This window comes from Prosopis cineraria, unplaced genomic scaffold (genome assembly GCF_029017545.1).
Source record: "Prosopis cineraria cultivar Desert tree isolate PC_DT_omini unplaced genomic scaffold, ASM2901754v1 PC5, whole genome shotgun sequence".
Taxonomy (NCBI): domain Eukaryota; kingdom Viridiplantae; phylum Streptophyta; class Magnoliopsida; order Fabales; family Fabaceae; genus Prosopis; species Prosopis cineraria.
Window position 1 is genome coordinate 33,799,782 of NW_026555336.1, and position 143,236 is coordinate 33,943,017.

The 143,236-nt window shown below is 32.9% G+C and overlaps 15 protein-coding genes and 1 non-coding gene across 31 annotated transcripts in view; 6 read left to right on the top strand and 10 right to left on the bottom strand.

The window, feature by feature from the left end:
• Positions 1 to 3,520, top strand: part of LOC129311338 (probable methyltransferase PMT2) — a 5,317-nt gene extending 1,797 nt beyond the window's left edge. For all 3 annotated transcript variants that reach the window (XM_054953571.1, XM_054953572.1, XM_054953573.1), the window contains exons 3-7: positions 49 to 259; positions 430 to 724; positions 1,712 to 2,083; positions 2,322 to 2,399; positions 2,929 to 3,520. In XM_054953571.1, the coding sequence (XP_054809546.1) occupies positions 49 to 259; positions 430 to 724; positions 1,712 to 2,083; positions 2,322 to 2,399; positions 2,929 to 3,160 (1,188 nt within the window). In that variant the 3' untranslated portion in view covers positions 3,161 to 3,520. The remainder of the gene's footprint in view (positions 1 to 48; positions 260 to 429; positions 725 to 1,711; positions 2,084 to 2,321; positions 2,400 to 2,928) is intronic.
• A 4,273-nt stretch (positions 3,521 to 7,793) lies between these two features.
• Positions 7,794 to 9,917, top strand: LOC129311366 (protein PHYTOCHROME KINASE SUBSTRATE 1-like). The gene has a single exon (XM_054953643.1). The coding sequence runs from the start codon at positions 8,248 to 8,250 to the stop codon at positions 9,757 to 9,759; it is 1,512 nt and encodes a 503-aa protein (XP_054809618.1). The 5' UTR covers positions 7,794 to 8,247; the 3' UTR covers positions 9,760 to 9,917.
• Positions 9,918 to 12,458: 2,541 nt separating this feature from the next.
• On the bottom strand, positions 12,459 to 15,074 carry LOC129311367 (sphinganine C4-monooxygenase 1-like). The gene is made up of 2 exons (XM_054953644.1): positions 14,512 to 15,074; positions 12,459 to 13,296 (listed from the first exon to the last, which is right to left on the bottom strand). The coding sequence occupies exons 1-2, from the start codon at positions 14,734 to 14,736 to the stop codon at positions 12,733 to 12,735; spliced, it is 789 nt and encodes a 262-aa protein (XP_054809619.1). The 5' UTR covers positions 14,737 to 15,074; the 3' UTR covers positions 12,459 to 12,732.
• Positions 15,075 to 25,955: 10,881 nt separating this feature from the next.
• On the bottom strand, positions 25,956 to 31,918 carry LOC129310398 (uncharacterized). Of its 5 annotated transcripts, none has more exons than XM_054952226.1 (10): positions 31,795 to 31,918; positions 31,409 to 31,531; positions 30,645 to 30,842; positions 30,315 to 30,393; positions 29,274 to 29,419; positions 29,093 to 29,143; positions 28,661 to 28,774; positions 27,705 to 27,836; positions 26,393 to 26,506; positions 25,956 to 26,294 (listed from the first exon to the last, which is right to left on the bottom strand). In XM_054952226.1, exons 1-10 carry the CDS (start codon positions 31,846 to 31,848, stop codon positions 26,244 to 26,246), a joined length of 1,062 nt encoding a protein of 353 aa, XP_054808201.1. In that variant the 5' UTR covers positions 31,849 to 31,918; the 3' UTR covers positions 25,956 to 26,243. The 5 variants fall into 5 exon arrangements, with proteins under 5 accessions (XP_054808201.1, XP_054808200.1, XP_054808203.1 ...); XM_054952225.1 differs by having other exon boundaries at positions 29,081 to 29,143; XM_054952228.1 differs by lacking the exon at positions 30,315 to 30,393 and having other exon boundaries at positions 29,081 to 29,143; positions 29,274 to 29,369.
• An 8,111-nt stretch (positions 31,919 to 40,029) lies between these two features.
• On the bottom strand, positions 40,030 to 41,271 carry LOC129310855 (uncharacterized). The gene has a single exon (XM_054952762.1). The coding sequence runs from the start codon at positions 41,269 to 41,271 to the stop codon at positions 40,030 to 40,032; it is 1,242 nt and encodes a 413-aa protein (XP_054808737.1).
• Positions 41,272 to 44,997: 3,726 nt separating this feature from the next.
• On the bottom strand, positions 44,998 to 47,414 carry LOC129310856 (uncharacterized). Its single transcript, XM_054952763.1, has 4 exons — positions 47,077 to 47,414; positions 46,711 to 46,869; positions 45,487 to 45,584; positions 44,998 to 45,089 (listed from the first exon to the last, which is right to left on the bottom strand). The coding sequence occupies exons 2-4, from the start codon at positions 46,866 to 46,868 to the stop codon at positions 44,998 to 45,000; spliced, it is 348 nt and encodes a 115-aa protein (XP_054808738.1). The 5' UTR covers position 46,869; positions 47,077 to 47,414.
• A 1,354-nt stretch (positions 47,415 to 48,768) lies between these two features.
• Positions 48,769 to 55,954, top strand: LOC129311043 (probable hexosyltransferase MUCI70). 2 transcript variants are annotated; one of them, XM_054952989.1, is made up of 9 exons: positions 48,769 to 49,183; positions 49,993 to 50,207; positions 50,505 to 50,642; positions 51,946 to 52,301; positions 53,004 to 53,215; positions 53,303 to 53,559; positions 53,647 to 53,825; positions 54,744 to 54,834; positions 55,528 to 55,954. In XM_054952989.1, the coding sequence occupies exons 2-8, from the start codon at positions 50,033 to 50,035 to the stop codon at positions 54,798 to 54,800; spliced, it is 1,374 nt and encodes a 457-aa protein (XP_054808964.1). In that variant the 5' UTR covers positions 48,769 to 49,183; positions 49,993 to 50,032; the 3' UTR covers positions 54,801 to 54,834; positions 55,528 to 55,954. The 2 variants fall into 2 exon arrangements, with proteins under 2 accessions (XP_054808964.1, XP_054808963.1); XM_054952988.1 differs by having other exon boundaries at positions 54,744 to 54,829.
• A 989-nt stretch (positions 55,955 to 56,943) lies between these two features.
• On the top strand, positions 56,944 to 61,176 carry LOC129311045 (uncharacterized). 4 transcript variants are annotated; one of them, XM_054952991.1, is made up of 9 exons: positions 56,944 to 57,384; positions 57,542 to 57,658; positions 58,295 to 58,377; positions 58,992 to 59,075; positions 59,426 to 59,501; positions 59,619 to 59,691; positions 59,874 to 59,947; positions 60,507 to 60,600; positions 60,787 to 61,176. In XM_054952991.1, the coding sequence occupies exons 1-9, from the start codon at positions 57,228 to 57,230 to the stop codon at positions 60,863 to 60,865; spliced, it is 837 nt and encodes a 278-aa protein (XP_054808966.1). In that variant the 5' UTR covers positions 56,944 to 57,227; the 3' UTR covers positions 60,866 to 61,176. The 4 variants fall into 4 exon arrangements, with proteins under 4 accessions (XP_054808966.1, XP_054808967.1, XP_054808969.1 ...); XM_054952992.1 differs by having other exon boundaries at positions 56,944 to 57,333; positions 58,295 to 58,394; positions 58,991 to 59,075; XM_054952994.1 differs by having other exon boundaries at positions 56,944 to 57,258; positions 58,295 to 58,394; positions 58,991 to 59,075.
• Positions 61,177 to 64,617: 3,441 nt separating this feature from the next.
• Positions 64,618 to 65,792, bottom strand: LOC129311044 (hevamine-A-like). Its single transcript, XM_054952990.1, has one exon. It carries the CDS (start codon positions 65,662 to 65,664, stop codon positions 64,768 to 64,770), a length of 897 nt encoding a protein of 298 aa, XP_054808965.1. The 5' UTR covers positions 65,665 to 65,792; the 3' UTR covers positions 64,618 to 64,767.
• A 1,844-nt stretch (positions 65,793 to 67,636) lies between these two features.
• Positions 67,637 to 69,604, bottom strand: LOC129310857 (acidic endochitinase-like). The gene is made up of 2 exons (XM_054952764.1): positions 69,581 to 69,604; positions 67,637 to 68,587 (listed from the first exon to the last, which is right to left on the bottom strand). Exons 1-2 carry the CDS (start codon positions 69,602 to 69,604, stop codon positions 67,637 to 67,639), a joined length of 975 nt encoding a protein of 324 aa, XP_054808739.1.
• A 397-nt stretch (positions 69,605 to 70,001) lies between these two features.
• LOC129311972 (cullin-3A-like) lies at positions 70,002 to 86,462 on the bottom strand. 3 transcript variants are annotated; one of them, XM_054954496.1, is made up of 2 exons: positions 85,917 to 86,462; positions 70,002 to 72,255 (listed from the first exon to the last, which is right to left on the bottom strand). In XM_054954496.1, exons 1-2 carry the CDS (start codon positions 86,075 to 86,077, stop codon positions 70,218 to 70,220), a joined length of 2,199 nt encoding a protein of 732 aa, XP_054810471.1. In that variant the 5' UTR covers positions 86,078 to 86,462; the 3' UTR covers positions 70,002 to 70,217. The 3 variants fall into 3 exon arrangements, with proteins under 3 accessions (XP_054810471.1, XP_054810472.1, XP_054810473.1); XM_054954497.1 differs by having other exon boundaries at positions 85,888 to 86,012; XM_054954498.1 differs by lacking the exon at positions 85,917 to 86,462 and adding an exon at positions 85,718 to 85,881.
• Positions 86,463 to 98,232: 11,770 nt separating this feature from the next.
• Positions 98,233 to 102,697, bottom strand: LOC129311517 (cullin-3A-like). Of its 2 annotated transcripts, none has more exons than XM_054953848.1 (2): positions 102,222 to 102,697; positions 98,233 to 100,473 (listed from the first exon to the last, which is right to left on the bottom strand). In XM_054953848.1, exons 1-2 carry the CDS (start codon positions 102,380 to 102,382, stop codon positions 98,436 to 98,438), a joined length of 2,199 nt encoding a protein of 732 aa, XP_054809823.1. In that variant the 5' UTR covers positions 102,383 to 102,697; the 3' UTR covers positions 98,233 to 98,435. The 2 variants fall into 2 exon arrangements, with proteins under 2 accessions (XP_054809823.1, XP_054809824.1); XM_054953849.1 differs by having other exon boundaries at positions 102,193 to 102,315.
• A 5,813-nt stretch (positions 102,698 to 108,510) lies between these two features.
• LOC129310405 (delta(8)-fatty-acid desaturase 2) lies at positions 108,511 to 110,318 on the bottom strand. Its single transcript, XM_054952237.1, has one exon. It carries the CDS (start codon positions 110,029 to 110,031, stop codon positions 108,688 to 108,690), a length of 1,344 nt encoding a protein of 447 aa, XP_054808212.1. The 5' UTR covers positions 110,032 to 110,318; the 3' UTR covers positions 108,511 to 108,687.
• Positions 110,319 to 135,783: 25,465 nt separating this feature from the next.
• On the top strand, positions 135,784 to 136,950 carry LOC129310345 (probable membrane-associated kinase regulator 6). The gene is made up of 2 exons (XM_054952167.1): positions 135,784 to 136,412; positions 136,502 to 136,950. The coding sequence occupies exons 1-2, from the start codon at positions 135,797 to 135,799 to the stop codon at positions 136,507 to 136,509; spliced, it is 624 nt and encodes a 207-aa protein (XP_054808142.1). The 5' UTR covers positions 135,784 to 135,796; the 3' UTR covers positions 136,510 to 136,950.
• A 3,209-nt stretch (positions 136,951 to 140,159) lies between these two features.
• On the bottom strand, positions 140,160 to 140,243 carry TRNAL-CAA (transfer RNA leucine (anticodon CAA)). The gene has a single exon. It is a non-coding gene; the product is annotated as a tRNA-Leu (tRNA).
• Positions 140,244 to 140,419: 176 nt separating this feature from the next.
• Positions 140,420 to 143,236, top strand: part of LOC129311101 (U11/U12 small nuclear ribonucleoprotein 59 kDa protein) — a 44,191-nt gene continuing 41,374 nt past the window's right edge. The window contains exons 1-5 of one of the 3 annotated variants that reach the window (XM_054953109.1): positions 140,420 to 140,589; positions 141,531 to 141,725; positions 141,803 to 142,145; positions 142,305 to 142,388; positions 143,050 to 143,115. In XM_054953109.1, coding sequence (XP_054809084.1) covers positions 140,567 to 140,589; positions 141,531 to 141,725; positions 141,803 to 142,145; positions 142,305 to 142,388; positions 143,050 to 143,115 — 711 coding nt within the window. In that variant the 5' untranslated portion in view covers positions 140,420 to 140,566. Of the gene's footprint in view, positions 140,636 to 141,530; positions 141,726 to 141,802; positions 142,146 to 142,304; positions 142,389 to 143,049; positions 143,116 to 143,236 lie in introns of all 3 variants that reach the window. The other 2 variants (XM_054953114.1, XM_054953113.1) reach the window with 2 other exon arrangements.

The following is a 143,236-nucleotide window of genomic DNA, read 5'->3' on the forward strand; positions in this document are numbered from 1 at the left end:
TGTTTTACCTTTACATTCTTAATTCTTTATGTTGGTTGTTTTACTTAGGTGGCCAGTTGGGGTGCATATCTTTGGAGCAGAAATGTTATTGCCATGTCATTTGCACCAAGGGACAATCATGAAGCCCAAGTACAGTTTGCTCTTGAAAGGGGTGTACCTGCTGTCATAGGTGTTCTGGGTACCATAAAGATGCCTTATCCATCCGCAGCCTTTGACATGGCTCATTGTTCTCGCTGCTTGATACCTTGGGGGTCAAATGGTGAGGATTTTACATTAAAAACTCCCCCTTACTATTAAGTGCATGCTTCAAGAAGAAGTCATTCAATATGACCCCCTTTTTCCCTAGCTGTTAACACGGCATTTTATTGAGTATTACTTGTGATCATGACAGCAATGGCTTGGTATTGCATTTTGATTGTCAATTTGTAGATGGAATGTATATGATGGAAGTTGATCGTGTTCTAAGACCTGGTGGTTATTGGATTCTTTCGGGTCCCCCCATTAATTGGAAAGTCAATTACAATGCCTGGCAGAGGCCTAAGGAGGAACTTGAAGAGGAGCAGAGAAAGATTGAAGATATTGCTAAGCTCCTTTGCTGGGAGAAGAAGTCTGAGAAGGCTGAAATTGCTATTTGGCAGAAGACTGTGGACTCTGAATCTTGTCGTAGGAGACAAGAAAATTCCAATGTTAAATTCTGTGAATCAACAGATGTGGATGATGTCTGGTAAGGCTCTGGTTCGATTGTTTTACATATTTTTAATGTAAGACAATGTTGATATTTAATATTTCTTTCTTTCTTTCTTTCCATGGGAGGAAGCTACTTTGGGTATGCTTGAGAGTATGTGATGAAATGGAATGGGGTGGAGTGGAACAGAATAGAACATTTTATTTGTTTGGAAGTTTCATCAGAAGAATGAACGATTTTATTTAATAATTATTTTAAAATTATTATAAAATTAATAGATTTGAATTAGATATAATTATGTTTTTCAGTATTAGGGTGAGGGGGAGTGAAAGAGTGGGAGGGAGTGAGAAAGATGAGGGTAATTTTACAATAATATTATTTATATCAGGCCATTCTATCCCCAATCCCCAAATTGGCATGTCAAAAAAAAGGGGGGGCTTAGGATGGCTAAAGATTTCTTGGAAGGTCATCCCAAGCCATTCTGCTCATTTTTAAAAAATTCTCCCAAACAATAGTATAGAACTTAGCCATCCCACTCCACTCCATTCCCCAAAAAAAAAAAAAAAAAACCCCTCCCAAGCTATACTTTAGGTAATTAACCACTTGTTAGTGATATGGGAATCCATCCCATCATATTGACCCTCCTGCAATGACCATTACCTTGTGTATTCAAAGAGAGAACAATATATTTCTCTCCATCCTTTTTACCCCTGTTATCACCTTTTCATCATTTGAAGCGAAGTGAATATGTAGTTAATGATTACTTTATTTTCACAAATAGTGTTATGGAAGTGATCTTAAAGGGTATGGCGCTGTTTTCTATGCTGACAATGTTCTGAGTAGTTATTGTCTTCAAAATTATATGAATGTATTCAAGACTTGTTTTAGAATACTATTAACAAAAGCTTTCATCCCATAAATCCACGTGTGCTTTTTTAAATCTATAATTGCTGAAAGTCTTTGTAAATTTACCTTGTTCAAAAGGATTAGTCAAGTCTGACCTGGAATGACACTGCTTGGCTGTAGGTATAAGAAAATGGAAGCATGCATTACTCCCACCAGTAATGGTTCTGGCAGAGATCTTGAACCATTTCCAAAAAGACTATACGCCATCCCACCTAGAATTGCTAGTGGTTCTGTTCCTGGAGTTTCTGCTGATTCCTATCAGGATGATAACAAAAATTGGAAAAAGCATGTAAATGCTTATAAGAAAATTAACAGACTCCTGGATTCTGGAAGGTATCGCAACATTATGGATATGAACGCTGGTTTAGGTAGCTTTGCTGCTGCAATTCAATCTCCAAAGTTATGGGTTATGAATGTTGTGCCAACTGTGGCTGAGAAAAAGACCCTGGGTGTCATATATGAGCGAGGACTCATTGGCATTTATCATGACTGGTATGATTTCCTAACTTTTCTTATTATAATTATGGCAGCTATGAATCTTAGATATTTAAATACTCAATTATAACTTATCAAATTTTGTATTGTTATTCAAATAACTTTATAATCTTCTGAAGGCAGGATCATGTTATGAAGAAGTCTTCTGATGCTGTTATGTGTTTTTTGTTTATTGTGACTAACTATAGCTTATCAGCTGTTAGAAGTAAGCTTGTTAAACTTTCTGTTGATCCAGGTGTGAAGCCTTTTCCACATATCCGAGGACGTATGATCTCATTCATGCCCATGGTCTCTTTAGTCTATATAAGGACAAGTAAGTGTTCCTTTGGCTAAATGCAATTAGACTTCTGGTGCTTTCATATTGCGGTACTAGTTCGTTTACCATGATGTTGAAAATGGTTTCTGGTAATGAGCTTTAACAAATTATATTTGGCAGAATTGCCATGGAATCTGTAGTGGCATTGTTTGTGAAGTATGCCTAGACTATAAGCAGTGCTTGATCATGTCTATTGATGGATAAATCATTGTAAATTTATCAATGCATGAAATAGATTAATAATTCTGTGTAACTTGTTGGTTAAGATACCAATTCTATGGACGGTCTATCTTCTAGCGGGCACATCCTGTAGGGAGAATGCTATAACATTTTTTGTTGATATGAGCATTTCAGTTGTCAGCAGTCACTCTTGTGCCTGTTTAATTGGCCTTCAACTTGCTGACACGGATTGGCATTTTCAGCCATCTGCAGAACCACTTGTTTTAGTTCTCACCTTTTCTTTCTTCTGAAAACTGTGTTACCTCCTTCACGTGCCTGAAGCTTGCGTGTCATGATTGAAATGCAGATGTAATGCAGATGATATTCTTTTAGAGATGGACCGGATTTTGCGGCCTGAAGGTGCTGTCATATTCCGCGATGAAGTTGATGTCCTAATTAAGGTAAAGAAAATAGTCGCGGGCATGAGATGGGATACGAAACTGGTTGACCATGAGGATGGTCCTCTCGTTCCTGAGAAGATACTGATTGCGGTGAAGCAATACTGGGTTGCCGGTGACAATTCGACATCCACACAATGAACATTGAAGACAAATTGAACACAGGCTTGCCCATAGGCTGCCAGTTTCTTTCCGGGAATGATCATGTGACAGATTTCATCTATGTCTTGTCATGAGCCAGTTTTGCTTAACTGATTATCACGACTGGCAAAGGGAGGGTGCTTGCAGGATTATGCTCAATTTTCCTTCTCCATTGTTGTTATGGTTCATTTATTTATTGTGGTTAATTTATTTATGGACAAGGCTCTAAGCCGTTCTCAAGTTATGACAGTCATTTTTTGGGCTTAGGTTAATTATATTTTTGTACAACACTACATCTGTTCGTTGAAAAGTCAAGCACAATGCTGGCCATTCTCGGCAATTAATTCTCTATTTTTCGCCTCTTTGATGTCCAAAATGCCCTTTTGCTTGCAACAAAAGTTTATCGTTGTGCTTTTAATAGACTCCCATGGTTACTTGCTACTGATCTTATCCCTATTTTCTGAACAAAATCCTTCATAAATAAACTTGCAAAGCAACTTAGCAGCCAGTGCCTAGTAAATGTTTGCAGGTGGGTTGAGAGGCCAATTAGTGGAATTGCTTTTGCATTTTGATAGACGTGCGTGGTTTACATCTGATGTGAATTGTTGAGATGAATTAAATTTGATGACCAGATAGGGACTTGGTTCAGGTCCCACAGACAACATTCCAAGCGGTAAGTATACAAACGGGTTGAGTCGTTTTTGTATTAAGTGAACAGAAGAAACAAGAGGTTCACGAGCCATCCCTAGTGGCCTCCCTTGGAATCTTAACCACTGGAGCTTACTCTCTCTGTCTCCCCTGCATGTATTATGTACAACGCTACTCTCCTGTGGACCCACCTTCCTCACAATTTCATGCTTCCATAGCTCTCTCTCTCTCTCTCTCTCTCTCTCTCTCTTAATTTCATTTTCACAAGTCAAAGTGTATGCAACATTATTGATTAATTTGAATCCAAGTTGAATTGAGCTTCTATTAAAGAAGGGGTTTGTCCAACTATCATCAAATAGTTGTTTAGTTAAAATAGGGGCTTGTCCTTTACCCTTAGTCACCCAGTAAATATTAATCTCCCTTGGTTTTGATACCAGATGGTATATTACTTCTATTAAAGGAAGGACAGGTTGGGAAAAAGTGTGTCTTCCATTTTTTTTTTTTTTAAACAAACAAGGCCATACCCTTGTTCTCTCATCCCTCTCCAAATTCCTTGAGCCGAAAGCAATGAGGACATGAAATTCTGTCATTCACGCTAACTTGAGTTAGTGGTATTTTATCGAAATTTTCTTCAAATAATTATAAATCATTTATACATGAAATAGAAAAGCTAAATAATTGAAGGGGAAGAAGGTTTGGGGATATTAAGTAAAGGATAAGTAGAGGGTGGGGTTTCGTGAGCTTTGCAAAGAAAATGTGGTCTAAAATAGGAGCAAAATAAATGAGTGTCATATAAGTGTCCGTTTTGGAGGTACCTGCTTGATATGAAAGCCTATTGAATGCCAATAGTTATGAAGGGGCCTTCCCATGTCATTGCTGTCTATTTTTTTGTGGTCAGTTCCCATCTCTCTTTATCACATGCCCGTCCTCTGGTAGCTTCGCTTAATTTGTCCAGCACTGCTCTTCATTTTAATCTTTTTGTCATCATATTATTATTTTATTAAACTATTATATATAAATTAACATTGACTGGTTGGCATTTTTCAATTTTTGTTTGTTAATTCTTTAAAATTCTCAAGAATTATCATAACTTGCTCAAAATTATTAACATTAAATTGTAAATCCATTTTAATCATATGTCTCTATTAATCAATTTTTCCACCATATTTTTTTGATTAGTTATTAAGAGGAAAGTATGAAAAAATATTTAATCTTGTCTAGGTTTTGTAAAGTGACTTACATTTTGAATATTTAAAATCTTCAAGAATGTGTCTTGCATATAAGAATGGGTGGAGTATTTGATAATTTTTTTTAAATATTTTTTTTTGCAATATCAAGTTTAAATAAATTAGATTTCAAGAATTTACTAAATTCAAGGTAAAGTCATATAGCTCTAAAAATAATCAGAAAAGTATTTTCCAAATACCTATAGGTAAGATTTTCATATTGCCAATGATATTCAATTTCTGAATTTTATAAGGTATGAGTCACATTCCTATCAATTGAATTAAATTCGTTTAATTGATTAAAAAAAACGTGACTCATACACTGCAAAGTCATGGATTTGAATTTTATTGACAATTTGAGACCTTTTCTTATAATGCAATGAATAAGAGGTTGTCTAACTATTTGTGTAACAGTGAAAATTGATATTTAATTAGTAGTTTTTTTTTTCATTGGATAATGAGGTATGCAATTTTTGTCATTTTTTCAATTATCACTACTTAATCATAATTATCTTTTTACTATCATGTTGTATTCACAGATACAAGACAATATTTTTAAATTACAATATTATATGTCAGAAATTATCATGTTTTCTCAAAGTATCCATGTCATTCATACTTTTTTTTCCCCCAGTAAAACGATTCAGGTATAGAGAGATTATATCCATAAATAATAGATAGAATATAAAATAAAAAATTGCATATAAATTGAGTTTAAGAGACTTATTTATAAATAAATCTCATGAATTTAAAAAAATATAGTTAAGTTGTTGAGATTTGAGTGTAATTAAAATTTTAGGTAAAAAGATGTTTATATCCCTACCTACTAAAAGAAAAAGCCCAAAATCTCCCTGCATATATTGAGGCCTAGATTCGAAGACTCATCCTAAATGTGCAAACGTACTTTTGTGTGAAAGGAGTTTAATCTCCATGCACTGTTATAACTCCTGTATTCAAGTTGCTTGTCATTATTATTATTTTTTTCAAAAAGAGAGTCGAGGACTCAAAGTGATGGTGATATTAATTAATTTTAATTTACATTATTTTTTGGGGGAAATATCCAAATCCAATGATAATCTTTCTTTGAATTATCCAACCTCATTAAATCTGCTTGAATATTGAGATTTTGACATAGCAGACGTGAAAAGAATAAAAGGAATGGTGAGAGATTTGCAGACTCAAACCTTATCTGCATGTAGTAATTGTAAGCTTCTGCGTGTGTGTGCATGTAACCAAGACAATTGCGTCATCAAGGAACTATATACCCAAAGTAGAGCTTATACGAGGAATTCCCTTCATGTCCCTTGTCTCTCTTCATTGTTTTTCCACTGATTTTGGTTACTGTTTATTAATCCTCCTTAGAAGAAGAAAAAAAAAAAAGACCTGATTTTGGTTAATGTGCATTAACCCCTTTTTGTTTTTTCAAAGATGGTGCCGATGAAGATTAGTTAATCAAGGGAAACATATTGAAAGTTCTGTTTTTTTCTCATGTAGTTGACACTCGGCACCCTTTCTGCTGAAAGGAGACAAATCATAGTGTCTTATTTGAGAAAATAAATTGTTGAGGTTTATATTTGTCTAGTTAATAGTTCCGTAAAAAGAAAAGGAAATATTGAAAGATAACAGAAATGTAGAGAAAAATGGGGAATGATTAGTTAAATGATATTCTTTTGTCTAGAGAAAATTTTTGGTCCACAATTTTTCAAATTCAATGGACTTGTAACTATCAAAGTGTCATTTGAAGAAAGGTTAAAGTTGCATGGTTGATTCTCATCTCTTCTTTCTCCTCCTTGTATTTTCCTCTAAGACATTGGTATTATTCACTCAAACAAATTCTCTCCCAAGATAGAAAGAACAAATAATAGACTTCTTTCAACTAATTAAGTTTACTTTATACATAAAGGTAGGAAATTGAAATCGAACCATTTTCTTAAGAAATAAAGGCCCCAACCATCTCTTCATTTTTTATAAGATCTGAAAAGGAAAGAAGTTTAGTATATAATAACATTTACAAGTTTTCACTAAAAAAAAAAAATTATGTCATGATCACTATCATAAAAAAGTTTATAGTAATAAATCATATTATTTACAAATTTAATATAGTATAATTCATTCCAAAATTTCTGCAATACGCAAGAAAATTTGTATAATTTTCTTAAATGACAATAAAAAAAAGGTAAAAATTGAAAATATTATCTCTCTATCACTTAGAAATTTATATAAAATAATTATAATCAAAACATAAAATCAATATTAAATGGTTTTAAAAATTAAAGTTATTTTAAGGATCATAAGAAAAAGTTCTCGCTTACGGTTTTCAAAAGTTAAGACTTAATAATCAACATATCAATATATGAAATATAAAATTTAGAGCAACTTCATCATCCACAAGTTATTAATAGTGCACTTCCTAAAGTTTTGTGCATTTTTCTTAATTTTTTAAAATTTCCTCATGCATCTCATTAGATATTGTACTACTTTATTCACATACTTTCAAATTTCATTATTTAACTACGTAATTTAACAGGATTTATATTGTTAAAAACTAAGTATGATATTTAATAGGATTTCTTTCTTCTTTTTTCTGTGATATGCCAATTAGTTTTTACCTTTTAGAAGCTACATTAGGCTTGACTAATATAAAGTGAAATGAGTTTGGCTTTGGCTACATGAGTGTAAAACTCCTAACAAATGGCAATAATTCTTTTTCATACATAAAGAAAAAGGTATCATAAGAGTGTTTCCATTCATTCTTATCCCCATACAAAAAAGACAATGTAATAATAACTGAAGACTAAATTATAACTTTAGAGAGTATGAGTTTAAAAAATATAATAATAATATACTTTTACAATTATTGAAAGAACTTGAAATGTTTAGAGTTTTAATTAAAAGTTATTTTTCCCAATTTATTAGTCTGAATGCAAAATATTTACGCGTGGAAACTGTGGAGGAGGTGTCAATTAGGCCAGAAGCACATGGCCCTACCTTGACATTTTCATATTCCACAACCCTCACTACTTATAGAACTCCTCCTATGTAATCCTATGTCCATTCACTCATTCATTTCAAATCCTTTCTTGCTTCCATTACTTCCTGCAAAAAGCTTCACCCAACTTCCTCTTCTTCTTTCAATTCTGCGTCTTCAGTTCCCAGTATTGTACCATCTTGTCCTATAGTCCTAATTTGTTTTCTTTCTTAGCACCTGAAACCATGCTCAAGAATGATCCTGTAACGATGGCTACCATCACTGCAAACAGCAGCCTCCATCAGTTGAGAACTTCAGCTTCTGAGAGCAGAAACAACCACCAACGTGATGCTTTCATCTCTTCATACTTGAACAGCAATGAAGAGAAAGTTGCAGAGTCAGGGAGGCATGTTAGGAATTCTCTTACCAGCAATAGGTGGGAGCATCTCCATCTTCAAGTTCAACTAGCAGAAAAGAAGGAAGAAGATGGAGATATTGGAGTCTTTGAAGCTCGTAAGTACTTCAATGGAGGAATGGATCATGACAGTCCCAGAGTTGCTAATGCTAACGTGCCTGCAAGGCAGTACCAGTATCATAAAGATGAAGATCACAGAGCTCTAGAAACCCGGAAGTCCAATAAACCCCACTACGGAACTCCAAGCGTTCGATCTGAATCAAGTTGGAACAGCCAGAGTAAACTATTACCGAATGCTCAGCGGATCTCTTCCAGGAACAGGAACAGCAAGATACAGAGAAAGAGTTTTCTAGCTGGTCTTGGCTGCAAATGCGCCTGTGCTGATGATAATTCTGTTGATATCAGTGACCATAACCATAATCCTACTTATGGTGTTGTCCATAGCAAAGGATCTCACAAAAACAACCTCTTTAAAGCTGGCCAAGATGCTGATTATTCAGTTAAGACAAACAAGCCTCGTGAAGAACTCTTGTGCAATAAAGATGTTTGCTTCAAAAAGCCAGATTTAGCAATCTCAGCTGTGAACTCTGGTCTAGAAGATCAGCTGGTGAATATGAAACTTCAGCAGAAGGAAGAAGAGAAGCCAAGGAAATCACTGGAGGTATTTGGCTCCCCAATATTGAATAACAGGAGATCTTTGACCTTTGATAAAAGGCTTACAAGGCCCTCTTGGGATGCTGCTGCTGCTGCTGCACCTAAAGTGGAAGAAATTGACATTTTTGAAGGAAATTACAATGATACTGAGAGTGATGCAAGTTCAGATTTATTTGAGATTGACAGCCTTACAGGTAAGACCAACCACTTCCTTAATAGACAGACATCAGAAGTTGCTTCTGGTTGTGCCTCCCCTACAACTTGTTATGCACCAAGTGAGGCAAGCATAGAATGGAGTGTGGCCACTGCCAGTGCTGCAGATTTTTCTGTCCTGTCAGATAGTGAAGAACAAAGTGCAGTGGCCACCATACCGGCAAAAACAGCGTATACATCACCAGCTGGAACAACAAAAGCTAGCAGAGAGATGCAAAGGAGACATTCTAGTACGCTGATGGGCTGCAAGAGTCATAAGGCTGTGAGGGTGTCTGGGGATGCCTTCATAACCTTTGAAAAACCTAATTATAGCCCGCTAATTCGTCGCAGGTCTGATACCTTGGCTCAGGTGACAAGGTTCAAGACAGATACAAAGATGGGAAATTTTGGTGCCATTCATGGGCAACATGCTTATGCCCGACCCCCACTTCAACGTTCATACTCATCACATGTTTCACAACCCCTGTACATTTAGCAGTAGTTTGAATTAACTAGCGGTTAGGACTTAAGTTATGCATTTTCACTTGGTGTATTTGAGTTCTAAATCTGGTTGCTAAAATAGTTTTAAATCTCTTAAAACCTTGTAATGTTATTTTGTTTGCATTGATATATATAAATACATATTGCCCATCAGTATTTGCTGTGTCTGGTTCATAAACAAGATGAAGATGGATCATTTTGGAAGGAAGCATATGGACTCATATTGCCATAGATAAGGCGTGAAAGGAAACCTCGTATTGTCAAGGCATGGAAAAATGCCCCATGTAATGATCTCTTCCAATCCAGAGTTTGCTTGTTGCATAGCTTTTTGTTTTTATTTATAATGATGGATGTATCTGATATCACCATTACATTTTGGAAAGTGCAACTATCTTCCTTTTAACTTTTGATGATACTTTTCCTAGAAGGACCACTTGCAAATGATATAAGATCTGCCTTTTCTATATGTATTTTTCCCCTAGTTCTGTTGGCTGTTGAAAATAATGCATCCAAAAGGTGTGACTGTATAAAATTTATCCTATACCTTTCTCCATAGGAACAAAACAAAAGTCAGGTGGTTCCTTTTTTTTTTGGGCCTGAAAAGTCAGGAGGTTAAAGTTAACTATTTGACAGTAAGAGCTTGCTTTCCCTACACTGTTATAGTCTTGCTTTATATGTTTGATGTTATTTCACTATTATTTAGTTGTTATTTTCCATTTTTTGCAGGACATTTCAAACAAGCTTGAGGACACCTCAATTTCGCGACATAAATATAAGTGTAATTATGAGAGGTTTATTCATCATAACTGACTAATTGAGAATTTCAAGCCTCGAGAATGTCTTTATAGTGACATGCAACTGGCAACAGCGACGGCGAAATGCTCACCATGGAATGAAGCCAGGCATATTCAATATTAGAACTACCTAATAAATATGGTGGTCCATCCATCGAGCTTATAATCATTATGCTTATGTCACAGTCAATATTGCAGAAATCCATCAAAAGTATGTCATACGATGGAAAATAAAATTCCTTGACATTGTGGAAGCTGATAAACCCAAACCAGGAGCCCCTATTCCGATTCTTGATCTCATTCCACGAGTGGTTGATTAACTCATGACTTAAGACCTGAAACCTTCATAGTGAACGAAGCTTGTCTATAGAGCCTTCTGTAGATAATAACTATAAATCTAATAAGTACCAACACTTCCATAAAGAGTCATTTCTGGAACTTGTAGGCAAATAATTTCATGAAACTTCTGAGGGGCAAAATTCAAAGAATCTGGATCCTTATGTTTACTTGGAAGAGAGCAAAACCAGGCAAGCTATCAAGTCCACAAAAGAACACTTGCGTATCTGTCTATGATACAAAATAAAATGTCATTTTAAATATGTTAATAGGTCCAGCTTTATGTGGTGCAAATTAACATATTAATGGTCGGGTCTAACATCAGAATATTTAGCCTTTGTCTGTCCATATAATGGTTTCTGTATGATATACCTGTCTGCAGTCTGCACCATCATTGATTGGAGGATAGATAAGCTTGGTACCCAAGGACCACTTAGGAGATGATTGCCTTTCTCTCTCCACAAGACTTTGAGTAGAACAAAACACAACCTCTAAACTTGATGTCCAATATCTTTATTATGAGGCATGAAAGTAATTATGGTATATTTGTTCAAAGTTCGGATATGAATATTTTGAATACGACCTAATAGACCTGATAGGGAATATTTGCCACATATCATTCTATACATAGATTGGGGTTTTAGAACCTTGTTTAGATGGAGCATGATAGTAGCATCAGAAAAGATAACTTCTGCAGTCGTTTCTGCAGAAACTATAAGAAATGGTCGAGTCTTTGGTTCATCATATTTAGCAATATATTTTTCCTTGATAAAAAGAGCAATGGTTGTTTAGATGCATAAATATGATTCAAAACTACTGCAGATGACCGAAATAACTAACCACAGGGATAGATTATGTGGGTGGAAATGCAAACAATATGAAAATGACTTCATACCATTGAGCAGGAACGAAGTCCAGCATCAATATCAAGACTGGATCATTAAGAATTTAAGACAGGTCCATATACAATTCATGACTTTGAAAGCTAGAGTGAACGCGAGACAATCTTCACTAATCTATCAATTGCCTTCTATTGTAAACCCTTTTTTATTTTCTAAACGAGACAATCTTCACTAATCTATCAATCACCTTCTATTGTAAGCCCTTTTTTATTTTCTGAATCAGGATCTCAGATTTTCAAATGGTACGCTTGAGTTTGCCCCCTAGAACAAGTGAAAAACTATTGAAATTGAAATATAATTAGATGGAATAAAAGACCAATGGCTCGTTTTATGGCATGGAATTGAGATTGAAGAAGTGGAAGTGAAAATTGAATTGAAAAATAGATCATTTGGTACACTAAATCTCACTTTTTTAGAGAATTTGATTCTATCAAAATTGATGAAACATACTTCCACCTTCACATCCATAGAACCTACATCCTCCTTCACTTCCCTACATAGATATATCCTACTTTCGCATGCATACCAAACATGTTTTGAAATCTCACTTCCTCTTCCTCTTCTAGCAAAAACTTTCCCATGCTACCAAACAAGACATAAGTTTATTGTTAAATGTTAGCATGAACTGAACTTTCCAGCAAGTAGAACCACAAAGGTGGGCAGAACACAAATAATTTGTAGATGAAAAATACAAGTTGATAGAAGCAAGACAACAGGGTGCTCTGAAGCCAGCAATTGAAGGGTACAAGAAAACCACCAGAACAGGTAGATCCACAATCTCCTTATTAAAGGGCAATCTAATATGGACATAAATAAAGCCAAAAGATTGAGCACAGAAGCATATATGTATATATACAAATCAGTTGGGCAGTGCGACTCATCACGATTAAAAATAATACTACTACAGACAAAGAATGCTCTCATCAAACAAAAAGATCAATCATCCTTGAACTCTTTAGAAGGCCTAGCTTCAAAACCCCCACCTCCCCTCTTCTCCAGTGAGTAAGGCATGTAAGTACCCAGGATTCGATCCCACATAACAAAGAATGGCTGTGAGAAATTGTACTTGGTGCCATATAGCTGATGGTGCACATCGTGGTAGGCTGAATTATTTGTGAAAAATATATGGAAAAGGTTCCCAGGGAGCCATAATCCACAGTGGTCGTCCACAGTTTTAATCGTGGCAAAGGAGAAGAAGAAGATGGAGACCCGTGGGCTCATGCCAGATGTAAGAAAAGATAAAGCTCCACCTACAGTATCTAGAAGAAGCCCCTCTACAGGGTGATTGTACAGGGCTCCATATGCATAGGGAACAACAAGTCTGTGATGTTGAGAGTGGATGTGCTTGTATAAGAACTTGTTGTGATGCATGTATCTGTGCATGAAGTATTGCCAAGTGTCCATAACCACCATGGCAGTAACAAACTGTCTCAGTAATACAAGGATGGACGTATTTTCAACAGTGACATTTCCACCGTCATCACCATTCCCACTGGTGACCTACACAGTAACAAAAGAGGTAATTATGATTTAAAATGTCATATCCAAACAAAATTTTACCAATTTATGCTTTAGTACTCAACATGTAGTGAAGAAAAAAAAAGGACATTATTGCAAGGAAATTATAAAGGAAAAGACAATGGCTTCTGTAATTTCCACTGCCACTTTGCCAGAAGCACTAGGTCATGTTTAGTAATGGAAAGGAAACAAATCATTGGCTGTGCCCAATCTTCCAAGTGGTTAGTTGCCATGAGTTTGCATTAGCTGATCATGGATTGTTGTCTAAACGAGTCTCATGAAATTTCTCATGACAAATTTCATCTTAAGATTTATTTACGTGTGCCCTGTGATACACAAAAGAACCAGTATGTTCGCTATTATAGTATTCATCTAAAATGGACAGACTATTGATTCTTTTTTTTATTGGCCAGAGACTATTGATTTTTATGAGATCTCATAATTCTAATCACTTAGCCTTGAGATAATCATTGACAAGCTTCCTAGACAGCCTCATCAAGTCCACATCTAGCCTCCCCTCTTATTGACCATTAACCGTTAGCAGATCAAATCCGTTCCTGATGTAATTACATTAATAATACATTATTATTCGTTATCCACAAAACTTATAAACTCTTCAATCTGTTAGAATTGTCCAGTCCCAGAAAAAAATACACCAAAGTCAAAAATAAAAGAGTAAAAGCAAAAATATTCATAAGATCATTGAAATTGGATTCTTCTTCGTTCTTTTGGGGTGATTTACAGCAACAAAACACCCCCAAATAATCCATTTCCCAGAGAGGGGAAAGAAAGGATAAATGAAAATTGGAGATGTCCTTTCCAAAGGGGGAAATCAATCACCAATTTGCGTGGGAGATGACAATAACGAGAACTTCTCCAACTTGTCATCTTTTGCTTTTAGGGAGGAAAAAGGTTCCTTTAGGGTTTATATTAGACAGATACGACAACGATCTAATATTTTTGTCACCCATTAGGGAGACTATGACGACAGTAAAATTTCTCTGATTACCCCATATGAAGTAGCATATAATAAACACACACGATTCCCATATGATAAAATTCGAAACTACATCCCAAATATAAAATCTATTTAAAAAGGATTCACATAAACGGGCATTTATCGTTAACATCACAATCAGACAGTTTAAAGAGTTTCTATCCATTAAAAGAATCATAAAGAAAATTTCGATCACTTACAGCAAACAGGAGTATTGCCACAACAGCCTGAACTACTTGTTGAAGAAGAACTCCTTTCACCACCGAAACCTTGGATACCAAATTCTTTTCATCTTCATCCTTCTTCGAGTGTAATCGATAATTCTCGGAAAATAATCCGAGAACAACATAAATTCCAGAATAAATCCAATAAACAAAAATTGGAGCAAAGGTTCCCAACAATTCATCAGAAATCCCAAAATCCATCTCTCGTAAAACAAATAAAAAAGAACTCAAAACCTAACCCGACTCAAAATTCACATGAAACCAGAAAGAAGTTCACGGAGGTAAAATAACAAGAAAATATAAATAAACCCTAACCCCAAAAATTGACCCTCCCACCTTATGATTAATCGGCCACCCAAATAACAACGAAATCGGATTCATACATTGAAAATGGCTAAGGACCTATAGAGTTATGGCTCCCCACAAACGGAAGATTCCAAAGGTGTTCGGAGTCCAGAGAGAGAAGGGACGATTACAGAAGAAAGACGAAGTCGGTCGCAACGAAAATATCACTATAAATTGCTAGGACGCTAGTCTACGTGTTTTATCGAGCACCCTCTAAGTGTCGCAGCACGAGAGGAAATCGGAAAAGAACGAAGTGATCAAGCACATGGAAAAGGAATGGACGGTGGTGATTGGGCAGAAGAAAGAATAAAGGTGTAGGTGGTGACAGATGATCGAAGTTTGAAAGCCGGAAAGATAGTGAGGTGGTCGTTTGAAAGCATTGGAAAAATCGTAAACGGTAAAACGACACCGGCTTTGACCAGGCAAATTTCTGAATTTTCTAATTAATTTTTGGCCAAAAAAGAAACAAACATTTGAAAATTTAAATGTTATTGAGTTGGGTTCAAGACCTTCAAGTTCATGAGCGCGTGGAGCATATCCACTTGTGGACGTCGCGTTTGGACACAAACTTGCGTCAGATCCGCCGCCGGGCAAGTCAGAATTCTTTGAACAAACAGATATTCGAATCATTTAATTATTTAAATTTAAATATCATTGTTGACCCAAAAGAACATGTCAATCCTTTTTTCTAATTTTGTTTTATCCAAAATATAAGTTCAATTCATCATATTAGAATTAAAACATTTAATTTTTTCTTTTTTTTCTTTTTACATAAAATTAAATAATTAATATTTCTTGAATTTTTAATTAGAACAGTTTTAAAAAAATATTACTCCTTCCTATTTATTTTTAATATAAAAAAATTTTAAAACGCTTTTTTTGCCCTTAATGTTAGAATAATTATTTTTTAATTTTACTCTTTATTTATTTATTACCATTTGAATTTTTAAATAATAATTTATTATGATTATTAATTGTAAGGAGGTCAAAATTAAAAATTTATATATTTTAAAAAAATTAAGGATATAACTATAATTTTTTAATAAGTGTAAAGTTTTAAAAAGCTTTTTTTGTCCTTGCTTCTTCCTACTTATAATGCAATGTTAGAAGAATTAATTTTTTAAATTTTTCTCTTTATTTATTTATTATCATTTGAATTTTTAAATAATAATTTATTATGATTATTAATTGTAAGCAGATCAACATTGAAAATTTATATATTTTAAAAAAATTAAGAATATAACCACAATTTTTTAATAAGTGTAAAGTTAGTTAAAGTTGTCTTATATTAAGGAGCATTAATACAGTTCCTTTTACATATTTAACATTCCAATTTCTATTTAACGATTCTCTCTCTTTGTTTTTTTTTTTTTTGCGCCACCAATTTAACTATTCAGGCAATTAAATTAGACATATACTGTGGATCAGAAAAGTAATTGAATATGGTTTATTGTTTTGGATTTGGATGATGTAACTCTCGAGTATTTGCAGTTTAGACGTGATATAATTACAGTTTAATGCACACTTACATCATATAAATGGAAATTTCATAAGAAGAATTTTAATAAAGAATAAAAGAACCATCGAAGGGACATATTTACAAACCATATCCAAAACATTATGAAATCTCCCTACATAAACAAGGGACTAATTTGCCATTACATTTTTGTCATTAATTATCAAAATGCCCATCACTAATTAAGAAAATTCCGTCCTCCATTATCATTGTAGCTAGACTTGTTAAAATTTTAATTGCCATATCAAAAAGAAAAAAAAAATTACTTGTCAATACAATAATAACTCGCATTCTTTTGATTGAATGACAAGTTTTCTTTAATAAATTGACAAAAAATATTAATAAAATGATAAGTTTTCTTTTCATTTTGACAGGTAAACTTTAAGTTATAAAGACTCGCCTTTTATATATTGAACATTGCTCAAAATTTTCTTTTCATAAATTAAAAGGTACATGTTATACGATAGTTTACAAATAAACTATAAATTATCAAAACACCTTTTACAAGTTAAACCTTGTTAATAAATTTTCTTTCGTAACTTGATAAGTAAATATTACTAAAATAATAAGTTAACTTAAATGGTGGTGAAGATGGAATTTTTTTAATGAGTGAAAGACAATTTGGTAATTGTACATGAAAACATAAAATCAAATCAATCATTTGATCCTGCAATGAAATTTCATGATCCTACAATGCAATTATTTCCCTTGTCTTTCATTGAAATTCTCTTAATTTTATATTAATAATTGTAAATTGTTTATTAGTGATTAATGTTAATGGTGTAAAAGTCATACGTTTATATTCGATTTTTCTTGTATATGAAGTCATATAGTATTTTATTAGCGGTAACCGATTAAGTCATTTGACAAGGACTTATTTTTTAAAAAATAAAATTGTGGCTGAAAAATTAAAATTAAAATTTTTTAATTAAAATTGAAATTATTTAAATTTAATTTATAGTATTAAATATTAGATATATAGTTACACTTTTTTAATAATAGACAAAGTTTTATCATTTTTATTATAAAACATCAGCCTTGTTTTACAAGGATTATGTCAAAGCTGCCAAAATACAAAATGAAATTACCAAAAAAAACTGTGTTATTCTAACTTGTAACATCCCTTATACTTTATTCCAAGTTGAGTTAAGTAACATATCCGAACAGATAAGCTTAACATATCCAACACAGAAGCATCCATCAATTCAGTTAAATAAAAAATATATAATTTTAAATTTGAAATCAAGAAAACTGAATTTTAAGAAAGTGTGGGTATATTTTTATAATAAAGAGAAAATCATATAATTTAGGTAACTTGATGAATAATTTATCCAAATAATAATATAGCATCATTTTTAAGGGTTAAGTGATAATTTGAATCCTAAACTATAGGTCTGAGATCCTAAATTTATTTTTAGTGTAAAATCACTCTTCAGCTTTTAAAGATGCTTATTCCTACTGTTAACAAACATTAACTTTGACTATTTATTAAGTAAAAAATTACAAAAAAAGATCAAAAAAGATTTATCCTTTTTATATTTTTTGCATCCTTATATGTGGTTTTTGGATTTTTTTTTCATTTTTTATCTTTTTATGCAATTTCTAAAATTATTTTGTAGTTAATTGGTTGTCAAAGTTAAGTTTTGTTAACAGTAAAGTAAAATTATATCATTTTTAAAAATAAAAAAAAAACGTTGTGGCAAAACAAAGTTTAGGATTTTATATATGTTTAAACTCATAATTGTTGGGCCAAATTGCCCATTAACTATTTTTTTTAAAGAAAAATTTATTGACAGAAGTGGCGGCAACTGGCAATAATGGAATCCACCAAGGTGGGTGTTGATTAACCTTTAATTAATGATTAATGAATTAACGAAATTCCTTGCTCTTTGCGAATTTCAAATATCTCATGATTAATGAGACACAGTTCAGAGATGATTTATATTTTGTACTATCAAAACACTCCAATGAACGTTATATTTGAGACTAAGGTTGTAATTAATAATCCATCACTTTTCAAAATAAAAATTATCATTCCAGAAAAGTAATATTAATTAAAAATTTAAATATAATTCTGAAAATATGTTAACAAATCTCTTAAAAATTGAAAATAACAAGTCAGCAAACTTGGGAGAATTACGACTTGGGACATAGTGATCACTGATCCAGATCCACAAACTTTCCCCTTTCATCTTCTCTCCTTCAACAAGATTAGATGAAATCTTGGATCCCCCTATTTTAGAAGAAGAAATCGATTTACTCAACAAAAATACCATGAAGTGAGACGAAGAGATGGTTGACAAAGGTCAGGATATGCTACAAGACCTCTCGATATCATCTAAGCATATCAACAAGCACTCAACAGGGAAAGAAACTTCATCTACCTCCGTCTAACTTATGGAACTACAATCTAGAAAAGATTAGGTACAAGATGCAAACACAAGCAAAGAAAATATGATCAATGGAATTAAAGCCTTCAAAGCTCCTATCTCTTATAAAGATTCACTCATTGGCTATAATGGCTGTTTTGGAATCCATGAGGCTAGAGACACCAAATTTATCAATGACACTCTTGAGCTAGATAAGGAATGGATTCCATCCGAAACAACTAAAAAATTAATGGAGCAATTTTCAATGAGGCCTATCTCATATCACGGACAAGAAAACATCTGCCTTCCTGGACGGATGCCTTGGTTATAAATACTTTGGGTATTCAATTGCATCCTAAATCACTCAAATCCAGACTTGCCAGATTGTGGAACTTAACAGATTTTGAGCTAATTGATTTAGTCAATAATTTCTATATTGTGCGAACAAAAAATTCTAAAGCCTATGAAAAAACCTTCAACGGTGGTCCTTGGACCATCTTCAACCACTGCATCCTTGTTCAGAGATGGACACCTCAATTCAATCCTAATACTAACTCTTTGGGTAAGGTGGCATTATGGGTTCGATTATCTAACATTCCCATTCAATATTATGATAAAGAAATATTTTGGAGAAAGGGAAATTACATTAGGAAAATACTAAAAGTGGATGCAAATACTCTATCAAAAGCTTAGAACAAGGAGGCCATAGGCAAAATTGAACAAGGCAAATTTGCAAGGATTAGTATTGAAATTGATTTACAGGAGAAACTAGTCCCAATATTACTCATTAGAGACAAATTATACAGCGTTGAATACAAAAGCCTAAATCTTATTTGCTTCAGATGTGGCTGTTATTGGACATACTAAGAATATTTGTCCATTTAATCCCAAGAACAATCAAGCAAAAGTAAGGGAGAAAGGCTAGGATCCATAAGCAAATCAACAACACAACCACATTGAAAAACAAGAGGTTTCGACTAACTAGACAAATCCCACTAACAAAGGGTCATCGAAAAACACACACCAGCCCTTACCGATAGAAGATTACGGTGAGTGGATGAAGGTCCGATAGCTAAATCTTGCTCAATTTTTTAGGTTTACAATGGTTACAAAATTTACCCAGAAAGATCGCTCACAACACCTAAACTGAGGTACGGACTTCTCTACCAAATCTTGATTTGACCTCTTAGTTAATCTTGATCAGATCTATAAAGATGGCAACTGATATGGAGAAAACTACTAGACAGGTTTGGAGGAAAAAAGAGTTACCTGGAGTAAAGAGATCCTGAACGAATGAGAATGAAGAAGTAGAGGCAACTAGAAATGACATTAAAATGGTGAACAATGGAAAAAAGAAAATCAACGCATCTGGGCTTAGGTTTGACTGGCAAGGCCTGCAAACATTGAATAAGGATTTCATGAGGATTAGTGAGTCTTAACCCAAAAACACGACAACCAAGTTTAAGAAGCATGTATACTCAGTTGTTAAAGGAAGTAAAAGAGAACTGGGCTCCAGCAAACAACCGATAAATGAAAACACTCACATAAAGCCTATGGATGATAAGGAACCTGGACTTCCTTTTACACTTGATTTAAAAATTTGGAATAAGCCTAAAATTCTAAATAGGAATGTATAATTTTCATCTAATTCTTCTCCACTCCTTATACAAATCCTGATTAGAATAAGCCATCTAACCTAGAAAATATCTCTCTTGATCCAAGCACCATCCCTGAGACATAGTTCAATAGTGAGAAACATATAGAAATTAATAATCCAATTATGTTACTAGCGAATGATGAAGACATAGAGGACACAAATTTCATTGAGGCAAATGATGAAGATGACCTCCTCTTTGAAGATTATGGATACACTCTAATAAATAACGACCTGAAAGATGACGAGTTCAGTGATAACCTAAGCTCTAAATCCAACGATTAATATGGTTATCAGGTTCTTTTCCTTCTTTCCAAATTTATTTATTTAATTATGGAAATTATATGCTAGAATTGCAGAGGAACTTGCACTAAAAGCTTTCCCTCACGTAATAGAGATATAACTAATAAGTATAATATTTAAATTCTCATCCTTGTTGAAACTAGAGCTAGTGGTACTAGACTAATAATATTATTAAAAATCTTGGTTTCTTTGACTGGATTCGCCTTGAAATCACTGGTTATGCTGGTGGTATTTGGTTGCTTTAGAATAATGATGAGGTTAACATTGATTATATCTATTCCAACGTTCAACTTCTTTATTGTAAAGTCAATCATATCTCGAAGAAAACATCCTATCCATTTTCTTGTGTCTATGGTGATCCTAATCCTTACAATTAGGAGCAACTATAGAATACTATCAATAATCTTGCTATTACTATTACTAATCCTTGCTCATTATAGGTGAATTCAACTCTTATCTCACTTGTGATGACAATAGTGGTGAAAGCAGGTATAATTAGAGGTCTATGAAACTTTTTAGATAATGCATCAATTCCTCTAACCTCTTTAAACTTAACTTTACTGGAGATAAATTTACTTGAGAGAAAGATAACATCAAGGAAAGATTTGACTGGTTCTTTTGTAATACTGAATGGAAACTTAAATTCAACCAAGTGAATACCTTCCATCTCCTTAAATATGTCTTTGACCACCGTCCAATTAGAATTCAACTTAAGAATTTAGCTAATTCTAGACTTCATGAAAAACCTTTTAAATGTCATGCTGCTTGGATGGTTGAAGATTCCTTCTAATCATTAGTCAAACTTAGATCAATCAAGACTGGAAAGAAGGTGCTTCAAAATTCACTACCTCTGCGACTTTATGGAATAAAAATTATATAGGTAGTACCGTAACAAACAAAAAAAGAATTTTAAGAAGATTTAAAGGAATTGATCGTAACAAGAATTTCAAAGACAATTATTTCCTTAGGAAACTTGAAAAGTCTCTTTGAGAAAATTATAATAAAACTCTTCTCCAAGAAAAACTTTTCTGATTTCAAAAGTCTAGATGCAAATGGTTGAAATGGGGAGACATGAATTCTAAATTCTTTCATACAACTGCCATCATCAGGAGAAAAAGAAACTAGATATTATGAATTTAAGATAAATATGGTAATTGGATCCGTGATCACTGCACTCTTAAGAACCAAAGTGCCTCTTACTTTGAAAAACTCTTTAGCAAGGATGGTCAACCTAAGCCAAAGTTGTTAACTAATAAAAGTTTTCCACCTCTAACATTTATTCAATTGTAGTCTATCCATAAAGAAGTTATTGAAGAAGAAATAAAAAATGCTTCTTTTGATATTGGTGCTTTTAAAGCTCCTGGGCCTGACAGTCTCAATGCTAGCTTCATTCAATGCTATTAGAACGATCTTAGAGATGGCATTAACCAACTTATCAAGTGGATATTCATTGAACCCACTTTCATTAGTAAAATCAACAACACCTTCATCACACTTATCCTTAAAATTGATAACCCAACTCATATGAAGGATTTTCATCCGATATCTTTCTACAATATGAGCTACAAAATTATAATTAAGATATTCTCCAACACGCTATAACAATGTATGAATCATTTGATTAGAGACAGCCAATATAGCTTCTAATAAGGAAAACAAAGTAGTAATAATATCAACATTAATCAAGAGATCATTCACTCTATGGGAAATAAAATTGGGAAAAAGGGATTCATGGCTTTCAAGATAGACCTTGAAAAAGCTTTTGACAAACTCTCTTAGAATTTTATTGATGATACTCTTCATATCATCGTATTTAGTGAGAAACTTAAAAAACTCATCATGGCAGCCATCTCTTCCACTCGTATGAGAGTCCTTTAAAATGGAAAATGTACTAATGAATTTACTCCATCTCGTGGCATTTGATAGGAAGATCCTTTTTCACCTTATCTTTCTGTTCTTTATATTGAATGTTTAAGTCATAGCATTTATAATAGCATTGATATAAAAGATTAGAAGCCCGTTAGCCTTACAACAAATGGACCTCCTATCTCATATTTATTTTTTTGCTAATGATTTATTTCTTTTTGTAGAATCATCCCTTAAACAAGCTAAGATTATCCAATGGTGTCTCACTAATTTCTACAAAGCTTCTAGGCCTAGTTGTCATATTTTTGGCCTAATAATGTTAATATCAATGGGTCATTTAGCTTAGTGAAGAACTAGGAATCCCCCTGATCAACAACCTTAGGAAATATCTTGGGATTCCTATTATTTATAAAAGAGTTTCTAAACTCACATTTGCTCCACTAATTGATCAAATTAATTCATGACTTTCCAATTGGAAGAGTTGTTTTCTTAACACCGGTAGGAAAGCTGTTCTTATAAAATATGTTCTCTCTTTAGTTCCTAGCTATGCTATGTAGACCATGCTCTTACCTGATAATGTTCTTGCTGATTTGGAATCTTGCTCTCGTAACTTCCTTTGAGATTCAATCGATGAAACTAAAAAGCCTCATCTATTATCTTGGGACTATATCACTAGGATAAAGATCATGGAGGTCTTGGCTTCAAAAAGTTTAAAAGCTAGAATAAGGCCTATATTATGAAGCTTGCTGGGAAATTATAACGAAGCCTAATTGTCTCTAGGTTCATGTCTTATGTGATAAATACAAATACAACAACCCTACCATCCTTATGGTTCATAAAACCAACTCTTGTTCTTACACATGGACCAGTATATACAAAGTTTAGGACTAATTCATATCTCACATAGGTTGAAAGGTAGCAAAGGAAGACCAAATATCTTTCTAGCATGATAAATGGTGCCTTCTTTTTGAACCCCTCATTAAATATGCATCTCCTAAAGCAAACTCTATTCTTCATACAAAAGTCTCTGATTTTTGTTCTGTTTTAACTAGTTGGAAAGTTGATCAATTACATAGATATCTACACCAGGACGCCATTAATCACATCATTGTTGTCCAACCTCCTAATGCCAATGCTGACAATGATATTATTTGTTGGAGACCTCCAAATAATGGTAGTTTCACCACCATATTTGTTTATATGGCTATTGATAATCATTACAACATCCCCAACTCTAAGATGGGGTTTAAGATTTGAAAATGGCCAATATATAAGAAGATTAAGACTTTTCCTTGGAAAGCAACTTAGGATCATCTTCAACCTAAATTCACCTACTCTAATGGTGGCAATATCTGTCCTAGGCCATGCTCCTTTAGTTGTAACTCCTTAGACTCTACTGCTTATATCCTGAGAGACTGCAAGAATTCTAGAAAGGTTTGGATAAAATTAGTTAAAAAATTTACACTTAATAACACTTTCTTTTCTCCCCTTCTTCATGAATGGATACTTTAGAATACAGATTATGATGTAGGTAATGTTTATTTAAGAAAGATCCCTTAACAGAAACTGTTTGCCTACATGTGTTGGAACATTTGAAAAGATAGATGTAAAAACATTTATTCCATTGAAGATAATCTTGATAGAGACATTGCATTTACTAGCATTCAAAAGATCCTCAACAATCAATATATCCAATTAAAAATCAACTTTCTAAGTCAAAAGGGCGATAGATCAAAAGTTAAATAGTTATGCCCTAAAGATGGATGTGTTAGACTTGATATAGATAGTTTGTCAATAATCAAGGTGCTACTTCTTGCTGTGGACTCATGCAAGACGAACATGGCAATTGAATCAAAAGTTTCTCCAAGTATCTTAGATATCTCCCATGTACAGGAGCTGAACTTTTGTGCATCTTGGAAGGATAAAGCATTTGTTAGGTTGAAAAATTGATAAAGTTCATGTTTACTTTGACTATATAAAAGCTCTCACGTTAATACGTAATGAGTTCTTTATAAATCATCCTTTAACTGCAAGTATCAACAAAATTAGAAATATTATTTTGAAAGACTAAACGGTCACCTTCGATTACGTTTATAGGAAGGCCAACAAATATGCAGATTGGTTGGCACATCAGGCTTATATCTACAATCTTAATGTTCACATTTTTTACGCTCCACCACTTAGGTGTAGAAATCTTTTGTTCGCTGACATTACACAAAATGTCATCTAACATGGTGTCTCTGTGGCCTTTTATTCAAAAAAAATATTATTATAAAAAATGATAAATATCCTCATCTTGTTTTTTTAATACATTATTTATTTGTTTAAGAAACTTTTTCATATTTAAACATGCGCTTAATTTTGTCAGTAACACCAACAAAAGAGCATTGATACATATTCACCAATCTCTCTCTCTCTGCCCCTCCCTCCCTCCCTCTCTGTGCATGAGCATCTACTATCTCGATCTTTCCTTACTCAAGCTCTGAGGACTTGGTTGGTCCATAAAAAAAGGCTTTGACAAAAAAAAAAAGCTTTAACAATTTAATAGGACCTAGACTAATTTGGATTGAGAGGTGATAAGTATCATGAGAATGGAGGCTCCTAACCATTTACATTGATACATTCTCAAAACTTCTTACTAAAGGACCTCTTGCTAATTGATCCAAATAATTGCATACAATATTCACAGACCTTTTACTAGACAAGCAAGCACGGGGGAACCTCTTCAATAATATATATGTACACTTCTTGCACGTTATTAAAAAGTAATATTTTAATATACCCATTTAAATTTACTTGTCATGAATTTTTTATAGAAAAAATAACAATCAATAATCATTGAAAAAAATTTATATCAATTAAAAATTAATTGTTATTAAAATTTAAATAAAAAATAAATTTAAATAAATTATTATTAATTTAAAATGAGTTATTGACACCCTAATAACTAGTCGATAAAAAATTAATTTAAATCAACAAACATCTATTCAAATTTTAATAATAAATGATTCTTACTCGACATAAATTTCCCCAATGACCCTTTACTGATATTTTTCTCTTTTTATATGCTCAGTTTTTCCTCTAAATATATTTTAAATTAACGCATTTTTAACTCCATGATATAAAGGTCACACACAAATCGAATAATTAAATAATATTTTATTCATTTCGCAGACTTTTCTATACCTGTAGTTTTTCTCAATTTGGAAATTGGTCCTTCTTAGTTTTATTGTTTTGAAAGCACTCCCCATAGATTTATTCTGTCCGTGAAACACTTGTTACATTTAGAATTTTCCCCCTGTTTCCACTGACAAGAAAACAGTACAAAGGTAAATAGTTAGACTAATGAAAAATGCACTCCATCAAAGAATCATCAGCAATCAGAGCTCCTAATCATGCGTCGTTCGAGGAAAATCCTCAATGCTTGATACATCATAAATGAAGACTAAGACCAATCATACGCAAAACACAGCATCTAAAGCTTGCATAATAATTTCGGACAACATCTAAGCCACATATTCTGTTTAAACTCTAGAAGTGGCATTTCAAGCATCAAAAAGGGAAATTTTGGCTTAGAATAATCTTTTGCTGGTTTGCAGTTCAGATTTCTTTCTGGGATATTTAGGAGGCCGAGAGGAATAACACCCAAGTATCACTACTTTGCGCTCTCACTGGATGGTTCTTCTGTTCCTCCGCTGTGAATTAGCTGACACACGGATTCAGAGTGTTATTATATGTACTAATCACAGTAAGAGGAAGAAGGCGATGAGGTTAAAAAGACTATGAAATATTTGGGGACATTACCAAGGATCCCAGTTGTTCGTATGCTTCCATCACTTTTGGATCTTGCTCATCTTCATAACCAATTTGAATTATCCTCGGTCCGTTTACAGACCAAAAGGCTCTTCGACCTGCCTCCTGCAAGATGACAACAGCGTAAATTTGATGCTCAATTTGGAAACTCGGTCATTCTGAAGGCAATCAGAGGCATGCATGTAGATGCAGCCCCCAGAAAGGGAGAAAAATGTCACGTAATCTTTTGCTAGTTTATCAGGTAATAGAAACTAGAATGGTTTGTCAATGACACACCACGAATCTACATCATCAAATGGAAACATATTAGACGCATTCACAAGTACTAAGTGGGTTTCCTATGACAGTGCTAAGTTAAAAATGGATAATTATTAATAATAATCAAATATGAGAGTTTTAAAAGGATTGCTATCAGGGTTGTCTTCGACATCTTAATTTTACGCAACCTCACAGTAGCTTTAGAAACTCTATCTCTCTCCTCTATTACTATGCTGTGGGGCAATGCACGATGTATCTGATATCTCTAGTTCTCTACTTCCATTTTGCTTTTGAATGGCTTCTCTAGGATCATCTACAGCTATGCAAACTGTTTAACATACAACTTCTAAATCCCCTCACTCAACCCTGACCAAGAGGAAGGAAGAGACATTTTTTCATGATGAATTATACAAAATACTTAGGTTCAATAACATACTAGCTCTAAACATATGATAGAAATATTGATGAAATGAAGAAAAGAAAGAAGAATAATATTTGAAGATTGGCAATTAATGGGAGATTTGAAGAAAATTCAAGATTCGGAAAATATCTGTTATCTTTCCTTTATTTCAGTAATCTTTCCAATAAAATGTAATTTTTTAGATTTTTAGATTATTCTAGAAAATTTGCAATTAATTCTAGGGTTAGGATTAAGGCTTTATAAGTAGGCCTTAACATTTCTTATTCTGTAGGCCTTTGATTATGAATTGAATAACATTAAAATTTGAGTATTCCCTCTCTCCCTCGAGTTTCTTTTCTTCACCCTCTATCCGTCTGGTTTCTACCTCCTCTCTTTTTGTCGCTCCCTCCTCTCGTCCCTTCTCTTCTCTCTCTCTCTCTCTCTCTCTTCCCCCTTCCCCCTTCCCCCTCCCGTTCTACATCAAATATTCACCTGTTACAGCAAAAGAGGGTACAGCAAAAGATTTTTCCTTCCTACTTTCAAATGGACAGGGTACAAAGATTCAAATCTGTTCAGTACCAATAGTGTTCAAGCATAGATTTGGAGACATGTTTCTTTCTTTCTTTCTTTCTTTTTTAAATTTACCTGCAATACAATCAAGTATATGGCTTCCAATGCTTGAATACGAATATCAGCATCAGTAACTGGTTCGCGCTCAATTGAGAGTGCAGTACCAAGTTCAAGTGGCATTTTTGATGTGTCTTGCTCACTGTATAACTGCAAAACAATTGCTTTGTCAATGAAAGAGAGTATGATACATAAACCATGTCCATATAATAAACATTCAGAAGGGAAAACACTATTATTGGTTTCTATAGTTTCATTGGGTTTTACTTTTAGTCTCTGTAGTTTTTTTTTCCAGTGTCATCAGTCCTTGTAGTTTTAGCAAAATTGGGTGATGTTTGTTCCTGAACTCTCCAACAATGTTAAATTACAGGAATTAAATGACTAAAAATACTGAAAACAAATTACAGGGATTAAAAGCAAAACATGTTAAAACTACAGGGATTAGTGATTATGTTTCCTCTGTTCAGAAATGCCAACTAAACAATAGATGACAAGGTAAGAAATGATCAAAACATGAAAAAAATAATGCAGAAAAACAAAATTTTGGGGCGGGGGGGCATGGATATGAACACTGACAAAGACCACTTGAAACTGATTGCAAGTTCGCAACAAAAGCTGGCACCCTTTAAATGAATATTTTCTATATGATTTAGGAAATTTATACTTTACTATGACAAGATTCTGTATAAAGTATTCTCTTCTTTTTTCTTTACTCTGTTAAACATATTATCATTCTACACAGCAATGACAACACTAGATGCACAGAAGATTGAGCTCTTTCATGCCTTTCAGAAGGGAATTCATACAACAAATTACAGGACCATGGAGAAGATTATTTCCGTTCTAGAAAAATTAATGAATTGGGCTCATTTTTTAAAGCAGTTAAAAATCGTTTCGCTCGGTAGGAAGGAATCTTATTTGACAATAATCAGAAATGCCAAAAATTTGGGGTCAAAGAAGGTAGATCATGTAACCTTATGGCCAGCAACTGGAAGCAGTAATGCTGGCCAGAGAAACTCAGATATCAAAAGCAAATTCTGTAGTTGATTTTCAGCTTCAAAACAACAGTTGCGTAAAGTCCCAAATACCTGCAAAGCAATCAAACATAACAACTATATCAGATGAGCTGAAAGTTCTGCCCAAGTTTGGTCAACCACTGACTTTTAGTAATTTAAAGTAATCACAACAAACAATACAGCATTTATGGAGAAAGCATGATTACAATACAACAATCTATCAAGAGATAATTCATAATTCAACATGAGCCGGTCAAAAGCATGAATCAATTCAGTTCCATTCACACAGTTAAAAAATTCCTAGGTTTAAAGCCATAAGCTCCAGTTATGGATGCAATGCTCAACAGCAGCAAAAGTAAATGAGTTTATATGACTAACAGAGCATCGGACCATTGACATATCAAAATGACGTAGCAGCCTCTCCAATTGACTTGCCACTTCCTTCAAGAGCATGTATAAAAATAGAGTAAATGGAAAATAGTATACTGCTTTATACTACTCAAGAACTAATATCAAGCTATTCAAACACTGCATGAGATTGAAAAACATAAATGTAAGTCATTGTAAATACCCCTTTCTTTCTCAATGAGCTGTTTGAGTCAAATTGTCTAATTATCTGCTTCAAGAGCCCCCTCCTTGGATCAAGCAGAAGCTTCCTTCCTGCTTGCTGCTTTGAGATATTAACAAGTATTGACCCAACATGCTCAAAAGGACCATCTATTACAAATTAGGGGGGAAATCACTGAACCAGAGCAATGATTTGTTAAAAATTATGAATAATCACAAAAGCCAACTACAAAGCACAGAAAATTTCAAGAACACAAAAGCCAAAAGTTTTCTTATATCTAACTATTGAACACCTTTGAGAAGAAACCTTAGCCTTCACACTGGACTCTCCAGCATATTATTTTGTCTGTTCAGAATGCTACTAGTCTAGAAAATTGGTTGAAATCATGATAGGATATCACCACGTTAGCAGTCCCTATGTAACGATTTAAGAAGGCACAAACATGTGAAGATATCCAAAAGGGCAGAAGAGTGGGCAATAAGTTGGAGGTTGTTAATTAGGAATTAGGAAGTTGAGTTAATTGTGCACAGTCACAGCGTACAATAGGTGTGATCGATCTATGGCATGAAACTACTCCCTGCTAATGGGTAGGGAAGTAGTTATTTTTTTATTTCTATTTATAGACGTAACCTAGGAGAATTAGCCTTTGATGTTGATGTTTATCACTTGCAATTTGGAGATTGTCTGCCTTTCATTAATAGTAAATTCAGTGTTAGGATTCTTTAGTTGATCCTCCGATAATCTCTTTATTTTTGCACTTTCTTTTGAAACTCTATCATATCATCATCAATCCATGCAAACATGAAGGGAAAGAAAAACTTTCAGTGTGAGTATGGATTCTAGACAGTGGATTAAATTATGATCAAGCAACCATTATGTTTAGAGAATAAGTGAAGAAGTGCATTACAAGCCACGGGGTTTTATTTTTTTTTTTTAATTATTTTACAACTATTTAAGCAATTGACCAAATAAATTTAAAAAAATCTGGACAAAAGAATTTTGTATTAATTCTGCAGAAGTCACATTGAGCTTGGATGGACGCACCATGACCTTCATGGGTAGTTCTACAAAATGATCTGACAAGCTTCATCACATATAGTCCATGCATCTTATCATCATCAGTCTGACAACCCGACAAGAATCAATAATTGATATTTCCATAAAATAAATAAAAAGGAAAAAAAACGATACCAATGCCATATTCTGTATGATGACAGTAGTAGCCATTTCATCAATTATAATAATATAGTAAAACTCCAAAACATTTTCAGATGTCACCTCATGCACGGATGACATTCACAAATTGAAAAAATAAATTTAAAGAAAGCTAAATTACAAAAATACCTAATCATCACAGAGTAACATAAAACACACCTGGAGCAAGTAAGTGCTGCCAGCATCCAGTTGCGTAAGATTCACCAAAAGCATGACAAGCAAGCGTGTAATGGTACACTCTGGCTTGCATAAAACATCCATTGCAGTTTTGATCATTCCCAAATGAACCATCTCGGCTGCTAGATTTGAGTTTTGAGATAGATTAACAAGGGCTTCAGCTGCAGGTTCAGAAACCTCCTGGAAGGGCATAGCAGCTCTTTTGATCCATAACTACGTCTTGAATAAATGCTACCCCAAATTGTGAATTTGCTCATGGATCATAACATTAATATTTCCCAAAAGTTTAGTTTTCTGAATTTTTTTTTTCCTTCATTCTGGGACTAGATGAACAATCTTGAAACACCACAAAATTCATGATTTGGATAAACATTTAGGAGGGGTGTTTGGTTGGAGGGGAGGGGAAATTTTTTGGGGGGATTGGGAGGGGAGGGGTAAAATTTGTTACACCTTGACCAGTATGCAATTCAAAAGATACAGATACACTTCCCAAGCATCTCAACACTAATAAAACGAGAATAAAATTATTCATATATAATTATTTTTCCTCTCCTCCTCTCTCCTCCTAAACCAAATAAAGTAATATCAACTCCCTCGCCTCGCCTCAAACCAAGCGCACCTTTAATTAAGTTTTTTGGGTCTAAAGAAACAGTTTGAGTTATTCATTCTTTTGCATCCAGATTTGGAGACACCGAAAAACTTAAGAACAATAAATGTAAAATTGACTCTCTAGATTTCAAAAGCACCTTCGGACCAGCTAGGAGTTGAGATAATGATGGTAGCACTGTCTTTGCATATTTGGCCAAGGATTGCAAGCCATCATCAGAGCCAGTTAGTCCACGAACTATATCAACAGCAACCTTCGTTATCTGTGAGACAAACAACACGCTTCACTATTATTCGATGCTTAATTTGTTTATTTATTTTTTAAAAAAGAAGAGTCCCGTCATACATTAGTACTATATCCAAACTGTTATCACGCGATTGATTTTGCAGGAACTAAATTTTTAATAAGTAAGAACATGAAAATTGTTTAATGTTAATGTTCCTAAAAGAAGCTCGTAGAACTCCGAATATAATTTCCCGACAATTTCATGGAAAAGAAACAAAACGAGAGAGTAAGAAACTTTACTTGAGGTGACGGAGAAGACAGGAAGCCTATAAGCTCCTCGAGCTCCGTAGCCATGGTTCTTTCAGTTCCCGCGGGGCGCCACCGCACTGCACTGCAAATGTCTGCAAATAGTCGCCCCACCAGACTTGGGTGGGTTTTTAAGTTGATTATGACATGATGCGACTCCGTTTTGTCATTTGCTTTGCTTTTTGGCTGGCTTGTTTATTTTAAAAATCCCACATCATTTGGCAAACAAAATGGAATAAAATATAACATAAAAAATGATTATAATTATAAATAAAAAAATTCTTCAATTTTTTGAACGAAAATAATTATGTAAACAATAAAATACATATCTATTCGCATTATTTTTGTAACTTGATTGGTTTAATTTTAACTTGATTATATATGGTTCATTTCAAATTCTCAATCTTAATTTCTTTTTTTGCAACTTTAAATTGAATTTTTAGCGTTTACTTCCTCAATAGCCTCACGCCTTCTTGCTTCTGTCTCCTTACATTGTGCTTGGTTGAAGTGAAATGGAAAGGAGAAAAATAAAAAAAAAGAAAATTTTAATTAGTTTGGTTAAAAAAGAAAAAAAAAATTTCACAAAATAGGGTAGGTTGTTGAGGAATTTTGTTAATAAAAGATGTGTCTTTTAAAAGAATTTCAATATAATATTGTTGCAGCTGCTTTATTTCTTTCTTTTTTAATAAAAGGGAAGGAAAAAAAAAAGCAAAACAACACAAAATAAAGTAGAACGAGAATAGAGAACTAAGGAGGTTTAAAAAGAACATCTCCATAGAGGTCTTCAACTTAAAGATTCTGGAAGCTGAGTGAAGTATTCAATGCTTTCTTTGCACGCCTATCAACTTCATGGTTTCTAACTCTAGGAATAAGAATAACCTTTATCCTCAAATCCCTTTGCAGCAACTCACCTGCTTCTTTTATCACCGATGCATATTCATCGTAATCTATATCACCTCCTAGAAGAAGGTTGACTGCTTTAAAGCAATCAAAAAACAAAATACCAACTCGAATTCCCTTATCCCATGCAAACTTTAAGCCTATAACACATGCCTGTAGCTTAGCAAAAAGCGCATCCCTTTTATGAAGCCTAACAAGTAAGCCACCTTTCAAAACATCATTCCCATCCTTGACTATACCTCCACACCCCACTAATCTTGTGCTTATCGTGTAGGCACCGTCAACAAAGATACTAAAGCTATCAAATTCTCGATTTAATACAGGAAGACTTTAAGATACTCCTTGCCTACCAAGATTATGCACACCAAGCTTACTATGACTCAAACTCATACATCTAATACCTCTAGCATATGCCACAATGTTGGCAATATCTATATCCTTCCCTTGAAAAACAAATTCATGACGTCTCTTCCATAAAAGCCAGCAAACAACAGAGAATCATTCAATCTAAGTATCAACATTCCTTCCCACATTAGAGCTCAGATTCCATTTGAACCAATTCGATGCATTTAGAGTAAAAAATTTCTCAAGATGTTTAGGTCGAACATTCCTAATCTAGATTTCTTTCAATAAGGCACAATCTTAAAAAAACATGTAAAATATTTTCACATTCATAAGCACATCTAGAGCAATTAGCATCAACACACATACCTCAATTTCATTGCACTTCATTAATCAACAATCTATCTTGAATAGTTAACCACAGGAAGGACTTACACTAAAAAGGAACCTTCAATTTCTATAATTTTTTATACAATTGTGAAGGAATAATGTCATCATCATGACATAACTCATAAGGCGACTTGATGGTAAAGTACCTATTCTTTTTTGGTCTCCAATGGATAGAAGTTTGCCTATTAGGAAGAGTAAATTGCTAAAGGCCTGTTTCTAATAAATCCCAAGTCTTCTTAATACCATTCCAAATCCTTGACCTAGGTTGTTTCCTTTCAATTTTTGGTAACAAATCATCCCCATATTTATATTCGGTATATACAACTCTAGTCTAAAGAGATTCTTTTTTATGAATAAGCTCCCACCCTTTCTTTATCAAGAAAGTCTGATTTTGCATAGTAAGAGATTTGATACCCAAACCACCTTTATCCTTATTTTGGCAAACCTTATCCCAAGCCACTAAGTGAATCTTCCTTTTCTCCTAGGAAAACCCATATAAATGATCTAAAAAGCTTCTCCACTTCATCATAAATCATAGTGGGAAGCAAGGCTATTTGTATAGGATATTGGGGAATAGTAGACAACCCAGACTTGATCAAAGTATTCCGTCCCACTAAAGAAAGATTGGAAATCTTCCAATTATTAAGTCTACTCTTAACCGTATCCACCACATACCCATAAGTAGCCTTTTGTAACACATTTATGATGTACAAGGACCCTAAGATATTTTCTAAGGTCAGCTATACTAGAAAACCCCAGAAGGTCAGATAGTTGATTCCTCCTGGTATGAGACACATTAGCAAAGTAGAAGACTCGAGTCTTTGCTTGATTAACTTTTTGACCCGAAAACATACAAAACTAAGAAAGGCAATTCTTAATAACTTACACTTGCTCAATAAAAGCTTCCATAAAAATCACAAGATCGTTAGTAAAATATAGGTGTGACAAAGCAGGTCCCAATTTGGTAAGTCTAATTGGCTGCCAAGAACCCTTATGAATTTGATCCTGTATCATATAAGCCAACTTCTTAATACAAATCACAAAAAGATAAGGAGATATAGGATCACCTTATCGAAGCCCCCAAGTAGGCAAGAATTCCTCAATCCCGTGACCATTTCAAAGAATTTGCATACTGGAAGTGTCTAGGCATCTGTAAATAATATCAACCAATTCAATTGGCAATTTTAATTTGACTAGACAATCCCGAACAAAATCCTATTTAATACGATCATAAGCCTTTTCAAGATCTATCTTTATGGCCATAAAATGTCTCTTTCCTTTCATGTTCCTTATTAAGTGAATTACCTCTTATGTAACAATAATATTATCAAATCTCTCCCTTCCAGGCACGAAACTACATTAGTTAGGAGCAATGATAGAAGGCAAAATCCATATTATTCAATTAGATATCACTTTCATTATAATTTTATAAACCACATTGCACAAACTTTTAGGTCAAAAATCACAAATAGTTCTCAGGTTCTCTTTCTTAGGAATAAGCAGAATAAATGTACCATTAAGGTCCCTCATTAAAGAGGGATATCTAAAACTACTCTGCACCATAGAGATTATAGAAGTCTTAATTAATTTTCATAGGTTTTGGAAGAATAGAGCATTCATCCTATCTATACCAGAAGACTTCAGTGGCCTTGTATCAAATAAAGCTCTACAAATCTTCTCAACAACATTCTAGATAATCAGTTTATCTGAACATTACTAACCTCAAGAAAAGAATGAGAAGACTAAACAGAATGTCTTTGACCCCTATCATCCTTTAAAATGTTAGAGAAGAAGCTTTTAGCAATCTAAGTAATCCCTTCAGTTTCATATTCCTAACTACCATCTTCCTTCATAAGAGCTTCAATTATATTCACCTTTCTTCGAGCATTGGCTTTAGCATGAAAATATCTAGTATTTTTATCACTAGAAAAAACCAATCATACTTAGCTTTTTATGCCCAAAGGAGGCTTTCTTGCATAAGAATCTCCTCAAGATTAAGCCAAAGTCTGTGTTACAGCTCCTCTCTCGTAGGTGCATTAAAATAGGGCTGGTCCGTTTTAGAAAGACCTTCAAGCCTATGAATCAATAACTTTTTCTTTTTTTAGATGCCCAAAAACTTCATCCTTCCATTTCATAACAACCTCAATAAAAGAACTTGTATTGTCATTCTAGTTAGCATGATTATTACAGTTCTCATGTACCAATTAATCAAACTCATTATGAAGGACCTAAGAAGCAAGAAATCTAAATAGCTTAGGTCGTGAAGGATATGAGATAGCATCTTCATACATCCTCAAAATAATAAGCTTGTGATCAAATTTGCAATATGGTAAACTGAAAATAGATGCATTTGAAAATCTATAGCTACTGTCCTCATTCATGAGTACACAATCAATTACCCTTACACCTAGTTCTATGCCAAGTAAACAACGACCCTTTATACTCCATATCAATTAACTCCAACTCATCTACTAACAAGCAAAAATTTCGATCAGCAATAGCAGGATTTTAAGATAGAGATCGCCTTTCATAGCTAGACAAAGTACAATTAAAGTCCCCTCCTATGAACCAGGGGCTATTAATGTTTAGGTTAATATACCTTTGTTCATTCCAAAGAAGATTTCTGTTAACTACATTCAAGCTTGCATATATAGCCATGCCATAGCAGCTCATACTGCTCCTCTTGACCTTGAAACGAATATATTGAGCATGATTATTAAGAATCTCAACTTTTCACTCTAAATCATCCTACAAGAGCTAAAGACCTCCACTATATCCTCTTACATCAACAATGTAAAAATTTTAAAAAACAAGAGACTTGGCAATATTATAAGCATTCAGACTACTAGAATGAGTCTCTACTATAGCCAAAAAGTTCCACCTTATATCTACACTTCAATTCGTTACCCAGTATCTCTAGAATTCTAAAGCATAAAATTTATTAAAAAAACAAATTAAGAAGAATGCGCTTGCAAGCCCGATCTAATACCTTTACAAAAGTGTGATATCCATTTTAATCACGGCATCCAGCTCTTGAGGAATTAACCTAGCACTAGCTGTTAGCTGATTCACGGTATAGTACCCACTTGCATCTTGGCCCATGTCATTCATATACCCAACAGCATTCAATTCCAAACAACCTGGCCTATTAGCCTTTTGAGGAGTGGCCCCACCAGACGTGCCTTTACCATTATTTCTAAAAATAGAAAATAAGTTTGGACAGACAAAATTGGGCTCATTTCGGCTTATACCAGGTGCTATATTTTCTTTAGTTTTTCCTTTAACCTTCAAAGGGGCTTTTCTCTTTCCCTCCATCGGGATCTACTCTAATTTCTTATTTAAGATTTCCTTGCCAAATTGACACTACTCCTCATATTTCTTTCCTTGCATAGTAGCGTATTTATTATTTGCTTTACCTCCTTACTCTCCAAATCCCCATTTTCTTGGCATAACATAAGACTTCTTCATCTCCTTCCCCTTAATCAAAGTATTTGCAGCTCCCTTTGGCTTTAATTTCAGCATCTTGAAAAAATCGCATTTAACAATTACGTCAGGACTGTGTTTTCCACAAGCTAATGTCTTCGATGTACCTTCACCATTCTAACCCACTGCAGGAGTTACTTCTGTCTCTCCTGGCTTCTTTGACATATTCTCTACCATATTTTGACCATCCCTTGATTGTATAACCTTAATAAACTTAGATATTTACTGTTTCTCTTCAACTAAACTTATATTCTTCCCATTTTCTTGCTTATAAACTTGAGCTCTCTCGGGACAAGCATTCATATGATGCTTAAATTGGCTATAACCAAGCAGAAGAGATGAAGACCTTCGTAAGCAATTTTATACTCTTCAGTGTACACAGTGAAATTGGGCATAAGAAGTTTGCTTAAGTCGAGTTCAACATATATTCTAGCAAAGGCACCCTTATCAAAAATAGAAGTAGATTGATCAACCTTTAAAGTAGTACCAACCTTATCCCCTATCATCCTAAAAAATTATATATTATATAATTCAACATGCAAATCTAAGACATGAATCTAAGCAGCTATCTTTCTTTAGTAGAAAAGGAGACAATGAAGTATCTATTACTTAGTGGTGTAATACGCATAGGCTCCTTGATCTGCCACATTCTTGTCAACCTATGTCTTAAAAACCTTAATAGGATATTATGTCCCAATAGTTTCGCAATAAGGGAATTTAACTAGGGCTTACTCCAGGCAAGATAGGCTTGTTCAAGAATCTTCAACTCTAGGCTCATCATGGAACCCTAATCATCAGTCAAATCCTCCTCCTCTAATTCTTCCTTACTCCTCTTCCCTTCTGCTCTCTTATTAGCCTCTTGCACCCTTAACTTTTCAAGATAACTCTTCCAACCATGCATAATATTATCAGACTTATCATTAGAAGAAAGAAATCTTACAGAATTCAGACTCAGTAAAGAATCTCTACAAGATATCTTCTTCTAAGTTCAAGTCATCATCAACTATATCCTCCTTCCCACTTTTACATGTTATATTAGTACTCGTATTGGAAAAAACAAAGTTGCCCTTTCTTTCATTGATTCCACCTCCAGGATTATCGCCCTTCCCTTTACCACCCGTTACCTCTGTTGATCACCAATCACTCTCTCTTTTTCTTACTCATGTCTTCACTACATTGGTAGTCCTTTTTAATTGCTTTATTTCTAATGGGGATCAAATAATTTTTAAATCATATTGGATTAAATTAAAATTAAATTTAAAAAAATTAAAATGCTCTTCAATTATTTTTCTTAAAAAAAAATTTCTCATCCACTTGAGGTCCTATGCTAGCTAGCTTGGGTGGAATAATTTTTTTAAAAATAATGGAGTTCTTGTCTTGATCATGGATTACACCGTGCATCAGGGGCGTTCAACTTGTACCTATTCTGATTGACCCGATTCTATCCCAATCATATCGAGACAAGATTTTATGGGATGGAATGAGAAAGGAGTTAAGGATGGGACATGAGATTACCCTTAGGACGTCCTGTCCTATCCCGAATATTATATATGCATATATATTATTATTTTTTAGTTTGAAAATATACATCAATTATATCAATTACAAAAATCTTATTTAAAACTAAGTTTTTATTATTAATAATTTTAATGATACCGAGTAAGCAGTACATAGTAATATATTTCTTTGTAATATAATAAATATATTAATATAATTTATTCTTATATCTATCTATTTAATAACTTTTGTTTATATTGCATTTTTTTCTCTATTTTTAAAAGAGTAATTAGTTTAGCATATTTTAATTAAAGAAAAAAAATAATGACTTGATATTGTGCCTGACTTATCTTTTATTATTGCTCTTATAGTTTAAATATTACTTATAATTGCTATTATAATGTGTTATATACTTGCAGTTGTAATTAATGTAATTCAATAATTAATTTTAAATTATTGTGATGACGTGTTGTTTTAATTTTAAACTTAATAAATTATATGATTTAAAATTTTAATAAATATTATTATCTAGACCTTTCTTTCATATTATTTAATTTATTAGGATAGCGAAATGTCTTGATTCTATTCCAATTCCTACAAAATGCATGATAAAAATTCAATCTTATTTTTTCAAAATAAAACATGAGATAAAGATGTTTCGATTTTATTCCATATCATGAACACCCTTTTCTGTAGCAAAATCACCATCCCGATAGCCTTTTTGTCTTGACCGTCGATTGCGCCGTGTAGCGAAATAGGCTTAGATGTTTTCCTACTCTTTTAATCACAAAGTGATGCCAAAGTTTGTGCGCCAATGATTGTCACTTTCATATTAACTTTTGATTTTCATTTGAAAATGTTTTTGAGAAGTGATTTCAATTACCTTAAAATTTTATGAAATATATAAAATATTTTTAATTTTTAAATTTTATATATTTATAATTTAAAAAATAATAATTTAATATTAAACTCATACTTAAATTGTTATTTTTTTATCAAATTATTATTTTCTTTTGTCAAATTATAATTTCACAAGATTTGAAATTTAGAAGTATTTTTTGCATTTTATAAAACCTCTTGATATTAAAATCCTTATAAGAGATCTTAGAGTAATTTTTTCTTTCTATTTTGAAGATTTTATAAAGATAAATATAATATATATAAAAATTAACTAGCATTTACTACCCCGTGCGATGCACGGGAAGCAAATAATAAGCCAAACATTATTGTAAAAATACTTTCATAAAAGATAATGTCTTCAACGACAAGCAACAATGAAAATTCAAATGGCAAAATGATAAACAATTGTATAATACATACATTATAAATCCATAGCTTTTGGAAACATGATAAGGTCTAATCTCCCAAGTTTTTAAAGCTTTCTGTATACACCACATTTTTTGTTGTTGTTGATCCAACCTTTTCTTCATCATGTAATAAAATCTTGAGTCCATCAATGCTTTTTACCCTTGACAATGCCACATATAATTGTCCATGAGTGAAAACTGGTTTAGTTAGGTAAAACCCAACATGACGCAATGATTGACCTTGGGATTTATTTATAGTCATTGCAAATGATAGAATCACTGGGAATTGTCTTCGTCGCATGCGAAATGGCTATCTACTTTCTGATGGATTCATGTCCATCCTATAAATTAAAACTTTTTGATGTTGCCTTGAACCATTCAATGTTATGCCCTCAATAACATTTTTCCCTAGCCGAGTAATGCGCAACCGTGTACCATTGCATAGACTAGACGCTTGGTCAATATTCCTCAATAGCATTATAGGTGCTCCAACCTTCAAAGAAAGAATATGTGGTGGTAATCCAGAGCAATTAATTGTGTTGAGAAACTCAGTTGTATACAAATCATCAAATGAATCGTTGTCTTCTGTAGACTTGCATACAGAGTCAGAACTAAAATATTCCATTGCTTCACCAGGTAGCAACGAACACATATAGTTATTAACTTCACTCACACTTTCAATAGTTGGAGCTAAAATTGCTCTATCGTTAAAGTATGCTATGTCTTCAAAATTGATAAGTAAATTTGGATAAGTGGAAGACACGATGGCATTCATAGGATCTTTTGAATTACAGATAAGCAAATTGTGAGGAATATCAATATTTGTTGTACCATCATGTGGTTGTCCCAGTTTCCCATCACCTACGTCTAACAACCACTTGCTAAATTTTTCCAAAGCATTGCTATCGGTATTCATAGAAGATGATGATAACCGCATATTCCTTGTTAGTTTATATATTTTGCAATGATCCCATAAAGGTGAAGAACTAATACATGCATTAACAATGGTTGCTCTTGTTCCTTTAGGTATGACAGGAAGTATTTGACGGAAATCGCCACCCATAAGAATACACTTTCCACCAAAAGTATCATTTGAATGCATAATATCCTTTAATGTCCTATCAAAAGCTTCTATGCAATACCGTTGAACCATTAGTGCCTCATCCCAAATAATCAATCTAGTGCATTGAATTAAACGTGCCAAGGGAGAGTTTTGTTTAATACAACAAACAGAATCCTCTGTTATTTGGATAGGAATGGCAAACCTGGAATGCGCTGTCCTTCCAGAAGGCAATAAAGTAGCAGCAATGCCACTTGATGCAACAGTTAGGACAATCTCTCCTTTCGCACGAAGTGATGAAGACAAAGCATTCCATAAGAAAGTCTTTCCAGTTCCCCCGTAACCATAGACAAAGAAAAAACCACCATAGGGGGAGTAAACTGATGACATGACATTGTCAAAGACATGTTTTTGCTCAGAGTTAAGAGATTTTACCAACTTTGTAGCTTCTATACCCAAGGCTTGACGATCATAGTTTAATTCCTGTAGCATTAGATGATTTGTGACATCAAAGTTTGATGTTGCTACTGGCAATGGAAGTGACGAAAAATCTTGCAATGACTTGCCATTACTATGAAGAAATGAATCAATCTCACGAAGTGCAGCTTCTTCCTTTGCAACCAGTGGCACATTAATATCTACAATAATTAATAAGGTCAATTATAAGCATTAACTTATGTTGACAATGCAAATAATAAAAGATTATTTAGATTTGCAATTTACCTGACAAGGTTGGATCATTTCGTGGGATGTATAATAAATCTTCAGACAATATCTCAGAAGTATTACTCCATACAAAATCCGGCCGACTCAAGCATGAGCAAAGTAGCATAGTGACAAACATCCTTCTCAACTGAACTCCCGAAGCCCAAACTGAAGCCTCCCTAATTGCATTGATGTACTCCCTATCATCATCCAATAAACCTAGTGCAAAGCAAGCATCTTTGAAGGTTGGATATATAACACCATTAACCGTCTTAATATCATCAAATGAAGTAGGGCCCTTGACTTTTGTCAATAGTATTCTAAGGAAGTAAAGTTCTCCTGATGATGGTGACACGTGAGTTATTCTACCTACTGCAAAACCTCTTTTTCTTTCTTTCCAAGCTCTTTTATTCCTTTCATAGACATAATGATGTGGGAATTCAGAATATGTAAGAGTTTTGGCAAGATCTTGGTTACCATTCATTTCCATCCAAGCTAAAAATTGTGATTCACATACTCTTGGCTTATCTAACAACTCTGCCACGTCGTCTGTATTTGAGTAAACTATAGGTTGCTGATTTGGTAAATGAAAACTTAGTCTTTCAACAGAAGGATGTCTGTGGTGGATGTCAAATCCAAATATACGCCAGGATCCCTCACAAGCAGAAATATATCTACAGTTATAATACTGCTGAATCTCGTCATTGTTGTCATATATTGTTGCCACCACTCTATCATTTCCTTTGCTGATGTACTTAAATAAGTACTTGATAGAAGTGGAATGATTGCATTTCTCAACATTGATATGAGCTTGAAACATGGTAAGAAGGACAGAGTTATATGGGACAACAAATCTATTGTCTAAATGAATACCCTTTACTTCAATATCTCTCCCATCATTTCTTCTTTTATATGTAGGGTATCCATCTTCATCAATCACTGTTTGGTTGTTGAATTTTTTAGGGAAATATTTACTGCATTTCTTATCCTTCATGCACGGTGACTTGGGATTGCTTGTACCACATGGACCATGCATCATAAATCTCTTGACCAAATCATACAATTTTGGCGAGGTATGCTTATCTGGGATTTCTGCAAAGATTACCCTGTCGACACCATCCGAGTCATTGATTTTATCATGCTTGTCAAGGAACAAAAGTATATGGGCATGAGGTAAACCCCTCTTCTGAAATTCAATAGTATATACCTCTGTATATAAAGAAGATATAATAAGAAGAAGTCCAAACATAAAGAGATTAAAAGCTAGAAAAAATGGAGGTAATAATTTAAAAATGAAAGTAATAAATTATAAGAAAAAATATACATTTGAATAGTCATGGAATTTTACCTGCACGTATAGTTCCAAAAATTTTCTTTTCTTTAATTGTCTCTTCATTGGTATTCGACCCGGTATATTACTCCAGCACACTCATTGGTATATTATAAATAGGTGATACCTCCAGCACACTCATTTAAAGTTAAAAATATCTCTTCATTGGTATTCGACCCGGTATATTACTTTTACATAATAGGTAAAAAGATGAATTGCCCCCCTTAAAAAGGTAAACCGAAATGAATAGCTGATGTTTTATTATTTTCCCAACTAATATCTTTGACTATAAATATGCCAAACCTCCAACATGCTCATTTGAAGATTCATAACACATGCTATATCAAAACAACTGATTATGAGCCATTACGTTTGTTTCTTAGAGCATGAGTTGAATGCACTCATTCAAGGATGGAGAGATTGCGGGATAACATGTATACGAGTGTGCTGTGGACCCATTATAGTGACGGACGAAGTGCAAGTGAGCTCAAGAACTACCTACTTTGAAGATTATATTTATGTAATGGGTATCATCCTAGTAGGTTAATGGAAAAACAGACTATGTAGTGTGAGTTTTGATGATTAGGGTAATAGTGAGTATGACATGTAATTGGAGTTATCTTGATTATATCGCACATTTAGTGGATATGTAAGGTAATTATCACATCTTTATATAAAAAAATGAGATGAATAAGTGCAATACATTAAAGCCCATGAGTTAAATATAAAAAACAACCAAGCAATAGAGAAATTATGACTAACATGCATGGTGAAACATTTAAATACTCGAGATACACATAAAGGACAAGACATTGTATAACTAAAAACTGAGAGAACTTGAATGCATTATTTATTTCATAATATAAATTTAAACAGAAGATTGAAGTCAATGAATTGTCATTAAGAATGAGCAATGATATGACATGGGGATACTTCTGAACTTGTAAACACGCGTTAAATTATACAATAGGTTTGGAAATAAAAAGTTTATGATGAGTTGATACTTTTAACAAAAGCATGTTGCAATAGCCATTTATATGGCATCATACCTGGTAAACATTGCCCTTTCCACATGATGAAAAAAACATACTGAGCAGAGAATTATTGACTTTGACTGCCAAATATGTCATCCTGAATAATTTGCAATAGTATAATAAGATACAATAAAAAAATAATTGTCAACAAAATCCACATTGCATTTATAGAAACTATAATGTGGATCAAACCTTGTCATATAGAAGAAGTATAAGAATACATTGATCTTGGAGATTGTACGTGCTAAACACAACACACACATAACTTTTTGGAATCTGTAACACATTGGACTTGGCAGTCACATAAGGAAGAAGGAGCAATCTAGTATAAGAAGATATACATGCAAAAATATGACCTTATAAAATTTGTGATTATTATGCAATTATACAAATTATAAATTTATAATAAGAAAGATAATGCCATTGGAATCTTTATTAGGTGAATGACTTCAAGTTGAAAGATTTAGGAGTGTAATAATTACTGTGTTCTTCATACACTACAAGTTAAAAGTAAACAATTACATATCATTACATATAACTACTAAAAATTACCTGGAATAACCCCATTAAACTGTTCATCACCATCTACTTTCTAAGTAATGAAAAGATTTTTGGCACCTAAACTTTCAAACTTAATGTTACACTAAAACGTGTTATCTAACACTGATATAATCCGTGTTAGATAATACTATGTATTTGGAACTTGTATAAGCAAACATCGACGTAATGATATAAAACAACTACAAACAGAATTATAAACTTGCAAAAACTACCATTATTATACAATAACTGTATGATTTAATTATCAATATAATAATAATAATAATAATTTAAGTCCACCAATATAGGACGAATCCCTTATGAAAAAAACAATAATGATTGTTTAATTAGAGTTCTTGTGAGGTTTATGTTAGTGTTAAAGGACAAAATTAAAACATAACATGTGTCAACCAATTTCGTTCATTTATCAATGAACTCAATAAAAGTACATTATTTATAAAAGACATAATACATTGATCTTAAGAAAAGACTATAAGTACTCTGATCTTCATACACAAAGATATAAAAGTTAAAAATGTCATAGGATTACAAAACATCTCTACCAACAACCTACAATGGTCTTGGATCCCCAAAGCCATCTGTTAACATTTATAAGCTGCTGCCAGCAAGGTCAGCATGTCCAGGGTTGGTGTACCAGCGGACTTTGGCAACATTTTTGAACTCCTGAAGGAAATCTCTGCCTGGGATAAATATTAAATACTCATAGTAAACATATTTAAGGTGATTTGTATAAGACACATGTGGGTATATCAATAATTAAAGGAAAATACGTGTATTGTTATTAGTACATGTATCCATGAAGGGAAAACACACAAACAGTCTGGTCCTTATTCTTTTAATTCATTTTAGGAATTTACACATGCAAACGATGTCCAAATAGAAGAAGTGCAGGAACGAAGAAGCATATGTGGAATCTCTTTTTTAAAAAGCAGGTGACATTATCTTTAAAATTTAGAATGGATGCATAAAGAAGGCACAACATATATTTAAAAGTTGACCATGATTGTAAAAGAGATATTTGGAACGAATATGATAAAGCATTAGATGTTCTATATTTAAAAAGATAGTACAAATTACCAGGCAGTTTAAAAATAACAGCATACTTATATGACTGATATGTTGTCCAAGCATCCACAGCAGAATCTCCTTTTAAAAGACAATTCATCATGTCTCGACTTTGTGAGCCATGAAAAGAAATATAAATCAATATTGGAAATTAAAGGAAATAAGCAAGTATTTTGGTTAAGCAAAGAAAAAGACTTATAACTTTTAATAACAATTTTTTAAAAAGATATTGTATCATGATATACCAAAAAATAAGGACAGCAAAATGTTATAATAAGTAATTTATCATGTTATCATATTTATGCACAAATATGGTAGCTGACAATACATCTATTGAAGCATGAAACAGCGGGGGTATCATGAAATGGAAAAAGATTGTGTGTCTTGAGTATTTGGGCATCTTTCAGTGATAGGACGAAACATTTAAAAGAAGTTGACCATTGATTTTGAATAGATATTTAGAATGGATATGATAGAGCAATGGATGTTGTATATAGTAAAGAAGAGTGAGTTTTAACCTTTTTCTGTACAAACACGTAAAGGATATGAATAAAGACATTGAGGAGTGTAAAAATAAAATATTCACACATTCCAAAGATATCAGTGGCAATACATGATTACTTTAGAAACTGGCAATACATGTATTGAAGCATCATACAGCAAGGAAATATGAAAATAGAAGGTGGCCTGCTATTGGAAAGGCCAAAATAATGAAACTCTTTCTACACTAAAAGCTGCAATAAGAACAATGCAGATTAAGCTATTACAACAGGCAATGAAATGATAAGGAAAAGGGATGAAAAGTTATTTCACGATAGGTAGTGTAAAGTTAAGAACTACCTAGAGACGGCCAAACTTTTGTTTGATTCATCATTAAGATTCATGCATGGAAAGAACATCCAAGATAGCAAAATGTTATAATAAGTAATTTACTTTCCGCATACTATTTCAAGTATGTGGAGAAACCATTAAACATTAACTTGATCATGGTTTAAGAATAAAGTTTGAAAAAAACATGAAGTATAGAACCAAAATATTAAGTTATATCTTACTTTATGTCTGGCCAACTATTAACATTTCCATTGGAGTATCCTTAAGTGATAAAAAGGAAAGATAGAGTGTTGTAAGGCAAAGTTCAGGTTGCAATAGAGTATGAGTTAATATATGTTTCAAAAAAAAATCATAAGTATTGTCACCTATAAATCAAATACCATTAGGTTGATAGATCGTGCTCACTTCGGATAACCAAGATCGAGCTCATAGACTTCTTGGCCAACACAAGCATACATCTGATCTACTTTGATGAGTATATGCCAGGTTATCTTGGTTCGATCAAGATTGTTGAGTAGAACAAAATGATTTTTGTCTAATGCATTAACGTTATAGGCATCCATTCTGGGTTAGACAAAGGGAAAATAGAGAAGGATTAAATACAAAAAAATATATGGCCTTTGTATTAAAAAAAAAAGTGAGCAGATATCCTAATCAGGGGGTATGGTTAGATTGTGTTGAACTATAAGACCAGCAAATAAGGACAGAAATTGTTATAATAACTAAGTAAAAAAAACATGCAAATAAATCAAGAGAAAATACATCATATACCAGTAAATACATTAACTTCACCCAGCTTTCAGACTGCAAGATACAACCCTAGGACGAGTTCGAGAAGAAGATGGAACGGGCGACGGCCGAATAGAAAAACAATCTCAAGACAGCTTCAAGGCTTCCATCGAGTTAGGATAATCATGCAGGAGGCTCCCAAAAACTATTTTAGAGTGACATTTCTGACCGATTGAAAGAGAAGGGCACCGTAGGGTTGGTGGAAGCAGAGTAAATTAGGGAGAATCTTGCCAAGAGAGAGAAAGGGTAGTGAATGGAGACGTCAAAGTGAGCTGCACGATTCAAACAGTGGGTAGTGTCAAATACTCTCAAATATTGGAGATTTTCTTTACACAATGTATATTGGTATAATTCAATGGATAAAACTTTGCATCCTCACTTTATCGTACATATTGAGGTGACTTCACCCATAGCAAGTAAAACACCAAAAATGCCCATCAGCCCCTTTGCTTTTTTGTAAGCTGTGAAGGAAGACATATTTTAGCTCTCTTGGAAATGCCGTAAATACCCCCATTTTACTGTTCATAAGCATTAAGTTTTGGAACTGTTATATATTATATATTGATATTGATTATAGAGTCCACGTAAAGGTATTTTACTAAAATGAAATTATTATAACATTTGTTTCATTTTAATTTTGTGCTTCTCACTCTTAAAGTATTATTTTGATGCCTTAAGAATACATATTGTTTTTTTATGATTATGGCACTCCCTCATCCCCATGAGTGTCGCTTAGTTAAAATAAAAAATCTTTATAATTTAATCCTTGCTATATCTTTAACTTTCTTTTTTTTTATATTTAGAAAAATATAATTTTTAGTTCTTATATTTTGTTTGTATTTTGTTATAGGTCCTTGTATTTTTTTTTAATGTTATGAGTTCTTACACTTTTATTTTTTGATATTCTAAATCTTTAAATAAATAAAGTGTAGGGATCTTGGATGAGCATAAAATATCAAAAATAAAAGTATAGATATCCAAAATACAAAAAAAAAATGAACCTATAACAAAATATAAGTAAAGTGCAGGAATTAAAAATTATATTTTTCTTCATATTTATAGATATCTCTAAAGTCCAAACTTGTATGGAGCATATCTTGTGTCCCCACTCATTATAATTTATAATCTAATAAATTATATTTAATAATTGGACACAATACTTTTTCAGGAAATTTTATAATATTGAATTTTTTTTTTCCCCACCTATCTCAAGTATATATTTAATTCATCTTTTAACTCCGATTTTATTTGAACAAAATATCAGACTAATAAAAACTTTTTATCTATATCTACAAGCATTTAGATCTAAATTTTAAAATGTTATAATTAATATTTCTCTGTTTTAATATATAAATCATTTTTTAAAAATATAATTTGATTCACTTTAATAAGATTGTTTTGTTTTAAATTAAAATTCTTAAATTATTCTTAAAAAGTAAAAAAAGAAAGATAAAAATAATATTATATAATTAACTTACTTTTCATTCTTTACTTTAAGATTATATTTAAAATTTTATTTATTTTTATTTTTTATATTTTTATTATATTAATATTAATGAGGTTAATGAAAATGATTTATGAATAAGATGAGGGGGGGGGGGTATAATTTTTTTTTGGTTCATGAAATAAAATAAAATAGGAGGATTCACGCAAGGTGCTTGATGCCACAACAACGCTAATTGCTGAAGAGTACGCGACGCCGGAACCAGAGGGCATAATCATTCTCGTTCATCATCGCGACATTCACCGTCTGCCCACTAAAACGCTGTTCAAGGCCGCTTTATCTGTCGGTACAAAAAAGCAAAGATCTTGAAACAAGTGAACCAAATTGTCATTAAAAAAAAAAAGAAAAAACGAAAGAAAAAGTTAAACCTTTTGCTCGATTCTGTCTGCGAAACGCGTAGGCTTGGGAATCACAAGTGAAGTGCGGATCTTGATAACGGACAACACCAGTTTGGCCGCCCAAAGATTTACCCGCTTTTGCTTGATTTATCTAGTTTGTGCGAAGATTTCGTTCTGTGTATGTTACCCATGATAGATCGTACGCCCACCCCATCATTTTCCCGCCTCCGGTCTGCTCTCCGATGAGGTATCACAGAACCCTGAGTTGATTCTCTTTTAATTCTGAATCCATTTGCTTGTAGATTTCTTCTAACATTGTCCTGCTAGTACTTGATTTTGGTTACGTGTTTAAACACCTCAATTTGGAAAATTTTATGCGAAGCATTGTCGTTTTGATGATTCCTATGGCATTTCTGTCTTTTAATTTCCCCTTTTGAACTTTGTAACTCACTTTTGCTTCCCCTTTCTTGGGGCCAGGAGTGATGCAGTTCACTTTCTGAAGGTTTTTCGTGTGTCTATGTATCTTCATATTTGGTATCTCAATTGGTAATCTATTTATGAGTTTTATTTATAAGGACGGACAAATACATGAGCTGTCGGATTCAAACTTAATGGGATTCGGAACAGGGATTGTATCCCTTTCCTTCTTTCTTTCTTTTTTAACTGAGGATTGTATCCCTTCCATTCTTCATTGTCTTTCCTATTTGGAAATGGCATTTTCAATGAATGCCATGCCTTTCATGGTCATAGAGTAGAATGGTGGCATACACTTTCTCAGCTTCATATGGTAATGTTGATTATAAAATATCGTTATAGTAGCGATGTTGAATACATACCTCTGCCAACTATTGACTTTTCTAACTTGAGCGTTTGATCCTATGTAGTGAGGACTATCAAATTTGATACATGCAAAAACATTAACCACGGAGGCCTATAGGGACTTGTACATGTTTGAGTTTGGAACTTGGATATGATGATGTGTTGATGAGATGAGTAATTTTTGAGTAACTTGTCATCCTTTTTTGTGAAAGTTAAAACATGGATTTTTTTTGGCAGATGACGCGGTCTAAATCTGAATTGCGGGACCTGCTCTGCAATGGCACAGTATAAGAATAATGGTGAATTCTTCACTGATCATGGCTTTCGGGTCTTTCGTCGTGGTAGAAGGTTTGGTCGTTTTACTAAACAGAGACTTTCAGAATCTTTGTTGCTTCTCATTGCACTACTGTCATTGTCTTTGACAGCTTTTGGACTGAGAATGTTTTTTTTAGGTGAGGCTGGAGACTTGAATCGTTTAATTTGGAACATACATGTAATGTATTTATCTTTTGTCGCACATACATAAGTATAGACGGACCAAGCTATCACTTTCCATCATGCTTCTTGTTTTATTCTTCAGTAATGTTTTTTTTTTTTTTTAATTTCTCGTGTCTATATGATCACTAAGTTGTATTCATGGAAAAATTATTGTTTTAACTGAGATTTTTAAAGGTTCTATAGAAGTAGTATCAAATTGTAAGTCATGTCAGAATTTTGCTTCTTATATTCTTGCAATCGTTCCTCTACAGCTAAAATGGACTCTCAGTCCCCAATTTTGGACTCTAAGCCCCCAATTTTCCACAAACTGAAAGAAGAAGGAAACTTAAAAGAAGAAATTTTGGTATCTGATGATGGAAGGCCACCTAAAAGCAAGCGTCGGAAGCAACGTAAGAGTCAATATCTTGCACATCAATAAGTCAATGTTATCATTATACTGATATTTAAGTGCTGTGCTTCCATTATTCTATAATACTTTTTGACACAGATAGTACAATCAATTGTTCTGTTTTCAATTAGATTTTCTATTTATGAATTAAAGTTTTATTGTGAATTAGTGGGATAGTGGTTGTCTATGTCCTTAATAACTATGATTTAGTACTTTTGGTTTAGATGGAATTTATTCACACTATAAGCAGTCTATATGTCTATAAGTAGGATAGGATTCATACTTGCGCAGTTTAGAGAAAGAACCTCTCGTCAAAATTCTCTTTTCAGTGCCTCATCCATAGAATCTCGCTACTGTCATGATAAGGGTCACATAGCCTGCCCATCATCCCCATTAAGGCCCTTACCTTAGCAACTGTTCCTGAGTATCTGTTGCAGCCTGTAGATGATGACATGGCGCTAGCATCCCTACATTCCCTTAATATGTGAAAGGTGAACAAATTAGTGGGAAACCAATGGGGAAAACTTCCTAAAACTTTCTGAACTCAAATCTCAATAGACATATTATTAATGGATGGGAAAGGTGAACAAAAAGATAACCGCCTACTTTAGTCATACAGACTTCACAATTGTAATATGAATCAAATTTAAATTAAAACTCCTAATAAAAGATAGTTATCTAGGATATAGATTATCATAGCCTGATAATTCAAAATAAACCAAAATAATAATTCTTGTACAAAAAATTTAACTGGATAAAAGAATAAAAAAATGTAGTACCTGCATCAAATCTATGTGTGCGAGTGAGAGAGGGTGGGGGAGGAGGGAGGGAGAGAGAAAGTTAAAGACTCATTGAGAAAACCATGTTTGAAAGAGCACAAATCATTGAATCAACCTCAATAAAGTGTAGAAGGATTGGATATTGAATGGATAATTTTCTTTTAACAAGCATAATTAATCATATAATGTGAAAATCAAGCAGCAACCATCAAGGCTGGTGAGAAAAATCTTGCTGAGGTGAACCTTGTGCTCTTTTCTTCTGTTGTAATATAATCATTAAGATTTGCCAAGGATCTGTTCCTTTGCTTTAATCTATGACGTAGCACAGATTTAGTCAGTGGCCTTTTTATTAAATGTTTAAAAAGAAAGGGGACCTTTCAAGTTCTTAATTTGATGATAACAAATAACATGCTAATCCATCTTTTCAATTATTTATCAGCACTATTATTTGGATTTATGCATTTCAATTCCATAATTAACTAGATTATTTTCATCCTATGTTTTCCCTTAACATCAATCTTTCAGATTTTCCTTGTGAAGTTGGGCTTCTGGAATCGGTAGATGGCATTCTTGAGCCAAAGAACTACATTAACTACACCCGGTTTTCACTAGAATATACTAACAAAGAAGAACAAAAGTCAGAAAATAATTTATTTGAACCTCGATTTGGAGGACATCAGACTCTTGAGGAAAGAGAAAAATCATTTTATGCGGTAAACCAAACACTTCATTGTGGTTTTGTCAAGGCGGAAGGAGGATATTCAAGCACTGGCTTTGATTTAGATGAAAGAGATAAGGCTTATTTGTACAACTGTAAGGTTGCTGTTTCTTCTTGCATTTTTGGAAGCTCCGATTTTCTCAGGAGGCCTACAAGTAGATTGGTAATTCTGTCATCTGTTTTCATTCTTTACTTGATGTGGAGTTCATAAGATTTTACAAGTATTGTTGGCCTTGTGTGTGCGTGTGCGTGTGTGTGTGATGCTAAAATTGTTTCTAGAAATAATTGTACTCAAGTGATTAAAATTTCGATTGAACCTGTTCTTTTCCTTATCCTTTTGGCTATTGGAGCTAGATAAGTTACAAGTATGTAGAAGATGACTAGCACTCTGAATTTGGGCATCTTTGTTTCTTCACCTGCCCTGTAACTCTGCAGAGAAATATGCAATGGTAACAGAAAGACTGATGAAGCAAAACAAAATGTATAGAGGAAAAATACATGAGAGGGGGCCATGCTCAAATACGCCATTCACTACACTGGATCATCTAGATTTAGTACATTTGGTTTCATATATGAACTGGTCAATGACTAGCATCCTCTTAGAATATTCCCAGTTTAGTTTTCTTCATGATGATTTTGATTAGGTGTGTCATTTTTTGTTATCTATATTTGTTGAATGGGTCTAATATATGATAATATTAACATATTATGTGCTGAAGGAATAAGAGAAATTACCTGTCTTCCTTGATTTTATGACTAAAAGATGTTGATAACTTAGTTTATCATGTGCGCGCTTTATAGTGTCAACTTTGAAGCATCTGTAATTTACTTAGCGTGTATTATATATTATGCCTAATTGCTGCAGATCAGTCAATATTCAAAGGACAATGTTTGTTTTGTTATGTTTTTGGATGATCAAACTCTGTCCAAATTGTCATCTGAAGGAAACAGTCCTGATGATAGAGGGTACATTGGCCTCTGGAAAGTAGTTGTTGTAAAAAACTTGCCATATGAGGACATGCGGAGAACTGGCAAGGTGCCAAAATTTTTATCACATCGCTTATTCCCAAATTCTAGGTAGTTCTTGCAATTCGTTGCAGCATCCTAGTTTCTTGGCCATCCATTCCTCAATCCAACGTTTATTTAAAAATCCTTGATTGTTAGGTATTCCATTTGGCTTGACAGCAAGATGCGACTTAATGCTGATCCGTTGCTGATTATTGAATATTTTTTGTGGCGGAGGAAGGCTGAATATGCCATCTCAAATCATTATGATCGCCACTGTGTCTGGGAGGAGGTACTCCAAAATAAACGCTTGAATAAGTATGACCATGCTGCAATTGATGAACAGTTTAACTTCTACCAATCTGATGGACTCACCAAGTTTGATCCTTTAGCTCCTAATAATCCTCTCCCAAGTTGTAAGTCTCCTTGGTGTCTTTGTTAATTGTGGAAATTTTGTTGCGTCATGTGATTGGTTACGTGGTTCTTTGTTTTCCACCTTGCAGATGTTCCTGAGGGTTCCTTGATAGTCAGGGCGCATACACCAATGTCTAATTTATTTTCATGTCTTTGGTTCAATGAAGTTGATCGATTTACATCGCGTGATCAACTAAGCTTTGCTTATACTTATTTAAAACTCAGGCGAATGAATCCCAATAGGCCATTTCACTTATACATGTTCAAGGTGGGTCATTCTTTGTTCTCTATTTTTTTTTGTTCATTGTTTAGTTTGCATGCATTCTGTAATCTCCATCTGAGAGTGTATTAGTTGGTGGATCTTGGTCTGTAATGACTATGTATAGGTCATACTAAACAAATCACGTTCCTTTTGTACACAACTGTTGGTAACTAATGTTGTGAAAACTGGACCGGACTGGACGGTCCAACTATCACCCACTAAATAAAACAGCTTGGTTCAACTTTGAACCAATTAAGCATTTGGACTGAATTGACCCAGATTGAATTGGGTGGTTTTCAAAGAACCCGATTTAACTTGGAACCCGGAGCGGTTCAATTCAGGTCAAAGTTTAACCCCTAAAAAAAAAAAAAACTAGGGCTCTGCTGTCTAAAAAAAGTGAAAACAGATATCGCCTTTCTCATCTCCAGCTTCAACCTTCAAGCCTTCAATGCTCGCTCAAATCTGTTCTGCACTGCTGCCTTCAACCTTCAAGACATATATTTTGGATTTGTGGTGTCATTGTTTGGGACTTTGAGCAATTAGAAAATGTTATGCAATGTGGATTTGTGGTGTTACTCGATAAATTATTGTTTTTTTGACAAATTAATGTCTTGTTTATATATATATATATATGCATATAAATATTATTTTTTATTCAATTTTTATGTCACCGGTTTGACAACTAGTTGAATCATGAGAACCATGACCTGCTGTTCTTTTTGGTTTGACATTTGGCCCGGGTTTCAAAACACTGCTTGAAAAGCTTGCTTGGTCAAACCCTCCTGACAAGTCTTGCATCCTAACAGTTTTGCATTCTTTTTCATCAGTTCTACTTATCTCTCATCCTTTCTGCATTGTTATGTGTAAATTTTTGTATTTCTAAATAACTGAGATAATATATATAGATATCATAAATCTCTGCAGGATTGTGAACGCAGAGCATTGGTGAAGCTATTCCGGCACAGGCTTCTTCCATCTTAACCTGATACTGCTTGATCAGTTTAACCTCTGTAAGGTTGCCTTTTGTGGTTGCTTTCGTCCTGTAAACCTGAATGGGACTCTTACCTTCTTTAATGCTCCATTATTTTTAAGGATTAGACTTAGATATGCTCCCTCCGGTTCTAAATGTTGGAACTAGTTGAGGGGTTTGTTTTAGTCATAAATGTAAGATCTCAATATCCACCTCAATATCCATTGTCTCTCGTATCTTTTATTTTCTCCCAAACTAACCCAGTACCCCTATAATTAGATTCTTGTATGATGTATGAGCAATGTTGTGAATAAAGGAAGGGTATTTTAGGAAAATGAGTACACATTTTTTTTTAACAAATAACCAACTTAATTTCCTTAATCTATGAATAGTTAACTGGTTCTTGCATTTACGATCGAAGGGAGTTGTTCATTGTAATTATACCCTTGCCGTCAAGATCTCTGTAATTCAAACAGGACAAGTGCATAGTTTTTGAAACTTAATATGACAAATATATGGTTAGTTGGGGAACCATACTGTTATATGCAAAAATCACACTTCGTTATGTTATCATCAGGCTCATACATTTGTCATGTTGTAATTAGAGAGCCTGATGGCAAAATATATTAAGATAGTGTTGGCATGAATTTCTCTACCTTTAATTTATATTCATTGGGGATTTGATCAAAATTAACATTCATACCTGAGCCCCTGACGTGATGTATCTGATATGAGCAGGGATTCACCCTGAAGCGGAGTGTATTTTATCATACTTGGTTTCTTTGTGGCTTTGATTCGTCGAAGTTGACGTAAGATTAAAGCTTGGACAAAGAGTACATTGCTTCTCAGAAGTGGACTGTTTCTTCTCCTTGCAATCAATGCTGAAGATTATTGCTGCTGCTGCTATCTGATGAAGAGAAAGGTGATGAAGGTTTTGATTTCTCGGCTTCCTCACGTTCGCTAAGTAGGCGTGAAGTGGAGAATTTTGCTAACTTTTATTGTTTATTTGTTTGTATTTTCAATTTTGTTAGCATTGACATGTCACTGGTCCTCTGTTGAAAGGTTAGTGATTAGTAGGACTAAAATTTTGTAAATTGTTTTTTCATGCATGTACTGTTTTTTATTTAATATATCTTTTTAACTGGGCTAACTACTGAATTTTTGAAATTATTTGTTTAGCACATGGTAGAGGGAATGTTTTAAAATCCGTTTAGCACATTACTAGATTTTACATCATGACCTTCAGATGGGTTTTAAGTTAAATAAATCATACCTTAAATATGAAGAGAGAAATGAAAAGATGATGCAGACATATTTTGAATATATAAGGTCAAAAGTGAACTAACCTAAATTACAGGTACAGTTGAATTTGAAGATATATGTAAATAGTTGTTTTGTTCCTTGTTCGCTTATTATTATTATTATTATTATTATTATTATTATTATTATTGGGTCTCATGGCAGCCATATATGGCGATCATTAGCCATGTCATTAGAAAAAATTAACGGTGTTAAAAAATTAATAAATACTTGATGATTATAAATTGAGTGAAAGTATAAGATTAAAAAGTTAATTTTTTTTAAAAAAATTGAATAGAGAAATATACAGTTATTATTTTAATCTTAAATATTCTATTTACACTTAATTTTTATTATTAATTTTCTTACAAAGAAATTTCATCTTTAGTAAGAGTAAATTTAGAAGTTAATTAAATTTTTAAAAAGAGTCAATGAATTTTAATGTTATTTTTAATGATATGATATTAATAAATTTTTTTATAAAGAGTTGAATGTTAAAAAATATAAAATTTTTTAAATTTTTTTAAAATATAATCATTAATTTTTTTAAAAGTGTTCTTATTAAATAAATTATTTTATATTTTTTGAGATAAGATATTTTATTAAATAAAAGAAAAAAAGGATGAATTTAATTTAAATATAAATAATTATTTTATTAAAGAGTGAGATTGAGTTAAACGAGCGAGTATAAATTAAAGATTTTATTTTAACTATCAAAATTTAAAATTAAGATTACGTTCATTAGTTCGTATTTGGTTTCTACCATCAAAACTATAGTTTTGTTTTCAACAAGTACGCAAACATCTGCAACAATTTTTTCTGCTCTGACATCTCTGTCTTCGATTGTCCCTTTCTGTGAAATGAATTCATGTTATGACGAATTTGTCATAGGAATAATCAAGCTACAACTTTTTTTTCTTGGCCAGAAATCAAGCAGCAAGCTCATTGAACGTAGCATAATTAGCTCTTGCTTGCGAGGCAAAATCAAACTTCGGAGACCGGCAAAAAAAAAAAACAGAGAGAGAGAGAGAGAGAGAGAGACAGAGAAGAAAAAAGCACCTAGAGGTGGTAGAAAACTAGAAATATGCAGAAAGAAATCCTCATAGAATTTGACGTCTGAACAGTATATAGCGGAGTCGATGGGGACTAGCTTGGTGAGATGCTCTCCTGGTAACGCTTTATTTAGAACGCTCAAACCTCCAAATTCAAAGATTTTCCGATTCTCTTCCATGTCGGTTCGCTACGGTCAGACTACATTTCAACTACATATACCCATCGTTTTCACTTCTGCGAAATGTGATCTTTTTTTTTTTCTTTTCTGTGTACAGAAATAGATTATTCATTGATCAATAGGACGTGGTTCATTCGCTTTCAGTGGAATTGTAACATATTCTGACTATTCTTGCTCAAGTTTCTCTGTTTGTCTCTGTCTCTGCCCTAATTTTGGTCGTAGATGGATCGAATTCTAGTAGGAGGGCATATGATGCTTTGCTGTTGGACGCTGGAGGTACGCTTTTGCAATTGGCAAAACCAGTTGAGGAGACTTACGCTTCAATTGGAAGAAAATATGGTTAGTTAATGTTCAATGATTTATAAATTCACCCTGCAATTACCAAGTTTTGAATGAAAGAAGCAAGAGGCTATACTCAATGCTGTGCCTCTTTTATCTACTCAAAAAAAAAAAAAAAAAAGGAATGAAAATATACTCAATGCTGTTCCTCTTTTATCTACTCAAAAAAAAGGGGGGGGGGGGGAATGAAAATGACTAGTTTCATTCCCAATCTACTATATACAATCTAGTGTCTGTATACTATTATATAAATTCAAGCCAAATTATGTGGATTGGCTTGTTAATAGTATTTTTTGGACCACAAAATCTTTGGCTGTTTGTATTTAATTATTTAAATTATTAAGTGATTTGACTTCGAATTATTTGCAGTTAAATTTGAATTGGACAATGAAGTTCATTTTATGACTAAACTACCGTATTATAGCTCTTTAGATTGGAAATATCTATGCCATGCACGGGCCCTCATATTTAGTTTTTTGAAAATTGTGGGATTTCCCTATGAATCCCCAAGGTAATATGCTGCAATGAATCAAGTGATTTGACATAAAATTAAAATGTAACTCGTATGACTCTCACTTGTTGCTATCTGGCTTAGAGTTATGAATATCCTGATAGCTTTCTGTTAACATTTTCCAGGTTTGATCGTAACACCAGCTGAGATAAAGCAAGGCTTTAGGAGAGCATTTGCTGCTTCATGGCCTGAAAACCTACGTTACCAGGTCTTTGCTCTGTCCATGATAATCTTTTCCTTTTTACCATCATCATCATTATTTTGTATTTTACAGTGATGCTCCGTATTTTGACCTTCTTGATTAAAAACCCATTTGCAGCTTCCACTTTTCTGTTTTGGATATGGCTGCTTCCAGTTATCTAATGGTTATTGGGAAACTGAGGACAATGTTATTTAGAGTGAATATAGTTCTTATCTCTGCCTACAGAGGTTAGAGAAAGTTTATGTGAGTCTGTACAGAGCACATACGACTTTTTGCCACTACACTTTTGGTTTTTCAGAGACCAGTTGTGTGCAAACAGGATTCTAGTTGTTCCATAGTGAAAGATTTTACTTTCATTGAAACATTACCAAGGAACTTAATTATCTAGGTTTTCAAGTTGACTTGCTTACATGTAACTTCTGTGTCACTTTGGCAGTCGATTTCCTACTGTGTACATTTCATGATTACTGATGTTAGATGGTTTTCCATGCAGATTTCTTTTGTTAACATATACTCTAGTCTGCAGATTGGTTTCTTCTTAAAGATATGTAAATAGAAAAGCAGTGTGAAAAGGGTGCTTAATACAGCAGTAACACATTTTTAAGTTGTATTCATTACAGGGAGATGGGAGGCCATTTTGGAAGCTTGTAGTTTCTGAAGCCACAGGTTGTGCTAATGAAGATTACTTTGAGGAAGTTTATGAGGTAACCCTTCTGATGAGAATGGTGTTCTTTTCTAACTCTTGATGATACTCTCAAGCTATTGCTATTGACAGGTTACAGTTTATTTTCTCTTGTCAATTTCTTTGAGCCAAGTCTGTTTATGATATTTTGGTCCTTCTAAATTGTTGATTCTGATCTTCTGTCTTGCTGATTAAGAATCTCCATTCATGTTGTTTTGTGATATCATTATTTGTTTACTAAAGAAAAATAACGTCTTGGGTGTGTTATACTGCCACTTGAGCAATTTCTTTAAGTAGCTGGCTTTTTTATTTTTTAAAAGATAATTTGTCTCCGATCCTTATATCTGAACTTCTATGTGATGTTCTTGTCAGCATTATGCAAATGGTCATGCGTGGCATCTTCCAAATGGGGCTCATGAAACAATTTCCCTTCTCAAGGATTCCGGAGGTCAAATGAATTATACATATTTCTTTATCATAGAACACTAAAATTATATGCCCTTGCTTATCTATGTTCTTTAAAGTTCAATGTTTTTCCTTTCTAACATGAATAGCAGTGACACAGTTAAGATGGCTGTTGTTTCCAATTTTGACACTCGCTTAAGGAAGCTCTTGATGGATCTTAATGTATTAAATCTGTAAGCATCAATAATTCCTTGAACATGTTATTACTTAGCTTTATTGTATTCTTGAACGTTTATATGACAATCAACATAGATGAGGAAATTATTGCTTCTCAACCTCTTAATTTTCAGAAACCCGTGTAGTGCATGAACCTCTCTTAGTGTTAATTCATATAAATTCTTGATTTTTATCTCAGGTTTGATGCTATCATTATATCCTCGGAAGTTGGATATGAAAAGCCAGATCCAAGAATATTTCAGGCTGCTTTAGGTATGTATGGTCTTAATGCATCAAGGAGATAGTTGTCATAGTTTCCTTCAGCTTCTAATTTATCACCACTTTTCCGTAAATTCTTTGTTCCACTTATCTGTGTATTTCTTTAACTTCTATTGCCTAAAGTAAGGAGATAATTGTCATATTTTCCTTCAGCTGCTGATTTATCACCACTTTTCTGTAAATTCTTTTGTTCCACTTATCTGTGTATTTCTTTAACTTCTATGGCCTAAAGTGTAAAACAATAAGTTTGAGGAGATACTCAATAATATAATGATTGCAACAAAACAATAATTTCTATAAAAGAAAGCTACATTTGCATTTTGCAATACCGAAGGATGAGGAACGCTTGAAGAAATATTGCCTCGAACTATTTTTTGTATCATATAGATCAAAACCAATTTTAGAAAATTACTTCTGAAAGAATGCTGCAAGCATGTTATGTTAATTAATTCCAAGGGAAAGTTGCACTGTTCACTGCATTGCTAACATCTATTCCCATGATGATGCTAGAATTTGTTGAATTTTTTCTCACTTTTCTTTTGCCTTTTACTAGATCAAGTTAAAGTAGAGGCAAGTAGAGCCTTACACATAGGGGATGATCAAAAGGCAGATAAATTAGGGGCCAATGCAGTTGGAATAGATTGTTGGTAAGAGCTTTCTTGTTCTAATGTTCACCCTCTCTCTCTTAGACTGATAGAAATGTCTCAATGTCTGTTCATTGCATTTAGTACTTTTTTGGAGTTTTTTTTTTTATGTCTGCATTTATTTGTTGGCTGAAATTTGAGTAGCTTGCTATCTCCTAAAAGCATTTTATGCTCATCTGCGTAAATCAGGTTATGGGGAACTGATGTGAAGACATTCTCTGATATAAAAAGCCGCATTCTCAATTTGGAGCATAGTTTTCAACTATAGAAGCAGTGCTTGGGAATTTTGTTTTAGATCAAGTTTGTCATGTTATATATGCACTTGAATTTCTTTTGCATGTTGCAGCGGTGCAATGAAATGACAGTGAACAGCCACCAAATGAATCCCTTTGTCCGAAAGTGCAGACATTTCTTTTTTGTTTTTTTTTGTTTTGGTTCTTTTTTAAAGCAAACTCCGCCTATGTTTATAGCCGGTCCCAAGCCCGGGTAAAGGAGGAGGGTTGTGTTAGGCCATCAACAGCCAATGTAAAAATTTGTTGAATCTATCATGAACATGGACAATAGACGTTATAATGTTAATGCTAGGTCGTTGCCCGTAAGTAACGCGCTGCATGGCTCGAGTACAGTGATAAGTGAGTTAGAGCCGCTGCATCGGCGCCCGGATGTAGTGTTAAATGAGCAAGGGCTACCGCGTCATTCTGGACGCACGCGGCTAAAGAAGTTAGTCCATAAGAGCAAAATTAGATTTGGTACTTGGAATGTTGGGACATTAAATTGTAAATCTGTAGAGGTTGTAGGGGTTATGATTCAAAGGAAAATCAATATCCTTTGCTTGCAAGAAATAAAATGGCGTGGAGAAAGAGCTAAGGATATTCAAGGTTTCAAACTTTGGTATACAGGAAAAGTAAGTGCACGCAATGGAGTAGGCATCATTATAGATAAGGAGTGGAAGAAGAACGTTGTAGAAGTTAGCAGAATTGGAGACAGAATTATTTCTTTAAAAATGATAATTGGACGTGAGACTGTTAATATTGTTAGCGCTTATGCGCCGCAAGTCGGGACAGAAGCCAGTCTTAAGGAATTATTTTGGGAGGATCTGGAGGGGTTGATTCGACACATACCACAGAGTGAAAAGATTTTTATTGGAGGAGACTTTAATGCGCATGTCGGGAGGGAAGCTGGTCAGTATGCGAGGGTGCATGGTGGTTTTGGTTTTGGAGAGCTAAACAATGAAGGGCAAACTCTTCTTGATTTCTCATTGGCATATGATTTTAAAATTGCCAACACTTGTTTCAAGAAGAGAGATGAGCATCTCATCACTTACAAAAGTGGAGCCTCAAGGTCGCAGATTGATTTTCTTTTGGTTAGGAACACAGATAGAAAACTTTGTAAAAATTGTAAGGTGATCCCTGGAGATGCTGTAACGACACAACACAGGGTCCTAGTCCTTGATGTGTGTATTATGAGTAAAATCCAAAAACGTCGACAAGTAGTAACACCAAGGATTAGGTGGTGGCAATTAAAAGGTGAGAAGCAAGATATTTTCAAGCAAAATCTTTTGGATAAAGGAATTTGGGATTCTCAGGGAAGTGCTAACATCATATGGGAGGATATGGCTAAAAAGATACGGGAGGTTGCAAAAGTAGTTTTGGGAGAATCGAAAGGTTCTGGTCCGAGAGATAAGGAGTCTTGGTGGTGGAATAATAGTGTACAGGACAAAATCAAGTATAAGAAGAACTGTTTTAAAGCCATACATTTGTGTAACAATGAGGAAAATTGGGAGAGGTACCGTATGGCTAAGAAGGAAACTAAGAGAGCTGTGGGTGAAGCTCGTTCCAAAGCTTTTGAAGAATTTTATAAGAACCTTGAGACGAAGGAAGGAAAGCAAAATATTTATAAGATTGCCAAGAGTAGGGAAAGAAAATCAAGAGATCTAGAACAGGTAAGGTGTATTAAGGATGAAGAGGGAAGAATTTTAGTTACAGATGATGAAATTAAAAATAGATGGGAGACTTATTTTTCTAAACTTTTCAATGATGGAGAGGATTCATCTAGTAACTTGGAGGATTTAGTAACTGGTGAAGGAGAACAAAATTTGTCATTCTATCGAAAAATACGTGATAAGGAGGTAAAGGAAGCTCTTAAGAAAATGGCAAATGGTAGAGCTAACGGACCTGATTGTATATCTATCGAAGCGTGGAAATGTTTAGGTGAAGAAGGGGTGAGATGGTTAACTAAGTTATTTAATGTGATTTTACGGTCCAAGAAAATGCCTGATGAGTGGAGGAGAAGTACATTAATTCCTATTTATAAAAATAAAGGAGATATTCAGAATTGTACTAACTATAGAGGGATTAAACTCATGAGCCACACAATGAAATTGTGGGAGAAAGTAATTGAGCACAGGTTGAGATTGGAGACAAGTATTTCTGAGAATCAATTTGGTTTTATGCCAGGTAGATCAACTACAGAGGCGATTTATCTACTGAGGGGATTAATGGAAAAGTATCGTTGTAAAGATAAAGATCTACACATGGTTTTTATTGATTTGGAAAAAGCTTATGACCGTATACCAAGAGAAGTGCTTTGGAAAGCGTTGGAAAAAAAGGGAGTACGGATTGCTTATATTAAAGCCATACAAGATATGTATGAGGGGGTAAAAACTAGTATAACAACGCCTAGTGGTCAAACAAAGGATTTTCCTATAAAGATTGGACTACATCAGGGATCATCTCTGAGTCCTTATTTGTTCAACTTGATTTTAAATGTTTTGACGGAACATATTCAAGAGGAAATCCCGAAATGTATGCTCTTTGCGGATGATATAGTTCTTATAGCAGAGACAAGAGAAGAGGTTAATTGCAAACTTGAGTTATGGAGGAGGACATTGGAGTCGAAAGGTTTTCGTCTGAGTAGAAGTAAGACGGAATATTTATATTGTAAATTTGGTAAAGGACTATTCGAAAATAATTTCGAAGTGAAATTGGGAGATCAAATTATACCTCAAGTGGAAAAGTTTAGATATTTGGGAGCCATTATTCAAAATGATGGCGAAATCAGTGGAGATATTTCACATAGAATTCAAGCTGGGTGGTTTAATTGGAGAAAAGCTAAAGGAGTTATTTGTGACCGTAGGGTGCCTAATAAACTTAAAGGAAAGTTTTATCGTACTGCTATCAGACCGGCAATGTTATATAGTAGTGAATGCTGGGCTCTAACGGGACAGCAAGAGCATAAAGTTGGAGTAGCAGAGATGAGAATGTTACGATGGATGTGCGGACATACACGTAAAGATAAAATTCGAAATGAGCACATACGTGAAAAAGTGAGGGTGGCACCTATTGAGGAAAAAATGGTAGAAAATCGGTTGAGATGGTTTGGGCATGTACAAAGAAGACCAAGGGAGGCACCAGTGAGAAGAGTGGAACATATAACTTTGAGTCCGATTAAGAGAGGTAGAGGAAGGCCTAAGAGAACACTCTTGGAAGTTGTTGAACGTGATCTCTTAATTAATAATATTTCTAAAAGCTTAATAAATGATAGAGCACAATGGCGTCTTGCAATCCATGTAGCCGACCCCACCTAGTGGGATAAAGGCTTGTTGTTGTTGTTGTTGTTGTTGGTTCTTTTTTAAAGCAGCTATTATAGCAGCAACCAAATTTGCAATACATAACACGATGGAAATTCTCCACAAGTACTGAATTGCTATTTCTTTGAAAGTAATATTACTGTCAGAGTGTCATTGGCTTTACATAAAATTCTTCATTCTCCCACATTGGTGATTGGTTACATAGAAAGCCGCTCAGAAGAATTGAAGCTATGAGAGAAATCATCCTATCTTATGTAAGTTTAGTTAGTTGATAGTGGAAACTGTTTAAGAGAAAATCGCATTAGGAATTTTGCTAGATGATATGTATCCCTTGTAATCTATAGATGAAAAAAATGTAGGGGGTGATTTAATTGAGCACAAGTTTGTCTAACAGTTAGTACTAGAGCAAGTTGATTCCTACGATATTCATGCTTTATAATATTGAAGTTAACCCCCTTTTTTATGGAAGTTGAGATAAAAACAGTAGCATATCATATATTTGTATTTAAACATACATCAATACACAAATAGATAATACATATCATATATGTAGGCTATTACATTAATGATGAGTATAGATTTTAGACGTGACTTTTGATGGAGTTACTATATCCGCTTTGGGCATCATAATACCTGGACCACAACATAACACCTCCATATTTTGCTGAAGTCTTAATTGTTGGTAGCACAGTGGAAGTAAGATCAGATGCAGGAACAAAGCCACTTCCTGCAGCCTCAGGAGAAGCTGGTAGCCCCAGGAATATCTTGTTAGCTGGGATATCTGATGTCCATTGCTTCCAAGCTTCGTCAAGATTGGTGATTCCAGAACTGTACTGGCATGGAGGGTTGTTGTAGAATTGGACCCAAACATAATCAAAAAGACCTGTCTTGAGGGCATTTCCTATCCATGCATCAGGAAATGGGCATTGAGGTGCTGCAGTTATGTACACTTCCTTTCCCTGATTGCCATAGCCTTTAAGATACCTGGCAAGATCACCCCAGTGTTGGTTTGATCCTCCTTCGATGTCAAAGTCAATGCCATCAAGGACAGCGGGACCCAGTGGACGAGAAGAAGACTGTCCTCCCAAGAAGTTGTTCCAAAGGTAAGTGGCTACATGCTCTGCATCTTGAGAGGATGCAAGAGAGTAGCTACCAGCTCCTCCTCCTAAAGACAGCAAAACCTTGATGCCTTTGGCTTGACATGATTTAATGTCAGAACTCAAGCCAGTGCAGCCATTAGTGTAGGGATCACAATGACCAGCTAGGTTTATCATTGGGGTTTGGCCATTGCCAAAAGTTGGCAAGAAGGCCAAAATCAAATACTCATAGTTCCCAGTGGCACAGGCCTCAGCCAGCGTGCCTTCATTACCATTCTGACCCCAGTAGATTGCTATGCTTCCTGCATTAGAGCCATTTGCTAGTGCTAACACGATGAAGGCGAAGACTGAGATGAAGATGGCCCAATTTTTGGATGCCATTGCCAAGTAATAAGCAATATCTAATGAATTGCTTCTTGTGCTGCTTCCTATGCCAGAACACCATGTTGGAGGATGCCTTTTATAACAGAAACTTGTCTCTGGTCTTGCAAATTTGTCGTGATTGTTCTTATAAGAACGTGGCTTGGCGGTCACTTCGGCTCTGGCCTTCATGGTTGAAACGCAATCGTTGATGTAGACGAAAGGTCAGCTGTGTCCGATCTTATTGACGTCTTCTGTGTCGTTTTCTCTACCATGGCTGCTTCTATTTAGTTGTTTTCCATTATTCCAAGCAAAACTGAGTACGGCAGCGGTCAATTGTATCACAGTGCATCAGTGATAGTGGGTTATCATCGAAGAATAATTACTGTTGGATCACGTGATTTTTCCAAGATAGAAAAAAAAAAAGAAATGGAGAGAAAATTGTCTGGATATGGTTATGAAGAACTTCAAACATAGTAAGGGAAAAAAGGAACCACGCTACATCTTCAGGAAACGTCCCGGCTATTTGCCATGGACATTACGTAGTTTGCTAGGTTACGTACATGATAAGCTGAAATATGATATACAGTGAAATCTCTGAGGCTTTTAAAATGCAATTTTTAACCTACTTACTAAATAATGGTTCGATACCAGTTTCTGAAACGAACGAGCTTAGCATTGTGCAGATAATTGAAGTTCTTTTATATACAGATGTTGATGCCATGGCAGTAATTACGGCTTGAGTTTTCCTAAGTAATACTCTCTGTTTATTTTTATGGTTACTCATATGTGGTTCTACTCAGAGGCAATCATTTTCAAAAGACAATCTTTTAACAAGAATTGAAATCTTAGTTTGCCACAAAGGACTAACTTCTTCTACTTAATCCAATTCTCATTGGTTTACTCTTTATTTTGTTATAGAAGAAACTGTCATGCTTCGTTTTTTTTTTTTAATATAAGCATACTTACAAAATTTAAGAACCATTTTACATTTTTCTCAACTTGACTTTCATAAAATCAGATTTATTTTCATGAGACAAATTTAATTCTTTCGCATGCTTAACATTAATTACAAGATTTTTTTTGTCCAAATTTTTTAAATTTTAGATATAATTAGCTCAAATAACTTTCTCAAATTACAATGGTTGATTAAAATTTACTTCCATTTGAATAGGATGGAATATGTTGGAACTATCATAATCATGTGCATTGTGAAAAGCAGCCAAGCTAATCCATTCGTCCCAAAGAGCAGAAATTTATTATTCTGATTTTGAAGCATTCATTTTGATTAAACTTTTCATTAATTTATGGGAAATTCTTAACAATGTCTGAAGTACTTTTTACAGGAAAATTAGGATTCCTCCCATCTTAATTATATGGCAAAGTTTTAAAGTCATATTTGGTCCTAACTATAAGTCACATAAATAGCTATTAATTAAAATTTTCCTATTTACCTATTGGTAAATTATTGAAAAGGAAAATTAAATTCCAGTTTAGTGGTTCCCATATGCTCTTCAAATGTTGCGTTTCTCTCCCTTTAAAAGGAATAAAGTAGGAATATTTTTTAATTTTAAAACAGATTTAATGAGTAAACTATCATTTCTTAATTTTGGAGAGATAGGTAAAAGTGATTTGTAATAAGGATCAGAGGCAGTAATAATTTTTTTCAAACTTTGTACTATTAATTAGCAACTCCAATCATTTCAGTGTTAATCTAAAGTCTGATATTGAGGTCTCATGGTATTGATTCCAATTAGTTACGTTAAATACCATCCCAGCATGTCGTTTTATTCTTACCATGAAGCCTCTTAATATTCGTACTTTATCATATTGAAACTTTATCCTCAGTTTGGTACGCAGAAGATAAGATACAAACAGTAACATATTTATATATTTGTATTCAAATATACATCAATTTCAATACACAAATAAATAACACACAAACACGTATATATAGGCAGCCTAGTACATGATTAAAAGATGAGTGTTGATTTTAGACGTGGCTTTTGATGGAGTTACTGTATCCGCTTTGGGCATCATAATATCTGGACCACAATATAACACCTCCATATTTAGCAGAAGTCTTAAGGGCTGGAAGCACAGCGGAAGTGAGATTAGTAGCAGAAATAAATCCAGTGCCTGCAGCCTCAGGGGAAGCTGGTAGCCCCAAGAATATCTTGTTGGCTGGTATATCTGATGTCCATTGCTTCCATGCATCTTCAAAACTGGTCATTCCAGAACTGTACTGACAAGGAGGGTTATTGTAGAATTGAACCCAAACATAATCAAAAAGACCAGTCTTGAGGGCATTTCCTATCCAAGCATCAGGAAAAATACACTGAGGTGCTGCAGTTATGTACACTTTCTTCTTCCCATTAGCTCCATAGCCTCTAAGGAACCTGGCAAGATCACCCCAGTGTTGGTTTGATCCTCCTTCACTGTCAAAGTCAATGCCATCAAGAACAGCGGGACCCAATGGACGTGAAGAAGATTGTCCTCCTAAGAAGTTGTTCCAAAGGTAAGTGGCTACATTCTCTGCATCTTGTGAGTATGCAAGTGAGTAGCTACCAGCACCTCCTCCTAAAGACAGTAACACCTTTTTGCCTTTGGCTTGACAGGATTTGATGTCAGAACTCAAGCCAGTGCAGCCATTAGTGTAAGGATCACAATGACCAGCTAGGTTTATCATTGGAGTTTGGCCATTGCCAAAAGTTGGCAAGAAGGCTAAAATCAAGTACTTATAGTTCCCAGTGGCACAAGCCCCAGCCAGAGTGCCTTCATTACCGTTCTGGCCCCAGTAGATTGCTATGCTTCCTGCATTAGAGCCATTTGCTAGAGCTAACACAATGTAGGAGAAGACTGAGATTGATACTGCTAGCTTGTTGGATGCCACTGTCAAGGGGCAAGCAATATCTGATATGAATTGCTTTTGTGGTGCTTCTTCCTGAGCCAAGATACAATGGTTAAGAATGTCTTTTTATAGTGGAAACTTGTCTCTGTCTTAGAAAATTGTGGGGATTATTCTTTCAGGGACGTGGCTTGGCAGTCGCTTTGGTTCATGTCTTCATGTTTAAAACGCAGTCGTTAATGTTGACAGGAGGAACGAGGGTGGGTTTAATTACAGTATTGACAGCTTCTTTGTCTCTTATTATCTCTGTTTTGCTTGCTTCTGCTAAGTTCTCTTCTGTTATTCCAGTGAAAAGTGCTTGAAGCAGAGGTCATTTGTTAAAGGTTACGCGAAGTCTATCGACATGAATGCTGGAGAATTATTATTGCTGGATCATGTGACTTTCCGAAAAAAATGAAATTAAGGCGAACTATATGAGAAATCATTCTTGTAGAAAATGACAAGGTATATATGCTATATCTGTATTATATTTTTTTTTCATGTTTGTAAAAATTGTTTATAAAAGAGTAAACAGATATTTTAAACATCATATTTAGTCTGAGTATTTTTAAATAAAAAATTTATACAACAAAAAAAAACAAAAACATACTCAGAACGTTCCAACTCAATCTTCTTTTGAGAATTTATTTTTTACAATTTAAGGATCAAAATGAAATGAAAATCAGAATTTTGAATTTATTTTGTTTAAGAATTAGTTTTCAAATTCAAATGTAAATAATAGGAAATTAATTTTTCAGATGCATGACTAGTTGAAGGTTTGAACTTGACTTACTAAGCCAATTGTTTTGTGTGAAACGAGTTAAACTTGCCTTACTAACCTAACAATTTCGTGTCAAAGGAAAGGACAACTATGAACCATTGTCCCAACCATAATATAAAAATTCAAGTCAACATTGAAATACTTTATATTGATTGATTTAATAAAATATTTTGTTTTGACTGGTATGAACATGATCCAACAACAATTTTAACTATTAACTCTTAAATAAATATTTTAATTAGTTTAATAATCCATCTAATTTTCAGCACCTTGATGCTAGAAAGAGAGGCCATCCTTCTTAATTAAAGAAGGTTTTGAAGAACAATTAAATTTCATTTGATTCATAGAAATGAATGAAGTAAAATAAATTTTTAAAAAAGATAAAAAATTAATGATAAAAAAGAATAATAAACCACATTCATAAAAGAAAGAGATAATTTAATCTATAAAATTAAAATCATGATTCATAAAAATTTTAAATATATGATAATTATTACATTTATAATATAAATTAATACATTTTATGATATTTATCATAAAATGTAAGGATAACTTAATTAATTTCTGCTTTAATTTTTTTTAATTTATTTCATCCTATTCCTTTCTAATAACCAAATAGTACTTTAGTGTGAGAAAAAATCATAATCCTTTTTTTTGGGGGGGGGGGGCAACTGAAACCTCTTGGCTATGTGCTGCAAACGATTCCTCAAATAGACCATGGACATTTAGTTTGCTACGTTATGCAGATGATAAGCTCTAAGCTCAAACACAAAATCCAAGGTACAACAATATGATTTACATTGAAAACCAATGGAGCTTTTGAAATGCAACCTTCACATGCGTGTAAGGTACAATATAATGGCTCACTGCTACTCATCAGAAACTGAACAAGCTTTGGAACCAAATCTAGGCAAGATACCGATAAAACCTTCTGTCACTCTCATCACGCTCCAAAAATTCACGCTCAATGAGGGACTCGATCCGTTTTTTAACCTCCGTTGGATTTGCCAAGAATCGCGATTGCAGCTGCTTTGTGACCTCTGCTACAAGATTGTTATGATCGAGGAATTTCCTTGATTTCATGATCCTCACTACTGCAGCTTCGATCTGAGGCTTCCTGTCCTCCTCCACTCTTTGCCGAGTTTCCAACTTCTCAGGTTCTGACTCCTTTTGTGCTACTACAGTTCCTATTTTTACCTTGTATAACTTGCTGCTGAACTTGTCATTAACAAAGAATGAATCATCCTCCGCAACATCTTTACTCATAGGCTCCTTCCTGAGGACATTTCTTCCCTTAACCAAAGCCAATGATTGGAGGCACCTCTTCAGATCTGAAGCTGGAATCCCTGTTGCTTGCTCGATCTCCCTGTAGCAAAGTCTATCGGCATCGTTGAACAGCATGAGGACACACATTTGATAAGTGGAGACATTTAACTCGTGCTTCTGGCCCTTTCCAAAGGTTGCCTTTACGTCTGCACTTCCCATATTTGTTTGCCAGGACAATCTCCTGCCAGTGTGGGTGCCAAGATAATAGGACCGAAACTTCTCACAAAGTGCAGACACCTCAGCTGGCAGATTGCATGGAGCACTAGGCTGAGCTGGCCAAGATCCTGTTGTCAGAACCTGGACAGTAAGTGTAGGACCGTCTCCGAGCTCAGGGTGGCTCGAGTAAAACCCTTGCATCGTGTCCTCAGAAGTTTTCATGTCCATAAACATGCCCTCTAATTTCGAGGTAAACTGGTAGCCGCATTCTGTCTTGAGCTTAACCAAGAGGCTTCTCTCTGCATCATCAGAAACTGTTTTTCCAGACAAGAGCCGCTTTGCCAGATGCTGTTTGTAATACTTTTCAAACACATCTTTTTCCTGCAAATATCGAAACAGCATCATCACCTTGTCAAGGGTAACCTCTACGTCATCTTCACTTACACCCTTCAGGCCTTTACGAAGTTTATCATCTACAAACAGTGAAATGTACTCTGGAGAACGCTGATTCAAGTTTATGAAGTATTCAAATGAAGAATTCAGAGCATTCTGAAATGATTTGTCGTTGTTGAATGCCAGGTTAATAATCTTGTCATATTTATCTTTCTCATCCAAAAGCCTATTCACAAACTCTACGGGATCCTTCAACCTTTCCGGATCAGTAATAAGCACTTTGCCAGATTCTCTGATGTGGGAAGTCATCACTTCTCGAATTTTTGAAAGACCCTCAGTGACGCGATGGAACAAGTTATACATTCGACCCAGATCTTCATACTTATCGTCACAAAGCATATTTACTAACCCAGAATTCTCCATGTTTATTAATCTAAGCATGTGGTCTTCAATCATCTCCTTCTCCACTACGTTTGTTATCTTCTTTTCAGTCCTGGAATCCAAGTAATGGTTCACCCTGTCAATTTCCTCGTTCAGTCGCTTCTCTGCTTTTTTCAAATATTCCCCACAGTCACAGCACTCAATGAATTTCTGGGATTCTACCCTGTAGAACTCAGCAGACACTCGAAGAAAATGAGCCTCAAATTCTTGTGCATAAACAGATGGACCCAAATCCAATAGCATCTTTATTATATTCCTAGTTAGCCCTCTATCAATAACTTCACCAGTGCGCTCCCTTTGTACGAATTCCAAAAGTATAGTCAACAGCCGGGTCCTGATCTGGCTGGAGTAAATAACATTTTCTCTCCAAAGATTCAGCCCAAGCTCATGAACAGGTGTCTTATGTGTGCTTGGGATGTAAGTTCTATCCATATACATCAGTATGTCTCGGATCATTCGTAATGCCCTATTATGATCATTCCATTTTCTGTTAAGTTCTTCCAGAAAGGATTCCCCTTGAGCTGCTTCAACGGAATTAGCTATGTCTTTGAGATGTGCAGTCATGGTTGTAACCAGTCCAGAGTAAAGCCTTTCACCAAATTTGTGAAGCACCATATTGTATGCATTTCTGAATCCACGCAGGAAAAAAAGGTGGAAAGTTTAGAGGCATAAAATAAGTTTTCCCTCGGGAAAGAATAGAACAAGACACAAAAATCCTTTAGATGTGCACATGTCCAATGAGAAAATCCATTACTTCAGTATATGTTATTTAAAATAATAGAAATTCATTAGTTGAGCAAATGAATAAACAAATACTCCAATAAATATCCAACTATAGTTGGTGTATCTGTAAATAAAAACATCCCCCCTATGATGCAATAGAAGCAAAAGTTTCATTGCATGCAAGAAAGTCAATAGATTCAGTAACATTGTGCTCCACAAGATCACTCCCATTAACAGGTCCAACCTTTGCATATTTGCACGGACATACTGTAGTTATTAGATTATGTTTCTGTTATGATTTTATAATTTTGAGACTGGTTAGTTATGATGACAAGGGGAATAGCTGTTATGTGTTGATTTAGTTTTAATGGTTAGTCCCAATAAAAACTCTAACATTTGAATTATAGAATAGCGATGGCAGATTAATGAAACTCTAGTGCTATTTAGTATCTCTTTTCTCCTCTCTCTCTCTAATCTCTCTCAACCTCCTTCGTCTCTAACATTCCTGTTCTTCTCTAAATCTCTCATCTATCTTCTTCCTATAATCCTCTGAAATTACAATTTTACAATAGTGGTATCAGAGCTAACGCTCCTTGGCAACTTTTTTTTCCCCTACTACTCATCCTTTCAATTTATGGTAAAAACAAGAAATCAGACCCAACAAGAAATGGAGGAAAGGTTCCACCAAGTCGAGCAAAGACTCACCAAGTTAGACGCCATTGACATGCTCAATGATCAAGTAATGGGTCTTTCAAACTAGATCCAACTTCTGATGCATGATTGAGAGAGGAAGAATTAACCAAGAGAGATCAGCGTGGTAGAAATGGCAGAAACGGCCATCATTGCCCACATGAAGTCAATCATCGTCATCAAGAAGACTACCGACAAGCTACCCAATTCACAAAGATGGACTTCCCAAAGTTATCCCATTCTAATGTTTTGGGATGGTTGTGAGCATCATTTTGAATTAGATGATACCCCAGAAGATAACAAAGTGAAAACGGCATTGATTTCTTTAGACGAGAAGGCCTGGTCATGGCATAAGTCTATGAAAATAACTTGGTTTGGTATACACCTAACATGGGTCAAATATGTCAAAGCCCTTAAACAATGTTTTAGACCCATTTACAAGACACCCTTGGGAGATCTGATGCAATTGCAACAGAAGGGTTCCCTGGCCAACTTTAATGACGTGTTTGACAGTGTGGCTTGTAAATTGGATTTGCCAAAATTTGTTGGTTGAAGCATACATAGAAGGACTATTGGAAGATTACACAAAACCTATTTGGCTTCTCAAACCAAGAACCCTCCAAGAAGCATAATCGCTGGCGCGCATGTAGAAAATAACTCTACAAACACAGGTAGAGAAGAAAACAAGTGTCAAGGGCTCTATCTAGGTGGCTACATTTTTGAATGCTTCATCACAACCTTCACAACAAAGGTGTCCACCTTATAAAAATGCTCTACTATATAGTGGGACCCAATTGAAGGGGAAGGCCACATATACTTCTCAAAAATCTTCTTCTTCAGTCTCTTCTTTGAGCTCTTTCTCAAAAAGCACCTCCAATTTCCCTAAAATTCTCTCTACAACTAATTAAGTAGAGCACAAAAGCAAAAATTTATGCTTCTACTGTCACAAGAAATTTTCTTAGGATCATAAATGTCCTCAGTGGCAAAGAATGCATTTGCAATATATTGAATTGCCAAAAAATCAAGAATTCAAGTCTGCGAACCAGAAGACAAGGAAAGAGTTAATGAAAAAGAAACCCCTCTAATCTCCCTATATGCCATGGAAGGAATTGAAGGTTCTTCATCAATGAGATTAATGGGGCATTCTAGCAAAAAGTAACTCTAGATCCTCATTGATAATGGAAACATGCATGACTTTTTGGATTTGAAACTAGCAAGAAAACTAGGTTGATGACCTAATGGCACCTATGAATCTTGAATAGTTGTTAGTGGAAGTAGATTAAAGGTGCATAGGGTTTGGGAAAATTTCAAATGACGTATGCAAGGTTTAGACCTTGTTTTAGACTGCAAAATTTTAGAGCTTCATTCCTATGATATGGTACTTGGGCTGCATTAGTTGAAAAGCATTAAAAATGCTTTTTGGAATCATGAAAGCCTCACATGTTCTTTTGGTATGAGGGAAAATTATGTAAGCTGCAAGCCAACATTCCTAATCAATAGAAGATGGTGCAACCTAAGCATTTGGAGTTTAGTGGCAATTCAGAAGACCAAATATACCTACAACAATGCATTACTAGTCAACAAGAAGATTGGCAGTGCTTCATGATTCAAACAACCACAAAAACTACCAAACATGATTTCTATTTTTTGGACGATTTTTCTGATTTGTTTAAAAAACCTCAAAGGCTACCGCCATTTAGAGAAGGCCACAACAACCCAGTTGTTTTAAAAGGCACCAATCCAATTAATTTGAAACCATATCGATATCCAACAACACAAAAGGATGTGATTGAAGGACTTGTGGGATATCCAACAACACAAGGGCTACCGCCATTTAGAGAAGGCCACAACGACCCAGTTGTTCTAAAAGGCACCAATCCAATTAATTTGAAACCATATCGATATCCAACAACACAAAAGGATGTGATTGAAGGACTTGTGGGAGATCTTCTTAACAATGGGGTTATACAGGAAAGTGTTTCTCCTTTTTCAGCTCCCTTAGTGTTAGTTACGAAGAAAGACGGCACATGGCGAATGTGTATAGACTATAAGGAGTTGAACAAACAAACTATTAAAAACTAGTGCCCTATTCCATTAGTTGAGGACCTATTTGATGAATTAAGTGGAGCTAGGTGGCTTACAAAATTGGATTTAAGAGCTGGACATCATCATATTTTGATGGTGCCAGAAGATGTTCACAAGACTGCATTTAAGACTTACGGTGGGTACTTTAAATGGCTGGTTATGCCATTTGGCTTGACCAATGCCCCAGCAACTTTCCAAGGGGCAATGAATAGCATCTCCAAACCTTTTCTAACGAGGTTTGTCTTAACTTTTTTTTAATGATATTTTACTTTATAGTGCTAATATTGTGGAACATGTGCATCATTTAGAACAGGTCTTTTCACTTCTAAGGTAGCGTCAATATTTTGTTAAGAAAAGTAAATGCTCATCTGCTGCAATTGAGGTTGAATACCTGGGGCATCTAATTGGAGGAGGTACGGTCAAGACTAATCCAAAAAAGGTTCAAGCAGTGGCTGATTGGCCAAAATCTCAAAATATCAAATAATGGAGGGCCTTTCTAGGGTTTGCTAGGTACTACAGGCATTTTGTTAAGGGTTATGGAGTTTTGACCTAACCTCTAACCCTTCTTCTTACCAAAAAAAAAATGGGTTTGCATGGTCCCAGGAAGTTGCCATACCTTTCAACCACCTTCCAAAAGATTTTGATTACTACTCCAGTGCTCACACTTCCACATTTTACTCAACAATTTGTGGTGGAAACTAATGCATGTGGAGTAGGTGTTGGTGCTGTTTTGATGCAAAAGGGTCAACCTATTGCTTATTTTAGCAAAAGTTTAGCTGATAGGCATCAAAAGCTTTCTATATATGAGAAGGATTTAATGGCTGTGGTGTTAGCAGTATAGCATTGGCATCAATATTTAGAACGGCAGAAGTTTATAACCAAATCAATTCAAAGGAGTTTGAAGTACTTGCTTGAACAGAAACAACAAATGTTTCGGGTTGCTAGGCTAGCAGGATTTGACTTTGAAATACGGTATAAGAAAGGGCACGAGAATTTTGTTACTGATGCTCTTTCCAAAGTGCCAAAGCAGCAACTAATGCAGATGATCTTAGACACTTCTTCACTAGAATTACTTGAAAAAATCAAGGGTAGCTAGCAAAATGGTGCTGTAGTTGTAGAAATACAGAGAAGGTTCAAGAAAATAATGGAGTTTGGGAGCATTTTTCATGGGATGGCAGTTTGCTAAGAAGAAAAGTCAAGTTGGTTGTAAGGAATGATTTAACTTTACAACAATAGATTCTAGAATGGCTTCATTCTAGTGCATAAAGGGGTCATTTGTGAATACAAGCAACTTACCACAGAATTAAGGCTCCATTTTGGTGGAAAAAGTTAATTAATGACATGACAGATTTTATTAAGTATTGTGACACATGTGCTAGATGTAAGTATGAAGCTGTAGGGTCGCCTGAGTTATTACAACCTCCTCCAATACCAAGCAAAATTTAGGAGAGTATTATCATAGATTTCATTGAAAAACTTTCTAGATTTCATGGTAAGGACATAATATGGGTTTTGATAGATAGATTGAGTAAGTATGCATATTTCATTCCTTTGACTCATCCTCATTCAGCATCTTCCTTGGCATAAATTTTTACGGATTATATTTATAAATTACATGGTGCCCCTACTAAAATTATATCTGATCATGATCCAATTTTTGTAAATGGTTACTAGAAGGAGTTTTTGCAAATTTTAAGTATTCAATAGCATCTTTCAACAACCTATCATCCTCAAACAAATGGGCAATTTGAATTTCTTGATAGGTGCCTTGAAACCTATTTAAGATCTATGTGTTGGGAACAACCGAAGAAATGGAGTGAGCGGTTATCACAAGCTGAATGGTAGTACAATACTACCTTCCATACAGTAACAAAAGATACTCCATATGAGCTTTTATATGGTCAAGCTCCTCCTATATATTGTCCTTATTTGCCTCACCATGCCATTTTAGATGCATTAGACAAGTCTTTTATTGCAAGAGATGAGATGTTAAAGATTCTTAAGCATCATCTACATCATGCTGCCAATATAATGAAGCAAAAAGCTAACACTCATAGGGCTGATTGTGAGTTTAGGTGGGACAGCAGGTCTTCCCCAACTACAATCTTATAGACAGTTGTTTGTGGCTGCAAGGAGTTCTTAGAAATTAGCAACTCGATTTTTTGGTCATTACAAGGTGCTTGAAAGAATAGGAGTAGTAGCGTATAAGCTTGAACAACCACCTAACTCAAGGATACATCCTACTTTTCATGTGCCCTGTTAAAGCTATGCCCTAATCCTAAGGTGAAACAAAGGCACCAATGTTAAGATTGGCCGAAAATGCCATCAGCTGTAGAACTTGATATCATTCTACAAAAGCGTGTTGGGAGGAAGCGAGGATGAATTATATTGGTCAAATGGAAAGAGTTACCTGATGAAGAAGCATCATGGATGCCTTTGCATCAATTCCCGCAGAAATTTCCACAATTTATTGTAAATGATCCTTGAGGGAAAGGATCTTTTAAAAAGGGTATTGTTATGATTTTATAATTTTGACAGTAATTAGGTAGGATGACAAGGGAACATAGCCATTATGTATTAAATTAGTTTTAATGGTTAGTCCCTATAAAAACTCTTACATTTGAATTGCAGAATAGCGATAGCAAATTAATGAAACTCTAATGTTATTCAGTATCTCTTTTCTCCTCTCTCTCTCTCTCTCTCTCTAATCCCTCTCAACCTCCTTCTTCTCTAATCTTCCTGTTCTTCTCTCAATCTCTCATCTATCTTCTTCCTATAATCCTCTAAAATTACAATTCTGCAACAGTTTCCATGTTGCCTAACCTACTTCACCAAAATCACTTACAAAACCGCTATCCTACTCTACAATTTTTTTTTTGACATAGATACAATAAGAACAAGCCTTTATCCTACTAGGTGGGATCGGCCACATGGATTGCAAGATGCCGGTGCTTTATCATTTACCAAACTTTTAAAAATATTATAAGAGATCGTGTTTAATAACTTTCAAAAGTGTTCTCTTAGGCCTTCCTCTACCCCTCTTTATAAGGCTCAAAGTTATATGTTTCACCTTCTCACTGGTGCCACCTACGGTCTTCTTTGTACATGCCCAAATTATCTCAAACGATTTTTTATCATTTTTTCCTCAATAGGTGCTACCTTTACTTTTTCATGTATGTGCTCATTTTGAATTTTATCTTTACATATATGCCCGCACATCCATCATAACATTCTCATCTCTGCTACTCCAACTTTATGCTCTTACTATCCCGTTATAACCCAACATTCACTACTATATAACATAGCCAATCTGATAGCAATACGATAAAACTTTTCTTTAAGTTTATTAGGCATCTTACGGTCGCAAATAACTCCTTTAGCTTTTCTTCAATTAAACCACTCAACTTGAATCTTATATAAAATATCCCCACTAATTTCGTCATCATTTTGAATAATGGCTTTGTAAAAATTTGTTGTGTTAGGCCATCAACAGCCAATGTAAAAATTTGTTGAATCTATCATGAACATGGACAATAGACGTTATAATGTTAATGCTAGGTCGTTGCCCGTAAGTAACGCGCTGCATGGCTCGAGTACAGTGATAAGTGAGTTAGAGCCGCTGCATCGGCGCCCGGATGTAGTGTTAAATGAGCAAGGGCTACCGCGTCATTCTGGACGCACGCGGCTAAAGAAGTTAGTCCATAAGAGCAAAATTAGATTTGGTACTTGGAATGTTGGGACATTAAATTGTAAATCTGTAGAGGTTGTAGGGGTTATGATTCAAAGGAAAATCAATATCCTTTGCTTGCAAGAAACAAAATGGCGTGGAGAAAGAGCTAAGGATATTCAAGGTTTCAAACTTTGGTATGCAGGAAAAGTAAGTGCACGCAATGGAGTAGGCATCATTATAGATAAGGAGTGGAAGAAGAACGTTGTAGAAGTTAGCAGAATTGGAGACAGAATTATTTCTTTAAAAATGATAATTGGACGTGAGACTGTTAATATTGTTAGCGCTTATGCGCCGCAAGTCGGGACAGAAGCCAGTCTTAAGGAATTATTTTGGGAGGATCTGGAGGGGTTGATTCGACACATACCACAGAGTGAAAAGATTTTTATTGGAGGAGACTTTAATGCGCATGTCGGGAGGGAAGCTGGTCAGTATGCGAGGGTGCATGGTGGTTTTGGTTTTGGAGAGCTAAACAATGAAGGGCAAACTCTTCTTGATTTCTCATTGGCATGTGATTTTAAAATTGCCAACACTTGTTTCAAGAAGAGAGATGAGCATCTCATCACTTACAAAAGTGGAGCCTCAAGGTCGCAGATTGATTTTCTTTTGGTTAGGAACACAGATAGAAAACTTTGTAAAAATTGTAAGGTGATCCCTGGAGATGCTGTAACGACACAACACAGGGTCCTAGTCCTTGATGTGTGTATTATGAGTAAAATCCAAAAACGTCGACAAGTAGTAACACCAAGGATTAGGTGGTGGCAATTAAAAGGTGAGAAGCAAGATATTTTCAAGCAAAATCTTTTGGATAAAGGAATTTGGGATTCTCAGGGAAGTGCTAACATCATATGGGAGGATATGGCTAAAAAGATACGGGAGGTTGCAAAAGTAGTTTTGGGAGAATCGAAAGGTTCTGGTCCGAGAGATAAGGAGTCTTGGTGGTGGAATAATAGTGTACAGGACAAAATCAAGTATAAGAAGAACTGTTTTAAAGCCATACATTTGTGTAACAATGAGGAAAATTGGGAGAGGTACCGTATGGCTAAGAAGGAAACTAAGAGAGCTGTGGGTGAAGCTCGTTCCAAAGCTTTTGAAGAATTTTATAAGAACCTTGAGACGAAGGAAGGAGAGCAAAATATTTATAAGATTGCCAAGAGTAGGGAAAGAAAATCAAGAGATCTAGAACAGGTAAGGTGTATTAAGGATGAAGAGGGAAGAATTTTAGTTACAGATGATGAAATTAAAAATAGATGGGAGACTTATTTTTCTAAACTTTTCAATGATGGAGAGGATTCATCTAGTAACTTGGAGGATTTAGTAACTGGTGAAGGAGAACAAAATTTGTCATTCTATCGAAAAATACGTGATAAGGAGGTAAAGGAAGCTCTTAAGAAAATGGCAAATGGTAGAGCTAACGGACCTGATTGTATATCTATCGAAGCGTGGAAATGTTTAGGTGAAGAAGGGGTGAGATGGTTAACTAAGTTATTTAATGTGATTTTACGGTCCAAGAAAATGCCTGATGAGTGGAGGAGAAGTACATTAATTCCTATTTATAAAAATAAAGGAGATATTCAGAATTGTACTAACTATAGAGGGATTAAACTCATGAGCCACACAATGAAATTGTGGGAGAAAGTAATTGAGCACAGGTTGAGATTGGAGACAAGTATTTCTGAGAATCAATTTGGTTTTATGCCAGGTAGATCAACTACAGAGGCGATTTATCTACTAAGGGGATTAATGGAAAAGTATCGTTGTAAAGATAAAGATCTACACATGGTTTTTATTGATTTGGAAAAAGCTTATGACCGTATACCAAGAGAAGTGCTTTGGAAAGCGTTGGAAAAAAAGGGAGTACGGATTGCTTATATTAAAGCCATACAAGATATGTATGAGGGGGTAAAAACTAGTATAAGAACGCCTAGTGGTCAAACAAAGGATTTTCCTATAAAGATTGGACTACATCAGGGATCATCTCTGAGTCCTTATTTGTTCAACTTGATTTTAAATGTTTTGACGGAACATATTCAAGAGGAAATCCCGAAATGTATGCTCTTTGCGGATGATATAGTTCTTATAGCAGAGACAAGAGAAGAGGTTAATTGCAAACTTGAGTTATGGAGGAGGACATTGGAGTCGAAAGGTTTTCGTCTGAGTAGAAGTAAGACGGAATATTTATATTGTAAATTTGGTAAAGGACTATTCGAAAATAATTTCGAAGTGAAATTGGGAGATCAAATTATACCTCAAGTGGAAAAGTTTAGATATTTGGGAGCCATTATTCAAAATGATGGCGAAATCAGTGGAGATATTTCACATAGAATTCAAGCTGGGTGGTTTAATTGGAGAAAAGCTAAAGGAGTTATTTGTGACCGTAGGGTGCCTAATAAACTTAAAGGAAAGTTTTATCGTACTGCTATCAGACCGGCAATGTTATATAGTAGTGAATGCTGGGCTCTAACGGGACAGCAAGAGCATAAAGTTGGAGTAGCAGAGATGAGAATGTTACGATGGATGTGCGGACATACACGTAAAGATAAAATTCGAAATGAGCACATACGTGAAAAAGTGAGGGTGGCACCTATTGAGGAAAAAATGGTAGAAAATCGGTTGAGATGGTTTGGGCATGTACAAAGAAGACCAAGGGAGGCACCAGTGAGAAGAGTGGAACATATAACTTTGAGTCCGATTAAGAGAGGTAGAGGAAGGCCTAAGAGAACACTCTTGGAAGTTGTTGAACGTGATCTCTTAATTAATAATATTTCTAAAAGCTTAATAAATGATAGAGCACAATGGCGTCTTGCAATCCATGTAGCCGACCCCACCTAGTGGGATAAAGGCTTGTTGTTGTTGTTGTTGTTGTTGTTTGAATAATGGCTTTCAAATATCTAAACTTTTTCACTTAAAATATAATTTGATCTCCTAATTTTACTTCCAAATTATTGTCCACTAACCTCTTACCAAATTTACAATATAAATATTTCGTTTTACTCCTATTCAAACGAAAACCTTTCAACTCTAATGTCCCCTCCCATAAATTAAATTTACAATTAATATCTTCTCTCGTCTCTACTGTAAGAATTATATCATCCATGAAGAGCATACATTTGAAAAATTTTTCTTGAATATGTTCTATCAAAACATTTAAGATCAAGTTAAACAAATAAGAACTCAAAGATGATCTCTGATGTAGTCTAATCTTTATAGGAAAGTTCTTTGTTTGACCACTATACATTTTTATACTAGTTTTTACCCCCTATAAATATCTTGTATAACTTTAACATAAGCAATCCGTAATTTCTTTTTTTCTAAGGCTTTCCAAAGCACCTCTCTTAATATACAGTCATAAGCGTTTTTCAAATTAATAAAAACTATATGTAAATCTTTATCTTTACAACGATACTTTTTCATTAATCCCCTTCACAGATAAATCGCCTTTGTAGTCGATCTACCTAACATAAAATCAAACTGATTTTTTAAAATAATTGTCTCCAATCTCAACCTATATTCAATTACTTTCTCCCACAATTTTATTGAGTAACTCATGAGTTTAATTCCTCTATAGTTAATACAATTTTAAATATCTCGTATTTTATAAATAGAAATTAATGTACTTTTTCTCCAGTCGTCAAGCATTTTCTTGGACCGTAAAATCACATTAAATAACTTAGGTAACCATCTCACACCTTCTTCACCTAAACATTTCTACACTTCAATAGATAAACAATCAGGTCCGTTGGCTCTACCATTTGTCATGTTCTTAAGAGCTTCTTTTACCTTCTTATTACGTATTATTCGATAGAATGATAAATTTTGTTCTCTTTCACGAGTTACTAAATCCTACAAATCACTAGACGAACCCTCTCCATCATTGAAAAGTTTAAAAAAATAAGTTTCCCATCTGCTTTTAATTTCATCATCTATAACTAAAATTCTTACCTCTTCATCCTTTATACGCCTTATCTATTCTAAATCTCTTGATTTTCTTTCTCTATTCTTAGCAATCTTATAAATATTTTATTCTCCTTCCTTTCTATCAAGGCTCTTATAAAATTCTTCAAAAACTTTAGAACGAGCATCACTCAGCTCTTCTAGTTTCCTTCTTAGCCATACAATACCTTTCTCAATTGTCCTCATTGTTACACAAATGTATAGCTTTAAAACAGTTTTTCTTATGTTTTATTTTGTCCTGTACACTATTATTCTACCATTAAGACTCCTTATCTCTCAAACCAAAACCTTTTGATTCTCCCAAAACTACTTTTACAACCTCCCTAATTTTTTTAGTCATATCCTCTCACAAGAGGTTCGCACTTTTCTGAAATTCTCAAATTTCTTTGTCTAAAAGATTCCGCTTGAAAATATCTTACTTTTCACATTTTAATTGCCACCTCCTAATTCTTGGTACTACTACTTGTCAACATTTTCAGTTTTACTCATAATACATACATTAAGGACAAGGACCCTATGTTGTGTCACTACAGCATCCCCAAGAATTACCTTGCAATTTTTATAAAGTCTTTTATCCGTATTCCCAACCAAAAGAAAATCAATCTATGACCTTGAGGCTCCGCTTTTGTAAGTGATAAGATGCTCATCTCTCTTCTTGAAACAAGTGTTGGCAATTTTAAAATCATACAACAACAACAACAACAACAACAAGTCTTTATCCCACTAGGTGAGATCGGCTACATGGACTGCAAGACACCATTGTGCTCTATCATTTATCAAGCTTTTAGGAATATTATTAATTAAAAGATCGCGTTCAACAACTTCCAAGAGTGTTCTCTTAAGCCTTCCTCTACCTCTCTTAATCGGACTCAAAGTTATATGTTTCACTCTTCTCATTGGTGCCTCCCTTGGTCTTCTTTGTACATGCCCAAATCATATCAACCGATTTTCTACCATTTTTTCCTCAATAGGTGCCACCCTCATTTTTTCGCGTACGTGTTCATTTCGAATTTTATCTTTACGTGTATGTCCGCACATCCATCGTAACATTCTCATCTCTGTTACTCCAACTTTATGCTCTTGCTGTCCCATTAGAGCCCAGCATCTCTGCTACTCCAATTTTAAAATCATACGCCAATGAAAAATTAAGAAGAGCTTGTCCTTCATTGTTTAGCTCTACAAAACCAAAACCACCATACACCCTTGCATACCGACTAGCCTCCTTTCCAACATGCCCATTAAAGTCTCCTCCAATAAAAATCTTCACTTTGTGGTATGTGTTGAATCAACCCCTCCATGTCCTCCCAAAATAATTCCTTAAGACTGACTTCTGTCTCGACTTGAGGCCCATAAACGCTAACAATATTAAAAGTCTCACGTCCAACTCTCATTTTTAAGGAAATAATTCTATCTCCAATTCTGCTCACTTCTACAACATTCTTCTTCCACTCCTTATCAATAATGATGCTTACTCCATTGCATGTGCTTACTTTTCCTGTATATCAAAGTTTAAAACCTTGAATATCCTTAGCTTCTTCTCCACACCATTTTGTTTCTTACAGGCATAGCATATTGATTTTCCTTTGAATCATAACCCCCACAACCTTTACAAATTTACAATTCAATGTCCCAACATTCCAAATACCAAGTCTAATCTTGCTCTTATGGACTAACTTCTTTAGCCACGCACGTCCAGAATGACGTGGTAGCCCTTACTCATTTAACACTACATCCGAGCATCGATGCAGTAGCTCTAACTCTTTTTTTTTTTTGACATAGATAAACTGAAATAATTTAATAAATTTAGGTTTTGATCATTCTTCTTCTTCTTCTTCTTCTTTTTAACTCTAGAATCCATAGACAAATACTCCTTCTAGTCCAAAACATAAGTCATGTTACAAAAAATTTCACACCCAACAAGAAGTAAAAAGTTGACTGACTAATTAAATTTGTCTAAAAACTGCATTCCTTCCCAACCACTACCCCTATTAAGTGCATTAAAATCTCAATTAAAACCATGGGCAAACAGGGAAAAAATCATTAATACACCAACCATAACCAACACCTAAACATGACTCATATTTTGGACCACATGGGGGTATTTGCTAACTTCTTTAAGCCTCTTGGCTTGGTACAGAAGAGACAGCTCCCAGCAAGTAAAAACTACTTCAGTAAAGGATTCATTTTGAAACTTGAACATCTTTTTTCTAGTCATAAACACTAACGTGGACTCTTGTCAATGATTTATCTCAGAATCCTTCAAAATATCCTAATAAGAAAATATTTATCCAATACAGAATTTCAACTAAACAATCCGTGACATAGCTCAGGTTTTTAACCCTACCAGCTTCTAAACTCACACTCTTTCCTCTAACCAAATAATATATCATAAGAAAGAAAAATGAAATAAAAAATGACATTTACCGTATACCAGACTAGTTTCCCAATATATTAAAATTTGTGAAAAGATAAAACGGCAACTGGATGATTAAGATATCATAAGAACTCATAACAAAGGGAAAAATTGAAACAAACGTTCAGATAATGAGCAACTCAGACAATTTAGAAATGGAACAAAATAGAAGCTGATGCACAACATGAAAAAATTGACTACCAATATGGCATTTCCAGGTATAGTCTCAAAGAAGAGCCCCGTCATGAATTCAATTAACCTGTCCCATAAACATACGTTAAAGACACAGAAGCCTTAACTAGCACAATTCACACACCACGAACAGTTAACCATAAGGAACTACAAGAAGAACAATAAATCTGTGTTTCCGATCCATTTTGTACAGTCTAAATACCTCAAATACTACGAGCAGTGCGACTAAATTATAGATTCTCAACAATGTAAATAACTGCACAGGCCAATAATAAGCTGTGCCGGCATTCAAAATTGACACAGTACCACCGCGAGTTCGAAGCTTATCAAGATGATACACCCGACTCGTCCACCTATAGACCATCCAGTAGCGCATGTAATCAATTTGCTAAGGCCAGTAGAGATCAGACAGAACCACATCACACGAAGAAAAACAACTTTCCCACAGAGGAAGGCACACGCAAGATTAATGGTACCCGATAGAAATCACGAGAAAGAAGGAGACCTGTAGAGCTCTTCGAAGCTGAGACCACTGGCGTTGTGATTGTATATCTCATGAATCGCGTGCTCCAGAATCTTCCAGGTCTTGTCGGCGTATTTCGGATCCATCACCACCCGGTGCTTAAACGCCTCTATCTGAAAATTTCGCTTCTTCTGATTGCTCATCTTCCCCTTCAAGTCGAAATACAAACAAGCAAAATCTGAGAGTCGAAATATCTTCGATCCAAAAGTTTCAGGTTGAAGAAACGTTAGGGATTGATGATACGGTAGCAAAGATTGGCAAAAACATGTTTCTATTTTTCTTCTTCTTTTGCCTTCTCTTTTTGCAGAAAAAACGGTGAAAGGTGATTAATCGTTGGAGGGAATCGAAGTGATTGGATAGGCAAGAAAATTTTCTCAGTTCGATTCGAAATGTTAACAAGAAAACAGAGAAGAAAAGAAACGAAAATAATAATGGATGACGACGAAGGTTATCAGGTTAATTATAAGGAGGCCTTGCTTTCAAGGCACCGGAAGTCAGAAAGTAGGGTTAGCTGTTAGCTGCCTGATACAAAGGTGAAACGTTTCAATGTCCCATCATTCGCGCATGCTTAGATTTATATTAGGTGCTCGTTTGCATAATTTTTTTAATCAATTTTAAAGGTAAAAATTATAATTTTATAAATACATATTCCAACATTTTTACTACGTATTAAAATTAATTATATACATGAGGATATGTTTTCCTAAAAACACTCAAATACTCTTTATACACATCAAAATTAACTTTAAACCCAAAATCATATTTTTTTAAAATATTAAAACAACTCTATATATATCAAAATCAATTAGAAACTCAAAAATTTAATTTATACAATAATTTATATAATTTTTGAATAAATTTTTAAAAAGTATAATTGAAAGTATGAATTAAAATTAAGTGATACTAGCTTATAAAATAACTGTAATTTTGGATTTAGAATTAATTTTGGCATATATGGAGGTGTGTTAACCTATAAAAATTTATATTATCTCAACACATTTTCCTACAAGTTCATATGCCTTTAGATTAAGTCATGCATATTCTTGGTACATATAATATAAAAATGTGCATATATTATACTTGGGCTTAAATAACAACATTTTGATCTAAATTGTACATAATTTTTATTTTAGTTAAGATTAAACTTGAACTGTGCAAAATTACTTGTCTTCTTAGATTGTTGGAGTGCTATTTGAGAAGCAAAGAATGAGTTATGAAGTTCTTATACAAAGAAAAATATAAGAACAAGAGTAAAGAATTAAACCTTAGTCGAAGTACTTTCAACCTCAACCAAAAGCCAAAACTAGAACATGACAAAAGCACTCTAGTTGCAATCAAGAAATCATAAGCGCAACTACTTAAAATGCTCACAAAGGTGTTTAAGCCATAACCAAGTATAAATATGCTGTAGTTAAAAGACGTTTACTGAAGCTATGTATTTTTGCATTAGACTTGAAGCTAGGGTTATATATACAAATTTATGAGACTTTTGAAGGCATTCTTCAGACTTTGAGCCTCCATTGGGATTTTTGTGTGCTAGGGTTTTGGAGTTAGAAGAGTATAGAGCAAGGGAATGAAGATTTGAAAACATTTAAAGCTTCATTCTCTTAGTTTTTTTGTTTCTTCTCCTTTTCTCTCTTCTAATCTAATATGGGTTCACATATTTTACGTATTTGTAACTTGTAAATGATTATAAGTAGTTAAACACTTTATTTTAAAATTATTAAGAACCTTTGTATGGATTAACACTAATTTTATCCTCTTTTTTGTAATTAATGATATATAAGTGTTTATTTTACTCTTCTCTTAATATTTTTAATTGATTAGCTATCATTTAATTAATTAATTTACTTGGTGATACTTAAAAGGGCTAACTTGAGTGTAAAACTTAGATAAAATAGTGCAAAAACTTAAAGTTTACATGATAGATAAATAGTTTTGCTAGTAAGATAGAGATATACTTGCTAACTTTACATAACCATACTAGAATGGGTGTTTAAAATTGGGTTTTATCAATTGTAATAATAAACTGGGCATTTAGTTTAACTAAACACATGTTTATAACTTGGGAGGGCAAGTTCAAGTTTTTTTTTTAGAATGCTAAATGAGCACTTATTTTTATTAAAAATATTTATGAGAAGAGGTTGCTTTAGTGTTATGAGATGCAAGAGGATAAATAATATTAGGTCTCAATTTATGCTTAAAGTTTGAGAATAATTTTCTTTTCTTTATTTTTAAATTATAATATAAGTTTCAAAATCAACTCCATCTAATTATGTTTTACTCAACTTAATTGGACTTGCTTGATCTTTTGCTTGACCGTATTGTTAATACAAATTCCCGTAGCAATGGTGCTTTACTCGTATTATATTACTTTTCACAGCCAATGAGACTTGTGGAGAATGCAACAAGTTTTTGGTTCCATTAATAGGGATTTCGCACTAAAAATCTTTTGGTCAACCTTAGGTGATAGTAAATTTTGCTTGAATATCATAAATTTTTTTTTGTTTTGTGTTTCCTCTTGTTCCTTATTGTTTTCTTGTGTTCTTGTTTATATTTGTTCTTTTTGTTGTTTTTGTGTTTTCTTGTTATTTGTCTTATGTTCTCCTTGTATCAAAAATTAATTCATGTTTTTGTTCTCTTAGGGTATGGATTAGCCTTGGTGAACAAATAGAGTAAGTGGAGGATATGAGTATGATGATCATATAAATTCTAATTATGCACTTATGCTTGTGAATCCCACATACTTCTAATTTTTATGGGGTTGGTCACTATAATGAGCAAAGCCCTTATATTTCACCTTTAGATTATGCGGAGGAAGATTACACTAAAGCCTAAATTAACTTTTATGATGATACTTGTGACCCTAGATGGAATCATGAACATGCATTGCCTTGGGATTTTATTTATTATCTTCCCTCACATGCATCACATTCTCATATATCACACAATACTTATATAGATGAAAGCATCCCCACTTATAAGGAGAAGTCTATAATAAAAGATATCTTCAACGTATCTTAGATAATCAAAATGAAATGAGAGCTTGACAAGAAAAGAAAGTTAATGAACATGCATTGAGTCTTTGAAATTTAACATTTCAAGCAAATGAAATGGCTTCTACCATTAAGTTTTTGAATCAAGAAGATGTTTTCAATAATATATCAGACAATCATACCATAAAAGATGAGGACTCATGTGAACAAATGACTATAGGAGTATGGAAGTGTTATCAATAGCTTGTCATGATTTTGAAGGTGATTATGAATTGGAAGTTAATGAAGAAGAGAACAGAGGATGTTTGGTTGATGTTCTAATTGTGGAGTCTTATCCATTTGATTTTGAAGAAAAGAAAGAAAGGAAATCCCAATAGTTTATACACTTAATTCTCCTATTGATGTTAAGACTTTTACTAACGAGAGTCAACTTTATTTTATTAGGTGTTCAAAAAAATTGGAGGCTTTTAATGATAATTGTGAAAAAATTGAATCAGAGCCTACCAATGGTCTAATTGGATCGTGTATCTTGAAATCATTTTTGATAAAGGGATTATGCATTTCTTATTTGAATGAACACCCATTTTTGTTGAAGCCTTATCAAATGAAGAGAAATGAAGGCAAAGGGATCTAAGTCCTTGATACTTATGATCAAGTCTTTGTGTTGAAAAGTCAGGCTGAAAGACTATAATTTAATCATTTTTTATTAATGATATATATATATAAGTGTTTATTTTACTCTTCTTTTAATACTTTTAAGTGATTAGTCACTATTTAGTTGATTTATTCACTTAGGCAATAATTGAGAGGACTAGTTTAGGTGTATAACTTGAGTAAAATAATGCAAGAACTTGAAGTTTACATGATGGATGGATGGTTTTACTAATAAGATAAAGATATTCTTGCTAGTCTTGTATAGTCACACTAAGATTGGTGTTTAAAATTGGGTTTTGTTAATTGTAACAATGGGTTGGGTAATTAATTTAACTAAATATTCATTCATAACTTGAGAGAGTGCATTCAAGCATTTTTATTAACCTTAGGTTAATACTTATTTTTATTAAAAATATTTATGAGAGGATGTTATTTTAGTATTATGACATGCAATTGAGATAAATAATACTAGTTTCCAATTTACTATTAAAGTTTGCAAATCATTTTATTTTCTTTATTTTTGAATTATAATATAATTTTTAAAATTAACTCCATCTAATTATGTTTCACTTAACTTGATTGAACTTTCTTAATTTTTTATTTGATCATATTTTTAATACAAATCGTTGTGGAAACAATACTTTACTTATGTTATATTACTTGTTACATCCCGTGCACTTGTGAAAAATGCAACAACGTATTTGAATATTTTTAAGAAATTATAGTTTTGTGTTCATAATTAATTTTGACATGTATAATGAGTATTTAAATATTTTTTAAAAAATATAGTTTTAGATTCATAATTGATTTTAACATGTAACATAGGTATTTAGATATGCTTTTTTTTACAAAACCATGGTTTTACTTGATTTTCAATTATGATTTTCAATTTTTCTTTTCAATTTTACTTTTTAATTTTGATTAAAATCAATCTTATTAATCAATTTTATAAATCAATTATATACCTCATAACATAATTAATTATATTCAAAATTAATCATATTATTTAATTTTTTAATGATTAATACCCTAACTTGTTCTTTTATTCATTTAAAATTTTTAAATTACCCAAATAAATAATTTTAAACACATGGATTATGTAAAATTTCAAATATAAAATGAAAATCCAAATTCATCACTCAAATTGCTACCATAAATTTTGTGTGATGAATTATACGTATCCTAAACCAAATTATGATGCAATTTCAATTATCAACCCTAAAAAATAATGTAAAATTTTCAATGCATATCAAATTATGCTTGGTTCAACTTGTTGAGAAAGTTAAACTAGCTTATTGTTGGGTCTCAAGCTCAAACCTTAAGACATACAATCACATTAAATAAATATATCAAAAACATTCCACAAATGCTCATGAGATCGTGATTGATAATAACAGTCTCATACAATGGGGTTTCGAATTAGTTTGGGTGAGAAGTAATAATACTTCTTTCTAAGATGTGAAGCGATGGAATAAAAAAAATTCAATGCATAGCAAAGGCATGAGTTGGTAAATGCAAACATGAAAATACAAATGTTTGAATTTGTACTAGCTAATAAAAATTCCAAACATATCATTTTATTCTATCAAACTTCACAATCATATAAACGTATTTTAATTTTGAATTGATCTAAAAACTACACTGGCTTCATAATCTCTTGCCGTTTCCTGGCATTAATTCATTTAAGGGATTTGATTGGAGAGTGGGCAAGCTAGACTACTAGAGAGGGGGAGGTTCAAACTAAGATAGGCCACAAATTGAAGAGGGAGCCTGCGTTCTGTCCATTAAATTTTTTTAATACAGCTATTCAACCTTATTAGATCATATTTAAATAATATTAAAATTAGTTAGAGCAACTATTTTCATGCAATTTATTTTAGGATAAAGGTATATTTTTATCTTTAAAGTATTTTCTGAGGAGCATCTAATACCCTCAAATGTTAGTTGGAGCAACTTTATTTTCAAAGTAATTAAAATAGAGTATTTTTGCCCTTGCCATCAAACTTCCAACGTTAATTGTTAAAAAATATTAACTAAGAATCTAACGTTAACCATTAGAGAATTTAACAACAAAGGCAAAAATGCTTTGTTTTAATTTCTTTAAAAGCAAAATTAGTTCAACTAATGATTTAGGATGTCAGGTGCTACTTAGAAAATACTTTATGAATAAAAATATATCTCTTCCCTTTATTTTAATATAAGTGTCTAATCCTCAATCTTGTCAAAAAGAATCATGTGCTTCCATCATACTCAATCAATGTTAATTTTATGGTGGAAAAATTACATACAATACTTAAATAAAGAATTTATTTATAAATAAGTTTTATGAATTTATGAAAAATATAATCAAGTCTTTGATAACTTTATTTGATTTTTAAAATGTGAGTGGATTTGAGTTAATATATGAAGTCTTACTCTCACATTGAATAAAAGTTTGACTTAATAACTAACATAAAATAAAAAGAAAATAGGTGGCATTTTCTATTGATCTTTCCTATTTTCTCCAAGGCTTTATTCTTTGTAAGCTTATTTTTGCAATTAGTCTTCATGAATTTATAGCTAAGGTGAAATCCAATTCATGCGTACCTCTACCTATTACACGTGCATAGCAAGTTTTTAATGTTTAAGCTAACCAAGTTGTACAAGCATAAGCTTTACCAAAACACATGGTCAAAAGTAATTAAGCTACAGTGACCCCATCATCTCATTAATCATGTTTATTATTGACAGCTTCTAGAGTATTTTGCTTTAACCCAAAGAATTTGCAGATGTTATAGTTAATTAATCATATAATAGTTATATTATTAGGGGGGAAGTTAGGATTTAATCATAAGAAGGCCGGCCAAAAATGCATATTTGCATAATACTTAAAAAGAATTACAAACTTGGAGGGTCATGATTTCTACTGACCCTCCCTCTATTCATTATTGTAGATTACAAGTAATGTGCAAATAACTTCCCATGGGCCTTTGTTCTGCTCAAAAATCATGCAACCCTATGTCAAGATGTAAATTTGTAAAGCATTGTTTGTCTTGGCCCATATTTAGGGCCTATTTGTTTAAATTTTTTATTAAAAAAATCACCAATTTTTTTAAATAAATCTATTTTATAATATTTGTTCAAATTTTTTAAAATAATTAGAAACTACACAACAACAAAAATGTTTTTGATTATTTTGACAAATTATTTTGAATAACTTTTGGAAATAATTTGTCACATAAGAGAAAATATCATAAAATTTAAAAAAAATATGAAAATATTATAAAATTATAAAATAACTAAATGGTAAATTATTTTTTATAAATAGATATTCATAAAAATATCTTAAAATTTAAAAATAATAAATAGTAATCCTTTTTGTTAATGTCATATTGTAACCAAATATAATAATTTTTAAACAAAAATCAATTATTTTTAAGTCTTAAAAAAATGGGCCCTTAATTTTATATATATATATATATATAAATAAATTATTTTACAGCGTGATTTATTTATATGTTTCCATACAATTATGAGGAAGTATATTTATATAGTAAAATTTATAAGAAATCATATCATTCATAATCTAAAAAAAGGTGATTTATTCCCCTAATTCTTAAAAAAATTGTAATTCTTGAAATGAAATTAACAATTCAGACCCAAAAAAAAAATCTTCAAATAAGCAAATAACAATCTATTCTCTGATATTGATGCTGCTAGCTAGTTGGATGCCATTCATTGTCAAGGGGCAAGCAATATCTGATAAGAATTGCTTTTGTGGTGCTTCTTCCTGAGCCAAGATACAATGGTGAAGAATGTCTTTTTATAGTGGAAACTTGTCTCTGGTCTTACAAATTTGTGGGGATTATTCTTTCAGGGACGTGGCTTGGCAATCGCTTTGGTTCATGTCTCCATGTTTAAAATGCAGTCATTGACGTTGACAGGAGGAACGAGGGTGGGTTTAATTACAATATTGACAGCTTCTTTGTCTCTTATTATCTCTGTTTTGCTGGCTTCTGCTAAGTTCTCTTCTGTTATTCCAGTGAAAAGTGCTTGAAGCAGAGGTCAATTGTTAAAAGTCACGCTAGCCTATCGACATGAATGTTGAAGAATTATGGGAGCAGTTTGAAATTGTTTTTATTTTATTATTATGAAAATTGATATTTTGTAAAATATATTTTAAAAAAAATAATAAAAATAGGTTTTTTTTTCATTCTATCTTGCTCTTCAGAATAATAATCACAAAACACTTAAAAATTGTTTTCATTTTTCTATTTTCTAAAACAATTTTTTATTTTTTGTTCTCTTAAATATTTTTTAAAAACATGTTATCAAATAGATTTTTTTGTTCTCTTATTCTGAGAACAAAAAACTGTTCTCAAACTGATTTTCAAACAGGCCCATTATTACTGGATCAGGCAACTTTCTCAAAAAAAAAAATGAAATTAAAGCGAACAACATGAGAAATCATTTTTTTAGAAAATGACAAGGGATATATGCTATATCGGTATTCTATTTTTTTTTTCATGTTTGAAAATATTGTTTATAAAAGACGAAGCAGATCTTGTAAGCATCATATTTAGTTTGAGTTTTTTTAAAACTAAAAAATTTATATAATAGTAAAAAAATATACCCAGGACATTCCAACTCAGTCTTCGTTTGGGAATTTATTTTTTATAATTTAAGGATCAAAATGAAATGAAAATCAGAATTTTGATTTTATTTTATTTAAGAATTAGTTTTCAAATTCAGATGTAAATAATAGGAAATTAATTTTTCAGATACATGACCAGTCAAAGGTTTGAACTTGACTTATTAAGCTAACTGTTTTGTGTAAAACCAGCTGAACTTGCCTTGCTAGCCTAAGTATTTTGTGTAAAAGGAGAGGACAAATGAGCCACTATCCCAAGCATAATATAAAAATTCAAGTTACATTCAACTGTTAAACTAATATATTGATTGATTTAATAAAATATTTTATTTTATCTAATTTGAACATTATCCAACTACAATTTTAACTATTAACTCCCAAATAAGTATCTTGATTAGTTCAATAATTAATCTAATTTTTAGTACGACCATCCTTCTTATATAAAAGAGGGTTCTAAAGAACAACTAAATCTCATTTGATTAATAGAAAAGAATGAAGTAGAATGGATTAAAAAAAATAAAGATAAAAAATGAGATGATAAAAAAGAATAATAAATCATTCATAAAGGAAATAGGTAACTTAATTCATAAGATTAGAAATCACGATTCCTAAAATTTTTAAATAATATAATAATTTTTACATTTATAATATATATTAAATTTTAGCGGCTCTAGCAAATTTAGCCAACATTATATGGTTAAATAAAACTAATAACCCACCTTTTCATAAATTAAGATAATGGTCATTTTTTAATTTACCTTTGATACAAAAAACAAAACTACCCTTTAACATCACAATATCCTGATTCCCTATTTTCACACTTGTTTTGCTTTCACCCACTTGAAGATGTGAAGACAACACTGCACTCTTAGTCACAATGATGAAAAAATTGACAGTAGACAACAGAATAGCTCACACTAATGAATAAACGGAGTTAGAGATTCAGCTAGTAAACTATGAGAACGCAAGGCAAGGCAAACTAGAAGCTATAGATTCAAGTTGAAAAATCACGAATGCAAGGTGAGGAAGTTCGAAACTGCAGCTTCTACACAAAGCCACACTAAAGCTACAGATTCAAGGTGAGGAAGTTCGTTTAAACTCTGTTACAAAAGTCAGAGTTCAAACGAGGATTTTCTAAGATTTTGTTTGATCTGTTTTGAGAAAATGATTATGTATTTTTCGTGTTACTGATTTGCGATACTATATTATTGATATATAACTGTATATCAATTATAAACAAGTTTATATCTGATTGTCTAGTTATGTTGATCTACGATAGTATATCAGTGATATAAAATTATATCACTCATATATAAGTCATATCAGTGATTTTAACTTACCAATTTGTTTATTATTGATATACAGCCGTATATGAATGATATAATATCGCAAATCAGTAAATGATAAATCAGAGAAGGAGTACGCATAATATGATTTTTGATGGTAAAAATAAAAGATCCAATCAGGTAAAGATTAGTTAAATCAAATATATTTTGTTTTAACAAAAAATTTATTCTGAAGATAAAAAAGGTGAATACATCTAATTAATTTTATGAATGGGTCATATTTTAAAATATTTAAAAATCTCATCCATAATTTATGAGAGTTGTATTTTTTGAGGCCATTGAGCTAATTTTCTCTAAATTTTATCATAATCTATATATAGATAATAGAAGAATAACAAGTACTTCTCCGAGCTTGACACATAAGCATTTTTCAAAATAATGCAATTTTAGGATACCTACCTCATTAGTAATTTTAAAAAATATTTTTTAAAAAAGTTATCAACATCATTTCTAAAACTAACAAAATTTCTTTCCTTATTTCAAAATATTCTCTCCCATGATATCAATTTTTAACCATGACTTCTAACTAACTCACAGTTTTTAATGTTAATTTTAAACATTTTTGAAAAATTTTAGTATCATAACTTCCTCACTCTATGTCCTATTTGTAAAATTAACTTAAATTCTTAATTATAATTCAAACGTTCAATTTGAATATATTATTTATAATTTAGATATACTGATATCTTAGTTTTTAAATTTATAATATGAAAGCTACCATGATCAACTTTTCCTTATCCCTAAATATTCTCACTTTTTTTTTCAAAAAAATTAATATTCTCACCATTTTTGTGATCTTATCCATTAACATACCTTCTCAATTAATTCAAAATTTAATTTTAAATTTCAAAAATCTTAAAAAATTTTAAACATAAAAGCCTCCCCCACACCTTAATCCCGTTTAGAAAATTAATTTTAATTATGAAACGTGGGGTTCCACCCACACATCCCCATATAAGAATTTCAAACATAATAACCTCCTCACTTTTCAACTATCTTTGTTTTATTTTATATGTGTATTTTATGCAGAACGTGGAGACAGTTGGTCTAATTTGTGCCTTTGTAACTCCTCCTTGCCAAGGAGTTGAGTGAATAATTGTCATTTATACCTCTAAACGCACAGATCCATGAACAAAGGTGATGGGCAATTGCAAGCATTTGTGTACTTTTTTGTCAATGCATATTTGAGAAGGAAGTCTATGTTTATTGAGAATCCAAAGGGAAAAACAATGAACAAATCATAAAAGAAGAGGTAATATTCTATAAGTGGGTCACTTCCAATAGATAACTTGCTAGAAGGAACCTACTTTATGATTTAGAAACTTGTTGCTTTGAATATTTTGATCTCGATTGTAATTAAAAACTAATGCATATGTTCAAACTTCTCAAATGTCAAGGACTTAGTTTCTTCTTCTTCTTCTTTTTTTTTGTTCTTCTATGAAAGAATGCAAGCTAGTGAAGTCTTTTATCATATAAATGTTACATATATAGGTCAATCCAAAACATGCTTATAATGCTCCAAGATGGTTTCTCCCATAACTTGGACACCTCAAGTGTTTTCTCAAAGAGGTTTTTGTGTTATCATTTGAACATTCAGGTTTGAGTTTCTTATCTTATATTATCATTGTTGTTTTTAATTCCAATTACTTATTATAAATTCCAAGCCTTGTCCAAATCTCATCTCTCTCTTTTTATGCTATAATGTATAATTTATAATGTTTTTCAACATATATATTCAATGGCAAAAAGACAACAAATAAGAGCATGTGATTCAAGATCTCTAATTTCAAAACTAATGATGGATAGTCTTTACATTTGATCGATCTCTATAATATTATTTGCTTGTCTTTAATATTAGAATCATGAAATGCGTCTGAAAGTAAAATACTATTATTAATTTTTACTTTAGACTTTTGGTGTCTTCCTTTGGAAATTAAAATACTATTGCCCCTAGTATTGCATGATAGCAACACTTCATATTACATTGGAAGTTGTCTCAAGCATGAAAGGTAAATTTAGATATGAATTTAACTTAATTTTTAGGTGCATATTCTCTTGCACATTGTTTTGATTTAATTCTCATAAGTATTCTTTTTCATCTCCTAACCTTATTTTAAGGGATTACAAAAAATTTTAGATGGTCATTTTTCATTGTTTAGCACATGAATATATTATCATCTTCCATGGTTTAGCTTGTATGTGAAGTTGTATAGGATTTAATTTACAAAATTATTGGTAATTGATGAATATAATTTACTTTTATTTTTTCATTCTAGTAACTTCATACCCTATGATCTAATAACTTTTTAACTCCATAATTTCTTTCTAGATGAAGTTAGTTATTAAAGTATCCTACCATATCTATATCTAACTGCCTATATATACACAGGATACACAGACAAACATGTATATATATATATATATATATATTATCTAAGTAAATATTATTATGTTAATTAACCTATCACCCGTGCATAGCACGGACATATGCTAGTTATTATAAAAAAGGAAGAATAATTTAATTCATTTTTAATTTAATTTTTTTTAATTTATTTCATTCTATTAGTGTAATAAAAAATCATAAGCCCCGACACATCAGATTGGTGAAACCACCTAGCTTTTTTTTAATTTTTTTGGGCAACTGAAACCTCCTGGCTTTGCGCTGCAAACGATTCCTCAAATAGACCATGGACATTAGTTTGCTACGTTATGCAGATGATAAGCTCTAAGCTCAAACACAAAATCTAAGGTACAACAATATGATTTACATTGAAAACCAATGGAGCTTTTGAAATGCAACCTTCACATGCGTGTGAGGTACAATATAATGGCTCACTGCTACTCATCAGAAACTGAACAAGCTTTGGAACCAAATCTAGGCAAGATACCGATAAAACCTTCTGTCACTCTCATCACGCTCCAAAAATTCACGCTCAATGAGGGACTCGATCCGTTTTTTAACCTCCGTTGGATTTGCCAAGAATCGCGATTGCAGCTGCTTTGTGACCTCTGCTACAAGATTGTTATGATCGAGGAATTTCCTTGATTTCATGATCCTCACTACTGCAGCTTCGATCTGAGGCTTCCTGTCCTCCTCCACTCTTTGCCGAGTTTCCAACTTCTCAGGTTCTGACTCCTTTTGTGCTACTACAGTTCCTATTTTTACCTTGTATAACTTGCTGCTGAACTTGTCATTAACAAAGAATGAATCATCCTCCGCAACATCTTTACTCATAGGCTCCTTCCTGAGGACATTTCTTCCCTTAACCAAAGCCAATGATTGGAGGCACCTCTTCAGATCTGAAGCTGGAATCCCTGTTGCTTGCTCGATCTCCCTGTAGCAAAGTCTATCGGCATCGTTGAACAGCATGAGGACACACATTTGATAAGTGGAGACATTTAACTCGTGCTTCTGGCCCTTTCCAAAGGTTGCCTTTACGTCTGCACTTCCCATATTTGTTTGCCAGGACAATCTCCTGCCAGTGTGGGTGCCAAGATAATAGGACCGAAACTTCTCACAAAGTGCAGACACCTCAGCTGGCAGATTGCATGGAGCACTAGGCTGAGCTGGCCAAGATCCTGTTGTCAGAACCTGGACAGTAAGTGTAGGACCGTCTCCGAGCTCAGGGTGGCTCGAGTAAAACCCTTGCATCGTGTCCTCAGAAGTTTTCATGTCCATAAACATGCCCTCTAATTTCGAGGTAAATTGGTAGCCGCATTCTGTCTTGAGCTTAACCAAGAGGCTTCTCTCTGCATCATCAGAAACTGTTTTTCCAGACAAGAGCCGCTTTGCCAGATGCTGTTTGTAATACTTTTCAAACACATCTTTTTCCTGCAAATATCGAAACAGCATCATCACCTTGTCAAGGGTAACCTCTACGTCATCTTCACTTACACCCTTCAGGCCTTTACGAAGTTTATCATCTACAAACAGTGAAATGTACTCTGGAGAACGCTGATTCAAGTTTATGAAGTATTCAAATGAAGAATTCAGAGCATTCTGAAATGATTTGTCGTTGTTGAATGCCAGGTTAATAATCTTGTCATATTTATCTTTCTCATCCAAAAGCCTATTCACAAACTCTACGGGATCCTTCAACCTTTCCGGATCAGTAATAAGCACTTTGCCAGATTCTCTGATGTGGGAAGTCATCACTTCTCGAATTTTTGAAAGACCCTCAGCGACGCGATGGAACAAGTTATACATTCGACCCAGATCTTCATACTTATCGTCACAAAGCATATTTACTAACCCAGAATTCTCCATGTTTATTAATCTAAGCATGTGGTCTTCAATCATCTCCTTCTCCACTACGTTTGTTATCTTCTTTTCAGTCCTGGAATCCAAGTAATGGTTCACCCTGTCAATTTCCTCGTTCAGTCGCTTCTCTGCTTTTTTCAAATATTCCCCACAGTCACAGCACTCAATGAATTTCTGGGATTCCACCCTGTAGAACTCAGCAGACACTCCAAGAAAATGAGCCTCAAATTCTTGTGCATAAACAGATGGACCCAAATCCAATAGCATCTTTATTATATTCCTAGTTAGCCCTCTATCAATAACTTCACCAGTGCGCTCCCTTTGTACGAATTCCAAAAGTATAGTCAACAGCCGGGTCCTGATCTGGCTGGAGTAAATAACATTTTCTCTCCAAAGATTCAGCCCAAGCTCATGAACAGGTGTCTTATGTGTGCTTGGGATGTAAGTTCTATCCATATACATCAGTATGTCTCGGATCATTCGTAATGCCCTATTATGATCATTCCATTTTCTGTTAAGTTCTTCCAGAAAGGATTCCCCTTGAGCTGCTTCAACGGAATTAGCTATGTCTTTGAGATGTGCAGTCATGGTTGTAACCAGTCCAGAGTAAAGCCTTTCACCAAATTTGTGAAGCACCATATTGTATGCATTTCTGAATCCACGCAGGAAAAAAAGGTGGAAAGTTTAGAGGCATAAAATAAGTTTTCCCTCGGGAAAGAATAGAACAAGACACAAAAATCCTTTAGATGTGCACATGTCCACTGAGAAAATCCATTAGTTCAGCATATCTTATTTAAAATAATAAAAATTCAACTATAGCTGGCATATCTGTAAATAAAAGCATCCTCCCCATAATGCAATAGAAGCATAAGTTTCATTACATGCAAGAAAGTCAATAGATTCAGTAACATTGTGTTCACAAGATCTTTCCCATTAACAGGTCCAACCTTTGTATATTTGCACAGACACACTGTAGCTGTTAGATTATGTTTCCATGCTGCCTGACCTGCTTCACCACAATGACTTACAGAACCGCTATGCTGCTCTACAGTTTTTTTTTTTTTGACATATATAAACTGAAATAATTTAATAAATTTAAGTTTTAATCATTCTTTTGTTTTTTTTTGTTTTTTAACTCTAGAATCCAGAGACAAAAACTCCTTCCAGTCCAAAATATAAGTCATGTTACAAAAAATTTCACACCACCAAGTAAAAAAGTTGACTAACTAATTAAATTTGTCTAAAAACTGCATTCCTTCCCAACCATTACCCCTATTAAGTGCATTAAAATCTTAATTAAAACCATGGGCAAACAGGGAAAAAATCATTAATCACCAACCATAACCAACACCTAAACATGACTGATATTTTGGACCACAGGGGGTATTTGCTAACTTCTTTTAGCCTCTTGGCTTGACACAGAAGAGACAGCTCCCAGCAAGTAAAAGCTACTTCAGTAAAGGATTCATTTTGAAACTTGAACATCTTTTTTCTTGTCATAAACACTAATGTGGACTCTTATCAATGATGTATGTCAGAATCCTTCAAAATATCCTAATAAGAAAATATTTATCCAATACAGAATTTCAACTAAACAATCCGTGACATAGCTCAGGTTTTTAACCCTACCAGCTTCTAAACTCACAGTCTTTGCTCTAACCAAATAATATATCATGAAAAAGAAAAATGAAATAAAAAAAGACATTTATCGTATACCAGACTAGTTTCTCAATATATTAAAATTTGTGAAAAGATAAAACGGCAATTCGATGATTAAGATACCATAAGAACTCATAACAAAGGGAAAAATTGAAACAAACGTTCAGATAATGAGCAACTCCAACAACTTAGAAATGGAACAAAATAGAAGCTGATGCACAACATGAACAAAAATTTCCAGGTATAGTCTAAAAAAAGAGCCCCGTCATGAATTCAATTAACCTGTCCCATAAACATACGTTAAAGACACAGAAGAAGCCTTATCTCGCACAATTCACACACCAAGAACAGTTAACCATAAGGAACTACAAGAAGAACAATAACTTCGTTTTTCCGATCCATTTTGTACAGTCTAAATACCTCAAATACTACGAGCAGTGCGACTAAATTATAGATTCTCAAACAATGTAAATAACTGCACAGGCCAAAAATAAGCTGTGCCGGCATGCAAAATTGACAGAGTATCACCGCGAGTTCGAAGCTTATCAAGATGATACACCCGACTCGTCCACCTATAGACCATCCAGTAGCGCATGTAATCAATTTGCTAAGGCCAGTAGAGATCAGACAGAATCACATCACACGAAGAAAACAACTTTCCCACAGAGGAAGGCAAACGCAAACGCAAACGCAAACGCAAGAATAATGGTACCCGATAGAAATCACGAGAAAGAAGGAGACCTGTAGAGCTCTTCGAAGCTGAGACCACTGGCGTTGTGATTGTATATCTCATGAATCGCGTGCTCCAGAATCTTCCAGGTCTTGTCGGCGTATTTCGGATCCATCACCACCCGGTGCTTAAACGCCTCTATCTGAAAATTTCGTTTCTTCTGATTGCTCATCTTCCCCTTCAAGTCGAAATACAAACAAGCAAAATCTGAGAGTCGAAGTATCTTCGATCCAAAAGTTTCAGGTTGAAGAAACGTTAGGGATTGATGATATGGTAGCAAAGATTGGCAAAAACATATTTCTTTTTTTTTTTACCCTTCTTCTTTTGCCTTCTTTTTTTACAGGAAAAACGGTGAAAGGTGATTAATAATCGAAGTGATTGGATTGGCAAGAAAATTTGCTCTCAGTTCGATTCGAAATGTTAACGAGAAAACAGAAAAGAAAAGAAAATAATAATGGACGAGGATAAAGGTTATCAGGTTAATTATAAGGAGGGCTTGCTTTCACGGCACCGGACGGCAGAAAGTAGGGTTAGCTCTTAGCTGCCTGATACAAAGGTGAAACGTTTCAATGTCTCATCACTGATGCATGCTTGGATTTAGATTAGTTGCCGATTTGGATTTTTTTTTTAAGACTAAATTATATTTTCCACCTTTAATTTTATATAAAATTTTATTTTAATCATTTAATTTTATAAAATATATTTTTAAATTTTAAATTTTAATATTGATAATTTTAAATAATTTTTATATGTCAATTATTATTATTTTAAAAAAATTAAATTCAATGAGTCAACATCTAATAATAATATTTAAAAGTTAAATTTAAAATTTTTTATAATAAAACTAATAATATTAAAATTAAAAAATTAAAAATATAAATTTTAAAATTAAAAAATTAAAAATATATTTTAATTATTTTTTATTTATTTTAAACATAAAAAATATAATTTTATAAAAATATATTCAAACACCTCTATTATATATTAAAATTAATTATATAATTAAAATCATTAAAATATTTAAGCATCCTTACATAAGAAAAATTAATTTAAAATTTAAAATCATATTTTTTTTAAAATATTCAAACATCTTTACATATATAGAAATCAATTATAAAACATCAAAATATAATTTATAAAATAATTTATATAATTTTTAAATAATTTTTTTAAAAAATATAATTAAAAATATGAATTGAAAAATAAATAATAATAATTTATAAAGTAACTATGATTTTTCTTTTAATATTGATTTTAACGTATGTAGGGATGTTTGTTTAAATATTAAAAAAATTATAATTTTATATTTATAATTAATTTTGACATGTATAAAAGGTGTTTAAATATTTTTTAAAAAAATATAATTTATAATTTATAATTAATTTTAACATGTAATATGAATATTTAGATATATTTTTACAAAATCATGGTTTTACTTAATTTTTAATTCTGCTTTTTAATTTTTCTTTTTAATTTTACTTTTAAATTTTAATTAAAATCAATTTTATTAATCAATTTTACAAACCAATTATATATCTCATAACATACTTAATTATATTTAAAATTAATTAAATCAATTAATTTTTTAATAATCAATTACACCTAACTAAAATCCAAACACACCTCAATTTTTGTTGGATAAAATTACCTATATCTTATTTTTGGATTAATAAAAATTTGAATTTGGACCAAATTTTTTATTAAAACTTACATAAATTCTTGAATTTAAATTTGATTTAAATTTAAATATATTTTTTATTATAATTTTAAATTCATTGTACAACTTAGTTATTTTATTAAACCAACTCATTGTAAGGTCTGAAGTTTAAATTTTAAAATATACATTCACGTTAAATAAATGTGATAAAAACATTTTTAATATATCTATGAAACTATTGTCGGTAACAACGGTCTCATATAATAGGGATTTAGATTGGTTTGATATGGAAATAATAGTACTCCTTTCTTAGACACGGAGCAATGGAATATAAAAAAATCAATGCATGGCAAAGGCACGAGTTGGCAAATGCAAACATGAAAATACATATGTTTAACTTTGTACTAATAAAAATTCCAAGCATATCATTTTATTTTGTCATATTTCACAATCATATAAACATATGTTGATTCCGAATTGATCTAAACACTGCACTGACTTCCCAATCTCTCGCCTCTTCCCAACATTAATCCATTTGAGGGATTTAATTAGAGAGTGGGTGAGGTTGACTACTAAAGTGCAGGAGGTTCGAACTAAGATGGGTTGTCAATATAGAAGGGAGTGTACACTCTGTCCATTAATTTTTTTTAATACAACTATTCAAACTTATTATTTCATGTTTAAATATTATTAAAATTAGTTAAAGTGACGGTTTTCATGAATTTATTTTAGGATAAATATGTATTTTTGAATCTAAATCATTCTCCAAAAAAATTCTAACACTCTAAACTATTAATTGGAGCAATTTTATTCTTAAAGTAATTAAAATGAAATATTTTTGTCCTTATCATCAGATTCTCAACATCAACGATTAGAAAATACTATTTAAGACTTCAGCGTTGATCGTTGGAGAATTTAACAATAAGGACAAAAATACTCTAAGGTTAAAGAACAAAATTGCACTGAAACTTTTTTTTTCAGGGACGCTTGACATTTTAAAATTTTTTTAGGAGTATTTTTGCCCCAAACTTTTTAAAAATAGAGTATTTTTGTCCCACTATTAAAAATTAGAAATGTTGACCATTAATTAAAGTTTGACCAAGGGTTAAATAGCATATTTGCCTTGAAATTTTTTTTTCAGGAGCACTGAATACCCTAAATTTTTGTTTGGAACTTATTTACCTTAAAAATTTTAAAAAAAGAGTAATATTTGCCCTAACTAAGGGTTAAATGCTCTCTTTTTAAAAAGTTCAAAACAAAAATGTTCAAAAAAAAAGTTTAGGGTGCCAAACGCCAGTAAAAAAAAATTTTAGGATAGTTTTGCCTTTTAACTCAATACTTTATTTTAATTATTTTAAAATATTCTTTAAAGAATACTTTAAAAATAAAAGTGTATCTTAACCCTTTATTTCAATGTAAGTTTCTAATCCTCAATCTTGTCAAAAAGAATCACGTGCTTTCATCATACACAATCAACATTAATTTTACAGTGGAAAAATTACACACAAGATTTAAATAAAAAATTTATTTATAAGCAAGTTTCATAGATTTATGAAAATATAATCAGGTCCTTGCTAACCTTCTTAAATTTTTCAAATGTGATTAGATTTAAATTGATATGAAAAATCTCACATCAAATAAAGCTTAGCTCAATAACTAATATAAAATAAAAAAAATTTAAAAACTTAAGTCTTAAAATTTTAAATTAAGATGTAACATCTCATGCTAATCTTGCCCATTTTCTCCAAGCCAATTATTTCTTGTGAGCTTATTTTTGAAATTATTCTTCACAAAATTTATAACTTGAGGTGAAATCCAATTCATGCATACCTCCACCCGTTACATATGCAAATCAAGTTTTTAATCTGTAAACTAACCAATCAGCACAAGCATATTCTTCACCAAAACACAGGGGCAAAAGTAATCAAGCCACAATGACCCCATCATCTCATCATTCATGTTTGCTGACGACAGCTTTGGAGTATTTTGCTTTAACCCAAAGAATTTTGATCCCTCATGTACCCTAGCATAGCAGATGTTACAGGCAATTAATCACATAGTAGTATATTATTAGGGGGGTTAGGATTTAATCAAAAGAAAGGCCGGCCAAAAATGTATATTTGCATAATTCTTAAAAAGAATTACATACTTGTAGGGTCATGGTTTCTATTGACCCTCCCTCTCTTTGTTATTGTAGATTATCAATCACGTGCAAAAAACTTCCGACGGGCCTTCCTTTTGCTCAAAATCATGCAACCCTATGTAAAATGTAAAGTGTAGATTACCTTGGCCCATATTTAGGGCCTGTTTCTTTTGAATTTTTTATCAAGAAATCACTTATTTTTTAAAAAATAAATCTATTTTGCAATATTTGCTTAAATTTTTTAAAATAATTAGTATCTGCACAAATTTTTTAAAATTATTTTGAAAAATCATTTTAAATAACTTCTGGAAATAATTTGATGTGATACATAAGAGAAAATATCATAAAAATACAAAAATATATGAAAATAGTATAAAATTTTAAAATAACTAAATGATAATCCTTTTTATTAGTGTAATGTTGTAACCAAATATAATAAATTTTAAACAAAAATTAATTATTTTTAATTCTAAACAAACGAGTCCTTAATTAAATATATGCAATAAATTTTATAACAAATTATTTTACTGTGTGATTTATTTATATGTTTCCGTACAATTATGAGGAAGTATATTTACAAAGTAAAACTTATAAGAAAAAAATGTTATTCATAATCTAAAAAATGTGATTTATTCCTCTAATTCTTAAAAAAAATTGTAATTCTTGAAATGAAATGAACAATTCAGACCAAAAAAATCTTGAAATAAGCAAACAGCAATCTATTCTCTTGCCCCTTGATTATGTGGAAGAAAAAACCTTTTAAGAGAAAGTTATGAACATGATTTTATTTTTCTGTTTAATATCCTCTTTTTGATACTTTTCATATTTTGTTTAATGTATGTTAAGCAGAGTAACAGAGATAATAACTTGCAAGAAATAAGGAGAAAAATCTTTTCCAAAATAATCAACCAATACAATAAGACATGCATGGGACTTGTTTTAAACTGTTTTTATTTTATTATTTTAAGAATTGGTATTTTGAAAAATATATTTTGAGAGTAAAAAATTAATGAAAATAGGAGCTTGTTTGGCAACCTGTTTTGAAAAGAGTTTTCTATTTTTCAGAATAAAAAAATAATAAAATTTATTTGATAATGTGTTTTCAAAAAATATTTTAGAGAATAAAAAATAAAACAATATTTTGGAGAACATAGAAATAAAAATATTTTTTAAGTGTTTTGAAATTATTATTATGGAGAAGAAGGGAGAATGAGAAAAACAACTATTTTTATTTTTTTTTAAACATGTTTTATAAAACACCAATTCTCAAAATCATAAAATAAAAATAATTTCAAATAGACTCTAGGTGTTTTTCATATTCTCTCTTTTTTTCTAGAACAATAATTTCAAAATATTTAAAAAGTATTTCTATTTTTATGCTTTTTAAAATAATATTTTATTTTTTCATTCTCTAAGATATTTTTTTAAAATACGTTATCAAATGATTTCTATTTTTATTTTTTATTTTAAAAAACAAAAAAACTATTTTTAGAACAAGTTACCAAATAAATCCATAGATTTTATTTATCTTTTTCACTCATTCACACAAACACACACACGTACGTATAACGAGAAATGATATCTAATTCTAGGCTTAGAATGTTGGGCTAGTCTTAAAACATTCAGCCGTTTTTCCTGACTTCAAAGGACCAGCTTGAGGATGTTTGAAATTTAAAAAATTATTTGTGCACTTTTGAACTCCGAAAGTTTTTTTTCCCTCAAAACACACACACACCTACACCTATAACATATCAAATTACGTGAGATTAAATTTTAAGATTGAACTTGAGGGCAATAGAAGCAAAATAAAAATGAAAAAAAAAAGGTAGAAACTAAAATGTATAATTGAACAATCAAAACCGAAAATTTTAATCTAACGGAAGAGGCTTGTATCTCCTGTGAGAAACTCAGATTTGAATCCCTTAACATTGTTTTTCTCTATCCACAATATTCAGAATCTCAGCCTTATTTACGTAGAATTGAAGACATTTCCTTAGTAGTATTTTAATTTACATGGAATAGGCAGAGAATTAGAATCAAAATTGTGATTTGACCAGTACCTATCAGAAACATTGGAAACACTAACCAACCATAGCGTTGCTTAAAATTAACATCTAATTTTCATCAGAAGGATCAAGCTATCAGTTTCAATTTCTTCCCTCTCACTGAACATAATTAGAATCATCATTCTGGTAAAACGAAGGCTTTAACACTTGCCACCATTCACAAGTGTTGGTAAAGTTAAATCTTAATGTTGGGTTCGCCACCAACAAAAGGATCCTCTTATAGGGCCGACAACTGAAATTCATATGATGGTGGAGCCATAATTATGTTCAATAGAACAGTTCTTTCTCAAACTCAGAAAGGAGAATGAAGAAAGAAGACGAAATAAATCTCCTGCACAAAAAGATATAAACCAAACATGGCACAAGCATCATCATCATCATACGTGAGCACCCTATGCTAAGAATGGAGGCTGACAGTATCAGAATAGAGGAGGTGAAAATGCAACCAAAATCTGAATAATGTATAAATAGATGCCAAGTACATGAACTGCAGAGTTTTTCTGTGCCCCGGGGAAAGAAATTTAAGGGCAAAAAACTAAAAAAAGAAATAGGGGGAAAAGGAACAGAGAGAGAAGATAGAGATGTTAACCAGTTCTTCTGATCCATATTGCTCAGCCATGAGTATTAACAGCCTCCCACAACAAATTCTTGACCACAGGGTTAGCCAGATCCCTGGCCTGCAGAGCAGCAGTTCTGAGAGTCCTAATGGTCCATCTGTTGGCTTCCAAGAACGACAAGCTCCTATAAGGCAAATTATGCTTCTTGCAGAGGTCAATCACCAAGGGAGAAACCTTCCTCAATTGGCACCTAGGAAGCCTTGGGAACAAATGGTGCTCAAGCTGAAAATTCAAGCCACCAAAGAACCAGTCCATCCAGCTAGAACAAGAGATATCCAATGTGCCACTAGTCTGCTTCTCAAACCAGTCATTACCATTTGGTGGCCCAACATATACATTAGCAGCAAAATGGTTCAGACAGAATTGAATGTGCTGAATGGACGTGACTGAGAAGCTAGCTAGCACAAACATGACCCTTTCAGGCCAATTTGGCAGGCAAAAAATCAGGAGAGGGAACCAGGTCCAGAACACAAGAATTCCCATTATGTTCAAGGCTCTATCTGGGACAGGGCGTTTTGAGAACAAAAGCAGAAACGTCTGAATGAACAGGTTAATCCTGCCCAGGCACATTACAGGGTAAAATGTCCAGTGCTGGTAACTGATAAGGAACCTGGACAGAGAATCAAACTTCAAGGTCCTACCATAGAAACGAGATGTCATGGAATTGAAGAAACGGGAAGATACAGCAAAAACAGGGATGTGTTGCAGATCAGGATCATAATCAAGACTATTGCAAGCAATGTGATGCGCATTGTGAGTCCACTTCCACCAGGCAATGCTTATACCAGTCAAGCAATTTCCAGAAATTATTTGAGCAAGTTTGTTATAACCCCGGCTGGACATCACCTCATAGTGACCAGAATCATGACCCACATACGCGCTTTGCATCCAAAGCAAACCCAACAACATAGCAGAACCCAAATGCGCCCACACGCTAGTGCATCTCAAAACACCATAGAGAACAACGAGGAACATGACAGCAACAAATGTGAGAGTATAACAAGTGACATGCCCTTTCTTTTCAAAAAGGCCCAATTTCGAAAACTCCGATGCGAGCCTCCTGTAATCTCTGGACACATCGGAAACCTGGAAATCCTCGAGGTAATACCCAGTGAAGAGCTTGTCCAGATATTTCCATGCGGTACCAGGATGATAGGCAACGAACGCATCGGTGACATCTTGGCCAGCAAGATTCAACAACGGAATATCCCCACCAGGATGCTCCTTAGCCCAACCTGTGACATCGTAAACCTTACCTTGCACGGAGATCCACAAATCCCCTGGCTTGTTGTGCCTTTTGAGCTCCTCGACGGTAATGTACTTCTTCTCAGCATCCATTGTGTCAGAAATATATAGCGGCAGAGAATGAGAAAAACAATATGGTTAAACGCAGCCAGAGATGGATAGGTTAACCTAATTCTGCTATGCAAGAGAACCCAAATCAAAGAAATCCCAAACTGGGATTTTGATTTGATCTGGTTGAGATCCCTCTCTGTCCCTCCCTCCCTCTTTATCTCCACTTTCACAGGCCTCTTTATTTGTCAAGAGTGCTTGAACGCCTTTAGGCTATATGTACGTTACAGCACGGGGGAAAATAAAAAGAAAGGTTCTGGCTTTGTTTAGCAACGAAGCTACCTTTGGAGTGCCAACAAAAGATGTGGTCGTCGCATTTGCAATTGCCTGGAAACTCGAGAGTCGAGGGAAAATGCGCTGGAAGGGAGGTCCACGTTACGTGGTTCAGTTACGAATCAACGGTCAGAGATGAGGTCACAGGACATTTAACGTGGACTGCCTTGTTGGGTATCTAAATGAGTACGAGACTTCCGAGATATTTTGTTCCAGGCTATTTAAGTATTTAACCTCACATGGGACGGGATTATAGAGAGGGAATCAGAGAAACAGTGTATGATGCTGATGCTGGAGAAACACCGTGTGAGGAGTAAATTCTAAATTGACACTTGACAGGTTTACCCTTGGGGGAGAAAAAAAGCTTGACAGGTCTGCTCATTCGATTCTTTTTCTGTTAGAACTTAAAAGGTTTCAATGGAGTTGAAATTATTTTTAACCCTCTTTTTTGGATAACTTTTGTACTAAAATTTGGGGAGTAAACTTAAGAGTTTTTTATTATATATTTTTAATTAAAATTAAAACACCTCTGATGACGGCGTAAGTGTGTAAATATGATTTTACCAAAATTGTGTAATTTAAAATTAAATGTTATACTTATCATGCTATAATTAATAATTATTAGTTATGATATAATTTTGTAATTTTTGGCCAATATTAATATAATTTTATTTTTTTGGATAGGAGAGATAATTTGATGTTAGCTAACCTCCTTCATATATACCTCATCTCATCTCTACAATCAAGGGTATCTTAGCTAATTTATACATGATGATTGTGAATGACTTTACTTTAAATCTACACAAATAAAAAAGAAAACTTTCCTCTGATGTTTGATTTAATGATTAATTAATGCAATGATTGTCAAAACAAAAGGAAAAAATAAATAAAACAATGGCTCTTAAATTTTCCATTTTATATGCTGCAATTATTTATATAAATTAAAGAAAGCAATTAAATAATTTAATACATCAAAAAGGGAATACTTTTTACACATGATTTTGTTGATTATTAGTATTTTCATTAGCTAAAATTGTGCAAACTCCAAGAATTCTTCTGATATAGTACTGAATTGCCAAATTTAAATCCAACCAAAAATAATAATGCGCCTAGATTTGAAAAAAAAAAATCTATATATTCCTTGGTAATAATGTTTGAATTTGAGTTTTATAAATAAGAAAAGACTCTCTCGAAAAGTTTGTTTCCATTTTAAGCATAAAATAGTTTAAATTTGGATTCGCAGCTACTCTTATTGAATATAAGACAAGTAATTTTAAAAATTAAGAATGCAATATAAAAACCCAAATAATCTTGATTATAATAAATAACACTAGGGGTGTTCAATCTGGACCCGTCCCGATTGGCCCGGTATCGTCCCGATCATATCGGGACGGGTCTTGTCCCGACCCGAAAATAATCGGGACGGGACTTTACGGGACGGGACAGGAAAGGGGTTCGGGACGGGACGGGACACGGGATTACCATCGGGACGTCCCGTCCCGTCCCGAATATTATATATATTATTTTTTATTTTAAACATATTAATTATATTAATATAATTTATACTTATATTAATTATATCAATTATAATTTTAATACTTACAATTCTTATTTAAAACTAAAGTATTTTTATATTGATAATTTTAATGGTATGGAGTAAACATGGCGATATCTTTTTTATAATATATTAATTATATTAATATAATTTATTCTTATATCTATCTATTTAATAACTTTTATTTATAACATACTTCTTGCTTATTTTTAGAAGAGTAACTAGCTTAGTATATCTTCACTAAAGTAGAAGAACAATTATTTGATATTGTATTTGACTTGCCTGTTGTTGCTAATTTTATAGCATAAAGATCACTTGTATTTTTTATTATAATATGTAGTTGTGATTAAAATAATTCAATAATTGATTTTAAATTATTGTTATTTATGTACTTGTGTTATTTTGATTTTAAACTTAATAAATTATATAATTTAAAATTTTAATGAACATTATTATTCAGATCTTTTTTCGATATTATTTCATTTATCGGGACGGCGGGACGTCCCGATCTTGTCCCGGTCCCGTCCCGACTCTTAACGGGACGGGACGACTTTCGGGACGGGACGGGACACGGGACCAAAATTCAGTCCCGATCTTTTTTTCAGGACGGGACACGGGACGGGGGTGTCCCGGTCCCGTCCCGTCCCGTGAACACCCCTAAATAACACGATTAGTTGTCTTATTTTTTTATAATTTTAGATGGACTCAACGAAGTCGGCGAGTGTGACTTTTGGCAATTGGCCAGCTCTCAAAATTGCGGAAAAATCTATTTTGGCCTTTTGGGATGCTCCGCTTTATAATAGCATTAGGTTCTGAAAAGCACGAGGTACTGAAACGACAAAAGAGAATCAGATTCGAAGCCAAGAAAAATAATAATACTCAAAGGGAAAGCCACGTGGCAGTGACTAGTGTTATTTTAATTCCTTAATTAATAATTAATTATTCTAAATGTAAGACATTTTTTACTGAATCTCACTTTAATAAAATATTTACTTGTCTTCAAACTAACTTTATTTTTTTTATATTTATCTCTATTAATGAAATATTTTACCTTAAAATAAATATAAAGTGATTCATTTAATAGGAGACACATTTAATAGAAAAAAATGATTACCTTTTAAAAAATTAAAATATCTTACATTTTTTAACATCTAATCCCTTAAATAATACTTTATATTTTTTTGAATGGAGAGGGTCTTTCATTAGGTTTAGTATTAGGGAATGAACTTTTGGGAATATTGATAATAAGACCTTGAGCCCATTTGTTTTAACTTATTTCATATTATTTTATGAGTTTTTATTATATTTGTTTAAACTTTTAAAAGTAATCAGAATAAGAGAAAAATTTGATTATTTTAAAAAAATTACTTTGAATAACTTATAAAAATAATTTAATGAGGGAGGGTTCAAAGTAGCTTTTAAAATTAATCTAATACAATAAATGGGAGAGTGTTTTAAAAAAATGAGACATGCAATAATATCATAAAATTTTAAAATAATTTAAAAACAAATTATTTTTATAAAAACAAAAATAAGAAAGATATTATAAAATTTAAAAATAACCAAATAATAATTATTTTTTAATTTTTATAATCAAATATAAAATAATATATGCTTTTTATAAAATCTCGATTAAAATATACATTTAATTTTTTAATTTTATATAATATTTTATTTTCATTCATTAATTTTATAAAATATTTTTTTAATCTTTTAATCCTAACAATATTAATTTTATCTCAATAAATTTTTATATTAAACTTTTAAATATTGATAAAATATTTTTAAATATTGACATATTAACTAGTATTTAAGTTTTTTAAAATAACAATGAATGATATAAAAAATAATTATTTAAAATTAAAAATATTATAATTAAAGGATTAAAAAAATACATACGATTAAAGTGAAATTTTATATAAAGTTAAAGTATTAAAAATATACTTTAACTTAAAATATCAACAAAATAAATATTTTTTTATAAAATCTTCAAGTGATCTAAAATGACTTATTTTTAATCTTAAATAAATAATGGTTTATCATTTTTTTCTGTTCAATAGCTAGCAAGCATATTAATAAGAAAAAAAAAGTAAATTGTTAAATTATGGGGAGAATGACAAGTGATCTCGAATGGATATATTGCAAAACCATATATACCTTGAAATGAATTAGGGAGAGTCACATTCAATAATTCCTCAAAAAAAAATTATTCACAAATAAACATTACTACAAAATGAATTATTATTAAAATAAAAATATAACTTTTTTTAATAAGACTTATTGTTAGTTTTTATCCGTAAATAATTTTCTTAAGGAATCTTTGAATGTAATTTTCCTAATGGACTACGAAGTGTTTAGATTTTTTTTTATATAAATCATTTTAGAAAGTGACCATATTATTATCTTTTAAAAAAATCTCACAATTGTTGATTGCACAAGCTCTGGTGACCTGGCAACTTGAGAATCATTAATAAACTTGAAGACTGATAAAATAAATTTTAAAAAATTAGTTATTATTGGTTTATAGTTTTTTTGTCATTAGCTGAAACAAAATAATCACTGTCTTAACTATATCATAGGATGTATTTGCATTTTAATTTACCAAAATTCATTTGTTTAAAATTTATTTAACAAACATCAATGTGACAAAAATTAACTATTGTAGTAAAATTTCTGTTTAAATAATTTTTTTTTGAGAGAATGATGTTGAAGTTTTCCACAAAAAAATTAATTATTATAAAATTTATTAACAACTGAACTAAAATTATTATAATAGCTTTAGTTTAATTATTAGTAGACCTTACAATAATTAACTTTGTATATGTAATTTTTTTATGTTTCTTAAAGGTTAATTGGATAAATTGTAATTCAACTTAAGTGACAGTAAAATTACTCTCTCTGGTCTTATTTATAAGACAGAGAGAGGAGGAGAATTTTTTTGATCATATTTATAAGTTACGTCATCAAATTTTCACCATAAATTTTTTTTACCCTCTATTGAATATTGAGGAGAGAAAATATATTATTGAAATATATAATTTAATAAGGATCAAGTTAAAAACTTATTAAATTTTAAAATAAAATTAATAAATTTAATTTTTTTAATATTAATAAAATATATTGAAATTAATTTATAAATCGAACAGGAGAGTGTAAGTGAGGCCAAAACAAAACAGGCGGCTCAAACAGGTGGCTCTGCATCACGGTAAGAAACTTTGATGGCATGGCATGGGGTGTCGCATGTAACGTGAGTGTCACGTGGATGCGTGATGTCGTCTATTTATTATTGCTCGTGTTCTTACTAATTAGGTGGGTCCCATATTCACACGGTCCCTCAGGAGTCAGGCGTCAACCCCGGGCCTGGATGGACATGCCCTCTGAAGAATTTTTTATGCGTCATGTCCTTGCCCAAAACAATCTTGTTGATGCACCGAACTCGAACTCAGAACTCAATTTATTGTTAAATTGAATCCATATCTAATCTGTTGACCTAAGTATTCAATGAATTTCTCAAAGATATTTTTTGGCCATACTTTGTTAAAAAGAAAGATATTCAATTTTTTTATTAAAACATTAATACAACCCTGATTTTAAAATATTCATTCACATGTTTTTAAATATAAGAGAATATTTTTAGTAAAAAAGTTATACTCCCTCCATTAAAAAATATAAAGGTATTTTTTAAGGAGTTAGATGTTAAAAAATATAAGATATTTTTAATCATTCGAGGTGTAATTATTGTCTTTTTTAAAAAAATACCTTTATTAATGATGATTTTATATTTATTATAGGATGTTTAATAATGATAAATATGAAAAGATAAAATTAGTTAGAAAGCATGTAACTACTTTATTGTAAGTGAGATTCGGTTAAAAATACCTTACATTTTTTAAAGGAGGGAGTAAGAGAATTTTAACTAATACACATAGTAAAAAAAATTAATTAATCATAATAATTATATTTGAAATTAAAATATTTAGATTAAAATATTATTGTAATTAATATTTATTTTTTCTAATTTAATGATACTATTCATGTACGAGGGCCGTGATAATTTGAGAAAATATAATTAATATTTTTTAAAATTTATAGTTTTGCTCATAAATGAAAAAAACAATGAAACATATAATAGTTTGTTTTATAATAAAAAAATAGAATGAGGATAGTCTAAAATTAGGTTTTGAATGCGAGAAAACCATTTAGTAATATAAATTATAATAAATTTGATATTATTCAGTTGAAAAATATTTCTATAAAAAATAAAAGGTCAAAGAGACATTTTTAAAAGAGGTTCTATTTGAATATTAATATTAAAGGATTTTGTATATATAACTCATTTTATAGAATTAAACTCAATAAACAATTTATTGTATTTTGCATTTATAGTCATTTTAATGTTTAGTTGAACTTTATATGACAAAGCTAATTTCTTTGCAAATAATATAACATTCTTTCAATTTTTTTTTGGACGAAAACTTTCTTTCAAATACTCAAAGATAGAAAATAGCTTCATTTGATCCTCTTTCAAAAAAAGAAAAAGAAATGATAAGTTTAAACATTATAGATCTATAAAGTTAAATGGTGTTGATAAGTTTTCACTGATATGATTTGTCAATAATATATAATTATATATTAACGAACACTATTGTAGATTAGAAACATGAAAAAAAAATATAATCATTTTCTCAAAATAGATCAAATACAATCTGTGAAAAAATTCTAAACATCTTAACTTATTATAGAAAATCGAATATCTAAACTAATAAATATCATTTTTCATCATAAAAAATGACGAGATTAAGCATATTCATATCTATAATATTAAATGTGTTGATAAGTTTTCACTAATATGGTTTGTCATACCACACTGGATCAGAGACACGAAAAAAAATATAATCATTTGCATAAAACAGATCAAACACAATTTGTAAAAAATTCTAAACATCTAACTTATCATAGAAAATTAAATAATCCTCAATAACGAAAGTTCTAGGTTTACATTCATCTTTGAATAAGGAAGCCTAGCAATGGACTCATTTATAGAGGCATAAAATTAAAATACTCATGTTGAGATGTCTCTTGTAAAAGAGTGTACTTGTTAAGACAATAAGAAAATAATATGTGAATATCATCTTGATTTCTTCATCCACCAAAAAAGGAAAGGAATTATTGTGAAAGAGAGAAGATATGATGGACGTGTGTGTAGGGATTTAATTTAGTTAATTAAAGATTAAAATTATTTAATTAGTTACAAGAGATATATTTGTGGACTAGCTTATGCAAAGTATTTTAATAATAATATATTTCTTCTGTGGATAAAAGAAAAAAATCACCTTAATTATTTTTGTGAATGAGTCATATTTTAAAATATTCAAAATTATTATCCATAATTTATGGGAACTATATTTTAATGGCCATTAGACCAATTTATTTTAAACATTAAATCATTAATATTAACATTTTCATGTTATAAAAATATTAATATATCCATTATTAGTATGTCTATACATATATTATAGAAAAACATAACCAGTTAACTACTATTTATAAATTATAAACAACGCAGTTTACTTCAAAGCCCATGCAAACTCGCAAGTTCACTTACTAATTACTATAGTTTTGAAATAAATTGTAACTCCCACTTTTCTTTTATCCTCCATCTTCAACTGCTCACACATGCTTAATCCAATTCTCTTATTGGTGCATAGTGCGAAATATGAACAAAAAGAATTATATTATTAATTGTTTATGAATAATATGATGTTATATAGATTTATATTTATGTTGATATTAGTATATTAATATGTTTTTTTTTTTTTGAATTTGAAGGCAACTACAGCGTTAAGCAGGCAAATAAATATTGTTTAAGTTGGTACAGCTAAAGGGATATCTAAAATTGCAATTCCATCCCTATGGCATTTCTTCTGACCAGTGATGCTTAAAAAGAATTAGCAGCTCTGTGATGTCCTTCCAAACCATTTGCGATTCTGGGCTTACTTTGGATCTCCATGAGAGATTTATGATGAGCTTTAAGTCCTGGAAACCAATGAAATGTCAGAAACTTCTGGCTGGCAAAAATCTTCCAATTTCGGAATTCACTTGATAACAGATCTCACCTCTATCAAGAGAGGAATTATTGGGGCACCTATAGCTGTCCGAGATTTCTTCTAGCATTGAAAAGACAATGATCCTCGAAAAGAAAATACCATTCACTCTGAATTTTCATCCTCTTCTACAACTATTTTTTCAAGACCAATAATAGGAAATCAACCAGGTCTGGCTTTGGCAACATTAGGCTCTCATTCCAAAGAGGAGGCCAATTTTCGCTTCCCAACTTCATTGTCATCTCAGTTTGGACTAAATTCAAAGTGGATTCAAACCGTTTAACTTTTTGTATTGCTTAAAGTAGATGAGTTTCCTTTTCCGAATGCTTGGCAAGATTTCTGAAATCCCAACGTATTTGCAAGATCAAAAGAACCTCCTTGAGAACATTTATCAACTGAGAATCAAATTCAGCAGACTTGATCCAATAGGAAATGAAGGCTATAGTACCCCCAGGTCTAAATGAATATGCCGAACCAAGCCAAACAACACGAGCAAAATGACAAAAAGTAAATATATGATCATAGGATTCATCTCTGTAACCGCATAAGAAGCAAGAGGAAGTATGTTAATATGTTATTGTTGGTCAATAGTCTTTATATTGATATTTGTAACTTTTTTTGCATGAAACCCACATGAAATTTTGATTTAACTTCATGTTTTATTACTCAATTTATGAGTTTTTTTTTTAATCACAAACAAATTATGAATGACGCTTCGTTTTTCTTCAGTGCCATGCAAGAAAATCCATGGACTGACTCCTCCATTTCCACCTGATAGGACCAACGAGATCGTTCTAAATTCATCTTCAACATTCAAAAGTTGAAGACCGAACCAAAAACCTGATTAACAAGTGGAATGTACTAATTATCATATTTTTTTTGACTATAAGTATTGGAAAAGGATAATCATCACCCAATTTTAAACCAGTGTTCTCAAGATTGGGTTAGTGGCTTATTGACTTAATTGTGACCACTATAAATAAGAAAAGACGACCAAAGTATAAGTTGAATTTTGTAGAAGGAGCTAGTTCCTCATGGCTCATAATATGGTGTGTTGAAGTTTAAATTTTTATTAAGAGAGATGTCTATATTTAATACATAATTCTATCTTAAACAGAATTATTTTTTTTTTAAAAAAGACGCTCATGGGTAATGAAAAAAATGAAGAAGAAATTGCAAGTTTGATTCCAAATTCATTTGTTTAGAATCACCAAAAATCTCTACCCTAGGCTTTGGGAAGAAAAAGGATGTGAGTTTTTAATGAAATCAATTCTTTTTTTTTTTTGAAAAAATGGATAAATAGAGTTAAGAAATGTTAATAGAAAAAATTAGATTACAAAAGGAAGAAAAATTGATAAAAAAATTTTAAAATAACTTCCTCATTTTTCAAATTTAAAGTAATTATATGCATACATGCCCCATCTTAAAGGATAAACCCTTGTTCACATGACATTTAATATAAAGATGAGGAATAGTGGCTATTCAGAATCTTAAGTCGGATGCAACATAATTTAATCTAAAAATTATATTTTTGAAGATAAAAATAACAGTAAAACTAAAATTATAATATACATATTTTTTATATCTTATTTCAATTGTTAAAATATTATATATATGTAATAAATTTTTAACATTTTTATTTAATTCTGCAAAATATAAAAAATAAAGCTGCAAACTTAAGTACCATTCTCATAAGTTGTGCTAAAATAAAAAGTGCATTTCCCTCGCCCACCATAACGGGCTGGCAACGGCAAAGGAGGAAATCTATCAATGGTGTGGAAACTCTTATCAGAAGTTGACGTCCCACATATTTCATAATAATTGCAACTCAACTACACCAGCAAGCAATAAAGTGGAGCCATGACTTGTAGAGAACATATGAGCTGTGCAGCAAAGTGAAGCCAATATGCTCCAACCAGCAAGCCACGAGTTCCATAAGCAACGTGTATTTAATATTTAAATGAAAAATTATCAAATCGATTTTTTTTTTCACTATTTGTAACTTGAAGAATTTTATAATTTTTATTTTTTTACCTCAAAATGTCCTATTAAGACCCGACGCGATTATTCTACGCCTTCTTCAATGGTGTTGAATTGTAACAATTTGACAGTTGTCACTGACACAAGCTAGTCGGCAGGCTGGACTTGCTAACCCAGCAGCATCACGTACGCAACAACGTTATTGAATGCAAAGTACCAGCACCAGGAGTTGGACGGAGTTGGATTCTCCTTCAATGTCAAATTTAATTATTTCGGGAGAATATCAAGGATTAAAAATGTCACATAATTATTAACAAGTCTTAAAAAATTTACAACTTTACTTCTATTTAAAAAAATTAGAGTAAAAATAATTTCAATAATAAAAATATTAAAAATAGTTTTCACTTGTTAATTTTGTTTCAGATATATAATCATTAGTTATTAATTTATAACTGGTGTTAGTAAATTAACAAGTAAAATTAATAAATTAACAATTGATGTCGCTGCCTGTTTGACAAACTGATTGAACAGCTAATGTTCAAATAATGTATGATTATTAATAAATTAAGTCATATAATTTAGGATTAAGGGTCATTTTTTGTTCTTGAATTGTATAAAAAAGGTCACAAATACTTATAAACTCAACTATGGGTCAATTCTATATTTTAACTTCAAAGATTCTCTATGTCATTATCCTGATGTTAAAAACACTTATCATTCATGTAATATTTTAAATAAAATTAAAATATATAATAATGTATTTTAATTATATTTGTATTAATTTTGAAAAATATTACCAAGAAGGATTGTTGGTCTAGTAAGAGTTGTATTGATAATTTATATGTATTAGGTCATGAGTTCAATTCTTACTAATGCAAAAAAAAAAAAGGATTTTTATTTTAGTTTCAGCTTTATAAAATTGCTATAATGCCCTTCTTTTTAAAATAAAAATAAAAATTGTTTGCCGTTAAGCGTCACTGCAAGCATAGAGTCATCTCAAGTATAGAAAGTTTTTCAAAGATATCACTCCCATAAGGATTTAGGTAAAAGAGAGTTAAAAATTTACTATTAAGCTTTGAATTAGGTTGAGCAAAATTAAAATTAGGTTTGTGTGAAAGTATGAAAATTAGATTAAAAATATTTTAAACAATTAAAATTTGTCAAAACTTTTACTTCAAGAGGTTAGAATATCGAATTATCTCTTTCGTTTGTATTTCATAAAACTTAAATTAATTCTTCTAAAATAGATTTTTAATGAAAATAAGTGCTAATTTAAGATTATAAATTACTTGAAAAGGTTTTCTCAAGTTAAAATCAAGTATATTTACAAACACTAAAATTTCATAATTTTTGAAAATAATTTGCAAAAACAAGTTTTAAGCTCCAGTCTTAATGTGACTATGAATGATTAATAAAATATCTTTATTTTACCAACAAATCCATTCATGTATCTTTGTAAATTTTAAATCCAACACTATTCTATCGAAGTTCTATACCTAAATTAACTTTCTCAAGTACAATTCAAGTGAACAAAACAATCAAAATAGTGATCAAGCAATTAGAAGCATTAAGCATAGGACAAAATAAATACACACACACATCATTAGCTACCAAAAGAGAAGAATATTCAAGTCTTAATCCACATAAAGGTTTAAAATAATCCTAGTGCAAGAAAACTAACTGCTCATACTTAGAAAAGAGCATCAAATATCTGAATATTCAGCACCTATATCAGAATCAAGGAGAGAAAGGGAAGAGAAGCAGAAAAATTGAAAGAAATCCACTTGAATCTTTTCAAATCTTCAATCCTTGGCCAAATTTTCCTCAAAAACCCAAAACCCTAGCAGAGCTAACCTTAAAATACCTTTGGAAATTGTAGCCTTTTCTTCCAAGTCCTAGAATTTCGCTTATGTAACCCTAGCTTCAAGTTAAATTCCAAAACGCATATTTTCAAAAAAAAAAAAAAAGGCTTTTGGCTGTAGTTTATTCTTCTTTGGTTGCAGTCAAAACCTCTCAACCAAAACTTTGGTTGCAGCTAATTATTTCTTGGCTGCAGCTAGAACTCATAAATGATATTCTGTTTTTGGTTTTTGGTTGAGGTTGAAAGTACTTATGTTAAGGCTTAATTCTTCACTCTATCTTGTCTTTCTCTTGGTGTAATGACATCATAACTTCTTTGTTACTTCTCAAATAGTACTTTAATGACCTAAGAAGACAAGTGATATTGTAAGATCTAGGTAAATCTTTAGCAAGATAAAAAATTATGTGCAATTTAGACTAATATTTTGTCACTCAAACTTAAATATGAGATATGTACATTTTCTTATTATATGTACTAAAAGTATGCACAACTACATTAAAAAGCATATGAAATTGTAGGAAATGCACTAAGATGGTATAAATTTCTATAGGTTATCCCAACACCATTATATTTTTTTCCATTCCTTTTCATTTTCGTTTATTGCAACGAGAGAGAGAGAGAGAGAGAGAGAGAGAGATTGAGAGTACTTTAAGAAATTTCATCCTACTCTAGTCTGATCGTCCATTGCCGGTGAATACAGGTGCATTATCCATCACCATTATGAGTGTTAGGAAGCTAACAAATCCTCCCTTCTTTCTCCTTTATTCGTGTTGCAATCCAACCCAAGGTCAAAGCTCTCCTTTATCTTCGTCGACATTTTTCGTGTGCTAGTATAGAGCTAATCCTTCCTCTTCCTTGTTTGACATTAGGTTCCTTCATTCGTGTTTTGTAATTGCTATCATGGTATGGGAAGCTTGGTTCTTTCTCTTCTTTCTTTTGTGCAGGTTGTTTGGTGGCTGAAAGATAAAAGGAATTTGAAGTTTCATCTTAGTTATAGCTTTGGTATATGAGTCTTTTATTTACAATGACTGTTTACATTGACATTGTTAAATAAAACTTAGTGCTAATTTGCTTATTGACTATACAAGCTTTGATGATGAAGATAGATGAGATGAAACATTCATGTCTAACAAGCATTTCATATGGGCAAATAAATTGTCTTGAAAATTCTCAATATGGGAGGAATAAATAATTTTAGATGTTTGAAAGTGTGACCTCTTAAGGCCCAATTCTTGTGGTAAAAGTTGTTAAGTCATTGACTTACAATTTCATTGGGGAGACCAATAACTTTCCTGTTGCAATTGACCAAGAGAACCCTAACATTTTGCTAATTTCAAGTTTTGTTTCCTCTTGCATCAAAATCTTTCAAATAAAAAGAAATATATTTTACAATTTCAAATGTATTGAGCATTCCATATCTTCACATAAATTGAAAAAAAAAATTACATCTTTCACATCAAAGTGAACCCTAATTTAAATTGAAAAAAATTATATCTTTCACATTAAAGTGAACTCCAATTTAGATTGAGGTAAATAGGGAGTTGAATTTTTTTTAAAAAAATAGTCAATTATGCATTACGCATTATCCACCCATTAGATATTTCACATAAAAATTGCCACAATTTAGATTAGGGCAAATAAAAAACAAGTCATTCACTTTTCCATATCACTTATGGCATGCATTGCATCAAATTTGCCACAATTTAAATTGGGGCAGAAAAAGAATTGAAATTTTAATAAAAAAAATATCATGCATTATGTATTATCCATACATTACATGCTCAACATAAAAATTTTCCTCCATTTAGATTAGGGTGAACAAAAAAAAATCATGTATTGCACTTTACCCCCATTACATGCATGGCCACAGAAAGTATGCCTCCTTTGGATTGGGAAAAAATAAAAAAATTTGTAGAACCTAAGGAAGTAAGAGAAGAAACAACAAGAAGCCTTACATGTGAATTTCTCTCAAATTATTTATAATTTATCATGTGGGATGAAACCTATTCTCACACCCTTTTAAAGCCCTACATGGGCAGGCACTTTCTTGCTGTTCAAAGCCTTGTAAAGACAAGCACCTACTAAAAGTCTTACTTGGGCAGGTACTTTCTTATCATTTAAAGCCCTGTAAAGACAGACACCTACCAAAAGCCCTATATAGGCAGGCACTTTCTTATCGTTTAAAGCTCTGTAAAGACAGGTACCCACCAAAAGCCCTAGATGGACAGGCACTTTCTTACCGTTCAAACCCTGTAAAAACAGGCACCCACTAAAAGCCCTAGATGGACAGGCACTTTCTTACCGTTCAAAGCCCTGTAAAGACAGGAACCCATCAAAAGCCCTATATGGGTAGGCACTTTCTTAACTTCAAAGCTCTGTAAAGACAGGCACCCACCAAAAGCCCTACATGGGTAGGCACTTTCTTAACTTCAAAGCTCTGTAAAGACAGGCACCCACCAAAAGCCCTACATGGGTAGGCACTTTCTTAACTGCTCTGTAAAGACAGGCACCCACCAAAAGCCCTACATGGGTAGGCACTTTTTTACCGTTCAAAACCCTGTAAAGACAGGCACCTACCAAAAGCCCTACATAGGTGGGTACTTTCTTAACGTTCAAAGCCCTGTAAAGACAGGCACCCATCAAAAGCCCTACATGGATAGGCACTTTCGTACCATTTAAAGCCCTGTAAAGACAGGCACCCACCAAAGCCTTACATGGGTAGGCACTTTTCTATAATTCAAAGCCCTGTAAAGACAAGCACTCGCCAAAAGCCTTACATGGGTAGGCACTTTCTTACCGTTCAAAGCCCTGTAAAAACAGGCACCTGTCAAAAGCTTTACATGGGTAGGCACTTTCTTACCGTTCAAAGCCCTGTAAAGACAGGCACCCGCCAAAAGCCCTACATGGGTAGACACTTTCTTATCGTTCAAAGCCCTGTAAAGATAAGCACCCGCCAAAAGCCCTACATGGGTAGGCACTTTCTTACCATTCAAAGCCCTGTAAAGACAGGCACCTACCAAAAGCCCTAGATGGGTAGGCACTTTCTTACCGTTCAAAGCCCTATAAAGACAGGCACCCACTAAAAGCTCTACATGGGTAGGTACTTTCTTACCTTTTAAAGCCCTGTAAAGACAAGTACCTACCAAAAGCCCTACATGAGTAGGCACTTTCTTACCATTCAAAACCCTGTAAAGACAGGCACCCACCAAAAGCCATATATGGGTAGGCATTTTCTTATCGTTTAAAGCCTTGTGAATACAGGTACTCACTAAATCCCTTCTTGGGCAGGCACTTCTTTACCATTTAAAGCCCTGTAAAGACAGGTACCCTCAAAGCTTAGTACCGGCTGGCACAATCATTTAAAGCCCTGTAAAGACAAGTATCCTCAAAGCCCAGTACTGGCTAGCACAATTCTTTAAAGCCTTGTAAAGGCAGGCATCCAACCAAATCCTTTGAAATATAAGCAATTCATCTCCATTGAGATTTTATTTTATTTATTTCCTAAATCACATTTCATTTTAAACCCTTTGTTTTATTTTGTTTTGTTTTTTTTGTTTAATTGTAGGTACCTAAGAGCCTTGCCCCTCCAAACAAAAATACATGTTTCTCTTTTCATTCATTTCTAAGATAAGAATATCATCTCATGAAATTCTCACTTAGAAATCTAATGAAGAGGGATCATCTAGTCAACATATATTTTATTTGGATTATTGTCATTTAGTCATTTTCATTCGCATCACATTGCTAAAATAAAAAAATCATTTTACTGTGTTTGTTATTCAATAGTCTTGCATCATTCTATGTTATTTAGTTATTTTCATTTGCATCACATTGCTAAAAAATTAAAAAAATTATTTTACTATGTTTGTTATCCAATAGTCTTGCATTGTGTTTGAATCTTTGTCAATTGATCATTTTCATTCGCATCATATCACCTCATCATATTGCTAAAAAAAATTATGTCATTGTGTTTGTTATATAATAGTCTTGTATTTAATCACATCTTGTTATGTCAGGGGCAATTAGGTCTTTTCATAGGTATTGCATGGCCGATCAAAATACATGTTCTATCTTTACTTGTCACTTGTGTAAGAATTCAAAAACACATATTTTAATATACTTACATAAGAAACAAGTAAAGAGGGGTAACTGTGAATACTGTATTTTTTTCAGACATTTTTTAAATTTTATAAAAATAATAATAAATAATCAAAAAAATAAAAACACAAAAATGAAATTTAATCCCTTTTAGGATTATATTTTCAAAACAAAAAAATTTAATTTAATTGATAGGGCTTAATTTTATGTTAGATAATCTTTTTTGGTTAGGATTTTATTTCTTTTAGTTCATTAAAATACAAAAATGAAATTTAATCCTTTTTAGGATTAAATTTTAACAAAATAAAAAAAATCTTGTTTAAATCTTTTAAAATCTCTCTCTAAATTATCTCAATCATTCAAAAATATTGGAAGTCAATTTTTGAGAGTTAAATTTCTTTCCCTAAATCTTATTTTTCATTTAAAAAATATATATATATATATACATGTGTGTGTGTGTGTGTGTGAATTTAATTTTCAAAAAATTAAAAAAAAGGCTGGGCATTTCATCACAAGCCTTATGCGGTTCACGTGCAGTTAATACACACATAGAAAAAACATAGAAAGCAAACTCGCATGCGATTGAAAAGAACAGATAGCCATACAAAGACACACACTTACGCAAGTAGAAAAAATTGGAGAGCAGAAAAGCATAGTAAAAGGAGTAGAAACCATGATGTGCACACACGCAGACTTTCGACGGGTAGAGAGAAAACACTAGTGAAAGAGAAGCAGAACATAACAAATGTAGAAAAGGCCATATGTACACGCTGAAGAAAAGACAGAGATGCACGTTGCAGAAAAAAAGGAAGGCAGAGCAGAAATATAGCATGTATGAAAGAGAAGGAGCAGAAAAAGAAGAAAGAGAGAGATAGAGAGGCACGAGCAAAAGTTTCGGCCCCAGAAATGCAACCGCATGATTTTAATTCATTGATGACAGCATTGGGTTTGGAGGAGGAGTCTGCTTTCATTCCTCTTTTTAGTCCTTTCTCTGTTGAGGAAGAGGCATAAGAAAAACCAAAATGAGAAGAGATAAAAAAAAGAGGGCTGCTACTGCTATTTCCACTAGAAAAAAAAAGAGGGTCGTGAGTGTGTCCCTTATGTTTTGAACGATAAACTCCTTATGTTAGTAGAAAAACAGGGCCACTCTGCTTCTTTTTGCACGAAGCCACACTCCTATTCTTCCATCCAAAGCCTCTTCCCTTTTCATTCTCTTTTCTCTCGTCCTCACTCTCGCAACCACCATTACCATTCCTCTTCCAGTCTTAAAAAGACATTCATATTGATCAAGCTTGAAGAGCACGAGAAGAGAGAGACAGAAAGAGGAAAAAATGGAGGAAAGAGAGTGCACGAGAAACAGGTAGAAAATGAAGAAAAAAATAGAGCATGGAAGGGGAGCTGATTCTGGGCAAGGAGATTTTTTCTAAAGAGAGGGAGAGATAAATTGAGAAAAAAATAAAGCATGAAGTCGAATAGAGACGGAGAGGAAGTAACACAGAAAGAAGAGACTGAAAGAGTGAGAGTGACCAAGGAAGAGAAGAGAGAAAACAATAAAAGGAAAATTGAAAAAATAGAGCAATAAAGGAAGACCGAGGAATCGAGAGAATGAGAATAAGAACACGTATAAACAGTAGCATGCATGCACATGTTGGTTTTTAGACTGAACGAGAGCACCATTTTCTTCTTCCCTCAGTTACATGAATTCTGGATGATTTGCAAGCAACAAAGAACTTAAAACACGTTCAAAACTTGAGGTTGAGGTGGTGAAAGCATTGTCTTGAGAGGAAGAAGAATGCAAACATAGAATCATAAGCTGCTCGGGTAATATTTAAATCATATCATTTCCCTTAATCTGGATTCATTGATGAACACACACACACACACAAACACACATATTGGTAGATATTGTGAGTACGGACTGATCCAGATGTATGTTTAGGCATTAAAACATTCAAGAATTAAATATTTTTATGTAGAATTTAGACCATATTTAAGAGGTGTTTGACAGAGAGAGAGAGAGAGAGCTTGTGAGAATATTATTGATAATTTGTGAGGTGATTGTGGTTTGAAGCCACGTCTATCATGGCTATGATCTTGCTAAAAGTTTATGCCAAATCTAGAATTTTTTTAGAATATATTCTCAAGTCAAAAGAATAGTGAATTGTCAAAATAGTTTATTTCTCTATTCTTTCCATGGCCTTTATTGCATGAATTGTTTAGTTAATCATAATATTATACACCGACTGCAAATGCAAATATTTTGGCTATCTATTTATCATATGAGATTTTAAGAATCTCCATAGGCACTTAGAATGATTTCATACCGTAAAAATTAATAAGATTCCGCAGGTATGAGGATCAATCTTGTAAGTATTTATATGGGTTCCGAAAGCCCATTATTAAAATTAATTTTCCTTTTATAATAAATATTTAAGTCTCAAGTAAGATTTCAAGAATCTTTGTAGAGAATTAAATTAATTGCCTTACCGTGTAGGGTAATAAATCCTCACAGATATCTCAATTCTCAATTTATATGAATTTTGTAAAAAAAATAATAAACATTTTTTATACTATTAATTAATTAAATTAATAAATTTAAATTATAATCATATTTTCTAATTAGATCTTTTGGTCATATGAGATTTTTAAATGTCTATAGACCTCTAGAATAATTATCTTACAGTGAAAGTCAATAAGACTTCGTAAGTATAGCGAATAAGATTTTTATGTTTAAAAATATAAATTATACAAAATTAAAATATATTTAAAATATATATATTATTTAATCCTTTATATTGTGAGGATTTTTAAATTTCCGTAGATATTTAGGATAATCATATTACCGTAAAAGTCAATAAGGCTTTGCAAGTATAGTGATTAAGAGTATTTCAAAAAAAGTATATATGTATTAACATACTAAAAAAATAATGATATTATTAATATTTAAAAATTTAAGTAAATAAACTAAGTTGTTAAACTCTTTTATCGTGTGAGAGTTTGGAATCTTTGCAGATATTAAAATAATTATATTATCGTATGAGCCAATAAGGCTCTGTAAGTATAGCAATTAAATTCCCATCATAAAATATAAAAATAAAAATAAAAATAATTTTTAAACTCTTTTCTTTTCTTTATTCAAAAAATTCAAAAGTTGAGAAAATAATTAAAATTAAATCACTTTTTATAATTTAAAATATACATATCAAAATTTCATAAATTGTTTCATTTGCAAAAGGATGAATTATTTCTAATTAATTTCTCTTCAAAAAAAATATTTTCACCAACAATTTTTAAGCTCAAACTACGTGGATTTTGATTCCCATCACAGGGTACGTAGGTCTCAGAGTCAGATTCTAAGTCAAGTCCTCCCTCGTAAATAAATAAATATTTCTCATTTAATTCTTATCATTTTTAAACACATGAATATAAAAGAAATAATTAAAATAATTATAAAAGTATATTAATAGAGCACAATAAACTTTCGATAACCATTCTTACGAACGGGTGTTATGAGGTGCCTAACACTTTCTTCATACTCAATCGACTCCCGAACTTATTTTCTGTTTTTGCAGACCACCCTTATCCTCCTTTAAATTATTTTTCAAGATTTTTCTCAAAATTTTGGTGGCAACTTTCATTTCTCTGGTCTTCTTTGCGAAGGCCGGAACCTTTGCTCCTTTGCGGTCCGCGTCGCATTTTTTGGATGTGACATATATATATTCTCAAATATTTTACATGGTTTAAAGAATTGACTTTTATTGCCACTTGTATTTGAACTAATCGACATGCATCGGTATACATTAGTTGGACTTTAATTACTGAGTGGTTATGCTCACCCTATAATCTTTAATATTATAGGGAATAGCTTAAGATGATTGGAAAGAGGAAAGCTCCCAGAGGCATAGGACTGTAATCCTACTTTAGTATGCCTCTTTATTCTTGTGTCACTATGTGTATTTGACAATTTAAATTGCCAACTAGGTTTTATCCATTTTGGTTCTTACTTACATTATTTATTTGTAATATATAAGTATATTTTAGGCCTTAGGGAGTGAGTTGATGTTATGAGATATATGTGATGAGGCTAAAATATTAATGCAAGTAAGAGTTAAGAATATTATGTGTAGATCATGGATCATTTTGAGGGAAATGTGCTTAAATTTCCCTTTTATATTTTTGAGATTAAGGGGTTGAGTTATAAAAATGTGGTCTATGAGTATTTAATGTGATATGGTGCATTGCACGAGTTAATTTTGACATTTTGCATGCAGTCAAATGGGTGTTAATGGCTAATGGCTTTTGGTAAATGAATTGAACACTTAGTTTTATAAAAATTATTGAAAAAGTGTAAATTTTAAAAAAGAGTGTTCAAATTTTGATTGAAAAATAACTTACTTCTGAAACCACCGCCATTAGTTAGAGCTTGGAAAGAGCTTTTTGTAAACACTTAGTTTGCGTCAATCGAACATTGGACAGAGAATTATGGCATATTAAAAGTTGCTGCAAAAGCTGTCAAATTGACAGTAAAATTCACTGTCAAAATTTATGCAATTGTATCACAGTGCATGTCACAGAGGCAAACATGCCGCGGCACACGCCTTAAAATTTTACAGAATATTATTGTTTACAAATTCTTTAACAAATGCATTCATTTATGTAATGATCCCTTGCTTTTGCATATGTGTAAACTTTGATTTGTCTAATTGTAAGACTTTGAAAATGGTTTGAGTTTTATAAACTTAAGATCCCCATTTTTCTAACCATTTGAAACTTGATATTATGTTAACTACCTTAATTCCATTTCCTTGTTACATAGGAATTGGAGTTAATCATGAGATTAAAAGGAGAAGGATATTACAAGTTTAAATAGTCAATTTTAACCAGTGTAGATATCCCTTTCTATATTAGTGGTTCTAGTTAGTAAATTACTAGAATTCATTGAGAAGTTGGTTTTGCTCTTTGGACAAAATTCCTAAATTTAAAAAAGCTTAAACTAAAAATATTAATATTTGAGGTGTTGGATTATGATGTGAATTGAATTTCAAGTTGAATAATGCTAGGGTTGGTTTAGGAATAGCAACTTGAATATATGAAAGCCGATGGCTTTATAGAGTTGATGCTTGTTTGTTAAGGTCTATGTGCAAATGAGGATTCATGTTAGCTAAGGGTTTGATGTAAATTTAAAATTCCACTAGCCAATATTTAAATGAATTTTTTAAAGGAATAAAGAAGGCTAAAGTAAAACCATTCAAAGGAAAGAGGGCTAATAGCTAGGTGCATAACTCTCTTACATCCACCTACAATTAAAAAAATCCCTACACTAGTGGCCTTATGCCACAAGTGGCACCGTTCCTACCTTCTAGTATTGGACTCTCTTTATGTGTGAGTTTCCTTCCATGGGGAAGGATTTGGAAAAAAAATAAAAAAAAATCCCTACAACTTAGGGTGGTGTCAGACAAAATGAGATATTTAATTGAAGTTTTATGAATTTGTTTATGTTTGTCTGGATTGATTGCGGATGTAAGCTTGTAGATTTATACCCCTTGTCTTGTGTTACCACTACTATATATTTTAACATTAAATTACATACACAATGGAGCCAAAAACATTTTCAATATACAGATACTATGATCCAATTTAGTGAGCTTCTCCAAAGTGTCATTGTATCATTATTCTCATTTTAGTAACAGATAATGTCTTTTCCTCTTATCTATCTTTTGTTAGTATAAAGTAACCAACAAATATGATTTCAGTGGTCAACCTTCAAAGTGTTAGGCATCAATTGTTGAAGGAAAATGATTGGTTTATCTTCCCTACCATTTCTTATTACAGAGTGATCCATGGGGTATTCCTGATGATTATGAATGTGAGCTAATTGAAGATGATGCACCAATCCCTAAGCGTGATTTGGGCTTGGACATTATTATTTGTAAGTTTAAATTAGGTTTTTGCAAAGGAGTGCATTTAATAAGTTATTGAGATCTTATCTGAACTCTAGATTATTGAGAGTTACAAGGTTAAAAATTTATAAAATATATTATCGTTTTAGAAGTCATATTTAGATGCTTGAAGATAGTTGGATAAGAAAATTAAGGGTTACGTGTTTGATTGATTGGTTTGGAATGTCGCATATTAGATATTTGGTAAAAAGTTGCAAAAGAAACTTTTAGGTGTAAATTTGGTTGCTAAAACTTCAAAGTTATTACTGTTAATTTTGGTTAAGTAGGTTTTCTTGGAAAGGGATCATGCTGGTTCAAAAATAAAGTCCATTAAGATACTATTGGATATTATTAGGTGTTTGGAAGAAGGGAAACTCGATTGGAGTTGTAAGAAGTGAGTTTTGAGCTCTGAGGGTAGAGGTGGGGATATAAGCCAACACGGACCATATTGGTTAAGAGAAATGTGAGTTGGGTTGGGTTAAACTCATTCTCATATGAGTTGGAAAAATTCCAACCCAACCCTTAAAGGTTTGTGAGTCAAATGAGCTAACCCACCAACTCATTTAGTTATTTTTTTATGAATTTTAAAAAAATACACTTAAATAGTGAGTTTCAATTTGATATTCCTTCATGATTCATTCTAAATGTATCAAAATATTAATTTATAATGTTTCTAAAAAAATATAAATTAATTCATCAATTTCTGAAAATGAAATATGACATCCACCTCAGCAGGGGCTACTGGGGTCTAATGCCTTAATCCCCTTCTCACATTTAGCTTTTGATGCGCTTGTACCTTTTGTTGTTTAAGTGAAATTCCAATTTTTTTTCTTTTTGACTTCTACTTATACAATGTTTAACTAATCATAATCTTACTAATTTAGCAATAAAATTAATGGAGTTATGTATACATCATTAAATTTAATTTTGTAATGATGATAAAAACTAACGTTACAATATATGAAACTCACAGCATTGGGAGAAATGCAAAAAAGTATAATACTGATACAAAAACGCATTAAAAAAATATACAAACTAACAATTATATTTTTCCTAACAAACATTGGTTGTTCTACCAATGCAGCGTAACATGAAACGTACTATTAATCATTTAGAATTCACAAAAAATTAAGGATGACAAGTTATCAGTTGTTGAACTTGGCAGCAAAACATGAAACACATTACTCAAACTTGCTCAAAATTCACAAAAAACATGGTATAGATTATCGTGAGTGTCACATGGGGTTAACAAAGCCATCTAATACAATGCACCATCACAAAAAGCCAGGATTCTATCAATGGTCCATCCTTTTTTTCCTGTTTGCTTGTGAACTATGGAGTTGTTGCTACCGCAGACAAACCAACCATTTCTTGCATAACATTATACCTTTTGGACTTGTGCCGCTTTTCTTTTTCAACAAAAATGTATTGATTTGCTTCTAGATTCTTACCTTATAATACTTTAAACAAACTGATATTCAATTCACATAAACTTTATTAAATTGTATTGTATAAATCCAATTTTTTAGAAATATAACTCGATGTACACACACACACGTGTGTACATTTTATGAGTAGTATTGATGTTATTAATTGTTTTTCTTGATATATCATGTGGATAAATTAAATTTATTATTATTATGAAAAAAAAATTAAGAATTCAATCTTTCAATCTTTTAGGTTATGTTTGGATGAGTGAATTTGAGTTGAAATTAGATTTAAAATTTTATATTTGAAATCTCACATTTGAAATTTATAGAATCTAAATTCTTTATTTAGATGATATAAAAAATTTTAAATTATAATATTAAAATTCTTTGTTTGGATCTTAAATAAAATTTCAAATTCTAAATTCTATGTTTGAATTTAAAAGCAACTCAAACAACATTGACAATCTAGTCTTAGTCGAAGTTGACAGTTTGGACAACCAACTTTCATTAAGATTAAACTGTCAACACCTATCGAGATTGAACAGCAGCCTTCCATTAGGACTAGATGGTCGACTTCTACTGGGATTGAAACTTCAACATCAAATGGGGCTTGATCGTTGACGCTAATTGGGACAGAATCATTGATGACAACCGAGATTGAATGGCTGACTTCTACTAAGACTGGACCATTAAAGCCAGCTAAGACAAGAGTGCAAGCGACAATTGGGATTGGATGGCCGACTTCCATCAAGATCAAACAGCCAGCACAAACTGGGACAAGACCACTGGAGCTGATCAAGACAGTATCACCGGAGTCGACTAGGACTAAATAGCTGGGATCAGATGATTCAATCCCACCGTGATTGAGTTTGACAAATTCAATTGGGATCGAACCGCCAACAATAATGAGATTGAGATCAGACCACCAGTGGTCTGTTCTTGGTTAAGGTCTTCTGTTTGATCCTATTCACAGTAGGAGTCGACATTTAAATCCCTCTTGCAAGCTGCTGTCTGTTTCGATTCTAGTCACGGTGGCAGCCAGCATTTAGATCCCTGTCTCAAGCTGTTGTTCAGTCCTGGTCGGTGTCGGTTGTTTGGTCACGGTGGAAGTTAATCATCTGATCCTAGTCGTCACCAAAACTGTGGTCCTAATCGGCGTCAATAATCCAGTTGGTTCATGCAGTTTAGTCTTAATGGATGTCGGTTGTTCAATTCTGGCCAGTCCTGGTTGCGATGATAACCCAATCCTAATCAATGGCAGCAACAACCCAGCCTTAGTCACTACTGGCAATTTGGTCCTATTTGGCACCACCGATAGACTAGTCAAATTACAAAAAGATTAAGGTAGGATTTAAAATAATAGGGGTTTAAAAAAAATTTCACATTATAAAAAGATTAATATAGAACTTGAATTTGGAGCAAATCCAAACAAAATTCAAATATGTACATTTTTAATTACTCAAATGATGGATTTGACTCAAATCCAAATTCCTGTGCATCCAAACAAAGCATTAGTTTTATTTAAAATTTAAACTGATATGTTAACTTAATACTATATAAACATAATGCCTAATTATTGAACATTTGTAATTTTGAAAAAAGTTGTTACTTTTGATACTAATATTGCTTATCGGGGAAATAATATACTATGGACGAAGGTATAATTTTTTCCATTAGGATTGAGCCAAACCTATTCTTGTACATTGGGAAGGCCTAGATGCACAGAGACCAGGCAAGGGGCTAAAGGTAACACCTAGTAGTCCACCTCAATCTTACTTGATCTTTATAAATACCGAATCTAAATCTCCTCCTTTAATGATCTTCAAAACACACTTACGTAATATTTCCCCAAGAATTGAACCAGAATTGATAAATGGGGGCGTCCTTGCTTTAACCAATTGCGCTAATCCTTTTGAGTATGAACAGGGTAGATGTTCTGTCACAAGCAACTTCTTAAATTTCTCATGCATATAAAAGCTACATGGGAGTTCTGTTGTGTGTGAATATTTTAAGAATAATTTTGACGCCACAGTCACCATACTTCACGCCATTCTTCATGCTCTGTCCCTGCAAACTTCAAAAAGCCATTTTAACGTCATAAATATGGCATTTATCATGCTTCGTTATTTTAGTTTTCCATTTCCTTTTCATACCGCAGTAGCTTGAAATGGAAAAGAAATCAAACCAAGTGAACTGGACAAACCTTTCCTTTTCATCTTTTTGTCCCCATTTTTATTCTCTCTCACCGGGTGGCTCATCTTACCTTCCCAGTCTAATTGAAATTGCAGACAACCATAACTAAATGATGAGAGAGCAAGATAAACTTGGTATATGTATATAGAAGTCAATTCAGTTTGCGTATTCGTATCATTTCATTTGTTCCCTGCTTGACAGAATAGACAAGGCTTTTCCCTCTTGTGGTCCTCTTATTTTGTTTTGTCACTCTAACATTCTATTATATATTTATAGCTTACCAACAACACATGTAAGTTTGGTATTCCCTGTTTCTAATGGAATCCTCACTGCCTCTGGCCACTGATAGCTTTTCATACAGTTGGCTATCATCAGACTTTAAGCTTCCTGTCAATGGCCTTGATGAGGAGTCTCTCAGAGCTTCCATGAACTCCGAAGGTTTAATAATGGCAGAACCCCAGAGCTTTAACTTTGACTTTTCACTCGATCACTTGCCACCTACTGGTTTTGTTCATGCTGATGAGCTTTTCTCTGATGGCTTTATCAGACCTGTGTATGGTGATCCTTCAAAGGTGGAATATTGCAATACTCCTTATTCCACACAAAGCATGCCTAGTTCTTTCTTTTATTCAGGAATTGTTTCTCCAAGAAGCGTGGGGACTCATCATCATGGGTTCCTCACAAAGTGGAGAAAATCCACACAGAAAATCTTGAGAAGCAGCTTTGGGTATTTTAAGCAATTATGCCGGAGAGTGGGGTGCTCATGGAAAAGTACTAGAGTTGGTGATTTTGAGAAGACAGAGTGGGAAGTGAAGAGTTGGAGCATTTCACAGCAAGCATCTCCAAAATCAGTTAAAGCTTACTCCATGGGTGATTTGTTTGATTATGAGAACTCAATTTATGAAGCCGTCCTTCACTGCAAAAAATCAATAGGTATAATTATGCCTTTTCTTTTCCTTCGTTTAATTTCCTAGTTTGTTAAACTTGAAACTTGTTTATTTATTCTCTCTCCTTGTTTCCAGGAAACTGATTTTTCAGCAGATAAAGCAAAGAGAATAGTAGAAGAGGGAAGAGAGTTTGGTTGTTCTAGATCTGCACGGACGCTGCTCAAGCAGACCAACTTGATCTCTCTCTCTCTCTCTCTCTCTCTATCGTGCCTTCTTCACTCATGGATTTTACATATATTTTTCTGCTGAGAGATGTTTTCTTAGATGTAGCTGCAGTGAGTATCATCACAACAAGTTTTATAGTAGAAGTTGTGAAGACTGGAGAAGCATAAAAATTAATCACTGTCTGCTTTTCTGATGTAAGAATAACAATTTTCCAGCACTTTCCTAGCTCGTCTTCACTCTTAATTCATCTAAAGAAGTGATGGACTTGGTGTTCTCACACAAATGTTCTGCAACAGAAAATTGGAGATCCAGTTAGTGAATCATGACAAAAGAATGAAAGAAACATATTTCCATCAATATGAGCAATCCCCATGAAATATCAGTTTGCCATAGATTTACACAGAAGAGCTGCCAGAAAGATTATCTGATCTAATGCCGTTTTGGAAACCTTCAAAATCTTCCCTTTTGTAGACAAAATATTAAAAATAGAAGAGATATAATGGCACTTCAATATGACAAATGTTTTATCCACTGAAGTTAACTACATGGAAGATAATTTGACTTTATTGATCACTAATTTTTCAGACACCATTCACCATAAAATCATGCTCTATAACTTTCTTATTACCAGATGATGTGTCATTCGCTAGGTGAGAACAAAACCAAGAAGTATATGTTGTTAAACACAAATTCAAAAGTGGAGTACCTGTTTGAAGTTGAACAATTCTTAAATGGAATGGGGAAAAGTAAACTGAGAAGAAGGATTCAATTTAGTATAAAAAAAGTCAGCAAGCTAAGTAAATCATAAAAGAAATTGAAGCATTGAAGTGTATTGGAAATCAATATCAATGGGGAACACATTTGACATACATATGATGATTTTTTTTTTTTTTAAATCTGTTTAAAATGCCCAAACGTAAGGTAGAATATATCAAGACCAACCCAGAATTTCACAGAAAACATAATTTTTTTCTTCAACTCTCACGACTGGGGCCCTCATTGGAGCTTGTCAATCTTCACCACAGGTTGGTTTATTTTCATCTTCTGGTTGTAGAAACTATCAAGATAGATAAGAAGGGAACAAGGGACATGCCAATCTTCTTGAAAGTTTCTTCCTCACTTATCCATGATTAACCACTAGAAAGTGACACTGACTGTGAACATGATTCCCTCTTATTGCTTGCAAGTTTGCCTAACAAGTCAGGACAAAGTGTCGCTGCACTGCATTTACTTGTGCTCATAGAAAAGTTGCCCATCCTTCTCATTCTGGCATTTGTTCAAACATTCTCTAGACATTGATGGACCCGTCCAAAACCACAACTTCCAACTATACTTAGATGAAACCTAACATTGTTCTCATATGATATCCAACAAGGTGGGCCCTCATGTGGGAATAATACGGTTTGTCGTAAATTTCATACTGCTATTGATAGTCATGAGGAAAACTATAAATCTCTCTTAAATAACTAACCACATTCTAATCTGTTTCTGACTGATACTTACTATTGTTTATATTCGCTTCAGCAAGAAAGAGAGAAGAATACAGTATAAGCCCACGTGAGAAGGGAGCATAATAGGATTCAAGAAAATTTTCAAATATTTTAATAAAACTTGAAGTTGTTGTATGTGTGTCAAAAGTGTGTGTGTGTCAAAGTCCCACATTAATTAAAAGAAAGACTCTCCTAGTGTATATATACTAAGGAATGAAGTGGGCTAGTAAAATGGGTTTGGAAAAGAAGTGGCCTCGCGCACATGAGATAGGCCAACTCAGGGCAATCGCAGTTGAAATCAGCCGATTCGCCCCCCCGTGCGCGAGTTCAAGAGGTAGTGGGTTCCTTTTACCGAATTATTTTACAAATAAATAATTATTTTGGCTTGCCGGTTTTTTCATTAAACAAATTAATTTTTTCTAAACGGTTGTCTTCCCAAACGTTCCCAACGTTTCCAGAGTTGAATGCGTTTTGTGTAACTCCAACATTTCCAGACAAGTTTTTAAAAATACAGAAGCCTCTTGAGTCCTCACGGTTCTCTCTTCCTTCCTCTGCCAATCTATCTGTCTGTGATTACGTTTGGTCTCCGTTGTTCTGTTCCCTCGTTCCACCGAGGAAGTGCTTGTTTAATCCTGGGGAACTGCCGGCCGTCCGAGGGTGTGCCGGAATAGTTCTTAAGGACAGTGTCCTTCTGGGCACGACTCAAGCATCCAGTCGGGAGTTTGCTGTTACACACGTTTGCCGCTGGTATTATTCAACAGAAGTAACCTGGACTAAATTCATTTGAAAAGTGAAGAAGACAGAGCAAACCTGCGCCAAGTTCCATTGGTCAACCACCCACATGATGAACACATGCATTTGTCAACAACTCTGGGTATAGACAATGTCTTAGGAGCCAATGGCCATGTTCTTCTCCAGCCTTGTTAGCTTCTTCAGGAATGGACTCCTCGTGAAGGGTCCCAATAAGAAACAACCTCCTGGGACCATCTCCTTTCTTTTGAGTATGTCTCTGCTAATACTATTGTTATTGTCTTATCATAAAGATTCAGTTGCAACACATGATAACGAAGCTTAAATTTGCTTGTGGCTCTTTTCTTTTTCTTTTCTTTTCTTTTTTAGAGAGCAAAAGGAAAATGTTATATGTCTTGGCTTAAATCCAAACCGAAGGAATGTTCTGGATTGCTTTGCCTTGAATTCTCAGGGATTTTTTTTTTTTTAACATCTTGTGAAATCGTCTTCTTGTCCTTTCCATTGTTCCCAATCTAGCCGTACTCAAGTTTTTTTTCCTTTCAATATCATTGTTAGCAATGTTACATGTTATTCATAAACTTTATAAAAAAATGTCAGTATTTCTCAATCCATTAAGTTCTAAATCCATTAAGCTTAAAACTTAATAGTTAATGTCAAGATAAAACTTAGTAAACTTAGAACTTAGCAGATTGGGAAAATTGATCTCTTTTATAAAGTTAACGACTTCCCGACCAATTTTAAAATACTAAAATTTTTTGAAAAAACAATTTACACATTTTTACACCTTAACACTTTTTTTAGACATTGGTTCTCTCTCTCCTATTTTGGTTGTAGTTGAATGATTTTAATGTTGATTATTTGATGACGATGACAAAATCTAAACTTAAAATAATTTAATCATGACAATATAAGTTATAGAATTAAATTACAAATTAAAATAAATATAAAAAATTGATTAAATCAACTTGAAAACAATTTATTATTATTATAGAATTATTACCACATTTATGCGTATTATTATTATTTTTTCAACAAAATTCAAATTGTGAGAGCAAAAGATTTTTTTTTTCAAAAAAAAATGAAGCTGTGGAAATTAAAAAGGCAACGAATTGTCAGAAGTGGGATTACAAATTAAATTTAAATATAAAAAAATTGATTAAATCAACTTGGAAACAATTTGTTATTATTATAGAATTATTACCACATTTATGTGTATTATTATTATTATTATTTCAACAAAATTCAAATTGTGAGAGCAAAAGATTTTTTTTCAAAAAAGAAATTTTCAAAAAAGAAATGAAGCAGTGGAACTTGACAAGGCAACGGATTGTCAGAAGTGGGATTTGAACCCACGCCCTCTCACGAGGACCAGAACTTGAGTCTGGCGCCTTAGACCACTCGGCCATCCTGACATGTTTGTGTAGTTTTATTATACAGTTTTATTATACAGTTTTCTTCACAGTTCTTACAATCCGCGACCTCTCCTTGCCCCCCCTCCTTCGGATGTTTTCTGACCGCCTCTGGCGACTCACCTGGTGAGAGAAACCCACTAAAAACACCACATTGATATCGGTTTTGGGCACACCGAAAGGTTGGTCTTTTAAACTCTTTATTTTCCTCCTTTCCTGCTGCTTTTCATGTTTGTTTGGATCTGCAACTGTCAGTGGACCACATCATCTTCCGAGGCCTGTTCGACTGTAGTTCTTCTCCCTCTTTCTTTCTTCGCTTATTGCGTATGTTCCCTCTGTTTCCCTTGAGGTTGGCCTTCAATGATGCACGAATTCATATGATTCTTACTTGAAAGGTTATGTTTAATGTTATTCTTTTTTTATTCCAGAAAATGCTTCTTAGAGTTTACCTTTAATCTAGTAGAGCTTAACCTACTTCAGAATCACCAGACGGCATCTACAGCCATCTAATAAGAAATGCCTACATGAATCCCCTCTTTCTTCTTGAATGGGTGGTGTCACTTAATTTTAGTAACTTTGCTAGTCTGTATAGGAGTTTTGTTGATCAGCTATTCCTTGTTTCACCGCATTTTCTTTAACACCTAGTATTTAATTGTGGCTCATATGCGTTCCTTATTAATATTTGAGGTATATTTGGTTATTGCTAAATTACTCATATAGCTGTTTGCAGCTGAACCTGCATTTCTTTTTATGGTAAAATTTGGAGCAATCGTTCTCAAGTTTGTCACAATCTCATGATTTGGTAGCTTGGTGTACGGATGTGGATTAACCATGGTGGTGGTGTTGTTTGCTTCTCTAAAATATCATGAAGCTACGAGTCAGTCTTGAAATAGTAATTTAACCATCATCTCGAATCATTCACCTGTTTTGAGTTTTGACAGTGCCTTTTGGGTTTTTCTCATTTTTGCTTTTGCTTCAAGCTCATAATTGATAAAGCCTATTGTTGAACAAGAGCAACTGATAAAGCCTTGAGCCTAGCAAAGAGGATAGAGGAAGATCAAAGAAAACATTTGTACAAGTTGTTGAACGAGACCTCCCAGCTTATGATATTACTAAAAAACTTGATTGATAATAGAGTACAATGGCTCGTGCAATCTATGTAGCCAATTCCATTAAGTGAGATTAGACTTGTTATTGTTGTATTGTTTAATTTACACTAATAACCTAAGGTTCTGTCTTGTTTTTTTCCAAGTTGCTGCAATTGATGTTTCTTAATGTTATGATTTGCAGACTCTTAATCTCACTGAACTTAGCATTGACAATGAATCCATTTTCTTCTCAATTTGCACAACCGCCGCGTCCTCCTCCTCCTTGGTTCCCATTGTTACCACCTGATCCACCAAATTCAAGTGCTTTTTGGAACAACAGAAATGTGCGCAATCAGCTAAGTGAATTGCAAGATACTCTCAATATTGCAAAGGCAATGTACGTTATTCTTATATCAGCTTGATTGGTGGATGCTGTTTTATGTTATTTACCATGATCAAATGGTATTTCTGCAGGCAAAAGGAACTGGAGATGCTGATGATGATCAAAGAGGGCAAAGGGTCTGCAGAAGATGCAAAAGATGGATCAGCCGAGGCTTCTGTTTCTGAGTTTCAAAAATATCTTGAAGACAGAAGGGTTAGTTTGGAAACTCAAGAATCACTGGCAGTTGAAGCAGCCAACTCTTTGATGTTAAAGCTAAGAGCTCAACTGGAGCCATTCAGATATATTGCAGATGAAACAAGTCCATGGGAGGAGAAATCTGCACCTGCTAGGTTGGAAAATAAACTGCGGAAGAGTAAAAGGAATAAAATCTGGAGAAAAAGGAAGCGGAAGCGCATTGCAGAAATGCTGGCAAAGGTTCTTTTCTTTCTTTCTTTCTTTTTTTTTTGGTCGGATTCTCAAAGCATTGCATTTTATATATGTTTCATCTCTTCTACTATTGTAAACTGCTAATCATTTTTTGTTTTTGTTTTTTTTTTTTTGTTTTTGTTTTTACTTCTATGTTGTAAACTCTAGGAGCGTGAGCAATTTGACCAAATTGACCAAGAAGCTAATGAATGGATGGCGAAAGAGATTGCCAAGGACATTGCAAATAAAAAGGTAATTTAAATTTTTGTGAACTAAGCTGTTATTTTCCCTCCATCTGGTAATCAAAAGTGAGATTTGTTTAGAGATTATTTATGTAATTGCTAAATGCTTCCATTATTTTGCCCCTATTTTTCTATTCAAATATCTCCTCATTGAGTTTAGTTTCTGTTACGTTTGGATTGACTGACAGCTGCTAAAGTCAGACATATTTCGTTTACGACTTTTCTAATGGATTTATACTTGATTTAACCAGTTGAGGAAAACTAATGTGGAACACAATCATAAACATCTGTTGTCACTGACAAGACATGAGCGGCTTCACCATAGGCAGACTCTGCCAATACATCTATTGAAATTGGATGACTACATAAATAAACTTGAATAGTTATTTAGAACTTATTGTCATTGTTCCCCACCTTATCAGAAAAAATACATAGAATTTATCATTGTATTGTTCATATTACCTATGCACTTCCTCCTTTAAGAGCATCGTTAATTGAATACCTTTAGTTCCAGATAGTCCCAGTGAAACTGCATGTTTTGTGGGTATTTAATGTTGAAGACGTGAGAATTTAAACTGCTTCATCATGGTTGTTTATTGTCTTTCGGCTACCTTGCAAACATGAGGCTGCAATGCTACTTTTATTAGCACCTGTAGCGTGTTTATTTGCAGGTGGAAAGGATGAAAGAAATTGCAAAGCTCAAAGCCAAAGAAGAGAAAAAGAAATTGGAGTCTGAGGTGAGTTTCTATGCAGCTTAATCATGTTCTTCTTGGCCAATAGGAAACTAAAACATTGCTCATCTGGGATTTCTGATAACTTTCTAGAACTTTGCCACTCATTCTACATGAAATTCCATGA

Excerpts from the sequence above, each read along its gene's own strand:
- LOC129311366 (XM_054953643.1), top strand. The coding sequence starts at position 8,248 with ATGCTCAAGAATGATCCTGTAACGATGGCTACCATCACTGCAAACAGC.
- LOC129311367 (XM_054953644.1), bottom strand. The coding sequence starts at position 14,736 with ATGGATTTTGGGATTTCTGATGAATTGTTGGGAACCTTTGCTCCAATT. Across the intron at positions 13,297-14,511 it reads TGGCAATACTCCTGTTTGCT|GTCACCAGTGGGAATGGTGA; the intron begins GTAAGTGATCGA and ends GTTACTGTGTAG.
- LOC129310398 (XM_054952225.1), bottom strand. The coding sequence starts at position 31,848 with ATGGCTACGGAGCTCGAGGAGCTTATAGGCTTCCTGTCTTCTCCGTCA. Across the intron at positions 31,532-31,794 it reads TGTCTTCTCCGTCACCTCAA|ATAACGAAGGTTGCTGTTGA; the intron begins GTAAAGTTTCTT and ends TTTGTCTCACAG. Across the intron at positions 28,775-29,080 it reads TGTCAATGGTCCGATGCTCT|GTATTTGGGACTTTACGCAA; the intron begins GTTAGTCATATA and ends ATTGCTTTGCAG.
- LOC129310855 (XM_054952762.1), bottom strand. The coding sequence starts at position 41,271 with ATGCTACAGGAATTAAACTATGATCGTCAAGCCTTGGGTATAGAAGCT.
- LOC129310856 (XM_054952763.1), bottom strand. The coding sequence starts at position 46,868 with ATGGATGCCTATAACGTTAATGCATTAGACAAAAATCATTTTGTTCTA. Across the intron at positions 45,585-46,710 it reads CTCGATCTTGGTTATCCGAA|TCGAGACATGATGAATTGTC; the intron begins GTGAGCACGATC and ends TGGCTCACAAAG. Across the intron at positions 45,090-45,486 it reads TGTTATTTTTAAACTGCCTG|GCAGAGATTTCCTTCAGGAG; the intron begins GTAATTTGTACT and ends TATTTATCCCAG.
- LOC129311043 (XM_054952989.1), top strand. The coding sequence starts at position 50,033 with ATGGCACAGTATAAGAATAATGGTGAATTCTTCACTGATCATGGCTTT. Across the intron at positions 50,208-50,504 it reads ACTGAGAATGTTTTTTTTAG|CTAAAATGGACTCTCAGTCC; the intron begins GTGAGGCTGGAG and ends GTTCCTCTACAG. Across the intron at positions 53,216-53,302 it reads CGCTTATTCCCAAATTCTAG|GTATTCCATTTGGCTTGACA; the intron begins GTAGTTCTTGCA and ends CTTGATTGTTAG.
- LOC129311045 (XM_054952991.1), top strand. The coding sequence starts at position 57,228 with ATGGGGACTAGCTTGGTGAGATGCTCTCCTGGTAACGCTTTATTTAGA. Across the intron at positions 57,385-57,541 it reads CGTTTTCACTTCTGCGAAAT|ATGGATCGAATTCTAGTAGG; the intron begins GTGATCTTTTTT and ends TTTTGGTCGTAG. Across the intron at positions 59,502-59,618 it reads CCTTCTCAAGGATTCCGGAG|TTAAGATGGCTGTTGTTTCC; the intron begins GTCAAATGAATT and ends GCAGTGACACAG.
- LOC129311044 (XM_054952990.1), bottom strand. The coding sequence starts at position 65,664 with ATGGCATCCAAAAATTGGGCCATCTTCATCTCAGTCTTCGCCTTCATC.
- LOC129310857 (XM_054952764.1), bottom strand. The coding sequence starts at position 69,604 with ATGGCCTCTCTTTCTAGCATCAAG. Across the intron at positions 68,588-69,580 it reads CCTCTCTTTCTAGCATCAAG|GAAGAAGCACCACAAAAGCA; the intron begins GTGCTGAAAATT and ends ATCTTGGCTCAG.
- LOC129311972 (XM_054954496.1), bottom strand. The coding sequence starts at position 86,077 with ATGAGCAATCAGAAGAAGCGAAATTTTCAGATAGAGGCGTTTAAGCAC. Across the intron at positions 72,256-85,916 it reads AGCTTCGAAGAGCTCTACAG|AAATGCATACAATATGGTGC; the intron begins GTCTCCTTCTTT and ends GCGTGGATTCAG.
- LOC129311517 (XM_054953848.1), bottom strand. The coding sequence starts at position 102,382 with ATGAGCAATCAGAAGAAACGAAATTTTCAGATAGAGGCGTTTAAGCAC. Across the intron at positions 100,474-102,221 it reads AGCTTCGAAGAGCTCTACAG|AAATGCATACAATATGGTGC; the intron begins GTCTCCTTCTTT and ends GCGTGGATTCAG.
- LOC129310405 (XM_054952237.1), bottom strand. The coding sequence starts at position 110,031 with ATGGATGCTGAGAAGAAGTACATTACCGTCGAGGAGCTCAAAAGGCAC.
- LOC129310345 (XM_054952167.1), top strand. The coding sequence starts at position 135,797 with ATGGAATCCTCACTGCCTCTGGCCACTGATAGCTTTTCATACAGTTGG.